At 40.6% G+C, this 127,064-nt stretch overlaps 1 protein-coding gene across 2 annotated transcripts; it reads left to right on the plus strand.

Moving 5' to 3' along the window:
• The first annotated feature begins 1,773 nt into the window (after positions 1-1,773).
• On the plus strand, positions 1,774-99,107 carry LOC126473671 (regulator of MON1-CCZ1 complex). Of its 2 annotated transcripts, none has more exons than XM_050100904.1 (15): positions 1,774-1,986; positions 17,905-18,066; positions 19,480-19,623; positions 19,725-19,899; positions 24,249-24,408; positions 24,833-24,938; positions 26,974-27,138; positions 46,058-46,122; positions 47,946-48,051; positions 48,210-48,332; positions 49,680-49,833; positions 71,612-71,790; positions 81,623-81,762; positions 94,036-94,190; positions 98,965-99,107. In XM_050100904.1, the coding sequence occupies exons 1-15, from the start codon at positions 1,873-1,875 to the stop codon at positions 99,048-99,050; spliced, it is 2,034 nt and encodes a 677-aa protein (XP_049956861.1). In that variant the 5' UTR covers positions 1,774-1,872; the 3' UTR covers positions 99,051-99,107. The 2 variants fall into 2 exon arrangements, with proteins under 2 accessions (XP_049956861.1, XP_049956863.1); XM_050100906.1 differs by lacking the exon at positions 1,774-1,986 and adding an exon at positions 14,201-14,324.
• The last annotated feature ends 27,957 nt before the right edge of the window (positions 99,108-127,064 follow it).

Here is a 127,064-nt window from a genome sequence, read left to right on the forward strand (position 1 = left end):
CTTTCTTTACTGCCAAAATTCAAACTTGGCCCCAGTTTGTAGGAAGAGTTGGTGGTCGGGTGACTTAGATTAGTGGAGTTAGGCCAAGTGACCTATCTTCCTGCGATTGTCTTAGGTTGTTAGCAAAACCACAAGTGATCTTTGTTTACCGCCAAAATTCAAACCTGGCGCCAGTTCATAGGAGGAAGTGGCGGTCGGATGACTTGGGGTAGTGGAGGTAACGCAAGTGAGCTATCTTCCCGCGATTTTCTTTGCTTAGTAGAGATAACCGTGGTGTGTTGCATTATCATGTTGGAATTTAAACTTCCTGCCATTTTTCTTAGGGAGGTGGGGTGTGGCACTTTCCCGCCAAAATTCGAACTTCCCCGCCAAAATTCAAACTTCCCGCCGAAATTCGCCATCTTGAATGATGTCATGGCCGCCATCTTGAATGACATCATCTGGCAACAATGCAGATTGTTCCAGAACACCCTTGCCCCAATACTCGCAAATGGTGTTTTCCATGTAGATTTCCTTGATTGTGGAACAACAATAACTACAGAGCAATTCATCACAATGCTGCAAACTCTGAAACGATGGCTAACAAGGGTTCAAAAAAAGGGAAATGTTTTCCTGCAGTATGACAATGCCAAACCACGCACTTCACATGCCACCACAGCCTTCTATCTGTTTCTGATAATGAAAGACGATCTGTGTGACATCATTAAGCTTCTGATGAAGAAGTTGAGAGAACTGTGAGACTGTGGTTGTGGAAACAGAGTGTCGACTTCTTTTGTGATGGCTTCAGGAAACGTGTTCTTTGTTGTCAGAAATGTATCCAATTGGCTGGTGATTATGTGAAAAAGTGAATTTTGGTAATTAAAGATCACAGTCTAAGGATTATTTTTGCGTTTGATTTATTAAAGTATTCCCATCCAGTCCCAATTAACGAAGGTGGAGGCACTACTTTTCATTCAACCATCGTACATACAAACAATCCATCCATCCATATGGGAACGACAGGCAGGTGCAGCGAAAGTTACTGTCTGTTACATATCAAATTATTATGAGTTGTCACCCTGCAGTAAAAACGTAGCTTGCTGTGGAGTTGGAAGGGGAGGAGATGTTGGTTCTCATGGTCGCACAGCTGGTGCTGGCTACTGGGCCGGACGAGAGGTGTACTTGACTAACGCAGATATCAATACGTTACAAATACTCTCTACGAATCCAAAGAAGTACTATTAAATAGCCGGCTGCTGTGGCCGCGCGGTGTTTGGCGCTTCAGTATGGAACCGCGCGACTGCTACTGTCGCAGATTCGAATCCTGACTCGGGCATGGATGTGTGCGATGTCCTTAGGTTAGTTAGGTTTAAGTAGTTCTAAGTTCTAGGAGACTGATGACCTCAGATGTTAAGTCTCATAGTGCTCAGAGCCATTTGAACCATTTACCTGTTTCGGCTTATGTCAAAGCCATCTTCAGAATTATTGGCCCCCTATGTGTATCATCGTGGTATCACAAGAAAACCGAGGAACCCCCAGCACCAGCCATATGGGGCCAATAATTCTGTAGATGGCTTTGACATAAGCCGAAACCGGTTAATAAACAAATGTTATTGCGATCTCGACTTTTCATTTTAACTTAAGCATAGTCCAGTTTGTCATTCAGCGTAAAAATAGGGGTCGGCACTGTTTGCTAGTGTACGGACCAATGCTGTAAAAATGTTGAACATGTCGATAGTAAATCGATCTTTGACCTATATTTCGATGCGACGTGGCTTAATCGATTGTCTCAAACGTAATCAGTGAATTGTTTATGTACTGCTGTCATTGAAGTGGTGGCGTGTTTTCGTTTTGTTTGTGTGTTTGGGGAGGAGTCGGAAGTGAGAAAGAAGAATGGCTGCAGATACCAGTCGGGAGAAATATTATTTGGAGCTTTCACCGAATCCGATCCGTTTCGAAGCTGTGAGCAAAGTTACAAATGTATTTTTTGATGATTCCAATAAACAGGTGAGTGGAGTGCTTTTATCGAGGATTTAATTTCGGAAACCACTCAGTAGTGCACCCATGTTAATTGAAACCTTTGACGCAACTTCGCAAACTCACAACCAAACTGTCGACTTCTAACCTATACTATACCGGTATCGGTAGATTCAGTTAACCCGCTTTAGCGAAGTATTTTTAAGAAATTGACTGTTGATCTTGCTACTCATTACTATAAATATAAATCTTATAGGCCTACCTGAGGAATCCTTTGGATTCAGTTAGATTCAAAACGTCGAATCCATGTAACAAACTGAATGGGGAACGCTTGTATCCTTAATTGATGGCATTGCCTCTTAATTTCAGTTTATATCCATTAAATGTTTTAATTTTCTAAGACAAATTATCCCTTAGGCAAGAAATACTTACTTTGCTCAAGCACTATTCACTCTTGTTCTTTATATTCCACTATGAACGAGAACTTTCAAAGATGTGTAACTAGTCAAATTATACATAAACAGCTACAGTCATATCACTGTATTATAACTATTTAGTTATATACTATTTGTGCATAGATAGGCTGCACTAAATATAATAAAATTTGCAAGAAAGCTCTGTTCCTTCAGTTACATAAAAAGTCTCCTGTCTGTTACCTACTACTTGCATAATAGTCACACATCATCCCTATATTTATCAAGAAATAACAGTTAACTGCACATGTCAAGCCAGAAAGCTATTTACAGTAAATGTTGCAACTTGCTTTCCATGTAAGAAGACAGTCTATTCCTTGAAACTAAGTAATTAGATAATTTGTTGAAATTGAAGCTACTGTAATACTAAACATTTTTATTTCCTTTCGAGTTTATATGGATTTACAATGTCTTAGTTCATATTCAATGTTAGACTTTTGAAGAACTGCACTTAGATAACAGCACGATACTGAGCCAGTTAATGGATGATGTCATTAACATGGTGGAGATCTGACCTTCAAGAAATGACCAGCGAATGACATCACCAACAACACTACAGGATAACACAAAGTAACGAATATGAGCTTAAGTGGGTGGGGGATGGAGGCGGGGGGGGGGGGGGGGGGGGATGGCTGTATGTTATTGCAACGTTAAAGTCCCAATATGTATGCTGCACACACCTTCAAGAGAGAGATGTTAATTGCTACATTTCATCCAAAGTTCTAAATGGTCCTAGACCATTTGCATTAAGATCTGATGATTTAGTGGCCAAGGTGTGATATGCTGCCTGAGTGTCAATTAAACCAGGAATGGAAGCATGCAGCAATGAGAACATGACTGTTGTAATCTTGGAAGACAGAGTGCCCACATTGTACTTATCATGAATATGTGGAAGAACACTTTGTCACTGAGAATGTTAGAATAAAGTTCTTGGTTCACATTCACAATATCGTTAATTAGTGGACCAAATCATGGATAAAAAATGTTCCCAAAATTATTTCCTCTGTCCTGAATTGCACCCTCCAGATGCTGAAAGTTAAATGCCTCTTTGAGCTATTGATGCACTTGGCGTATTGAATCATTTAAAAAGAGGTAAAATCATGACTCACAGGACTATACCAATGTGTCCATTTAGCTCCCGTTCAGTTCCTATGGTATTTGGACCATTGAATATGGAAGCCCCATATGCCACTTTTAGCAGTGACCTTTTTTGATGTAACCATTTCCAGATGTCAGTTATATGTAGGTCCCTTTGAAATGTTAATTCGGAGACTTGTTGAGATGGACCTTCAGTTGCTACAGTAACAGTTCTGTCAGCTTTTAAACTTTGTCATTGAAAGATATGGTACTTGGTTCTCTGTCAGTCTTTATGACCACTGTTCTTATGATGTGTTATTTGACTGTTGAGTGTTACACCACTCCTTTTAGACACCTTGGAGTGCCTGTGTTGATCCCTCCGGTGAGCTTACAATTATTTTCAGAATATGTGCTAGGCAAAAACAGGACCTGAGTGCTTGCAGGTGTATCCTTCTACTTTCTTTCTCCTCCCCCTCCCCACCCCTTCCTGACCTAGGAGGGTCACGTCTGGTAAGCAAGTGGCTGGCTGTGACATTGCTTCTCTTTCTCTATGTCAGGCCCTAATGTCTGTCTTCATGTTTCCCACTTGGCCCTTGTGCCCACTTCTGACACTGCCACCTACTACCACTGTATTATTCACAGACTTCTTATGTTCCTCCTTCACTTCAATGTTTCAGGTCTTCCTTCTTACCTCTTCTACTCCCTGTGCTTTCCTGAAGGCTGGCTCACATATTTGATTCATAAGGGGTAACTGCGTAAAGCATAATTTACAGCATCCAGGTTGACAGGTAAAGTTCATATGTATCCCCGCTAAAGACAAGGCCCAGGGAAGGGCCTGAGCTGATACCTTGTGAACCAGTAGTTGGTTCCTGTGCTTGGCATTTGGGAGTTGGAATCAGCAGAGGTGGGTTGGTACCAATGTGGGGGAACACCTATAGGGATGGAGCATGTCATCAGTGATGCTGGCAGTCATGGCAATCAAACCATAATGAGTACACAAAATTTATCTATTCAGTCTCTGTTAAACAAATGGAAGTGGAATGAAGCTAAGAAAATAGCAACTCTTCCAGCTGCAGCTCACTACCTAATAGTGTTATGCATAGAAATATTTCTCTGTTTTGTTAAATGTTAATGATTGTCTGTTGGTGAGTAATAGACACAATAACAGCCCCAATGTAGTCATGCTCCCATCTAGATTATGGAGCTCTATTATTCAATTTTGACAGTGTTGACTGGAATCTCTCTTTTAAAATACTGAAGGTGGCAGGGGTAAAATATAGGGAGCGAAGGCTGTTTACAATTTGTACAGAAACCAGATGGCAGTTATAAGGGTGGATGGGCATGAAAGGGAATCAGTGGTTGGGAAAGGAGTGAGACAGGGTTGTAGCCTATCTCCTAAGGTATACAATCTGTATATTGAGCAAGCAGTAAAGGAAACAAAACAATTTTTTTTGAGTAGGAATTAAAATACATGGAGAAGAAATAAAAACTTTGAGGTTTTTCAATAATACTGTAATTCTGTCAGAGACAGCAAAGCACCTGGAAGAGCAGTTAAATGGAACGGACAATGTCCTGAAAGGCGGATATAAGATGAATGTCAACAAAAGCAAACCGAGGATAATGGAATGTAGTCGAATTACATAAGGTGATGCTTAAGGAATTAGGTTAGGAAATGAGACACATAAAGTAGGAGATAAGTTTTTCTATTTGGGGAGCAAAATAACTGATGATGGTTGTAGTAGAGAGGATATAAAACATAGACTGGCAATGGCAAGGAAGCTTTTCTGAAGAAGAGAAATTTGTTAACATTGAGTATAGATTTAAGTGTCAGGAAGTCATTTCTGAAAGTATTTGTATGGAGTGTAGCTATGTATGGAAATGAAACCTGGATGATAAACAGTTTGGACAAAAAGAGAATAGAGACTTTCAAAATGTGGTGCTACAGAAGAATGCTGAAGATCAGATTGGAAGATCACGTAACTAATGAGGAGGTACTGAATAGAATTGGGGAGAAGAGGAGTTTGTGGCAAAACTTGACTAGAAGAAGGGATAGTTTGGTAGGACATGTGCTGAGGCATCAAGGGATCACCAATTTAGTACAGGAGGGCAGTGTGGAGTATAAAAATCGTATAGGGAGACCAAGAGATGAATACACTAAGTAGATTCAGAAGGATGTAGGTTGCAATAGGTACTGGGAGATGAAGCAGCTTGCACAGGATAGAGTAGCATGGAGAGCTGCACCAAACCAATCTCTGGACTGAAAAGCACAACAACAACATTATTCAGTTTCAACATTTTGTTGACAGAGAGCAACAACTTTATTTAAATTCCTCAACACATTTATTAATGGGTGAGTTTGTGATTTTGACTTGTTAATAGTCATGGCATGTGTTGCCACTCAATGTTTAATATTAAGATCAAGCACTGTCAGTGCAGCCTCAGGCCAGGCTTTAAAATGAACCTGTAAGGTTTGAAACTAGTTTCCTAATAAATACTGCAATAGTTGACAGAATCATTAATTCAAACAGACAATGCCGTCACCAGGCCCATATTTGTATAGATGCCCATCAACCACTGAATTACTCACATGGCGTTATTACTATCTGGGTGCATGACAATATAACCAAGTGGGAAATCCAAGGTTATATTCTGATTAGGGAGTAAAAGAAGTTCATCAAGTTACCAAGAAGATAGATAACAAACTGGTGTGTATCTGTAGCTAGACCTTGTATATGTAAGACCCTATATATTTAACTTGGTGTGTTGTTACCAGAGTCAATACTACAAACATACTCGTGTGTCCTACGAAAATGCAGCCAAATCTGTAACTTGTGGCAGAGATGCTCAGGAGTAAGATTGCATCCCCTTCCTTCTGCAATGTTACTGCACAGGAGACTTTCCACTTCATCCCACAGATGATCTGTGTATTGTGACAAGTGAGCTATACAGAAGATGCCAGTAAAGGAAAGTGTCTCCCTTTCTATTGCTTGGAGAATATTTGTCATTTGGAAGCCTTCCTTACCACCATCCAGCAACTGCAGTACTGTCCTCACTATGCCACAAACAAACAAATGTTTTACCACACAGACCTGCAACCTCCAGTTTAGTGTCAGAAATCCCAAGTACTAAAGGAGCATCCTCATCTGTAACTATTGTATTTGCACAGCATACTAGAAAACCTTCAGCAAAACATAGGAAGTCTCTCTCATAATTCGTAAAGGAAAATGGAAATTTGAGAAAAAATGCTCCTGAAAAGATTTCCCGCTTACATCTGGTCAGCAAAAGTCGAGATCCTTGTCCAACAAACACAAAGCAACTAAGAAGACATATAAAGAGAAACATTCTGCCCCTTCCCCAACTCTGAGATCTTCCTTAATGGCAACACCAAGCAGAAATATCACTTTGCCGTCCTCCATATCACCAGCACAAATTTCTAATTCACCCTCTACATTATAGACAGGTTGTTGACCTGGGGAGGAAAACCTTAATTAAGAAAAAGTGTGGAAGAGGATCATTCTGCTTCTGAACTATATTGGCCTTCGGATACAAAACGATGCACTTTAAGCTGACAAAGTAATTGCCGCTAATGCAATAGATGTATATCTTCCATAAATATGTCATTCAGTGGAATGTACATGGCTTCAGAGCACACAGAGCAGAAATGCTCGTGCAATTATGTTCATAATCCCTAGCTGTTACATGTCTGCAAAAAATGAAATTATACACCCAGGGGGCTAACAAATCTTTTGTGAGTGCAAGCATGACAATTGTTGGATACCAAGCCAGAGCCATTTGTCCTACTTTCTGTGCTGCCATTTTACTTCCTGACTACGCCTTTTCTCTGACTTATACTTTGGAGATTCTGTGCTGTCAACCTAACTCACACATGTGACAATTTGGGCTTCTCCTACTTTGTTCTCTTATTTTGCACCATGTGGTTTGGTTAATTTAAGTTCAGTCCATGTGTGGATTTGGACCTCCATGGTTTTAAAATATTTTAGAGATTGTGAACAATGGTCACCCACTACCTAATATGGTAGCCAGTCTATATGGCAGGTTTTAGGCACCCAGGACCATTCAGGAATCACACTGTTGATGTCTGAGGTGTCACCGCCCACACACACACAAATCCACCCCTTGCACATATTGAGGAGTAGGTACCTGTCCCTTTGGGGTCACTGAAAATCCAGGCGCTAGCCGTCACACACCAGGTGGCTTTTTCTCTGCCTGGGTGGCACCTGTGGGGAGAGCCCTCATTTGGAGTGGGTTCCACTGAGGCAGATATCTGGCATCGTCAAATGCCCAAAGTTATCCACTGGTGGCTGTGATGTTCTGGCAGTCTCTTTAGAAAGACCACAATTTAGTGCCGATTGTTGTGACCTAGGAACTTCCATGCTTGGCGACTCCATACAAGGAAAACAAAACTAAGTGACTTGTGGACAATTATTCCCTTTAGGTAATGTTTTGCACCCAAACAGATGGAGGGTCCTTTCTCACTACTAAACCAATGTTACTTTTTTTAGTGGATAATACTGAAAGTGAATTTGGTGAACTCTCTTCCCTTAGAAAATTGCGAATTGGTTCCATGTTAGTTAATGCGATGAATCCTACCCAGTTATGGGTGTCACTCTCTTGTAAACAACTTGGTAGTGTACTAGTTACAGTCACAGCATGGTAAAAGGATTAATTTTCCACTGCAGCCTCTAATGCTACAGACAGATGAACTACATAAACACTTGATGAGGTGAGGGATCTACTTTGTACGTCATGTACACTGAGGCCTGCCAGATGACAAAGTAGACATTTGCACATTTATCCACTTTTTTGACGGAATTCACTTCCAGAAAAGATCAGAATTCATTGCTACACCCACTGAATCTCACAAGAACCAACATTTGAAGCTGACTGCAGAATGACCCTACTGATCTCATTCAGCATAAATTATGAAAGAGAATAAGAAGAAATCTTGGGAAAGATCTACTCTGGTGACTGCCCCACCCAGCCCTTCCCTCAGTGACAGATAGTGATTGTGAAGTATTACTTGTCTTCCTGGTCCCTTCACAGCTAATCAGGACACCCTGAATGTGCTGATCCAATAAAACTGCAATGGATAGTACTATCATTTGCCAGAACTACAACAACAAGTTCTTGTTGCTGTTCAAGAAATGTGCATCACTGATGACAATTCCTCCACTCATTGTGGTTACTGTTCATTCTGTTGGAAGCATACTGTGTAGGTCTGTACATTAGTTCACACAGTTGTCATCAGTGAGTGGATTCCACTCTGTACTGCAGAGGAACCAGTGTGATTGCAAATGACTCCAGCAGTCATCATTGTTTATTTACCTCCAGGCAGAACACTTATTTACCTGGAGATGACCACCTTAATCCGACCACTCTCTCCCCTCATTCTTCAAGTTGGGGATTTCTGTATGCATCACCACATATGGAGAAGTACTGCATTGTCTAGTAGGACAAGCTTCTTCCTGATCTTGATCTCTGTCCCTCAGTGACAGTACTCATGCCGACATCAGTGCTGACCATTTCACCTTTTCAAGTTTACCCTAATTATGTGGCTTTGTTACAATTTTCCTTACACAATGATCTTTGTCATAGTAACAGCTTTCCAGTGATCCTGTCACTTCCTTCCAGTTGCATCAACGGGGTAGTGGAAGACATCTCCATTGTGATCAAATGTGGCACTGTAACTGCTATTCCCCTTTCTATAGCCTCCCTTGATCACTGGCCAGTACCATGGCAGACAAAAGACATTGCAATAACCATTCAGGATCATCAAAGGGCCATGCAGTTTCTCAGGTGGCATCCTTCACAGACCACCCACCTCACCTGTAACTGGGTTCAAGCTAAGACTTGGTATCTAATGAAACACAGTAAAAAGTAATATTGTGAATGCTGCATCTCCTTCATGGGAATTTATTCCTCCTCATCCCAGGCGGAAGCCAAGTTCCCCCGGGCACCAAAGATTAACAGCTCTTTCAGACCTCTACCTTCAGAGTGGTATTTGCACCTGTGGATCGGGTTTTGCTGAACCCCTTGCAACCTACGTTGCATGGTCTTCTTACCCGGCTGTCTTTGTAAGGCAAAAATGACAAGTTGAAGACATCTCTTTATCCTTCACACCCAGCTACACCAAATGATGTAATTAACCTTTCACTGATTAGGTACTGCTTCAGGCTCTTGTCTCAACATATGATACAGCCCCAGTGCCTATTTTACTCATAATCAGAAGGTCCAACATCTGAATGTTCATCAAAGATGCCGTCTACCCAGGGTTTGCAACCATATTTGGCTAGAAGATGTTCTGCATTTGGAATGGTGAGATAGTGTCATCATCCTGATCCTTAAGTGATGCAAAACCTTAATATCCATTGACAGCTGCCAATGAATTAACCTCTCCATGTTCTATAAATTGCATGAGAGGATGGTAACCCAACGATTATGCTGAGTTCTTGAATCACGTGGCCTTCTGTCACAGGAGGGATGAACCACAACCAACCATTTGGTTAGGTTGAAAACAGCAATCTGAAAGAATTTTTCTAAATGTCAACCCCTTATTGCATTCTTTTTATACCTATATAATGCATATGACACTGCTTGTCGCCCTCACATTTTACGTACCCTCAATGACTGTAACATGTGAGTCTCTGTATGTACTTTTATTCATCGGCTTTCTATCCTACTGGTGTTCTGGCGTACAGTTTTTACATCACTCAGCAGTGCTCCGCTGGTCAAAGAGAATGGTGTCCCACAGGGCTACATGCTGAGTGTTAAACTCTTCCTCTTCACTATCAATGTGCTAATGATCTCTGTCAGACTGCAGGTCATCCCCGCATTGTATGTCAATGGCTTCTGCATTTGGTATGTCTCCTAGTCGCTGGAAGGGCCTTTGCTTGAACCTTTCTCATGGCTTCCAATTCTCTCCCGCAAAAAGGTGAGCCATGCATTTGTTGTGATACCATGGTCCACACTGACCTACAAATATAGCTACTTCAGTTTGCAACACATGGACATTTTACTCAGTCCCTATTTTTGGGACTCCTCTTTGATAGGTAGCTGACATGGCTGACCCACATTCATCAACTAAGGACTAGGTGCATGCAAAACATACACACTCTGCTTCGTTACCTGCACTTTTTGGGGTCAGATCGTGCTACTCTCCTCCACATTTACCAGGCTCCGATCTCATTATGATTAGACTGAGGTTGTCATTTAGCTTTGAAATTGCTGAACCCAGTCCATCACCATGGAGTAAGATTGGCCAATAGTGCGTTTTTGGCTAGTTCTCTGGACAGTCCCCTTCCCAATGAAGGAATCTTCCTGCTTCAGTTCCAATGATACCAATCTTTTTCTTATGCAGTCAATCATGAGACAATTTCCTAATCATACAACTCATCAAATTATTTCTGTATACACAGGGCATCAATCCACTGACTGCTTTTGGGTGGGATTATCAGTTGGAATGTGCCTCAAGGCCCTCTGTCAGGATCTCCACTTAACTTCCTTAGAATCTGCTCCCTGTGTTTTCCTGGAACAACCCCCCCCCCCCTCCCTCCCCCCCCCCCCCCACCATCCCCCCCCCCCCGCCACTGTCCCCCACCCCCCCACCCCACCACCACCACCACCACCACCACCACCACATTCCGCTCCTTTTCATGGTTAGTACCCAGACCACAAATTAGGACAAGTTTATTTCAAGATCCTAGAAATGTAGTTGACCCCATGACCTTTTGGTGCCTGTTCCTTTCAGATGTTCAGGAGTGTTAAGGTGCTGCTGTTATTTAAGCTGATGGCTGTGAAGCCATTGATGGAATGGGGTATGATCATACGTCTCCCACCACTCAGGATTAACATTTGTTTCCAGATATGTGCTGTGTTTCATCAGCATAGCTGATTGCCACAACAGAGCCCTATGTTCTGTTAAGCTGGACCCTCTTGACTGCATTGTAGTGACTTAATTAGCAGTCTCCATGCTACTGACTGATGTTATTCTTGTCACCTTCTGATATCTGCTATTCGTGACTTTCTTTCTGACCTTAGTCATACTGCCTGCTGAGTTATCTTTCTCTGGGTCCCAGATCATGAAAGTATACCGGGGAATGAACTGTCCAATCATTTAGCAGGGGAATCGTTTACTCACCAAACATTTGCTTTGATGATTCCAGGTGCAGCCTTGCAAGTGCAAATAAGATCTGTCCTCACTCAGACATGGAACAACATCTGGTGGGCTACTGCCCCCTCTGTAATAAACTTAACACAATGAAGGAAACATTTTGCTGTGTGGCATTGCTCCTTCCATTCCTCCTGGAAGGAATCCACCATCCTGTGTCACCTCCACTGGAGTGACACCATATTAATGCATAATTTTATTTTATGTAACAAACCACCCCTCATTGTGATTGTGGAGCCTTACAGTCAGTACTTCACATCGTGATAGAATGACCCCTTATTTTGGCTCTGCATTTTAAGCATAGTCTTCTGGATTATTTGCTTTTAATATTGATTGTTGACTAAGTATGACTGGACTGGTTGCCCATTTTTTCAGAGAAATTGGTTTCTATTCTCAGCTATAATGTTTCACACTGTATTTGGTTGTGGACGGGAAGGTTGGGCTATTGCATCTCCTGCTGCTTGCTGGGCTTAGGGAACCTTGACACTGCATCCTTTGCCAGCTGCGTTGATATTCCTCTTTTATTCTTTGTAATTGCTTTTAGATGTAGTTAGCCCCTTTTTCTGTGACACCCTATTATCTGTTTTAGAAGCAGCCCTCTGAGGAATAGTGTGTGCTGTTCCCTCCTTTTAAGGGTTTGGCTATAGTGGATCAGGAGTGGGATGGCTGTGGGAAGGGTGGTCCCCATTGCATGCAGAGCCCTGAGTGACATTTTCCTGGCCCCACCCACCTACTGAAATGTTTATTTCTCTCACATTGTTTCATTCTTGTTGATCTAACAACTACACATCCATGCCATTACTCTGCATTTCAATCCAGGTACTTGCCAGAGGGTTCACAGAACCACTTTCAGTTTATTTCTAAATTGTTTCACTCTCGAGTAGCAAGTAGGAAGAATGAGCACCTAAATCTTTTAATACAGCTCTGATTTCTCTTATTTTGTAACAATGGTAATTTCTCCCTGCATTGGTGTGTGTCAACAAAATAGTTTTGCATTCAGAGGAGAAAGATGATGGTTGAAATTTTGTGAAAAGATCATGCCACAAAAAATGTCTTTGTTTTAATGATTGCTGTCCCAGCTCGTGTGTCATATCCATGACACTCTCTCCCCTGTTTTGTGGTGATACAAAACAAGCTGCTCTTCTTTGAACTTCTGTGAAGTGCTCCATCAATCATGTCATCTAGTAAGCACCCCACACCATGCAGCAGTGCTCTAGCAGAAGACAGACAAATGTATTTTGGACAGTCTCTTTAGTAGATTTGTTGCATCTTCTGAGTGATCTGTCTTTGGTTCACTTTTCCCACAAAATTTTCTATGCGATAGTTCCTGCTGAAGTTGTTTGTAATTGTAGTCCCTTGACATTTAGTTGAATCAGCAACCTTTTAATTTGTTGGATTCCTACATTTTCCTTGCACGGGGTGTGGGTGTTGTGTTGTCTCTATGCCTGTATTGTTATAATGGACACTACTATTGAGATAGTTGGATGGGCACAACCTGCAAGCCAATAAACTGAAAAAAAGCTGTACATTTGTATTCTTATTTATAATATAACCAAAAGTAACAGGTTTTTTTTTTAACATTCTTGTGGAAGACCTCACACTTCCTATTATACAGGATCAGTTGCCACTTATCATGCCATATAGAGATCTTGTATAAATCATTTTGTAATTTGTATTGATCTTCTGATGATATTACTCGATGGTAAACAACAACATCATCTGCAAATAATGTAAGATGGTTGTTCGTTTTGTCTCCCAAATTATTTGTATAGATTAGATATAGTAGTGGGCCTCTACATGTCCAGATATCATTTTTGTTTCACTCATTGTTTTCCAATCAGTTATTACAAACTGTGTTCTTTTTGACAGGAAATTGTGAATCCAGTCACACAACTGATATAATACTCCATAGGCATGCAATTTGGTAAAAAGCTGTCTGCAAAGAATGGTGTCAAAGGCCTTTGGAAATCTAGTAATATGGAACCAACTTGAGATCCCTTGTCCAAAGACCTCATTATTTCGGGCGAATGAAGAGTAATGTTTTTAGAAACTGTGCCTTGTGTCTTTAGGTTATTTTCTTTAGGAATTTCAAAATATTCAAACACACAATGTGTTGCAAAATCTTACTGCAAGTTGAATCAGTGATATGGGTGCATAATTCAGCAGATTACTTCTATTTCCTTTCTTGTGTGTTTGTGTGAACTGTGCAACCTTCCATTTCTTAGGTATGGATCTTTCATCAAGCAAGCTGTTATATATGACTGTAAAATATGAAGCTGTTGCATCAGCATCTTTGAAAGGAACCTAATTAGTATACAATGTGGACTGGAAGACTTGTTTTTATCTGGTGACCTAAGTTAACTCACTACTCCGGGGCTATCTGCTTCTAAGATACTTTTGTTATCAGGAGTTCTTGACTTGAATTTTGTAATATTTACTGCTTCCTCTTTGGTGAAGGAATTTTGAAAAATATTGTTTAGTAACGCCACTTTAGTGACACAGTCATCAGTGACGTTATCATTGCTATCTCACAGTGAATGTCTTTTATGTGTGCTGCCACTGGTACATGTTACATAAGACCAGAATCTATCTGGATTTTTTGCCAGATTTCAAGATAGAGATTCAGTATGGTAATCCACACTAAATTTCGAGCTTGTGGGAAATGTTGCCAGTCTTGGAGATTCTGTATTACATGAAATGTGGCATACTTTTTTTGTTGCTTCTGCAACGTATCCTGACTTGGTTTGTGTATTATGGTGGATCGATTTTTTTTTTTTTTTTTTTTTTTTTTTTTTTTTTTTTTTTTTTTTTTTTTTTTTTTTTTTTTGGTATGAATTTTTCAATTGCCGGCTGTGGTGGCCGAGCGGTTCTAGGCACTTCAGTCCGGAATCGCGTGACTGCTACGGTCGCAGGTTCGAATCCTGCCTCAGGCATGGATGTGTGTGATGTCCTTAGGTTAGTTAGGTGTAAGTAGTTCTAAGTTCTAGGGGACTGATGACCTCACATGTTGAGTCCCATAGTGCTCAGAGCCATTTGAACCATTTTTTCAATTGCTGTCTGTACTATTTCTTTGAGTCTAAGCCGCATCTATTCTACAATTACATAATGAGTTTGGAAGGAATGAGGACAGCCTCTTGGGAAGCTATCAAGCAGAATTTTTATGTCCTTTTTTAAATAGATATATTTTGTGTTTATTTTTGGTCTGTTCATGTGTTATGGCATTCAGTCTTGCTACATTGACCTCAAGGCCGCGGTTCTAGGCACTTCAGTCCGGAATCGCGTGACTGCTACGGTCGCAGGTTCGAATCCTGCCTCAGGCATGGATGTGTGTGATGTCCTTAGGTTAGTTAGGTGTAAGTAGTTCTAAGTTCTAGGGGACTGATGACCTCACATGTTGAGTCCCATAGTGCTCAGAGCCATTTGAACCATTTTTTCAATTGCTGTCTGTACTATTTCTTTGAGTCTAAGCCGCATCTATTCTACAATTACATAATGAGTTTGGAAGGAATGAGGACAGCCTCTTGGGAAGCTATCAAGCAGAATTTTTATGTCCTTTTTTAAATAGATATATTTTGTGTTTATTTTTGGTCTGTTCATGTGTTATGGCATTCAGTCTTGCTACATTGACCTCAAGGCCGCGGTTCTAGGCACTTCAGTCCGGAATCGCGTGACTGCTACGGTCGCAGGTTCGAATCCTGCCTCAGGCATGGATGTGTGTGATGTCCTTAGGTTAGTTAGGTGTAAGTAGTTCTAAGTTCTAGGGGACTGATGACCTCACATGTTGAGTCCCATAGTGCTCAGAGCCATTTGAACCATTTTTTCAATTGCTGTCTGTACTATTTCTTTGAGTCTAAGCCGCATCTATTCTACAATTACATAATGAGTTTGGAAGGAATGAGGACAGCCTCTTGGGAAGCTATCAAGCAGAATTTTTATGTCCTTTTTTAAATAGATATATTTTGTGTTTATTTTTGGTCTGTTCATGTGTTATGGCATTCAGTCTTGCTACATTGACCTCAAGGCCGCGGTTCTAGGCACTTCAGTCCGGAATCGCGTGACTGCTACGGTCGCAGGTTCGAATCCTGCCTCAGGCATGGATGTGTGTGATGTCCTTAGGTTAGTTAGGTGTAAGTAGTTCTAAGTTCTAGGGGACTGATGACCTCACATGTTGAGTCCCATAGTGCTCAGAGCCATTTGAACCATTTTTTCAATTGCTGTCTGTACTATTTCTTTGAGTCTAAGCCGCATCTATTCTACAATTACATAATGAGTTTGGAAGGAATGAGGACAGCCTCTTGGGAAGCTATCAAGCAGAATTTTTATGTCCTTTTTTAAATAGATATATTTTGTGTTTATTTTTGGTCTGTTCATGTGTTATGGCATTCAGTCTTGCTACATTGACCTCAAGGCCGCTAATCTCTGTATCCATCATAAGGCTCTATTTGCTCACGATTATTTGTTGCCAAGAGATTTAATATGTTATCTCAACCATTTATACTTTGTGTAGGTTCCTGAAGTGATTGCTCTAAATAATTTTAGGGAAATGCAGTTAGTATTAGTTCGGATGGTGTTTTATGCCTACCACCAATTTTAAATGTGTATTTTTATCAGCTGATGTCCAAAATGTTTTTAGCCTCCTCACTTATCTATAACCAATCTCCTGGCTAGAAGGCAGTTTTTGAACTGTCTTTGCCCTTAATTGGATTGGCAGAGGGTCAGGTGTAGGTAGGGTTTCTCTCCCAAAGGTAGGAAACCCCTTGTCTGCTCTGCCCTATGTACCTGCTTGACCCATATACTTTCTCTTCTTCTTAAATTCTTTCTCAGCTCTGGCATAAATATTGCTTCCAGTATCTCAATTTTACTAATGCTACACTCTGTCATAATGTGATCAAATTTGTGGCAGACGTTGCTAACTCCAGGTGAACAACATCTAGACCTAGGAACTGGTGACCTCACTGTACCTTAACCCCAAACCAACAAACCTACTGGCCCCATGCAGAGGTCAGTATTCCTCTTGGGGCTACTTCACTTTCAAATAACTGCTCCGGCTTCAGTTATTCAATCAACATTTCTGGAGCTTCACGTGCAGCTTGTGGACAGCATCTTTATTTATACCAATGGCTCTGAGGATGACCATGGTGTGGCGAAGCTTTTTTGCTGTCTGCAAAGAGCGTTTTAGGCATCTCCTTTCAGAACAGTGCTAACTTTTTTACTGTAGAGCTTTTGCGTCTGTCATTTGAATGACCATGTATTAAATTATCAAAAAGGGAGGGGGGGATTTCATCTACCATGATTTTTTTGTGGTCTTTCAATGAAATTTGATTGTACAAATTACAACATTAATTTGGAGAAACTTACAAGGTTTATGGCTCTCAAGATATAATACAAAGAGGAAGTTTTCGCTTAGTACTTACTGGATAGGAAACAAATGGACATATTATTAAGTTCTAACTGTTTTTATGACAAGTCAAAAGGGTTCAATTTACATTTGCTAGTATAAATGACCTTGTATCATATACTGACAAAGAAAAATTTGCTTTCCTTACTGATAATCCAAACATCGTACTTGAGCCCTGTATGAATTTGTCAACAAAAAGAACAATAAATGAAAAATTTGGGAAACATATTTGTGGCTTCTCAGAAAATATGTGAACTGAATGTTATAAATGCAGAGAGGGCGAATTAATTAGAAGTCGAATTGGGGATTGCATATTACAGATCTTCTCGAATGCTTAAATTCCCCACTATTTGCCCTACGTGTAATTACTGATTTTGGTGATGAAAGCATTTTCTAGGCTAATACACTAGGAGTAAAAATAGCTTCCACTAGCTGCAGTTTAACTTCACTCTTCTACAGAAAGGAAAAAAGTGTGTAACATAAAAATATTTGATCATCTCCCATATGAATTAAAGTTGCTGGCAGATAATAAGTGCATTTGGAAAAAGTTGGAAATATTTATGCTTGACATGTACCTCAACTCCATAGGTTAATTTCTATATATGTTGTTGAGTTATGTTTATTAGATTAAGATTAAAGTGAAAATAAAGCTATTATAATTGTAAACAGCCCAGATGTAGCCAGGTTTCTACAGAGAAAATAGCACACTCCACATCATAGCAAGTTGCCTCAAATAACGAATCATGGAACATGTAAATAAGTGACTGACTCTACCAAGTATCTGCAGTACATGTATATTGGGACTTTTGTAGGTATTTGCTGTAAGATCTGGAGGAGTAACTGGGGTGGTTGTGAAAGGTCCAACAGAGGAGACAACAACAAGTTTTCGAATGGAAGATAAAGGACCTGTTATTTCCATCAAATTCTCACCAAATCAGCAAGTTTTGGCTATACAACGCACAAAAACTTCAGTGGTAAGTGATCTTAAAGTACTAATCATATAACCACAAAAGGCTTATGTGATTTCTTGAGGCTGTAGCAATAAAGGAGAATGCTGCATAATAATGGCTCGTGGGTAGTCCTTACAACACATCTCTGAAGCTCTGACCTTGCATGTGAATATGTTAAATGTGATTTATGAATTTCTTAACAGTTCGGAACAGTCGTGAGAGCTATTAATATAAATTGCTCAAAAGGCTAAATGAGATATTTTAGACTCCCAGTATTGTGTGTCGTGTCATATTTTGTAAATGTTGTCACCTGTTCTATAGGAAATGACTCGGAACTTTTATGTACCATTTTGTGCTTCTGTATGTATTGTATTGTATTGTATTTTTTATTGGTCCTGTTGTCTACATAGCAGCTTATGCATAAGACATTGGACAAGTCAAGTTATAAATATGCAGGCTGAAAGTCATTAAAAGGCATACATATTTAAGGTTACAATAACACACTTTACACGTAAGTATTTATATAACACATTTCATAAATTTAAATATTGTTCAATGGAGTAAAAGCAGTGATGCTGTAAATATGACTTAAGAGATTTTCCAAATGTATTGACCTCAGTGATAGCTTTTATGTTTTCAGGAAGTTTGTTATAAAGCTTAACTCCCATGTGAAAAGTACCTTTTTGGCACAGTGCTGTGCTGATTTGAGTCATATGTAAGTTTCTGTTTTGTCTGGTAAAGTGCTCATGTATATCACAATTTTTTTGCAGTCTCCGGTCCCTGCCTATTACATTTAATTTAAAGAACAAAAGGGTTTCCATAATGTATACACATGGTAATGGAGGAATACCAGATTTCTTAAACAGGGGTTTACAAGAGTCTCTAGGCTTGCACCCAAACAAGATTCTAATGGCCCTTTTTTGTAGTTTAAAAGTGCTATTAGCTGTTTTAGAGTTTCCCCAGAAGGTGACCCCATATCTAAGACGAGAATGTGTTTCCATGAAGTGAGAATATCAATAAAAAGCATTCCTCAAGTGACATGAACACCAAGAATATTTTGTAAATGACTCAAGATATTAAAACAAGATTTTTCTAGAAATGACAGTTTAGGAAGGATTATTTTGTCACAAAATCAATACTCATAATGTGTTTATTACAGAGATGGTAAACCAGCTTTGATGTTTGATAATTTGAACATCATGATTTTGTAATTGTATTCTAGAGGTCTTGTAAGTTGGTTCATTGATATAATGCATATTGATATTTCATAATGAAACAAAATATTTAAAAATGTAGAGAATGTACTGAGAGGGAAGTCTGGGACCTATGACTCACACAACTACATATCCACTTTTGCGTGAATATGGCATCATAGTGTGTGTTTTGTGTGAATGATAATGTTGATGTGTACTGATATCAGTATTTCTTTATTTGAAGGAATTCATCAACTTCCTGGGTGAAATGGACTCAGTGGAATATTCCCAAAGTTGTAAAGGAAAGAATACAACAATCTTAGGTTTTGTCTGGACCTATGTGAATGAAATAGTATTTGTTACTGATCATGGTGTGGAGCTGTTTCAGGTGATAATACAAAACTACAAAAAATCAAAAGAACAAAAAGATATATATATTTCATCAATTCTTTTACATTGTTGTTTTAAATTAATTTTAATTTTTTGTAGGTTGTCCCAGAAAAGCATACATTGAAGGCCCTCAAATCATACAGTCTCAGTGTTAACTGGTTTGTGTACTGCCCACAAAGTTGTCTTGTTCTACTCTCTTCTGGAACACTAGGGAATCAAGTACAACCTCTACATTTTAAGCAAGGCAGTATAAACAAACTCAACAAACTTGAGAGTGAGTAAACATGGAATGTAAATTTTTTTGTAAGTTTAAAGCTGAGCAATATTTGTAACTGGGTTTGGGTAGATAAACTTTGCTGCAATTAAAAAAAAATATAGGGGAGTGCAGTGTTTTTCTTCCCAAAGGTGCATTTTTTGGGACATGTGCTTAGCAAAGATAGTCTCATCCTTATTGATGCCTATGTCAAAGCTATTGTCAATCTGCCAGCACCCAAGAAACTGAAGGAACTCAAGTCTGTTGTGGGTAAGATCTCATATTATGCTCAGTTCATTCCCCGGCCCACACACATCTGCCATCCTCTTAAAAGGCTTTTATAGAATGGAGTAAAGTTTTTCTGGCCTGCTTTTCAATTTCTCATGCAGTGTTTGTGCTGTGCTTTCTGCCTGGCTTCTTTTATATCAGATAAACCTTAAACTCTGGCCTGTGATGTGTTCCGGTCTGGCTTTGTTGAAGTCGTGCCCCATGGGAACCCAGATGGCATTGAACAGCCCATCGCATGCACTTTGGAGATGCTTTTTGCTGCACAGTGTAATTATTCAGAGATGGAAAAGGAGAAGCCAGCTGTTATTTTTGGAGTTAAAAGTTTCACGTTTTCTTGTACGGGGTCAGGGTTCTTCCTCATCACTGACCAAAAGCCACTGGTTTCCTTATTTGGTCATCATTCCAAGCTGCCTGAGAGGGCTGCCCATCGAGAGCAGAAATGGATCCCCTTTCTCAGTAGCTGTTGCTATGACATTCGTTACCACTTCACCATTCAGCATGCCAATGACAATGCACTACTGCACCTACCTGTGGGGTCCGATATGAAGTTTGATCAGGAGGATGCTCTTGTGTGTGTGTGTGTTTGATGATGTCTTGCAGCAAGCCCTGTCAGAGTTTCTGTTGACAGTACAAGAGGTCACATCCAACATGGCCACTAATCCCATTCTTTGGAAAATCCTTTCAGTTGTCCAGTTTGATTAGCCCGAGCACATGTCTTTGGATACTGATCTGGAAAGGTGTATATTTTTTCTCTTGCATGATCAACTCACTGTTGTCCAGATCATCCTCATTCTTGCCATGGGCAAGCAATGCTGTTGAGTTGTTGTAGCTGTAGCATTGCGGCCTCACAAAGTCCAGTTGCTGCATGCATTGCACTGAGGAATGACTCTTATGATGACATTGGTGCCATATTACGTCTACTGGCCGGTGATCAAGTATGACATTGGACATCTGGTGCAGGCTTACAGGGCCTGTGGATGTAACCAGGATGCACCACTGTGCCAGTTTTCTCCGTGGATGGCCCTGGAGCACCCTTGGGACAGGATGCATGTCAGTCTCGCGGGTCTGTGTTTGAGTGGCCTGTGGTTGTTGGTGGTCAGTGGATTACCCCATTTGCTGTCTGCAGCCAAGCTATCCTCCACATCATTGACTGCCACTGTTTGTGTGTTGTCTGTTATTTTTTCCATTTGTAATGGTAGGTAATTTGTGTCACAGGGCTTTGAAAGATTTTGTCTTTGCTGTGATATCTGGCCTCTTGACTGCTGCCTTGTTTCATTTGGCTTATGACTCAGAGGTGGAGCTCTTCGCACGTACATTTAAGACCCAAATGAAGAAGTCTGTCTCTGCCTCTTTCCGCAGTGATGCATTCTCAAGTTTTTTGGTCGCATACCAGATGATGCTGGCTGATGGATGCAGTCCAGCAGAATGTTTTTGATGCAGTCCAGCAGAATGTTTTTATGGGCACCAGCGGTGGGGTCTCCTGCAGTGTAGTACACTGTGCTTTCCTCCCAGAGCTACCGTTTGCAGCTGATCCTTTGTGCTGGCAGCGGGATGGCTGCTGGATCTTGTGTTGAGCCATAAAGATCAGCAGTTTATTATGGTGGATGTAGGTAGGGAGCAGATGACCCATCATACAAATCAGTTGCACCCGTGTCCTGTTGTGGCATTGCTGCCGTGGTCTTCTGGTTAGCCGGGTGGCAGGGTTGGTCATGACATTCTTCCAGGGGCAGGCTCCCACTTGCAGTGGTGCATCCTCCCATTGCCACCCACTGTGTACCCTCCATTGTTCTGTTGCCTGCAGCCTCAGGCACCAGTGAGGGATTCTCATGCCTGTGGCTGCCAATGTGAAGCTTATGGATTTTGATCCACTCTTCTCCCCCTTTGCCTCCCCTCTCCCCTTGCTGATGGAGGTGGCCTCATCTCCACTGCTGCCAGTTGCCCCCCCCCCCCCCCCCCTCCATTTCCTCAGCCTACATGCCCTTTTGCCCTAGCCAGGAGTGGTTGGTCTTCTCTGTTCTCTGCCTCTGCAGCAAAGGTCACCGCCTAATTCTGGCCATTTTAGGCCTTATAATGCCTTTTCAGGGAGAGAGGAAGTTAGTATCCCCATAACGGACATTGTGATGAAGGGAGATGAGCTGGCATCTGTAGCACAGTGCAATAATGCAGAAACCTGCCATAGAGGGTACACATGATACATAGTATGGACAGACAGACCCTCTGACAGAAGTGTTTATGTGCATTTGATAGCAAGTTGGTGGTTCTGTGCTCCAGGGCTTATGCTGAGTTCAACTACTGTGGATCTCTCTTTGTGCTTCATCCTGAGTGTTGTTACCAAGTGCTCAGTTGTCAGCTGTCCATGCTAGGTACATGCTGAGCTTATCCCCATGTATGTCTCTGTTTGGTTTCAGATTTTCTGCTTCCCATAGACTGACTTGCATGGCGAGTTTTCATTTCTTCTCAGGGGCTTCTGTTCCTTGGTCATCATCAAGCCACTGTTGGCTTGTGCAGTAACTGTGCCAACAGTTTAGTGCAGTGTAGTGGCACTGTCACATCTGTGCAGATACTAAAAAGGGGAGTATGAGATAGGGGGTGTATACTGTAGCAAGAGACCAAGATTTGACTGCAGTAAATAGTTTCAAATCAATGTACACCAATGAGCCAAAACATTATGAACACCTGCTTAATATTGCATTGGTCCAGCTGTGCAATAGAATACAGCATTGATTCTGTGTGGAATGGATTAACCAGTTCTTGATAGGTTTTCGAAGGTACGTGGCAGCAGGTTTGTATGTACAGGTCATGAAATTCCAGTAAATTATGGACCAGTGATGTATGGGCGTGGAGCTGCCAGTTGATAGCATTCTGGATGTGTTCTATTGGGCTCAGATAATTCAAATTTGATGCCCAAAACATCAACGTCAGTTTGCTATCATGTCCATAAACTGTCTCTTGCATGGTTCTTGCCTTGTGACATGCACAATTATCCTGCTGAAAGACGCCAACACCATCAGGGAAAACACCAGGAATGAAGGGGGTCCACAATAATGTTCGCATAGTCTGCATGAGTCATGGTACCTTCAATTAGTAGCACAGATCCCTTGGAAGGAATGCTCCCCATAGCCTTACACTACCTCCATTGAGCTAACTGCCCATGTTTTGAGCAGCCGTTTGCACTAATGATGGCATGTCTGAATATGACCATTGAGCTGGTGCAACAAGAAACATCAGACCATTCAAAACATTTCCATTGATCCACAGTCCACTCTTGATGATCCTGTACCCACTGCAACCATGATTGATGGTTCTGTTGGATCAACATGGGAACAAATAGGGGCAATCTGCTGTGATGACCCATGTTCAGCAGTGTGCAGTGAACGGTATGCTGTGAAACACTTTTGCCTGCTCCAGCATTGTGCTCTGTCATCAGATTGCCACCTGTCCTGCTTTACACAGCAGGCAAGCTTCTAATTTTCATGTTTTGTGATGAAATGTGGACATATAAAACCTTGTCAGCTACTCAGGGTTGCAACATCCTTCAACCACTTTCCATAGGTGCTCATGACAGTAGCATGCAAACAGCCAACCAGCTGTGTCAGTTGTGAGATGTTTGCTGCTGGGTGCCAGGCCATAAGTCAAAGTCAGTTATGCCAGTGGATTTTCCCATTTGCAGCCTGTATTGTCATTAAAGTGATTCCCCTATTCATCTCTGTTTTGATATGATTTCTCAGTTTTTCATGGCTGATCATCTAGAAGCACACCATTTACCATCTGTTTCACTTACATACTTTCCTTTTTGTGTGCTGTGTCCACTACGCCACCGGGTAGCATTCAGCCTCTTGGTTGCTAATTGTCATAATGTTGTGGCTCATCAGTGTAGGCTGCAGTAGTTATTCAGAGATTAGAAAGGCTTGTAGGGAATAGACTAGGGTGTAAAATTGCATCAAACTAGTGTTCGGACTGAAAGCCACAACACGCACTGCATATTAGATGATACTTAAGTTACTATTATGTTGTTGTTACACTCACTGTTGACAAGAATTGGAGCTAATTTGGTTGTAATGTTCTTTTTATGTGCACTACAGTTGAGCTTCCTGTAATTCCAAAACCACCAAAGTTATGCCTTTTGGCAAGGGATGTAATATTGGCTGTGCTGTATGGACAACCAAGTATTGTTGTTCTTCGTCATCAACCTAGGGGTGTTGGCTCACCTGGCGCTGAAGTGGTTGTGTACACCATTCAAAAGTAAGAAAACACTCATAACTATCAAATTTCAGAGACTTCTAAAGCAAATAGACAAAATAAAATTTAATGGAATCTGAATTATCCATTTTATTGGCACCATAATTTTTTTCTAAACCAATGTCTGAGTTTGAGTTACAAATATCTGTCAGTGCTAGTATTGTGTAATATTTTCTTTTTTGTTTGAATAAAAAATTGTGATTGCTGGAGTTTCATGAGTTCTTTGCCAGACTCTTTAAAATTTTCAAAATTGCAACATTACCAGAGATTCCATAAGCTATGAGTTAAATTAATTTCTAAGATAACATAAGTTGCATATAAAATGCGATAAACTTGTAGGAAGGAAGTTGCATTTGTAATAATTTAGAAAGTTCTGCTCTGGGTGGAAAACAGCAAATAATTTTGTAATTTTTCTATGTTCTTGCAGGATGCTGATGGCAAAAAAGACTCACATTCTGCGATTGGATATGAGTGGGCGTTTTGCAATTAACGTTGTTGATAATTTGATTGTTGTTCATCATCAGGCATCAAAGGTAACTAGTAGATAACAATTTTTCACATCAACACCTTTGTAAAGGGAGAAAAAGTCAGTTTAAATTTAAATTAGAGTTTTAAAAGGTTTCTGTAGGATATTAGCAATTGTACACTGAAGGAGAAAAATATGTAGGAAACTAAGAGTGAGTTTTATTCAACTGCTGGAGATTACACAAAGTAGTACAGACATTGTCAAATTTCTTTCACTTATTGCAGTAATTATATTTCCTTCTTGTGTCTACTTTCGACCTATGCCATAATTGGAGAGCAGTTGTCCTGTCTGTATAGACATGCTGTTTTTTTTCTTTGACGCAATGACTCTGTATTACTGTCACTTTGGTAAGTAAACTAACATAATTTCTTGACGTAGAGGAATCATCTTGTAAATGCTGTGACATACAATCATTCTAAATTTCACTGTTTATAGTAAATGTTTTCATAAATAATAAAGTCAGTTTTCAATAACCCTTGCTTTTTACTCCTTCAATTTGAAACTCCTGGCACACATTGCTATTCTCTCATGGATCCATCGCATTTTTAACATTGCTACCTGTGCTATACTTGGACCCCAAGAGTCTCGTTCGTATGATCAGCCAATCTGTAAGATGTGCTGGTCTGTTATCTTATGGTTACTTCAGTTGCAACTACAAAACTAGTGATTTAGATGTATAATGAAATCAATTTATGGATGAACAAGGAAATTATGTGTTATTTCTGTAAAATTGTGAAAAAGAACCTTTTTCACCATAATTCTGATCAGTACAAGTTGGCAGAAGTTAGAAACCTTCATCTGGATTGCATTTTTGCTCTTTAACGATAGCATAATGTTTTATAGTAGGTTGAATTTTATATCGTATCTGTTGCTACAAATAGAAACCACATTTGTACATGAATGGTTCTATAATGGGCTTTCATGAAACCTTTTTGCTTTTGTGTGCAATTTTTACCATACCAGATCAATGGTATAAATTGAAATGTGTTAGTACTGCATATGACACTTTTTCCCCTCAGTGGTTGTTTTTAGTTTTAAATATATTATGTGCTGTCTGAAAGTACTCATCTTCTTCTAATGTCACCCAGGTAAGCTAAAAGATTGTACACCCCTGATGTAGAAGGAGGCAAGTAATGAGGCGTCACTGTTCTATAATAACAAAGTTATAAAGTTACTGTGACAGTGCAAGCAGCTGTGTAGTAGATTAAGAATAAGTTAACCTTTGAGAAATGAAAGTAAAAAGAAGAGTTCAGTTAATTAAAAAGAAAGTGTCCTATAAAGAAGTTTTTTGCTTTGCATCACATTATGCAATGAAATTAAATTTCCTGATAGATTAAAACTATGTACCAGACTTGGACTCTTAATGCAAAGTGGTAGAGTTACTGGTAGAACTGAAGCTGTGAAGACAGGTTAAGAGTTGTATGGATAACTCAGCTGGTAACAACACTTCCTTTGAGAGTCAGTGGAACACTTAAGAGTCCAGAACTTTCATACAGTTTTAATTTGCCAGGAAGTTTCATAAATGTGCAGACTCCACTGCAGTGTGAGAGATTAATTGGGAATTTTGCTTCCAATTCAATCTTGTGTCCACAGATGCAATGGAACACGAAAAAGATTTGACAAGAGCCATTAGGTAGTGAGTATTAAGTGTAGGTTGTGAACAATGGTATTCTCTTTCTGTGGCTGTAGAAAGCAAACAGAAATGGTGGGGTTGTCATAGAATGGGAGACAAGAAACATAAAGGTTCAGAGAATCCCACTGCATTTAACTGGCTAATTTTCTTTGGTGATAATGTCTGGAGAACTGGTGGATATTAAACCCTAATTTTCCTTCTGGAGAACTGGTCTGGTGTTTTCTTTTTTCACTTTCTTTTTCAGTTTTACATATATTTTTGTAACTTTTCTAAAAATGTAATATTTATCACAGTTACGTTTTCTGGTTATCTTTGCTCCCATTCTATCTATGTTTGCTGTTGTATTTGTATTGTGTAATGCTGCTTGAATTACTTGTGTAATGGACATAACTCTATTATGTGATTACAGACATCTATGCTCTTTGACATCAACATGAATGGAGAATCAGATGGCTTTGTGTCATATCATCAGCCAGTAGCAAATCCAAGGCCAATTAAACCATTCAGCCTCCGACTTCCACCTGCCACAACGACACAGGTTCTGAATGAACCTGCACAAATGAGCTGTGATCTCTGTATCCTTCAGACTTCTGTGTTGTATGTGTATCAGTTGTTATTATGTTTGTATCAAAGAAATGGACAACTTATATGTGACTAATATATAAAGAAATTATCATAATTGTTTAGTCATATAAAGGTTTATTTATTAATTTAGTTTATAACAGTGTCAACAGTGCAAGATAGCGTTACTCTGTTGGAGGGCGGGGAGGTCAGGAGTTGCCTTGCCGGGGCTCCCGATATAACCCCCTCACCCCAGGCATATGGGTTCTCTAGTGGGAGCAGGAGCAAATCTGGTCACACTCAGGATGGAAGCAATTGCTTTATTTCTTAGGTTCAGCCTACAACAGTTGCCAGCACAGCAGACTGCCAAGGCTTGCTGGTGCTGTGCCCCAGCAGTGGCTGGTGACAGAAGTGATGGCATCTGGGGAGTGAACCCAAGTCCCAACATCTGGCTTGTGGCACCTGGTGATGGCAGATGCTACGTGGGTCAGTGGCTATAAGGGTCCTAATTTGACCTTTGTTCGTTTGGAGCCAATGCTGATCTGTATGGCAGGCGGTCCTGTAAGATGACAGTCGATGATGGCTGCACCAGTGGATGGTGTGGTAGTCTGCTCCACAGTGGTCACCAATTTGGTGCGCAGCCAGTGTTTAAATGAAGCTGGGTCAGGCATGTTGACATGCAGATTTCCCGTGCGTTGCATAGCTCCCCTGTCACAGTGCTGCAGCTGCATCTTGGATTTCGGTAACACTGCTGGTTGTTGATTGAGTGGTCGTACCAACATATTGAGAGCACGCTAGATGATGTAATGCTGTAATGAGTGATTATTGCAAGCAATACAATTGCAGCAAGGGTTGCTTGTGTTGGTGAAGATGCCTTCATTTCTTCCCTCTTTGAAGAATTTTACCCCCTGTATTCCATGCTGTGGTTGTAACTGTATAGCTTCCTTTTTGCACTAAGAACGATCACACATTATAGTCGCAATATTATGATAAGGAATGTTGCTACTCACCAGATAGCGGAGATGCTGAGTCATAGATAGGCACAACAAGAAGACTGTCACAAATAAATAAAGCTCAGTGTGGTTTCTGTTGGCTGAGACTGTAGGCATGTACGTGGATGTGTGTTGTGTTTTTCTATGTCTATTGTTGACAAAGACCTTAATGGCCGAATGCTTTATTTATTTGTGACAGTCCTTTTGTTGTGCCTGTCTGTGACTCAGCATCTCCGCTGTATGGTGAGTAGCAGCTTTCCTTTTCATAATATTGTTACATTCCATCCTGGATTTTCCACATTATAATCAGTGAAGGCAGGCAAGCCTCCTATACTTGCAAGTATTGATGAATTACTTATTTTATATGTACTGGTCAAAATATTATATATTAGCAGAGACAGTTCTGATTTTTCCAGTTGTACCATTTTTCCATAAGGACCAACATTGTAGGTAGGTAAAAGGATGGTAAGGGTGGGATTTGGATTGCTCTATGCATATGGTAACAAAAGGCAGCACCTGTCATGATAAAGACTAAGAGACTGATTTAAATAGAAGTTACTAATGCAAGGAGTTGTTGATGATATTCTTGAAATATTGCCTTACCTGACCCAATAGCTGTTCCATTGAAATTCAATTATCCTGAGCTGCTACGATTTCATCCAGGGAAGCAAAACGTGTTGAGTGCTAGGTGGGGTTTAAGTATGTTAGGTTTTCACTGTACAGAAACTCAAAAGGAAGACTGGTGGGTAGGTAAAGCAATGAATAGGTAGTTTTCAGTATTGTGATTCATGCCATAGCTGAAATGTACAGTCAATGTCTTCCCCCAGCTAAGACGATCAACCTCATGACCTCTGTGCATATGGAGATGCATGTGCTACTGCAGATGTACTTTTTTCATTTTGCCTTTACCTCCTACCACTTCTTTCCTCTCCTTCAAGGAAACTGCTTGCAACTGTGGCAGAGCTTCTGGGGTTTTTTGCTCCACATGCACCACAGTAGTGTGTGCTGGGAGATGGAGTGTCATTTAACCACCTGATATGGCCACCTGCTATTGCTTAATGAATTTCTTTGTTTTATACTTAGGAACATAGGGTTCTTCAACATCACCCATTTTCTGATGTGGAATTTAGGCAGTTTTATTTTGCTATTTGCGCATTTTCTTGCCATTCTAGTACTTTGGTATTTGCTTTCTTTAAGTGACATCACATCTCTGTTACCATTTTTGTAAAACTTTGGATACTTGACCACATCCTTGCCAGTGGGTGGTTTACATAATCTGAAAGGGGAAGGCATTTTCTGTCCTTAGAAAACTTCATAGGGTAACAGTTCTACACTCTTATGCACGTGTAAGTTGTTTGCTGCTACTACATATGGTAGAAAAGCATCCCAATAACTATGGTGACAATTCCTGTAGTAAGTCAACATTTTACTTATATTCTTGTGCATTCGCTGTTCTTCTATTAATCCGCAGATGCAGTGTTCTTGTCTGTAACTTCCAACTGTGCAGAAGCCAGTATCATTGCTTGATCACTTCAAATGTAAAATTAGCTCCATGATTGGTTATCACGATTTTTGGTGTCCCAGACTTCAAGATCCAATGGTTAACCATTGTCTGAGCTGCCATCTCTGCTTGGTTATTTGGTATAGCAATCATAGATACAGAGGGCGTTCCTGAAATGTTGCAATAAACTTTGGGGGGGGGGGGGGGGGGAGTTTGTAGAGGGTGTCTTGAGGAACAAATCTAGGAGAGGAATCTGTTTTTGGAAACGTCATCCAATGAAGCTACATAGCTTGGAAGTTACAGGTGCCAGTGCCTGCCACTACGCTACACATCCAGCATCAAATGTGACTTTGTACACTAACAGACCATGAGCGTAATGTCTCGTGATGTTGGTTATTCAGTGATCGTGATTGATTGCCACAATCACCAGTGGAAGATGGAGCTAGCTGCTGCTTAGAAAGACTTTGTCTCTTATGAATGGGATGCTTTGTTGCCTCAGAGCAGTTTATTTTACTGTTGGAACCCTCTTAAACCTCCAATGTTTCTTGGTTCACAGGATAAAAATAAACTGGAGATGGAATCCTGTGTTCAAAACCATAATCCTCCAAAGCAGCAGAGCATCACATCTGTAGGAGACAAGGCCTGTCTGCGTAACAGCCCGCTCCATCTTCTCCACTGGCTATAGTAGCAATCAGTTGTGATCACTGAAAAACAAAGTGTTGTGAGAGTTCTGCGTATAGTCTGTCAGCATACAAAGTCACATTTGCTGCTGAAGGGGTGGTGTAGTTACAGGTGCTGTTACTTACAACTTTGGTGCTCTGTAGCGTCACTGACATGGACTCCTATCCTCGATTTGTTCCTCAAGACACCTTCTACAACCCCCTCGAGGTTTGTGCAACATTTCTGGTCTACCCTGTATGTGTGAGAAGTGATCAATGATGGTTAAAACACAGCAATTCCCACTTGTGTTGTGTGAAGGGCTCAAGAATATCTATACCAATCATTTGAAATGATGGCTGGCCTCTGGTAATCTCTGGAGTGTTACCTGCTGATGGCTAAGCTCCACCCTTTTTGCACAGTGTACGGAGTCCGTAGTGCACAGTCATTCATGCCCTGCCAAGGTAGGATTGTGAGCCACTTTGGTACCTTGCCGCATAAACTTGCTGATATGAATATACGTCAACTGTGCTTAGTCAGTTTATAAAGAACCCCATTGTCAGCACAGAACTGCGTTTGTGCTGCGAACTGCTAACAATCTGGGTCAGTGTCTTTCGCCATCCATCTGCAGAAATGCCAATATGCTCTATTGCGCGCACTTTCCAACTGAGGTTGTCAGTGTTAGTGCAAGTTTTCCAGAGGCAGTGTGTAACTTCAAAGGTAAATTCATTAAGACATAATGCTCATTGGGTCAGGTGGCTAGCCAGATCCTTCTAGCCCATAAGCCATTTTAATTATGTATGACCTATAACTCATTTGAAATTCATGCCAAGCAAATAACAACAGAAATATGTGATATGATTAGTCAGGTTGAGCATCTCTTGTTCCGAGGTTGAGCATCTCTTTTTTTGTGGTATAATAATTATTCTTTGCCTTGTTTAGTTGCATGGCAGCACTGACTGTCATGTGCTCTCCTCCGTCTATTTGTTGAGTTAATATGCATCCTAAGGCATGATTGATAGATTGCATAACAATATGAATTGCTTCTAGCAATCTGGGAAACAAGGTCCAGACAGTGGTGAGTAAGTCCTTCAACTGCACAAAGGCTTCTTTGCAGTTCAGTGACCAGTGGAAAATTACCCCCTTCTTCAGCGGGTATGTGAGGGGCCTCACTACTTCCTCAAATTTTGGCATGAAATGTTAGTGGTAGTTAACCAAACCTAAAAAAGGCTGCAGATCCTATTCTCAATCAGAAGCACAAAATTCCCACATGACTCTGTTTGCACACCAGACTATCCAATAACATGGCCTAAGTAGCAAACTTCCTTTGGGACAAGGTGGTAGTTCATCAAACTCAGTGTTAGATGTTTGCACATCATCTTAGCCCATAGTATGGCCTAAATAGCAAACCTCCTTTGGGACAAAATGGTATTTCTCCAAACTCATTGTCAGCTGTAATGCTTGTAGTTGAGTAGACACATCCAGTAACCATACTACGCACTCTGTGATGTTCTTGGGAAACACTGCAACATCATGCAAGTATATCGTGCACTGCCTTGGTTTCAGGCCTTTTAGCACTCCATCTAACCGGTGTTGGAGTGTTGCTGGCACATTCTTCAATCCAAACAGCATTTGTCGGAACTGGTAATGCTGGATTGAACTGTAATTCTAGTGCTACTTCCAATTGATGGAACCTGCTTCAAAATCCATGATTGTAAAATATCACCATTAGTTACACATTTAAATGTAGACAGTCACAAGAAAACTGAAATGGCTTACTCCCATCTGTGCTTTTCTTTGGTAGAATTACCACTGGTGGCTGCTAAGGGCTGGTACTTTCTTCTATAATCCCATCACAGAGCTGCTGATTTATAAACTCTTCCAACACTGATTGAAAGTGATGTGAAATTCGATATGCTGCATTGTTGGCAATGATCTGTGAGAGCAAAACACCTCCGCGTAGTATTCTAACAATTTTTCATTTTCTCCTTATCTCCTCTTTGTAAATGCAACACTTTCTCCTGCACTGTGACTAAAATGGCAGATTGTCCTGGCTTAGAGTACTCTATAGTTAACTTTTTATTCAAATCTTCCTCCTCCAGTACCTGTATATTGGCTGTCAGGACATCTTGTGATAGTGCCACTACCTGAATCAAAATTATCCATAGTGATGGGCACTATCTGTCTTCCACAGCCTTTTGCACTTTGTCCATTACATCAGTATCCACTAAACATTGAGTGCCAAATCCATTTGCCTAGAATAGCTTTTGCACCTTTCAGTATTTTATCTTGAGAGTCAATTCTAAGGGACTGTGCACACAGTTTAGGTGGCTTCTCCTGGCCTATTGGGTTGCCTTGTAGCAGCAGTAGTACCTAAATGGAATGATGTGCCATCCAGCTCTGTTATCCACCATTCTAGATCAACTTTCTGCTTGATGGTTACTCAGAAAATCCAGTCGAAATATGACATAAAAGCTGCTGCCAATGTTGGAAGTACTTCCAAGGAAGCCCAGTAGTCTTTCTTACTTGCTCATAGATTACTGAATGAGTGCACATCACATCCCCTCACTCCTTACGCCACTCAGTTTGCAATGAGGCAAGTCCAAATTTCTTACACCAGGCACATATTGACTTACCATGGAAACCTGTGACCAATACTCAGGAAACACATATTCTTTCTCTTACACAGCTGGTCATACAATATCCGCCACTAATTTTGTACACAACTTTCCTCTGCTTACATTTATTGGGAACACTACACAGTGGCTGCAACATTACCATTTCTGTTTAATTTTGGCTCCATCTAGCCTTTGTATGTGAAAACCTCCACTGACATTGTTGGACCAAATGTGCAACTTGTTAATAATCCCACTCTGAGGTTTCCTGCAGTTGTGCTGAATATGCCCAGGCTAACCATACTTATAATGTGTGACTTATGTATTAAATACCCACCTCCTCTCTTTGGGACTGGTCACTACATCTATTTCTGACAGAGCTGCTACAGTTGCCACAACCTCAGTCAGTGATTTCAGAAACTCTGCTGGTACCTTAGGGAAAACTTCAGAACTCGAGCACATAGGAATGCATTCACTGCTCTTTAATGTGCTTCATGTAGGATGGCTTTATTGATGCTGTCATGTTCTGTAAGCTTATAGGTATTAGTATTTAGTTACCTTATACTGTCCACAAAACTTTATAAGGATTCCCCTTATCTCTGAGATAGACTATTTAGCTGTTTATGATAGTACCTAGAGATGTTTTTCCTCTGCCAGCACTCTAATAACCCTTCCCACAAATCCTGGAAGGAACAAACATCCTGGAACTTGTCACAGCACATAACATATTCCCTTGCTAAGCTTGATCGATCCATACTCGACAATTGCTTATTGTTCCACTGTAACTTTGTGGCTGTGTGTAGCTTGTCCATAAACATCAAAACTGCAGTAGCCACCAGAAAGATCACGGGAGGCACACATCGGCACGGCACGTCAAGGACAGTAGTTGCCGCAAGTAAAGTCCCGTCCACCAGAGGACACTCGAGAATTCGGCCGCGCCCCCTGCTGGCGGAACAACAACTCAAGCAGCATGGACCATGTCCAGTCAGTTTACATCGGGCCCAAGCAGACAGTTCCCGGTCTACAACATGTGAAGTGCAACAGACATTGTGAATCGTGTTACTACACAATTGGCGACGAGTAGGGTCGTTCTTTCGCGTGTTGCGTCGTTGTTCCAGTTTCACAGCTTATCCGCGGCATGGAGGATTTAGTGCGGGTTTTAGTTGAGCAGCAGAAGGAACTCATGGCAACCATGACACAAGCGCTTCCGGCATTGCTCTCCACGCTGTCTGCTCCAGTGTCGTTCCCTCCTCCTTTTCCCCTGTATGACGAGACGGCGGAGGATTGGGACGCATATGAACATCGCCTTCGGCAGCATTTCCAGGCGTTTCATGTTGCCGATGCGGAGGTATGTCGTGCTCTTTTCTTGTCTTGGATATCTCCCTCACTGTACCAAGTTTTGCGGCAGCTAGTGCCGTTGCAGGAACACTCGTCCTTGTCTTTTGACGCATTGTGTTCATTGCTATCTTCCTATTATCACCACCGCACGCATATTGTGGCAGCTAGGGTCGAGTTCTATCAATGCAAGAAACAGCCCCATCAGTCTTACCTGGCGTGGGCCGCTACCATGAATGGTCTTAGTCGCAGGTGTCATTTTGTCACGGAGCAGTCGCGAGAATCGTATGCCCACGTTATGGTGCGAGACGTCATTGTTTGTTCGGCCCCTGATAGGGAGGTCCAGCAACGGGCCCTGCAGTTGGAAGACCCTTCCCTCGAGGAAGTCCTGTCCATTGCTCAATCGTATGAAGTCTCTCATGCCGCAGGTCAACAGTTGGAAGCGTGGTGCGACGTCGCGGCGGTTCAGGGCGGCGCGGCCGCATCCACTGCGTCCGGGGTGGACAAAGTGTGAGCGGTTCGATCCGGCCATTGCGGCCACTCCCGCACGGCATGTAAACAGAGTTCTGGCCACCGGCCCCTGTTACCATCCTGTGTGTCATGCTATGTACATCATGATCGGTCAGAGTGCCCCCAGCATTGGGCCGTTTGTCACAAATGTAATAAAAAAGGTCACATTGCTAAACTTTGCCGCTCAGCCTCAAAGGAATGGAAGTAAGCGGGTACGGAGGACATGGACGTGGACATTCAGGAAGTTTCATCGGGCCAGGCTCCTGCCGCATCGGCACACAAGCTCTTTATCGAGGTGTTGGTTCGATCACGCCGACTACAACTGCAGGTAGATACGGGTGCGGCAGTTTCCTTGTTGATTGCACAAACTTACTCCGACCTTGGGTCGTTCCCGTTGGTGCCAGTTTACCGGCATCTCCGCCGTTATGGTAAACAGTTCATTACCCTACTGGGTCAATTCACTACCGATGTTACTTACAAATCAGTCACTCGGCCTCTTACTTTTATTGTTGCCAGTGATGCGAGCTCAGCTAACCTTTTTGGATTGGATGCCTTTCAAGCTTTCAGTTTTTCTATCACAGACACCATACAGTTGGTCTCTGAAGATGTTCCCTATCAATCGTTGGAATCTTTGGCCTCTGTCTTTAAGGATGTCTTTGAGGAAGGCCTGGGGCGTGTTTCCGACTTTGAAGCTCACTTAACGTTGAAGGCGTCGGTTCGCCCGCGTTTCCTACACGCGAGGCAGATTTCCTTGGCTCTCCGCCCTCAGGTAAAAGCAGAGCTAGACCGGCTGACAGCCCTGGGGGTCGTTCTTCCCATTTCTTCTAGTGACCGAGCGAGGTGGCGCAGTGGTTAGCGCACTGGACTCGCATTCGGGAGGACGACGGTTCAATCCCGCGTCCGGCCATCCTGATTTAGGTTTTCCGTGATTTCCCTAAATCACTCCAGGCAAATGCTGGGATGGTTCCTCTGAAAGGGCACGGCCGTCTTCCTTCCCTGTCCTTCCCTAATCCGATGAGACCGATGACCTCGCTGTTTGGTCTCTTCCCCCAAAAAACCAACCAACCATCTTCTAGTGAGTGGGCTTCGCCCCTCATTATTGTCAGGAAACCCTTGGGAAAATTACGTCTTTGTGCCAATTTCAGGGCCACCATTAATTCCCAGTTGGTGGTAGACACCTTGATGAATTGTTCTCCGCCGTGGCAGGAGGCCAATATTTTTCGAAAATCGATCTTTTGGAGGCTTATCGTCAGATACCACTTGATGAGGACTCCAAAAGGCTGTCTGTCGTAAACACCCCGTTTGGCCTTTACCAATACCGGCAGTTGGCCTTCAGAATATTCAGTGCCCCGGCGATATTTCAGCATTATCTTGAGTATGTCACATCGACAATCCCTCATTGTATTAATTACCTGGACGACATAATTGTCACAGGCTGCAGCATGGAGGAACACTTGCACAACCTTCGCACCCTTTTTCTCAAATTCAGGTCTGTGGCCTGCGTTGCAACCTGCGTAAGTCGAACTTCTTCCAACCGTCCATTGAGTATGTGGGCTACACCATCTCTTGGCACGGTGTCCAGCCGCTAGGAAGTTTGGTCCAAGGTATCGTCGACCTTCCACGGCCCGCTTCGCTGAAGGAGTTACAAGCTTTTTTTAGGCAAGATTGCCTATTACCACCAGTTCATTCCCAGGGCTTCCACCATAGCCCGCCCCCTGCACTGCCTTCTGTGCAAGGGTGTTCCTTTTGATTGGTTGCCTGCATGCGAGTGAGCGTTCATCTCGTTGAAGGGCCTCCTCACGTCAGCGCCTTGTTTGGTTACTTTTGACCCCAATAAGCCATTGGTCCTGGCTACAGATGCTTCACAGTATGGGGTGGGGGCGGTCCTGGCCCATTGCAACGCGGATGGCTCCAAGCAGCCACTGGCGTTTGCATCTAAAACTCTTAGTCCCGCGCAGGCCCATTATTTCCAGGTGGAAAAAGAGGCTTTGGCCATTGTCTACGCTGTTACCAAGCTTCACCCTTTCTTGTATGGCACGAAGTTTCCGTTAATCACTGACCATAAGCCATTAATATCGTTATTTGGCCCCGCCTCTCAGATTCCAGATAGGGTGGCCCACAGACTGCAGCGCTGGGCCTTGTTCCATTGTGACATTCATTTTTGCCCTACTGGACAACATGCTAATGCCGACACTCTTTCCCGTCTTCCGGTGATCCTAAGTTCGATCGGGAGGAGATTATGTGTTTTCAGTTGGATGTGGCATCCCGCCAAGCAGTTGATGGCTTCCTGATCACTAGTTCTCAAGTCGCCAGGGAAATGGCAGCTGACCCGGTTCTCCAGCAAGTAGTTCACCTCGTTCAGCAGGGGTGGTTGTCCCGACCTCCAGGTCAGGCCTCGGACCCTCTTCGTAATTATTTTGTTCTACGAGACCGCCTCTCAGTCTTGGAAGGAGTTCTCCTTCTGGCTACTGATGATACAGCTCCTCGCGTGTTTGTTCCTGCAAGTTTGCGAAGGGAGGTCCTCACGTTATTACATGAGGGATACTGGGGTGTTTCCCGTACTAAAACCTTGGCTCGCAGACATGTGTACTGTCCCGGTATTGACAGAGAAATTGAGCACTTGGTGGCCGCCTGTTCCCAGTGTGTGAGCCAACAGGCGTCTCCCAGGTCAGCATTCTCTTCATGGCCGCCTGCAACCCAGGCATAGGAACGTGTTCACATAGATTTTGCGGGCCCGTTTCTCAATGGCTTTTGGCTCATTATCATTGATGCTTATTCCCGATTTCCATATGTGGTTCACTGCTTCTCAACCACTTCAGAAGTTGCAATCCAGGCACTAGCAAACATCTTTTCTGTGGAAGGTCTGCCAGTCACCCTGGTATCGGACAATGGACCTCAGTTTATTTCGCAGACCTTCCAGGATTTTTGTAGGCGCTTCGGTATTTGGCATGTTTGCTCTCCCCCCTTTCATCCACAATCGAATGGGGAAGCCAAGCACATGGTGCAAACACTTAAGACGCAGATGCAAAAGTATGTGCATGAATTTCCTGCAGAGGAGGTGTTGACGTTTTTCTCCGGTGGTGGGACGACGGGGGCCTCTTCATGTGGGTCACTTCCAACCGTATTCGAAGGTTCCGGCTCGAGGGTTGGCAGATCCCCCCCGACTCGAGCCTTCCAATGGACTCGGTGGTTATCGCTACTGCACGATGCTCCACCTTCCGACGCAGTGAATCACAGTGGCTTCACCCCCCGAAGGAGGAGGAGTGCAGTAGCCACCAGAAAGATCGCGGGAGGCGCACATCAGCACGGCGCGTCAAGGACAGTAGTTGTTGCAGGTAAAGTCCCGTCCACCAGACGACACGCGAGAATTCGGCCGCGCCCTCTGCCGGCGGAACAACAACTCAAGCAGCATGGGCCGTGCCCAGTCAGTTTACATTGGGCATGCCAAGCGGACAGTTCCCAGTCTACAACATGTGAAGTGTGACGGACATTGTGAATTGTGTTACTACAAAAGCATCTTCCCTACTTGCCTAAACAATCACTGATGTGGCAGTGCTAACATCTAAGAAGGGTATGAGTACACTAGGAGAGGCTGTCTCCTTCTCTTCTTCTCTAACTGCTCTGGTTCCTTGTGCAACTCAAAGCTGTCATCTCACATCTGGGTGACTGCTCCTGGATGGTCACGTTCTTACTCTCAGTACCTGATGTCATCTTGCTCAAAATGTGTTACCACCAGACGCTGAAAGGAAAACAACTACACAAGGAATACCACTAAGTGGGAGGGGCGGGGGGGGGGGGGGGGGGAGGAGGAAAGACCCAACAAGCCCATACAATATTTGTAATTGGCACTTACTTGCACACTTCTGCTGAACACTGTCAATGAATTGCATTTGCATCTGGATGCGCCATTGTTGCTCTGCATTTTCAATGTAAATGATGTCCAACACCACACGTAGCCCCCACTATCTCTTCAGACACCAAATGTAACACTGTAGGATGACAACATCTTAGGTTCAGCTTACAGTGGAGATCCAATGCCATGTCCAACGGACAGGGGCAAGCATCAAACCCACAGTCCCATTGGGAAAGTGATGTTGTATACCTTCCTGTGGCTGCTATTCCTCGTTGTGGCATGGAAGCAGAGTGATGGAGCTGCATCAGTTGCTGGTGCTGCAGACTGGAAGGGCAATACTGCAAGCTCAGTGTGTTGGTGGCATGCCCCAACAACAACTGGTGATGCATCCAGAGAGAGAACATTGGTCTCCAATATCTGACTGGTGGTGCTTGGTGACAGTAGACACTATGCGTATCGGTGACTAGAAGGGTCTTAGTTCAACCCTCAGTCCATCAGAGCTGATGCCAAAGTACAGACATTTGATGTATTTTCATTTGGGGAATGTTTATGTAGCTCATTTGCATTTTTAATCCTCTTAAACAATGGAAAATCTGGGATGTAGTAATGACATGAAGCGGCTAGATTAGATTGCTGCTTACAGCATATAAGAGGTATTGAGCAGAAAAAAGGCACATTGAAAGAAGACTGCTAGACATTATAAGCTATAGGACAGTGTCCTCCTCCAGATATAGAAAAATGCACGCAAGCCTTAGCATTTGGCAATGTGTATTGTGTTGTGGGTGTATAAGTGTGTGTGTGTGTGTGTGTGTGTTAATGTGTGTGTGTGTTTTTTTTAAACATTATCTGATGGCATACAGTATCTAACAGTCGTCTGTCAGTATGCTTGTCTGCTGCTCACTGATGAGTAGCAATCTGTCCATCTCATTTTGTTGTTATTTAGTCATCTTAATTTAGAAACAACAGTTTTCAATAATGTCAAAAATTGCAGTTAAAGTTTGTTATGCATTGGAACTGCTTTTACAATGATTTTCTAAGTATAGTTTATGATTATGACTTTAGATCTGGGGAAACATTTTTGCACTTACAACAGTAGTTTCAGCATGAGAATAAATTTTTGTATGAACAACAATATTAGAGAAGGAAAGTGGCTACTCACCATATAGTGGAGATGCTGAGTCACGATGGGCACATCAAAAAGACTCACACAATTATAGCTTTCGGCCATTAAGGCCTTTGTCAGCAATAGTCACACATACACACACTCAGGCAAACACAACTTGCACACACGTCTGCAGTCTCAGACAACTGAAACCACACTGTGGGCAGCAACACCAGTGCATGATGGGTGTGGCGGCTGGATGGGTGTAAGGAGGAGGCTGGGGTGGGGAGGGGGAGGGATATTATGATGGGGGGTGGTGGACAGTGAAGTGCTGCAGTTTAGATGGAGGGCAGGAGAGAAGGTGGGGAGGGGGAGGGGGGTAAGTAACAGAAAGGAGAGAAATAAAACGAAATTAGAAGATTGGGTGTGGCGGTGAAATAATGGCTGTGTAGTGTTGGAATGGGAACAGGGAGGGGGCTGGATGGGTGAGGACAGTGACTAATGAAGGGTGAGGCCAGGAGGGTTACGGGAACGTAGTGTGTATTGCAGGGAAGTTCCCACCTGCGCAATTCAGAAAAGCTGGTGTTGGTGGGAAGGATCCATAAGGCATAGGCTGTGAAGCAGTCATTGAGATGAGGAATATCGTGTTTGGCTGCATGTTCAGCAACAGGATGGTCCATTTGTTTTTTGGCCACAGTTTGTCGGTGGCCATTCATCTGGACAGGCAGCTTGTTGGTTGTCATGCCTACATAGAATGCAGCACAGTGGTTGCAGATTAGCTTGTAAATCACATGACTGGTTTCACAGGTAGCCCTGCCTTTGATGGGATAGGTGATGTTAGTGACCGGACAGGAGTAGGTGGTGGTAGGAGGATGTATGGGACAGGTCTTGCATCTAGGTCTATTACAGGGGTATGAGCCATGAGTAAGGGATTGGGAGCAAGGGTTGTGTAAGGAGGTGGTGGGAGACTGGAAAGATAAGGTATGGGAGATTTGTGTTTGTACAAGGTTGGGAGGATAATTATGGTCAGTGAAAGCTTCAGTGAGACCCTCAGTATATTTTGAGAGGGAGTGCTTGTCACTGCAGATGTGACAACCATGGATGGCTAGGCTTCATGGAAGGGACTTCTTGGTATGAAATGGGTGGCAGCTGTTGAAGTGGTTTAGTAGGTTTGATATGGACGGAGGTACTGATATAGCAATCTCTGAGGTGGAGGTCAACATCTAGGAAGGTGGCTTGTAGGGTTGAGTAGTACCAGGTGAAGCAAATGGGGGAGAAGTTGTTGAGGTTTTGGAAGAATGAGGATAGGGTGTCCTCACCTTCGATCCAGATTGCAAAGATTTCCTTCTCCAATATTGTTACATTCCATCCTGGATTTTCTGTTGTTTGATTTTTGTGTGAATAATATTTCGTGAATACAATGAAATTAAGTTCTTAGTGATGTCTCTGAAATTCTTCCGCTGTTTGTAATCCTCAGCAACAAGAGTTGCCAAGTGGATAAGAGAATCATAGAGAAGTCCCTTACCACATCTTACTTATCCTGAAGGAGCTACTCCATTTAACCTTACCAGAAGATCAAAACTTTTTACCTTGTTAGTACCTATCTGTTTTTGTACAACATGTAGAAATCATATTCTTCAGGTGCAGACAGCAAACAAAATTGTTTCATCTTGCTAATCCTTAAAATATTACCCAAGAAATGTTATATTAAAAGTGAACAATAAGTATGCAAAAAGTAGCTCATTTCTTGTGTTGATGGCCTTCCATCTTACTATAATTTTATGTAGTAGTCAGATCATAAAAAGATCTGCACGTGGTTGAGGATCTCTTCTATTCAGTGTCTTTTGAATTTACATCATCTCTTGTCAGTGCAGATACCACTGTGTTGGTCAGTCAGGCCATACAGGTTCCAAATGTTGTAGACAACACCAGCGGCACATTTGTCATTTTAGCAAGGTGAGTGGTAGAGGCTACCTGCCAGGCAACCATAGTTCATTTTTGAGTGTCACATGCTCACTTTGTTGCCTGTTTTGTAGTTAGTTGCTGTGTCTTGTGAAGCATGGCTGTCTGGTAGCCTGGCAGCATTGCTCTCCCCCTCCCCCCACCAATGAAATCTGCAAATCATGAAGTTATTTTAATTGGAATAAAAGTTATGTTATATTGCTTTCAGCTGTTACTGTTTTATATTATTATTGCAGTTTTGGCATTTGTGCCATTTCCAAGCATGAGATTTTTGACATACAATTTGTCATCAACCTGTATGTCAAAAATCTTTTGCTTCAAAATGGCACAAATGCTGAAACTGCAGTTGTGAAATAAAACAATAAACTCATTTAAAACTTCCAGGCTATTAGACCGTGGTCGATGTATAACACTTTCTTCTAACATTTCCTCTCCGACTGCGTGAGACATCTTCAGAGGTAAAATGGAGAACTGCTACCTTATCTCAAATGAGTGCCGAATACATAGGTAATGTAGAGGGCACCACAGTCTATCATGTGACATTGGTTATGAGATTGTCTCTGGAAATGCTAACATGCTCAATTCAAAGTGATCAATCGTTATTCTTACGTTGCAAAGTTGACATCCAAATTTTATCTGATTTAACACCTTCATCTTTTCTATTAAAATTATTATGATGTTTATAAATTTAAGTAGCCTCTCTGTACATATGTGTATAATAATGAGGTATTTTCAATATAACACTCATCTCAGTGAATTTTATTTCATGATCCCCCCTCGCTGTAGTAAAGATGTTCCACTATGGATGATTCATCTGTATGTCCCAGGTGCAATTCCTCTTGTGTTCAGCGAGACGAGTTAGCATTCCTTTTTGTGGTATCAATATAAACTAGTCCACAACTACAAAGAATTTTATGTACACCTGGTGTAGCCACAGGATATTGTATGTCTTTTGACGCTCTTAAACATTCCTTTGTCTTCTGGAGGGTCTGAATGCAGTTTCCACACTGTACTTACTCAACCCTATCCCAATGTGATTTGTAATTATACTGATGAATGGAAGGAAAACTTTCCCTTTGAACAGCCATCTTTCCTCATCGGTCTTGATTCTCTCTCTAGAGTGAAATGCTCTATCTGTCTCCTTGTTAGAATAACCATTCTTCTTAAATGTTGACTGTAGATGTTCAGGCTCATCTTTTAAGTAGATTGGTTCACAAATTTTATGCACCAAACTACCAAGTTTTTAATCATACCTCTTTTTAGACTGATGTGGTCCTTATGCAGGTAACAGTCACTAAGTGTGGCTTTTCTGTATACTATATGGGTCAATGTCCAGCCCCTCACTTGTTAACAAACATATCCATGAAATTCAGCTGGCCTCTTTTCTGTCTCCATAGTAAATTGTATCTTGGGATTGCTACTGTTGAGATGTATCAGGAAGACATCCAGTTCCTCTGCACCATGTGACCATACTACGAAAGTATCATCGACATGGCTGTCTGCAATGCCTGTTGTTCAAAGTTCTCCATAAACATATTGGCAACAGCCAGATTAAGAGGACAAGCCCATAGGCAACCCATCAATCTATTCATAAAAATCATTATTGTTTCAAAAATAGGCCGTGGTGTGGCAGTATCTGAATAAGTCCACAATATCTGCTGGAAAAGTATTATCTGTACATGAGATAGCTTTGTTTACTGGATTCATGGCAAATACCAACACGGCATAAAAACTAACAACGCTATCACCTTTTTCCCACATGCATTTCTTTTAATTTGTCTATGAAATGAATTTTTAATATTACTATCAGTTCCACAACGTAAAGTTGCAGTAGTGAGGCAAGGTGTCTAGCTAATTGATGAATGGGAGACCCTACAGCCCTCACAATAGGTTTCTTAGGAATCTGTGGCTTGTGCACTTTGGGTAATCCATAGAGCCTAGGCAGAAACACCTTTGTTTTGCAGAGTAGCATGTTATCGTCAGAGGAGAGTGAAGAAGCTTCCACCATTCAATTAATGATTTTTAAAATCTTTGCAGTTGGATCCTTCTGAATTTTTTTTTATAATTAGTGGAATCCAAAATATTATTAATCTTTCCATGATAGTCCTCACTCCTCGTCAGGACCGTGGAATTACCATTGTCTGCGGTAAGAAAGATAATGTTTTTATCTGCATTGATATCCCTCAGTGCTGTCCTTTGTGCTTGTGACACATTTCTGTTAGGTGGCTTACATGTACGTAAATTTCTAGCTGTTTCCATCCTAATTACATCAGCCAATTGCTGTGGAAGCTGATGGATCCCTGTCTCAATATTTGCTATAATATCTTCCGTGGATACTTTTAAAGGCGTCATAGCAAAATTATTTCTTTTGGTTGAACAGAAATTTCAGCTTCAGTCAAATTTTTACCAGACAGATTAATAACAGTTCAAGAATTATCCTCAATTGAAGCTACTGACTTTTCTTCTGTAGACTAGCGAACTTCTTCTTCTGTGTATTAATTGATGTCGCTGCTGTAATTTTCATAGTCCTGAATGTTAGACCATCAACTGTATTCCAGTCACAACATGCATAGCATTACTAATAATGTCAACCTTGCAATGTAAGAATGACAGTCCATTACTTTTAATTGAGAATGTTGGCCTTATCAGTGGTAATGTCATAGCTGACATCACATGATAGATTGTGCTGCCATCTACACTGCCTATATATTTGGCACTCCATCAAGTTTTGGTTGCAGTTCACCATTCTATCTCTGAAGATGTCTCCTGCAGTCAGAGACGAAACTTTAGGAGAAAGTTTTATACATCGAGCACAGCCTAATAGCCTGAAATTTTAAATGATGTCAGTACCAGCCGTGAAAGCTTACATTTTATGATAAAACAATAATAGCTAAAAGCAATGTGACATGTTTTTTCTTTCTTTTTTTTTTTAATTATGGAAGCTATGGACCCCTATTTAAAAAAGTAATTAATGATCATAATTTAGAAAAATCAGCAATTGATGAGTGTTCTTTCATGAATAAACATAGAGTTATGTTTGATAACATAAAAATCTTGCCTGATGTGTTGGCATATGGGAATCTCTCATGAAAAAGGCAGTATAGGTCAGGAGGTACAGCTATAGCTTGTGCTGGGACAGGAGCTATAATTTTAAGGGTGCATGGAGTTGGGCTCTTGACATTGGAGATTACAGAGAAATTCATCGAGTTGAGCTGTTTATGTTCCAATAAGTGCTATTAGTACAAGAGATACTGCAGTCTCTGGCAACATGTTGTCACAATGACGTAGGTTGACCAGTTGTCGACCTATCACAAAGCCACAACACAGCAATTATGACAATCAGTTGTTCCTGACAAACAAAACTCAGTATTGTGATTTCACTTAGTATGAATACTGAAATTATTTTGCACATTTAATGTTTTTGTTTCTTACTCACACTTGACTTGCCAGGTTAGTTTGTTTTTCTCTAATAATATTCCCAGCATGTAACACTGTAAACTTGGGGATTCAGTGGATTGTGATTCTTTTGCAAATTGTTATGTCCACTTTGCAAGTTGCAGATGGTCGTCAAGGGATTTAAGGGATTTATTTGTTTCAACTGCACTTTTTTTTTTGGAGAGAAGTATCCCAAAGTGTAAACACTACATAATTGACCTTTGCTTCACGTCATTCTCACAGCAGATGGACCTGAGTAACTTGCCTAACTCTGTTTTTCAACCTTCCCCAACCAGTCCCTTTTTCCTCCAAAAAGGTGGAAGCTAGGGTTACTATTTTCTACATTTAAATGTTCCTGTTAGCAGCACTAGGAATTGTACCTCATGAAGTTCTGCCCAGGCATTCTGTATCTTCATAATTTTATCATTGTTTAAATTTTACAATAGCAGCAACAGAAAAATCTCTTAGAGTGTGTGGAGTGGTAAAGACTTGAATAAACAACAGTGGCTTATATTTATATGCTTTTAATGTTCACCTTATTTTTCTATTTGTGCAGTATTGAGAAACATCTACTTGAAAATAATAGTGAATGCTATTCATCAATTAGAGGTAATGATAAACAGTAATGTATAGAAGATAGGAAAACATTAATAGTGGCTATGTGTGGTAACGCAAATGTATTTGTGGTAACACAAATGAAGGATTAGTGTGAAAGCTAAGCTGTCTTTTTTACATGCAACTTTTTTTTAATACCATATCTACTTTGTGAATAGTGACATATTATCATCTATGCATATTACATTCCACCCTGGAAAATCCAGGATAGATTGTAAATGTATAATGAAATATTGTTATATTCCACCCCATAATTTAGATTAATGTTTCCACCTAAAGGTAGTTATTAAACATTTTGGTATGTGCTCAATTTTAATGTTCCAATCTTGTTATAAATTTTTCTTAACTTTGTCCATACTCTCCTAACTGGATTTTGTTTCAGCCAAATATTGTAATTGATGCCAAAATAGGGTGTCTATGGTAAGTGAAATTAAACACATTTTTTAACTGTTTCATTTTTATGTTGAGGACTGATGAAATAGCTCACATTTTCTGATAAAATCCAGTCTAAATACCATGTTTTCATGAATTGCTTGTGTCACCATCGTGAAATGTTTTCAATGTAACCTAATCACTACATCAGAACATCCACCAATTCCTCCGTCACTTAAGTGTGTGCTCAATTTGTCCTTTCCTGTGGAAATCCTCACAGTGTGAAGTGAACATAAAATCTTGATAAAATTTTCTTAGGTGATAAGCGAGTGGTGGCATCATCTTGTTGCAACATTTCAGTGAGTTTCATACCCGTCTTTGCCTGAAGATGGTGGGTACAAAACTCATTGAAACATTGTGAGAAGATGACGCACCCCTCAGCTGATCACCTGAGAAGATCTTATCATTAGAATATGTTGAGAAAGCTGCAATCACAGGTAAAATTTAAAATTGCTCACTGGCTCATATTTGTAAACCTCTCTTAGTTGATTGTAAAATTATGCTGCTACCATGACTCATCTATCCAGAAAAAAATCACTTGTCAGCTCTCATCAAATGTGGTGGCTATTTGGATTAAGCTTGCCATCACATACACTCATCACCAGCAGTACAAAATAATATGCACATAGCATTCATTCCTAGTATTTTATACTGAGGACTGTGGTCAGAATAGTGCCTGCACTGCAAAGTTGTTAGTACAATCATAACTTGATTTGTGGATGGCATGTCAAAGAAATAATTATTTCCAAAAATCAAGCATCGTTGGGAAAAGCGGAAAGGGAAGAGACACAGTTGGCTCACTGTAAAAGAGTTCTGGGTACAAAAGTTCATTAACTGTAATTGTTGGGTAGAGTGGAAGAATCATGCCAGAAGCACTCTGTGGACTGCAGCTATATCACTTGCCACTGTGTCATTGCTAAATGGGGTGTGAACACACAAGGTATGCAGGATGATAAGAGAGAGGTAGAGAGAGGGGGGGGGGGAGAGAGAGAGAGAGAGAGAGAGAGAGAGAGAGAGAGAGAGAGAGAGAGAGAGAGAGAGAGAGAGAGGGGGGGGGGGAGGGAGGGAGAGAGAGAGGGGGGGGGGAGAGAGAGGGAGGGAGGGAGGGAGGGAGAGAGAGAGAGAGAGAGGGAGGGAGGGAGGGAGGGAGGGAGGGAGGGAGAGAGGTGCTGCGCCTTGGCCACCATAATGTGTGGTGAGATGCCTCACCTGGTATGAGCACTCTGTACAAAAGTCAAACATTTTATAATGAGTCCTGGTCCAGCATACAGTTTTAACATTTCAGGAAATTTTGTTTGAATACAATTTGTAGAAAAAATGACATTCCATTTCCAGAGACAGTTATTGACCTATTGTAAGGTATTATTACTTTTTTTTTTACTCAGTCACTTTTTTTGTTACAACCACAACCAGTTTCAGCCTTCAAAAGCCATTTACAGATTCTAAGGGTGCCATTAGATGAATAAGGATTCATGCATTGTCAAATAAAGGTTGAAACCAGTTATGGTTGTATTTTAAATTAAGTGGTTAAGTAAAAAATAAAAAAATAATACCTTATAGTTTGTAGTTTGGCAGTTTTCAGGCTGAGTTACACATTATTACCATTACAGGGCTATCAGACATTTACATGTTCTCTTGTTTCCTACCTTTAACAAATATTGTAGATGCTTAGAGATGAACTGGAAAAATTACGATATCACCCCATTCCCCTCCACTAAATGTTTCTAAACACCTTTATCAGCCTTTGTTAATAGTCTATTAGAATTTTAAGACTTTGTGAAATTACATTGACAGCTCAGGGTTTGTTTTAGGTATGTTGAACTTAATCTGGAGCCACTGGTAGAGCTAATACCTGACAGGTGTTTGCTTGTGGATTTCCTCATGCAGCGCAAAGATTCCAAGTCAGTCATCATCCAAGTAGGTGTGTTTTATGTACCTATTTTTTTCTTTCTCTGAGTTATATGCATATTTTAATTAAATGTAAAAGTACCAGTGATACTTTTTAATTTTATTTATTATTCTTGTGCACTGATAGTATCAGGCTGTAACATACTTTATGTATTTTCTCCTCTCAGGTTTTACAAGATATTTTAAAACCCACAGAACAAAACCGTGCTTATCTTGTAGTCATATCAGAGCTATTTGATCACTTGAATGATGTTTACTGGAGTTTTTTGGAAGTCGAAATGCAGAGCCAGGTAAATATATAATCATTAAAAGAAATCTCCCATTAAACTCCACAATCCTTGGTATACTATGTGGTGGAGAGTACTTTTCATTTATTTGTCACTTCTTTCTCTGTTCTACCTACAAATGGAACACAAGAAAAATGACAATGCCTCTGTACATAATCCAGTATTTTAAGCCCTTATACAATAAATTAATTTTACTGTCTGCCTTGAATGTTGGTATGGACTTTTCTGACAAGAGCAGCATATCTCAACATCTGAAGCTTATCTGCCACAGAGGTTGCATATGAAACTCTTGTATGGCCTATACTGTTAAAGTGTGAGAGATGCGTATCATGTTGGACCAACACCTCATTGAGTGTATACAGTGAAGTACAGAATGAGCAGTCACAGTTGTCCAACATGTATCTTTCTGTCTGCAGCAGTGTGTGCATTGTTTTGAAACTCCTTGCAAATTAAAACTGTGTGCCAGACTCGGACTAGAATCTCAAATGTTGCCTTGTGCAAGGAATCTCTTACCAACTGAACTACACAGGCATAATTCACAACCCATCCTCAAGGTGTCAGGTTTGAGCCCCTGTCACTACACAGTTTTCATCTACCATGAAGTTTCATAGTGCAGAGTCCACTGCATACTAAAAAGATTCATTCTGGAGACAATCCCATAGACCACAGTTTAGCTGTTTCTTTGCATATCCTTTCTTCCAAGGTTTGCATGATGGCTTCTGTCAAGTTTGGAATGCTGGAGCGGGTACTGGCAAAAATATAGATTAGAGACCAAGTTGTGTGCAATGCCTGCATAGTTCAGTCTGTAAAAACATTGCACATGAGGACACTGGGTCCTAGTCTTTCACACAGTTTTAACCTGCCAAGAAGTTTCAAAGGTTTGGTTGCCTCACAGGAAAATATAATAGAGATACGAAAAATAACAAATGGCTGGCTGTTGCATAAGGATTCCTAATACATTCCAAAAATTTACTCATAAAATCCAAGAAATAGTTCCAGAACAGAAACAAAATTCTTCACCTTAATTTTTTTGGTCCCAGTGACACTATGAAGGTAAAATTAAAATAACTAATGCTCCACCTGAGGCACATAAGCAGTTATTCTTCTTGTAGTCCACGTGCATATGAAATAGAAAGAAACCGTAATACCTGATATAATATAGAGTATCCTCTACCATTCACTTTATAGTGATTTACAGAGTACAGTAGAGAAGATTTAGGCTTTATTATCATTTTTCTTTGCAGCTTTTTTGTGATAATATTCTTGAACATGACGTAATTTTCTAACCTATATTAATGTAATTTGGAATTGTTTGTCACTAAGTCTTGTAACAAAAACTATGTTAACCAGATGGGAACCCCGGCATCAACTGGTCTGAGTGTAAGTTCAGCCAAACCTACTGTCCCTGCAGTACCAAAGGCATCTGTTGTCATAGACCAGGCTGATCTGTACACAAATGTCTTTTCAAAATATGCTGACCACAGTAAGGAAGAAGAGACCAGAGGTATACATTCTGATGTTAATACTTCATTTTTTCCAGAGTTATATATATGTATATGAGGACAAAATATTTTGGAATGCTAGATTCAAATATAATACACCATGATAGTTTGAATAGTTCATTTTTATCTGGCACTTGTATTAACGTTATCGGCAGTAGAAGAGAATTACTCATTAACTATTTGACCTTTTGGAAGCTTAAGTCATGTGTTTTGTATTCATTCTTTAATTTTCATTTTTTTCATCTTTGTTTTTCTGATTTCCATTTTTTATGAACTTAGAAGAAACTCTCCATTACAAAAAAATGTGTATATCTATGTTGTGGATACTTCTTTTCTGGAAGTGTAGAAATACTTTGAAGGACTGGGAAGGAGCAGATACTATTATAAATTAACGAGTGCTAAGTCTGAAATCAAGACAGAAATATGAACTTTTCATTTAGTTCTGTTACCAGCACCTTCAAATGAATGTGAGAATGATGAAGAGATGGGAACAGTTATGATAATTTTGATTTTGATTACATGATTTTCACCTTCAGATGTTCGATGGAAGGCATGCAACATATCAAATAAGGTGCAGAGTAAGTGAGAATAAAAACAAAAGGCCAAGTATTGTATTGTTGCTGACAACTAGTGGGAGATGAAGTGTGCAGAAAACTCAGGAAACTAAAGAGTTAAGACACCCATTTGATGTTACAAAATATAATCAACTCTCCAGATTCAAAGGAAGTTAAGAGAATGATGTGGAAAATCGCATAACTATACTTGCAGCATATTTTTGAAATGAAAACCGTTTACGACATCAAATGGCAGTCATGGCACTAGCTACATTAAATTACCTATAGAACACTACTCATTCACATGTTTGTTCAAACTTGCCAACTGTATTTATAAGATATAAACATCTTGTAGCAGAGATAGCTCTTCTGAACTGAAATTATCGTATTCTGAGAAATGCACACACAAAAAATAATGTTTTGTCTGTAGTGTGTGTATATGAAGTAGAAGGACAGGACTGTGTATGGAGTAGTTATTACACATTGTGCATTAGGTGAAACATTTCCTGGAATAAAAATTACGACATATTCTAGGATCATTTAGCAAAGATGATGATCATAGTATCGAATTGTTTTATTGGTGGATTCACAGCAGCAGCTTATATTTCTCAATATGTGGGTATTCCTATAGTTTCTATAAATCAAGGAAAATTTAAAACAATAATGACAGCTTAAAAAATTTTATGTTGAATGTAACAGAACTTAACCAATATGAGAACAAAGTTGTCAATATTACTGTAGCATTAAAACATAATGAATACTCGAAATTTTGGTGACAATCTTCCTCATCTTCATCAGGAACAACTGACTGGCATCATGGCTGTAAGGGGGATCATGTTTTGTCTACCATGCAGTTGGTGCCTGCTGGAACATGAAATTCTTTGCAGTCTCTCAGTATTGAGAGCCCTCGTCCATGCACTACTAAGATATTGTGCACCATTAAGATTGCTGTCCTGGTTAAATTTGTTGTTGCACATTCTGATTTCTACGGCTGCTTTGGTGACAACTGTCCCAGTATACATCAAATGAATTTGCAATTGTGAAAGAGGCCAATCGTTGGCTGTAGAATGAAATGACTACAATGAAAATTTGTGCCAGACCTGGATTTCCCACTTATCGCCTGCAGTTGCCTTACCATTCGGCTATCCATGCACGACTTACGGCCAGACCCAAACTTCCATATGTTATCAAACATGCGTCTGTGATGTGTACTCATACATCATTATGTGTGTTCCCAAACAGGTCAGACATTGTACTTGAAAGTCACTTGCCCGGTAGCGACAGATAAATATGATATTGCCATGCCTGCATTATTCTGATTACAAAGTTCCTTTGGACATTTATGCATGTCCAAAGGAACTTTGCATCATAGTAACATTTCCAATAGGTTGATTTATAGAACAAGATTTTATTTCACCAAACATAATTTTATTATTGTTTGTGAGGCTGTGCTTAGCAACTGTTGATTTTCCCAAAGTTCAGAAACTGTACAATAGACTAACTGGCACAACTACTTCCACATGGATATGGAATATTGAAAAATCCAAGGATCCATAGATCAAAATGTCCTGAATCAAGCCTAGCATGTCTTTTGACTTCTTAAGCACACAGAAAATAGATATTAGGCATTGTGTGCTCATGACCCTACCTATTTTGCAGTTGGTAGTCCCGAAGGAAGGAAGGAGCACTATAGATGTATCATCTTTAAATTGCTGAGCATCCTTACAACTCCCTTTCTTGGAGAGGATTAACCTTGTACCTCAACCTCAGTAGCCATTCTTTTAGGACCGTGCTTCAGTTTTTATGTCAAAATTAGGAAAAGATGTACTTCTGCGTACTATTCAGCCCAGAATAGTATTTTCATATGCTGCTTGATTAAATCATCAGAGAGACCATAAATATTACAATGTACAGCAATAGCTTTTACTGAGGCAGTGACTAAAATCTCTTTGGTTACATGAACATGGGTTGTCAAAATTGAGAGTCTATTGAGAAATTCCTGGAGCAGTTAATGTTTGAGAGGGTGCCACAGCATACCAGAGACCAGAGACTCTGGCAGCATGATGACAGTCAGATGTTCCCAAGTAAGTTGGTTATCCCAATCTGTGAAGATGCATTGCCCAAAAACTTGAAATAGGGGAGATAATTCATGTACTCACAAACTTTCGTACAGTCTCAGGAGGGAGTACTATAGAAACATAGTAAAAATCAAGACCTTTGTTGGTCAGGAAGTGGGGGGCTAATTTGGAGGTAACTTTTTTAATGTTTTTCTTGAATAACTTGTAAACCATGGACCATAGCAAAAACATATAACAGCACAAAATTAAACTACATTAAACTTAGTACAAAAAGGTCCTAATCATTTTTAATGACTGATAATTTGTGGAATGTAGGGGATTGTGTGTTTTGTATAAGTCCAACAAAGGCCTTTTGGCCGAAAGCTTACTTGCTGACAGTCTTTTGTTATTCCTATCTGCAGCTCAGCATCTCCACCATATGGTGAGTAGCAACTGTCGTTTTCATAATATTGAAATTATTAAAAACAGTGTTTTAATATATAAAATAAATTTTTGCTATTGAATGAAGTGGGTTAAGAACAGATATTAAATTTGTGTACCACATCTAAGTGCAATAGAACTTTATTAAGGGATAAATTGTGTTCATGTGGTGTAATGGGTTGAAGGGAGGAGGGGGGGGGGGGGATAGTGAAGGTCAGTGGAATGTGGTCATGCACTTTCCTACTTTGTGGGACTGTAAACTCATGACAGAGCAGGCTGCTTCCCACTCTCTCTACCCCATATGTCACAAGAAATATTTTATACCAACAGCTCCATTACACGTCTTACAAGTCAGTGGCTATGCAGTGTGTAGGCACATCTGAAGTTGTGTGTTTCAACAAAATGTGTCAATGGAATGTGGATATGAGTTACTAATAATACTAATTCAAGAAATAAGTATGGGACAAAATGTATGCAAATCTGTGCAGTCTGTTCTATACTTGTAATGGGGAAACTGATTCTTAGTCATTCTGTATGTTTATTGAGTGAGTACTTATGTGCTGTTATTGAATGAGTTCATATAAACAGTGGCTGAGAAGTGTTTAATTTGTAAGTGTGATGTCAACAGTGACCTATTTAATGTTAATGGAACAGAGACTGGATTGATAAATCCAAGTAACTTGAGAAAAGATGGGAATGCTGAAGTTTTCAGGGACTATGAGCATTTTTTTCATGCATATTGCAGGAAAGAGTTCACCAGAGCTGACTTAATGAAAAAATTTCTGAGAGAAGCTCTTTCAGAGACACAGTCTGAAATGTCACATGGAGCCCCACTTTTACATTCAGCTGAAGTGAAATGTGGTTTTAAAACTGTCTGTTTTGTGTTAAAGCTGTTGAGGATGAATTTGTTGGTAAACAGATGGCAAATCTCAACAGTTGCAACAAAAAGCTTGCACTGCTCAGTCCTTCACTTAGGACAATATAAATACAGTTCTTGCACAGGAGAGGAAAGTTTAACTGGGAGACACTATCCAAAGAAATACATGCTTTGTGGGGATCGACGCACTGTAGGTGCAAAGTATGAACTGATACCCAAAATATCCGAGAATTTTATAGTAAAACTGTACTTACCTCCTAATGTCCTCTATCACCTTCAAAGTAGTCACCTTTGGTGTGTATGCAACAATTCCAGTGGTGTTCTCATTTTTGGAAGCACTTCTGGAAGTCTGCAGGACCCATTGCAATTGCTCTTGGATATCTTCAACTGAGCCAAAATGTCGCCCTTTCAGTGCGATTTTCATCATCAGAAACAAGTAGAAATCATACGGGGCTGGCAAGAAGGAAGGGTGGGGCACCATTGCCATGTTGCATTTGGTCAGGAATTCCTTCACAGTGAGCAAGGTGTGTGCAGGTGCATTGTCATGGTGCACCAACCAATCTTTATTTTTCCACAACTCTCATCAATGCACCAAACATTTTCTCTCAGTCACCTCAAAACCTCACTGTAAAACTGCCCATTGACAGTCTGACCAGGTGGAACAAACTCCTTAAGCACTATTGGCCAAATGTCAAAAATAAGGTCAGCATTGACTTCATGTTGCTGTGAACTTGTTGAGGTTTTTACAGCCTTGGAGATGATGTCATTTTCCTTTATGATGGCTGCTGTTTTGTTTCAGAGTCACAACTGTAGATCCAAGATTCATCACCTGTTATGACTCTGGATAAGAATTTTGGACACTCTCAAACTCTTTGTTGCAGCTCAGTGCACATCTGAATACTGAGGTTTTGTTGGTTGATGCCGAGAAGGCGAGGGACAAACTTTTCTGCAATTCATCTTGTCTTTATTTTGTTGGTTAGAATTTGTTGACGTGTACTGTATAACAGCCCAAATCTGCTACAAACATAGTGAATTGTCTGCCTATGGCCTTTGTGAATCACATCACGCACTTTGATGGTAATTTCTGGTGTTGTGCGTATTGACTGTCAACCACAATTTTTGTCATCTTGCACAGATTCTCGGCCTTCCTTGAAGTACTTGAACTACTCAAATATTCTTGCTTGACCCAGTGCACACTCAACAGATGCCTCTGTCACCATGGTTGGATTTCAGCTACAGTTTTCTTCAACTTGAAACAGAATGAATTCCAAAACCATTGCTCCTTGTTGTTATCTGTTTCACAATTCACAGAAGCACTGAAACATGCACCACAACAACTTACAATTGCATGCACCACAGACGACGCAACTTTGTTCCACAGTAGCTAAGACATGTACCTCGGGACATCTAGCAGTGGATCATCATACTGCTACTGGTTTGATCATTACAGTGAAATTCTTGGATAGTTTGGGTAGCAACTCATATCATGAGGGTAGCTACAAAATGTTCTTTACAGGCTCAGTGTCTAGAATGAGAAAAAGAGGACGCACTGAGGATGAAGAAATTTCTGCATCAATAGGGGAGAGATACTGAGTTCCATAGAGGGGAAATTATGACTGCCAGTTCACCTTAGATGAGCTTTTGAAGCAAGTTTCAGAAACAGTCCTTCATGTAAAGCTAGTCAAGAACAGAAAGGGGGAAAATACGGGGATTCCATAGTTTTCAGTACAATTTGCACTAGAAAACTGTTGTGTGTTTTTATAGATTAGGTCAAAAATTGTTGAACTGCTAGGTGTTATGCAACTTAAGACATTTAACATAAGAGAAGCAAGGCACTGCAACATTCTCTTGTTCTAGACTTGACCAGGATCATTCCCATTCCATCATACATATTCATACCCACCTTGCAAGATATGCTGTGGATGTGTGCTAAGTGGCTTCACTCAGTGCTGCCCACTGTACAAGTGCTAACAGTTCCTGAATGGAAACGGTTTATGCACTCCATTAATAACAAAATTAATGGTGAGAGAAGTGCAGTAATTTTCCTACTATTTATTAATTCACTTCCAAATGACTACAAACTGGTGTACTCAACTTTACAGTATGCTGTCAATGACAGCCACCACGAAGGTGCCACATTTATCAATTCAGTCCCTTTCCCACAAATATTACATATGTCACTGACAACATCACGCTTACAAATTAAATACTTTGCAGCTGTTGTTTATACAAATGTATTTACCTAAGAACTTGCAAATAACTGCAAATACACTCCTGGAAATGGAAAAAAGAACACATTGACACCGGTGTGTCAGACCCACCATACTTGCTCCGGACACTGCGAGAGGGCTGTACAAGCAATGATCACACGCACGGCACAGCGGACACACCAGGAACCGCGGTGTTGGCCGTCGAATGGCGCTAGCTGCGCAGCATTTGTGCACCGCCGCCGTCAGTGTCAGCCAGTTTGCCGTGGCATACGGAGCTCCATCGCAGTCTTTAACACTGGTAGCATGCCGCGACAGCGTGGACGTGAACCGTATGTGCAGTTGACGGACTTTGAGCGAGGGCGTATAGTGGGCATGCGGGAGGCCGGGTGGACGTACCGCCGAATTGCTCAACACGTGGGGCGTGAGGTCTCCACAGTACATCGATGTTGTCGCCAGTGGTCGGCGGAAGGTGCACGTGCCCGTCGACCTGGGACCGGACCGCAGCGACGCATGGATGCACGCCAAGACCGTAGGATCCTACGCAGTGCCGTAGGGGACCGCACCGCCACTTCCCAGCAAATTAGGGACACTGTTGCTCCTGGGGTATCGGCGAGGACCATTCGCAACCGTCTCCATGAAGCTGGGCTACGGTCCCACACACCGTTAGGCCGTCTTCCGCTCACGCCCCAACATTTATTTACTTAATAAACTGAAAACAACTCCATTATACACTCCTGGAAATTGAAATAAGAACACCGTGAATTCATTGTCCCAGGAAGGGGAAACTTTATTGACACATTCCTGGGGTCAGATACATCACATGATCACACTGACAGAACCACAGGCACATAGACACAGGCAACAGAGAGTGCACAATGTCGGTACTAGTACAGTGTATATCCACCTTTCGCAGCAATGCAGGCTGCTATTCTCCCATGGAGACGATCGTAGAGATGCTGGATGTAGTCCTGTGGAACGGCTTGCCATGCCATTTCCACCTGGCGCCTCAGTTGGACCAGCGTTCGTGCTGGACGTGCAGACCGCGTGAGACGACGCTTCATCCAGTCCCAAACATGCTCAATGGGGGACAGATCCGGAGATCTTGCTGGCCAGGGTAGTTGACTTACACCTTCTAGAGCACGTTGGGTGGCACGGGATACATGCGGACGTGCATTGTCCTGTTGGAACAGCAAGTTCCCTTGCCGGTCTAGGAATGGTAGAACGATGGGTTCGATGACTGTTTGGATGTACCGTGCACTATTCAGTGTCCCCTCGACGATCACCAGTGGTGTACGGCCAGTGTAGGAGATCGCTCCCCACACCATGATGCCGGGTGTTGGCCCTGTGTGCCTCGGTCGTATGCAGTCCTGATTGTGGTGCTCACCTGCACGGCGCCAAACATGCATACGACCATCATTGGCACCAAGGCAGAAGCGACTCTCATCGCTGAAGACGACACGTCTCCATTCGTCCCTCCATTCACGCCTGTCGCGACACCACTGGAGGCGGGCTGCACGATGTTGGGGCGTGAGCGGAAGACGGCCTAACGGTGTGCGGGACCGTAGCCCAGCTTCATGGAGACGGTTGCGAATGGTCCTCGCCGATACCCCAGGAGCAACAGTGTCCCTAATTTGCTGGGAAGTGGCGGTGCGGTCCCCTACGGCACTGCGTAGGATCCTACGGTCTTGGCGTGCATCCGTGCGTCGCTGCGGTCCGGTCCCAGGTCGACGGGCACGTGCACCTTCCGCCGACCACTGGCGACAACATCGATGTACTGTGGAGACCTCACGCCCCACGTGTTGAGCAATTCGGCGGTACGTCCACCCGGCCTCCCGCATGCCCACTATACGCCCTCGCTCAAAGTCCGTCAACTGCACATACGGTTCACGTCCACGCTGTCGCAGCATGCTACCAGTGTTAAAGACTGCGATGGAGCTCCGTATGCCACGGCAAACTGGCTGACACTGACGGCGGCGGTGCACAAATGCTGCGCAGCTAGCGCCATTCGACGGCCAACACCGCGGTTCCTGGTGTGTCCGCTGTGCCGTGCGTGTGATCATTGATTGTACAGCCCTCTCGCAGTGTCCGGAGCAAGTATGGTGGGTCTGACACACCGGTGTCAATGTGTTCTTTTTTCCATTTCCAGGAGTGTATAAACTTGAGAACAGTGATGATGTTTTGTCTATTCATATGAGGGAACGGGAGAGAGACTGTTGGGGAGGTACAGTCCATAAACTGGGAATAAAAAGTGCTCATGATCGCCTTTCCGAGGAGAATGCTACAACTCCCATACAGGATGACTAAGAACCAATTTCCTTCCTAGCAAACAGCCCTGGGGGCAACTATGTTCTGCATTGCTACTGATTTATAAGATGCTCTGTAGAAGGGTTGGTATAACACTGAAACTCCCAGTAGATGCTTCTTGTGGTGTAGTGGGATACAGAGAGTGGGAATTAGCTTGCTTGCTCTTTAGTTTTAGACCCACAAAGGTGAGAAGGGCATAATCACATTCCATTGATCTACTTTCCCTCACACTTTTATCCTCCATGCCTCCACATGCTATCCTCTTGTATATGTCACATCAGCAGAACATAATTTAACTCTTAATATGGCTCTACTGCACTTATATGCTGTTCATATATTTAATATTCATTCTAAATCCACTTCATTTAACAGTAAGCATTAATTTTATAGAATTAAAACACTATTTGAAATAATTTGTAATCTTTTAATCCCCTGTCTCTCACAGATTGTTAGTCCTAGGGAAAAATGAACAGGACCTTTTTAGTAGGAAATTTAATGAACTTAAATTTTGTACTGAGATACGTATTCACAACAGTCTACAGTCTGCAGTCTTCAAGTTATTTGCGCCTACATGAATTATGTCTCTTATTTTCCATCATTGATAGGAATAGATAGAGTTTATAATTATAAGCTCAAGTAAATCCAATTTGCTTCTTATACAAAACTTAACCATAGTGCAGAATACATAGCAAGGCATAAACAAAACACAAGTACACAGTTATGGAAAACTTCAGTACGGGCTGTGGTTACCCCAAACAGAAATATGTTATGTTAATAGTGGCATTTCTGAGCTAATATGAAGTGAATGCCATTATGCATGCAACTCTCTACATGAGTATTGGTCTGGGGACGAAGACTGCAAGCAACAGTGCAACTCTTGAGAAGTCTAGGCATGGTGGGAGGCCGAGCTGGTCATTATATGCATTTGCTTTGGTGCTGATGATAATTATTCTTCCATAACATGAGAATTCCGATACCCGTGGTCTAGGGGTAGCGTCTTTGATTCATAATCAAAACGTCTTCGGTCCTGGGTTCGATCCCCGCCACTGCCTAAATTTTGATAAATAATCAGCATTGGCGGCCGAAGACTTCTGGCATAAGATGTCAGCCTCATTCTGCCAACGGCCTTGTCAAAGAGGGCGGAGGAGCGGATAGAGGTTCAGGGCACTCTCTTGTCCTAGGGGTGGGAAATTGCCCCTAAAGGTGGAAGAATCAGCAATGATCAATGACATGAGGATGCAGAAGGCAATGGAAACCACTGCATTAAAGACACGTAACGTGTATCCACAGGACATGTGGCCTGTATTTGAAGAAGTGTCTTGATGATCTCTCCATTGGCAAAAGATTCCGGAATAGTCCCCCATTCGGATCTCCGGGAGGGGCTGCCAAGGGGGAGGTTACCATGAGAAAAAGATTGAATAATCAACGAAAGAATAACGTTCTACGAGTCGGGGCGTGGAATGTCAGAAGCTTGAATGTGGTAGGGAAACTAGAAAATCTGAAAAGGGAAATGCAAAGGCTCAATCTAGATATAGTAGGGGTCAGTGAAGTGAAGTGGAAGGAAGACGAGGATTTCTGGTCAGATGAGAGTATCGGGTAATATCAACAGCAGCAGAAAATGGTATAACAGGTGTAGGATTCGTTATGAATAGGAAGGTAGGGCAGAGGGTGTGTTACTGCGAACAGTTCAGTGACCGGGTTGTTCTAATCAGAATCGACAGCAGACCAACAGCGACAATGATAGTTCAGGTATATATACCAACGTCGCAAGCTGAAAATGAACAGATAGAGAAAGTGTATGAGGATATTGAAAGGGTAATGCAGTATGTAAAGGGGGATGAAAATCTAATAGTCATGGGCGACTGGAATGCAGTTGTAGGGGAAGGAGAAGAAGAAAAGGTTACAGGAGAATATGGGCTTGGGACAAGGAATGAAAGAGGAGAAAGACTAATTGAGTTCTGTAACAAGTTTCAGCTAGTAATAGCGAATACCCTGTTCAAGAATCACAAGAGGAGGAGGTATATTTGGAAAAGGCCGGGAGATACGGGAAGATTTCAATTAGATTACATCATGGTCAGACAGAGATTCCGAAATCAGATACTGGATTGTAAGGCGTACCCAGGAGCAGATATAGACTCAGATCACAATATAGTAGTGATGAAGAGTAGGCTGAAATTCAAGACATTAGTCAGGAAGAATCAATACGCAAAGAAGTGGGATACGGAAGTACTAAGGAATGATGAGATACGTTTGAAGTTCTCTAACGCCATAGATACAGCAATAAGGAATAGCGCAGTAGGCAGTACAGTTGAAGAGGAATGGACATCTCTAAAAAGGGCCATCACAGAAGTTGGGAAGGAAAACATAGGTACAAAGAAGGTAGCTGCGAAGAAACCATGGGTAACAGAAGAAACACTTCAGTTGATTGATGAAGGGAGGAAGTACAAACATGTTCCGAGAAAATCAGGAATACAGAAATACAAGTCGCTGAGGAATGAAATAAATAGGAAGTGCAGGGAAGCTAAGACGAAATGGCTGCAGGAAAAATGTGAAGACATCGAAAAAGATATGATTGTCGGAAGGACAGACTCAGCATACAGGAAAGTCAAAACAACCTTTGGTGACATTAAAAGCAATGGTGGTAACATTAAGAGTGCAACGGGAATTCCACTGTTAAATGCAGAGGAGAGAGCAGATAGGTGGAAAGAATACATTGAAAGCCTCTATGAGGGTGAAGATTTATCTGATGTGATAGAAGAAGAAACAGGAGTCGATTGAGAAGAGATAGGGGATCCAGTATTAGAATCAGAATTTAAAAGAGCTTTGGAGGACTTACGGTCAAATAAGGCAGAAGGGATAGATAACATTCCATCAGAATTTCTAAAATCATTGGGGGAAGTGGCAACAAAATGACTATTCACTTTGGTGTGTAGAATATATGAGTCTGGCGATATACCATCTGACTTTCGGAAAAGCATCATCCACGCAATTCTGAAGACGGCAAGAGCTGACAAGTGCGAAAATTATCGCACAATCAGCTTAACAGCTCATGCATCGAAGATGCTTACAAGAATAATATACAGAAGAATGGAAAAGAAAATTGAGAATGCGCTAGGTGGCGATCAGTTTGGCTTTAGGAAAAGTAAAGGGACGAGAGAGGCAATTCTGATGTTACGGCTAATAATGGAAGCAAGGCTAAAGAAAAATCAAGACACTTTCATAGGATTTGTCGACCTGGAAAAAGCGTTCGACAATATAAAATGGTGCAAGCTGTTTGAGATTCTGAAAAAAGTAGGGGTAAGCTATAGGGAGAGACGGGTCATATACAATATTTACAACAACCAAGAGGGAATAATAATAGTGGATGATCAAGAATGAAGTGCTCGTATTAAGAAGGGTGTAAGACAAGGCTGTAGCCTTTTGCCCCTATTCTTCAATCTGTGCATCGAGGAAGCAATGATGCAAATAAAAGAAAGGTTCAGAAGTGGAATTAAAATACAAGGTGAAAGGATATCAATGATACGATTCGCTGATGACATTGCTATCCTGAGTGAAAGTGAAGAAGAATTAAACGATCTGCTGAACGGAATGAACAGTCTAATGAGTACACAGTATGGTTTGAGAGTAAATCGGAGAAAGACGAAGGTAATGAGAAGTAGTAGAAATGAGAACAGCGAGAAACTTAACATCAGGATTGATGGTCACGAAGTCAATGAAGTTAAGGAATTCTACTACCTAGGCAGTAAAATAACCAATGACGGACGGAGCAAGGAGGACATTAAAAGCAGACTCGCTATGGCAAAAAAGGCATTTCTGGCCAAGAGAAGTCTACTAATATCAAATACCGGCCTTAATTTGAGGAAGAAATTTCTGAGGATGTACGTCTGGAGTACAGCATTGTATGGTAGTGAAACATGGACTGTGGGAAAACCGGAACAGAAGAGAATCGAAGCATTTGAGATGTGGTGCTATAGACGAATGTTGAAAATTAGGTGGACTGATAAGGTAAGGAATGAGGAGGTTCTACGCAGAATCGGAGAGGAAAGGAATATGTGGGAAACACTGATAAGGAGAAGGGACAGGATGATAGGACATCTGCTAAGACATGAGGGAATGACTTCCATGGTACTAGAGGAAGCTGTAGAGGGCAAAAACTGTAGAGGAAAACAGAGATTGGAATACGTCAAGCAAATAATTGAGGACGTAGGTTGCAAGTGCTACTCTGAGATGAAGAGGTTAGCACAGGAAAGGAATTCGTGGCGGGCCGCATCAAACCAGTCAGTAGACTGATGACCAAAAAAAAAAAAAACATGAGCATTGTGTGGTTGACTGGTGTCATCTTGTAAACTGAAATCAGTACCTATCACATCAATATAAGGATTTTCAGTAGTGTGAAAGATGTAATCTTTATGATATGCTCTGTCACGGTTTCAAAGGGAAAGATTTGGAGTTATGTATGTCCACATAATAATACACGGTGCTATACACTGTTGCTGTTTCATCTGACAGATATTTTTCGATGTTTATTTGATGGATAATAATTTCAGACTTCTCACCAAATTTGAACACTTTTACTGTCATCTAGGAAGTGAATCAGGTGCATGTTCATCAAGAGGAGAACAACAGTTATTTGCAGTCCACTGTGTGTAGGCGTGTCCACTACACATGCTCTCTGCCATGGTTAGTGGTGTGCAGTACACATGTGACTGGATGCCTAATTTCAAACCCACCTTCAGGGAGCTTTCCTCACCAATTATTCAGTGAGATCACCTTTCTGGTGGCTACAGGAAGGGCAGACAGTATATAGTATATGCTGTGGTCTTAGTTCTGTATAGCTTGGCATATGGCTGACATAATGTTATGGTGCTTGCAGGAAATGGGAATGTGTGGCAGATGTAATATTACATCACAGCTGTTATGGTGATTTTCAGCAGTGTCAAAACGTGTATTTACAGCTCCCGCAAACATCTGTCACGTTTGTAGGCTTTGTAGTTTTTGCTAGATGGTAACAGCAGTATCACTGGAAAAATTCATCATTTTTAAAACCTTTATCATCTCTTGTTTCTTAGGCATCAGACAACATTCAAGCCCTCTCTGTTTTTCACAATAAAGGATGACAGCCAAAAACAGTTGCAGGATAGAATTTTTTAATTAAAATTCTTGACCAAGGTTTCGGTACATATAAATATACCTTCATCAGAAGTAAAACTTCTAAAATTACATCATGCACTGGAGAATAATAAAACAATTATGCCAAAAGGCGTCGTCAATAATTAAAATATCATCTCCATTTGTACAACATGTGTAATGGGCACAGGATCAAAGCGAACAGTTTAACACCGTTACTTCGCCTATGAACTGCTGCAACTGTTTTTGGCTGTCATCCTTTATTGTGAAGAATTTTAACAGTTGCTGCTGCAGCCATGTTTAAAATCTTGATATAAATATGTAGCTGGAATTTCCAAACATTATTAGGTTTATTCGAATTTCTACTATAAATATACATATTTTGGCATTGTTAGTGTTAAATCTGAATTCAGAGATCAAACTTCGATTTAATAACGATTATCACAGAGAAAGATTGAACAGGAGTTCTGGTATTCACATACATACCCTGGTAAGCAAACAAGTGATCTTTCCATTTAAATTTCTTTTACACCCCATTTAATTCTAAAGAAACACACAAAATAATAGTACAAACCAAACTTTAGCATTTATGGTAGAGTACCGTGTGATGCAAACTGAAACATGAAAAGATACATAGTCCAACACTACACTCACTGGAATCAGATCCTCAGTTTGCTTTCCTGATTTACCTGCAGGAATATCTTTCATAACAACACAATCAGGAAAAATAATATGTTAATGCATAATCTGAATCTTTATCATATATTTTATTCTCATTATCTGCAGACTCATAAAGGATTTTGTAAACATTTGCTCCAGAAGTTTCTCCTCTTCACAAAACGCACAAAACAGAGAGGGTTTTTTAAACATGGCTGCAGCAGCAACTGTTAAAATTCTTCACAATAAAGGATGACAGCCAAAAACAGTTGCAGGATAGAATTTTTTTTATTAAAATTCTTGACCAAGGTTTCGGTACATATAAATATACCTTCATCAGAAGTAAAACTTCTAAAATTACATCATGCACTGGAGAAGTTTTACTTCTGATGAAGGTATATTTATATGTACCGAAACCTTGGTCAAGAATTTTAATAAAAAAATTCTATCCTGCAACTGTTTTTGGCTGTCATCCTTTATTGTGAAGAATTTTAACAGTTGCTGCTGCAGCCATGTTTAAAATCTTGAAATATGTACCTGCCCAGGTTTCAAAGGCTGTTTCGAAATACATGGACATCTCATTTAAAATCCTGAAAACAGGTATGGCTATTGACTTCACTAAACAGTGTGAGAGACGCCATTTGACACCAAATTACGTGAAGGCTTTTATCAATGTGAAACAGTGTAAGAAGTTTCCATCTACTAAAGCTAAACTGGTGAAACAAATTATGAGTGACAGAATCAGTGACCTTTATAAGAAGAAAGATAAACTAAATGAAGAAGCTTACTCTTTGTATCTCTGTATTACTAGGACTTTTAAAGATTATTTTAACTTTCACATAGACAGTATTTGGCATAGTGTTAATGAGTGGTTACACAATCGTAAGGTTGAAATTCAGTGTAGGCATGATTTTAAACTTCATAAACTGGAAAATGTTACCCCAAAATCTAATGTTGTTCATGCAAACAGAACTGTCAACTGCGAACACCAATTTTTCGACAGAGTGCTAAACAAAACTTCTATAAGCTTTACCCCTCAAGAAAGCGCCATGCTAGCGAGAGGTTTTAAATACAATTTCAAGCCTAATATTAACGATCCTAAAGTGGTAGATAATTTTATTGTTGACCTTAAAGTTGGTCTTGATTCCGTAAAAACTGAAAAATCCCAACAAAATAGGATAGCTCATGAATGTAGCGCAATTATAGAAAGAGAGGTCAAGTCGGTAAAAAACAGTGATTTAAAACAGAGAGGTGGTAACATTATTACTAGTATTAACCGTAAATTAAAAAATAATGAGGCTCTCATCACTAAATCAGACAAAGGAAATTCGCTTGTTGTAGCCTATAAAAGTGAATATATTACTAAAACTTTGGCTTTTTTCGAAGAAAATGGTATATTTGAAATTGAGCAGGATCATACCACTACGTTACAAAAGCAAATTAGAGATACGTTAAGAAGAAGTAAACATCTTGTGAAAGAGTTTCAAAAGAAAACCTTAATTAATATGAACCCTAGAGCACCTATGCTTAGAAGTCAGTTTAAGGTACACAAAAGTCAACACCCAGTTCGTCCCATTGTTAACGGAATAAAGAGCCCACATCACAAATTAGCGAGATTTTTACACACTAAAATTAAAGAAGCCTTTGTTTTTGGAAACAATTACTCTGTTAAAAATAGTGCTGAGGTAATAAATAAGCTAAAATCAATAGAGATCACTTCTTCCTCTCGTTTGGTTTCTTTTGACGTCGTAAGTTTATACACTAATGTTCCAGTGGATATCACTCTTAAGATTATTGAAGGTAACATTCGACAACATAAAACTTTAAGTGAGCTACAGTTGTCGGAACTTATGTCACTACTGCAGGTTGTACTAGATTACAATTACTTTTAGTTTAATGGTAAAATGTATGAGCAACCATTCGGCTTAGCCATGGGTTGCCCGTTAGCTGGCATCTTTGCTGACATCTTTGTGAATGCACTAGAAGAAAATTTCTTCAAAAACAACCCTACGTTAGGCAATAAGATTTCTTTTTATGCTCGTTATGTTGATGATATACTCATACTATTTCAAGGGTGTGACCAAGATCTACAACAACTGTTTCACGTTTTCAACAGTTTCCACGAGAAAATGAAATTTACAAAAGAGATACAAAATAACGAGAGAGAACTCCATTTTCTTGATTTGAAACTTAAGTTATCGGGTAACACTATTAGCTTCGACATTTTCCGTAAAGAAACTTTTTCTGATAATATTATTCCAGCAGATTCCTGTCATCCTCAAACTCACAAGATCGCCTTTTTTCATTCTGCAGTTCATCGCGCTGTGAGCACACCTTTAGCACAGAATTGTTTTGAAAATGAAATATCTTTATTAAAATCAATAGCTACTAACAATGGATACGACCCTAAATTAATTGACCAAATTGCTAAGAAAAAAACAGCTGTAAAATTTTCTACTTTAGGAGATAACAGGGCAAAAAACTATGAGAGTAATAACTTTATTTCTATTCCATTTTTAGGGAACGTTTCATATAAGATAAAAAGACTTTTACAGAAACAATACGGTTATAGAGTTGCTTTTTCCGTAAATAATAGCCTCAAATGTAGAGTAATTCATAATATTGGAACACGAGAAGAACTCAGCACTAAGTCCGGTGTATACAAAATTACCTGTAACGACTGCCCAAACTATTACATAGGGCAGACAGGTAGACCCATTAAAGTTAGGTATAAAGAACACAGGTTAGGTAAAAATGGGGAAAACGTATATAATTCCACCTTTGCTGAACATCTATGGCTCTTACAGCACACGCCAAGTCAACTGGACGACGTAGAGCTGCTTCATGAAGCTAATAAAGGTTACAAACTAGACTTGCTCGAAGAATTAGAGATTTTCAAGCATCTGTCTCTAAAAGATGGTTTTGTTCTTAATGAACAGGTGCAGCTTCGAAACAAAAATTTTTTAGACGGTCTCAAACCCCTCATTGCCTTAATGTAATATAGTCTGGCTGACTAGGAGTTATTTTCTTGCTTGTTGATGCCGGTGAAATGCGCTTTTCCTGTCTTGTTGGGATTCTACATATTGTGATGTTTGTTAGTTATGAATTTCAATGTGTATGTGTGGTTAAATGACTACTGTGTTTTATTCATAATGACAGATGGTTTCGTTTTATTATAACATTTTGGTTGTTTCGCTAGTATGTATTTCACTGCCTACGTTATGCGAGACTCTCGCGCATTACACTAGTGCCCTCTCTTGTTAGATGTTCCAAGCGCAAGCTTTATCCGTTTGACACTAGGACACAAGTAAATTTGGTTCTATATTTCTATTTTACATAAATGTCTTTAATTGGCGTGATACGTTTTATTTATTAAGACAAAGTTTGAATTAACACAACCTTTAATAATTTTGATGCGCTTATATATGTATTTATGGAATGTTATGAATATAATAGAGGGAAACATTCCACGTGGGAAAAATATATCTAAAAAGAAAGATGATGAAACTTACCAAACAAAAGCGCTGGCAGGTCGATAGACACACAAACAAACACAAACATACACACAAAATTCTAGCTTTCGCAACCAATGGTTGCCTCGTCAGGAAAGAGGGAAGGAGAAGGAAAGACAAAAGGATATGGGTTTTAAGGGAGAGGGTAAGGAGTCATTCCAATCCCAGGAGCGGAAAGACTTACCTTAGGGGGAAAAAAGGACAGGTATACACTCGCACACACACACATATCCATCCACACATACACAGACACAAGCAGACACGGTCTGCTTGTGTCTGTGTATGTGTGGATGGATATGTGTGTGTGTGCGAGTGTATACCTGTCCTTTTTTCCCCCTAAGGTAAGTCTTTCCGCTCCTGGGATTGGAATGACTCCTTACCCTCTCCCTTAAAACCCATATCCTTTTGTCTTTCCTTCTCCTTCCCTCTTTCCTGACGAGGCAACCATTGGTTGCGAAAGCTAGAATTTTGTGTGTATGTTTGTGTTTGTTTGTGTGTCTATCGACCTGCCAGCGCTTTTGTTTGGTAAGTTTCATCATCTTTCTTTTTAGATATATTTATGGAATGTAATATGCGCGAGTCTGGCACATGCAAGTGCCCTCTCTCGGTGAAACAATCTGCCTTAGTGCCTTCACACTCGTGTCTCAATAGTTCATAGGCGAAGTAACGGTGTTAAACTGTTCGCTTTGATCCTGTGCCCATTACACATGTTGTACAAATGGAGATGATATTTTAATTATTGACGACGCCTTTTGGCATAATTGTTTTATTATTCTCCAGTGCATGATGTAATTTTAGTAAGTACTAAAGATTTTGTGCCTGTATTACTTTAGCAATTTCACCATTATTTAAGCTTCTGTTTCTCACTTTCGTTGATATGGCTTTTCTAACGAATGTGTCTTTCTGTTCAGGAAGTTTTACTTCTGATGAAGGTATATTTATATGTACCGAAACCTTGGTCAAGAATTTTAATAAAAAAATTCTATCCTGCAACTGTTTTTGGCTGTCATCCTTTATTGTGAAGTACATATTTATATATACAAGTTACAACTTAAAGAAAATCCTATTTCAGCCAGTCCAGAGGTAATGGGAGCTACATACAAAACCAGCTCCATAAGTGTTAAGAGTATAACTGCAAATAATCAGTCGTGGCATTGTATGTAGCCCTTGTCTACCCGTGACTGAATCTTTTAGAGGTGTATACTGTGGTTAGAAACTATTAGCAGAATCTATGAGTAATAGAAGGATTGATTGCCCAGTAAACACACCTCAGTGCTGTTCAGTCAAGTTGTGTATCCCAGCTGTCTGATATCACTGCCACAGCAACAACTTTCCTTGTACTCTCAAACATGCAACTGTCTGCTGTGCATTTAAGACACCAGTGAAGTCCAGTGGTTCTGGTGTGCACGATGTAGTTTTGGGTAGCTCTTTGGCAATAATGTTTTCAGCTCATGTTTTCGACCAGCTAAAACTAAAGCTATCCTCAATCTGAAGACTGGTTTGAATATCCCTGTGCTGTACAGGAATGTTCCTGTTGGAGGTGACACAACCATATCTTAACTGACAAACCTCATCAGATATGGGGGGAGGGGGCGGGGGGCACTTACAGTTTAACACAGACTTAAAACTATGGTGCATCTTAAAATTTTTCACGTATACTGTTCATTTCCAAATGAGAAAGAAACGATAAGTGACAGGAAAATTTCTATGCCTGCAGAGGAGTGAATCTCAAGTCTTTGGGTTTGCAGTCTGATGCCTGATGTTTTTTAGGTGGCAGTTATTTTTTTGTCTTTCACTGATTTATGTCACATCATTCAGTCAAAATTCAAAAGAAAAAGTTACTTAATGGGAGGGCTGTTTCCATTCTACATAAATGTATGAGGGGTGTTCAGTAAGCAATGAAATTTTTTTTGTTTTTTCCTGAAAGAAGGTTACTTTCATTAAGAAAAAGTTACTTGATGGGAGGACTGTTTCCATTCTACATAAATGTATGAGGGGTGTTCAGTAAGCAATGAAACTTTTTTTTTTCCTGAAAGAAGGTTACTTTCATTCAGTATTCCAGTGCACCATATTATTCCCCACTCGTTTGGCTACAAATTCCTATTTTTCAACATAATCTCTGTTCAGGGGGATGACCATATGCCACTTTACTGGGAAGGCCAGTGTGCCCAAATGGTATCATTCCACTAGTTGACATCTGAACCAATGTCGTGCTGCATCATTAACCTCCCTGTCATCCATATAGTGCTTTCTACAGAGCCCACCTTTCATTGGACCAAACAGATGGAAGTCAGAAGATGCAAGGTCCAGGCTGTAGGGCGCATGGGTGAGAACTGTTGCTGGCCACGGTAGCCAAGCGGTTCCAGGTGCTTCAGTCCGGAACTGCGCGACTGCTACGGTCGCAGGTTTGAATCCTGCCTCAGGCATGGATGTGTGTGATGTCCCTTAGGTTAGTTAGGTTTAAGTAGTTCTAGGGGCTGATGACCTCAGATGTTGAGTCCCATAGTGCTCAGAGCCATTTGAACCATTTAAGAACTGTTCACTGAAATTTGTTAGCTCCTCCCAGATGTGCAGACTTGCATACGGCTCTGCATTGTCATGGAGAAGGAGAAGTTTGTTGGCATTTTTGTGGTGATGAACACGAAGTCATTTCCAACATTGCAGGAATTACAGCTGTGTGGCCAGCTTGCATGCAGAATATTGGACAGGTTTTCGTGACCTTGTTGTGATGGTGACACATCCTACTTTTTTTCACTGCTAGGTCTCCATAGACATTCTGCAAGGACATAGGAATACTTATGATGCCTTGGTTTCCCTACCAAAAGAAATTCACTGCCAGCTGTGTGCTTGGAATGCATCTCCATTACAGCTGCCATTTTGAAAGCTACTTATAGCAAACACCACTTGTGAGAACTTCACAAAACTACAGGGTCTCAAGTGGGAATAATTCCACAATGTCCCAAACAAATTCCACATTTTTTTCAGCTGACATTTGCAGAGAAAAAAACATTCTTGCATTACTTATTGGATACCCCTCACATTACTGAATACAGCTCCACAAAGATGACTAAATTCATGTAGAAGTGGTGTGGCAAATGCATATTATATGTATCAGTGAGAAGTAAGTAGATCTCTGCTTTCTGATTAGGTACTTTTTATACCCAAACATGTTTCAGTACTGTTTTTTATCTTCAAAGTGAGTTTTCTTGTATTCCAGTTGTAGTTTTGTGAATTCTAATAATTTTGTGACATCAGTGCTACAGAAATAAATGTCATATTTTTCGATACAAAAAAAGTAAAGAACGTAGAAATGCACTTCTGTCGCAATACCTGCTGATTTCGATTGAAAATTTAGTCTTCATTGATGTTAATTAAATGAAACAACAATTTCACTGTTACCAGACACCGTTTTATTTATTTCCACGACGCGTTTCGAAGGTTTAGACCTCCATCATCGGGTGGATTTACATTAGTTAGTATTACATTTGTGTGTGTGTTGTGTAACGATTTTTGGAGGAACTTGTGGCACTGCCTCCAGTGGTCACAAGTTCCTTTTGCTGTCATAACACATCCCATGTATACTGCCACATTTGTAAACAAACATGGCGTTTACAAATGTGGCAGTATACATGGGATGTGTTACGACAGCAAAAGGAACCTGTGACCACTGGAAGCAGTGCCAGAAGTTCCTCCAAAAAAATCGTAACACAACACACACACAAATATCATACTAACTAATGTAAATCCACCCGATGATGGAGGTTTAAACCTTCGAAACGTGTCGTGGAAATAAATAAAACGGTGACTGGTAACAGTGAAATTGTTATTTCATTTAATGTCAGTAACAGTCACGGTAAAGCCTAACCTAAAAATGTTCGCATTTAAACTTCATTGATGTTTTTAAATACTTTTTGTTTGTGTTTACCTGGAGAGTGTTTCCAGTTTTTTTATTACATTCTGAGGCTTGTCTTTCATGAATATGAGTTTTAAGATGGCATATATTGTAGGGTTAAGTGATTCAGTTTATGCATCCTGTTACAGGAGGTGGCAAATTTGTGGTGTGGGTGTTGTTGGAGTACATCCGTTCTCTGACAGATTATCACATACCAGTGCAACACTATCTTCATGAACTAGTGATTAATTCATTAGTTCACTATAAGGCATATTACCAGTTGCATCAGTTGCTGCAGTACCATGTGGTATCAGATTCCAAACCACTGGTAAGTTATTTCACCGTGACTTCTCAAAAATACTCCTTCCTTCGTTACATAATTATTTAATTAGAAAAAAAATTAAAACTGTGTGCCAGACTGGGACTCAAACCCAAACCTTGCCTTTCACAAAACAGTGCATACTCTACTGGACAGTGAAAGATTCTGTCTGGAATGATAATATAGTTTAAAATGATATCCAACACTTAGTATCAATTTTTACTGTGCATGTATCATTAAATTATAGAACTGTCCTGCTTGAAAACTACTGGGTTCTATTGTGGGACTTTGGCTATTGTGTGAGCCATGCCAGTCTTAAGTTAATTTGTGCTGAGGAAATTGTAATGGGATTTTAACTTGTCCATTCCTCAATGTTAGCTGGCCCACCACAAATGAAGTTGGGTACTCCACTAGAAAAATAAATCTGAGATTATTTAAATTTCATTCTATTGTTAGTTGACTTTAACATAAATCAGACACCCACATATTTTATTTACATTTATTAAAATTAATTAATTAATTAATTTAATTAAATCTAGGGCATAATGGGTAGTCTCCCCAAGACCCATAAAATGTAAGCTTGTATACCCATAAATGTTATGTTATAATTGTTAAAAATATCCAGGCTATTCTGCCATGGTTGAATGGCGTTTCTTGATGCTTTCTGCATTTTGTTTTCTTCTGTGGAGGACATTTTCAAGGAGGTTCATTACATTAGTGGCTCACTCTTCACTGAAGTGGAAATTTCATAGAAAGATACATCCACAGAAGGTCAAAAAATCACACATTTCATCTTTCAAATTGAAAGCTGTAGCAGAACATGCTTTGCAGTCAAAAAACCACAGGATTCAATTTGATAAGATGCAGGACCTGCCAGTCTAGTGCAGGCCTATGGTAGACTGTACAGTGAAAAAATGGGAATTGTCAAACAAGTAATTGGAAACAAGAAGACTCACCATCTGTCAATGCAGTAAAGTGAAAAAAAGCAAGCAGCAGTGATGTGAACATTTATTTTTGTTCTGTAACATAGTTTAGGCATTTAAAGGTTTTCCCGTGACAGCATCACACTGTCTACATTTTCTGAACATCTCTCATAAGATCGTCTTAATGTGGATTTTTTTTGTTTCAAATGACCTCTTAACTTTGTCACACATATGTGGAATAATATCGAAATACACTGAAAAGTGATAATAATAATAATTATTATTATTATTGTTATTATTATTATAACTACTCAGACAATGAACGCATATGATATGTTAAAATCATTGGAACAGAAACTTAGTGCTACGAGCAAAAGGCTAAAGTGATGTAAAGAATTTTACTGACATCTAAGGAAATCAACCAGCAATATGAGCTTCCTGATCAACAAGAAATGTTACATACCTGGTCTTCCAAATGGACACAAGAAGTGAACTATGAGCCAAATAACACCTGAATTAAAAATGAGAAAGAAAGAATAAAACATCTGCAAGAAATTGAAAGTCACACCGTCAGTAGAAAGATGTCACTGTGGCAATAACATCAATGTTAAACTGGAAAGCAACAAGCCCAGATAACATACCAAATTTGTAGCTTAAATCCAACTTGCACCTACTTCACTAAGGATTTCGGTATTATTGAACAGCCCACTATTATACCAAAATAATACAACAGACTCCTCCAAATATGCAAAACACTGGACCAACATGCTTACACACAATGTGTGAAGTGTTCACATCAAATGTAAAGAAAATGCCGTATAGACACAAAGTACTGCCAAAAGAGCAGAAAAACTATATGAAGAAATCTTTAGGTTGCAAAGAACTGCTTATTATAGTCTGCCATACTAGAGGAGGAAGCAGATTAAAACCATAATGTATTTATCACCCACATTGATTACAAAAAAGCCTTTGATTACATTCCACATACATGGATTATTTAAGTTCTGTTGATTTATGAGAAAAATGGTTCAGTCATCAGTACTGTCTCATCCATGATGATGAAGCATTGGAAGACACATTTACATATGAAAGGCAACAACAAAATTATAACAGCAACAAATTAAGTATTTTATGGGGACAGCTTCAGACTCTTATGGTTCTGTTTAGCCCTCAATCATCGTCTACATATGAATGAATATTCTGCAAGCTACATCATACCAATGTTACATATTTTCTCCTATTCCATTCGCATGTCGAGAGAAGGGAAGAATATCTATCTAAATGCCTCTCATGATCCAGGTGCAAGACATATGTTGGCATCAGCATAATGATTGCATAGTCCTCTTCAAATAGAGGTTCTCTAAATCATGAGAAATATGTTTCCTTTCTTACACAGAGTCCCACGTAAGTTGCTTGACCGTCTCTGTTATATTTCCATATGGGCTGTAATGACCTTTAATGATCTTAGCAGCATTTGTCTGTATTGATTCGATGTCTGTTCTCATACCCATCTGATAAGGTCTGAAAACACTGGAACAACATTCTAGGATTGGTTGCACTAGTCTCTTGTATGTGATTTCCTTTACAGCTGCACTGCACTTTCCCATAACCGTACTAAAAAATCTAAGTACTCCATTTGTCACCCTTAATACTAATTTTATGTGATCGTCCCATTTCATATCGATTTTTGTTGTTGTTGTTGTTGTTGTTGTGGTCTTCAGTCCTAAGACTGGTTTGATGCAGCTCTCCATGCTACTCTATCCTGTGCAAGCTTCTTCATCTCCCAGTACCTACCGCAACCTACATCCTTCTGAATCTGCTTAGTGTATTCATCTCTTGGTCTCCCTCTTCGATTTTTACCTTCCACGCTGCCCTCCAATACTAAATTGATGATCCCTTGATGCCTCAGAACATGTCCTACCAACCGATCCCTTCTTCTAGTCAAGTTGTGCCACAAACTTCTCTTCTCCCCAATCCTATTCAATACTTCCTCATTAGTTATGTGATCTACCCATTTTGTTATTACCCACAAATTCTTATATGATATATTATGCTACAGGTGTTCACTAATCTTGTAATCAGATACTGTTGTGTGTGTAATTTGATACTGTTTCTCTTTATTATAGGTACTATTTTACTTTTATCCACAGTTAATTGGAGCTGCCATTCAGTAAACAAATTATAAATTTTGTCCAAGTCTTTCTGCAATCCCTTGTGATCACCGAACAACAATACTTTCCTGTACATAACTGCATCATCAGCAGTCAATCTTATAGTGCTGCTGAACCTATTTGATAAATCATTTGATGTGTTGAAAACATTAGAGATCCTCTTGCACTTCTTTGGGGCACACACAATGTTACATTCATTTCTGTGGAACATCTGCATTCCAATATAATGTACTGAGTTCTGTTAGTTTAACATTCATAAAGCCAATCACATATTCATTAAGATACTCTGTATGTTCTTATAGTGATTAGTAGTTGATGATGTGGTACAGTGTTGAATGTTTTGTGGACATCTAAGAAGACACAATCTATCTCTTCACTGCATATGTTATTTACAGGATGTCATGAGTGAATAAAGCAAGCTGTGTTTCACATAAGTGTTGTTTTCTGAATCAATGCTGATTCTTTGAGTGAATCTTATTTTCCTCCAAGAATGTCATGTGAGAGCTTACAATATGCTCTAGGATACTAGGACAGAGGGACATAGTGATATTGACGTATAAACCTGTGCATCCAGTCTATTATGTTTTCTGTAAACGGGAGTGAAGTGTGCACTTTTCCAGTGATACAGGACTACTCACTACATATAAGCGATTCTCAGTAATAAATACGAACCATGAAACGAGCTAATTCTGTTGTATCTGCAAAGTAAAACCTAATTGGAATTCTGTCAGCGACTGGTGCGTTGTTGGCTTTGAGTAGTTTTCATTTTTTGTTTTCATATTGTTAGAATTCATTTATGTGTGTGTGTGGTGGCCAGACATAGGTACAACAGTAGTCTCTTGCATGAATACATTTCGAAATGCAAAATTTAAAATTTCTGCTTTCTACCTGTTGTCTCCAGTTTCGAAACCAGATGAATCCATGAGAGATTTAATGGAAGGTTTGGACCAATTCATTGACTTTACATATGACCAAAATTTTCTAGGACTTTCTGACAAAGCTTTTTCCAGGATCTGACTGTGAAAATCATTGTGAGCTTCACGTACGGCTCCCTTTGCAGATGCAGAAGTTGCTATTAACCTTTCTTTGTCAATGTCCCTTCAGTGCACTAGATGCTGTTTTCACAACATTCTGTGAATTATAATGTTAAATCAGGGTGGATCTTTTTTATCTTTTATTACTTAGCTTGGATCATACTTGCTCATACCGTGGTTTATAACATCTCTCAAATTGAATCACAGTTTTTCTGTATTTGGCAGATATGAACTAAATGTTAACAGTTCATCTTTTACATATGAGGCCTGTTCAAAAAATTCAAGAACACTCATAGTTTTGTGCCAGTTGTACGTTTGAGAGAAATGTGGTTAGCGTCCCTGCATGTGCCTGTGTTTAATGTGTAATTGCTGGAAGTTTCACTGTTTTACGTGTGTTAGTTATACTTCAGTGTTGTATAAAGTAGAATATTTTGTCATATGTTTGTGAATTTTGAGATGCAGAGTTAGAGGAGCAATGTGCCTGCATTAAATTTTGTGTGAAACTCTTACAGAAACACACCAAATGATGTAGGAAACCTACTGTGATGAGTGCTTAAGCCGTACTCGGTGTTATGAATTGTTCACATGGTTTAAAAAAGGCCAGATGGAAGTTAAAGATGACCTGCTTTTGGGATACCCTTTGACATCTACCAATGATGCTCATGTCAGAAACATCAATGAAATTGTGTGTGCCAATTGAAGACTGACTGACTGAGAGATTGCAGGAGAATGTAGCATTTCATTTGGATCATGTCATGAAATCCTGACACAGCATCTTGGAATGCATTGTGTTGCTGCCAAATTCGTCCCATGACTTATGAGTCAAGACCAGTAGGACCTCTGCCTTGCAATCTGTGAAGAGCTTTTGGATTATGCAAATGAGAACGAAGCGTTCCTTAAGAGGATCGTGATGAGATGTGGGTCTGTGGTTGTGATGTCGAGACCAGGGTTCAATCTTCACAGTGGGTCAGGAAAGGTTCTCAAAGACCAAAACAAGCTCATCAGGTCAAGTCAAATGTCAAAGGCATGCTGATAGCTTTCCTTGAAAGTCAAGGATTAGTTCATCAAGAATTCATGCCACTAGGACAAACTGTTACTCAATAGTACTATCAGCGTGTGTTGCGACATCTGCAAGAAAATGTAAGAAGGAAATGGTCTGAAATGTGGTGAGACAATTGATGGCTCTTGCATCACAATAATGCACCTGCACATTCATCACTGTCAGTGCATGACTATTGCACAAAAAATGAAATCACTGTTCTGCCTTATCGTCCATACTCTCCAGACAGGCCCCCTGCAGACGTTTTTCCATTTCCAAACCCCGTTGAAAGGGCAAAGATTTGTAATGATAGATGGGATAAAAGAAAATTTGCAGACGGCACTTTGCGCGATCCAGCAAGAGGCTGCTTCTGGAAGTGGACACGGCATTGGAAGCGGTGTATCAATTGTGGAGGAGAGTATTTCAAAGGAGAACATGCACAGTAAGTAAAAGGTAAGCATAGAAAAATTTTGTGGACAGCGTTCCAGAATTTTTTAAACAGATCTCGTAGGTTGATAATGAGACTTGACCAGTTTGACCAAACACACATACTCTGCTGGACTTCTTGATGATCTTTTTGCCTATAATAACCATTGTTCCTGTAATAGCATCATGGTTACTAATCCCTTCTCATTAGTGACCCTGTTGAAAATGTCAGGCCTGTTTGTAAGTAGGAAATCTTGAATATTTCTTCTGCATGTGGGGTTTTCAGACTTGTTTGAGGCAGTTGTTAGACAAAATTTTCAGTATTACTTTAAAAATGTTTATCCTGCCAGGTGATAATGTATGCATAGTTTTGCCAATTAATACTGGACAGATTAAAGTCACCAAGCTATGGGGTCTGAGGTAATGAAACTATGAATGAACATAACATCTGTAAGTGTTTAGTTCTCCTTCAAAGAAGACGAATGTTGCATAAAACTGTAAAGCAAACCATCATCAGTACATACATTAGCAGAGTTTCCTCAGTTTTGGAATCCAGACTCAGTGCCTCTGGAAAATCCAGGGTGGAATAATGACAGTATTATGAAAATGATAGACTGCTACAGATTGCTACTCACTAAATAGTGAAAAATGTTGAGTCACAGACAGACACAACAAAAAGACGGTTAAACAAGTGAGCTTTTGGCCAAAAGGCCTTCTTCTGAATTAGACCTCCCTCTCCTCTCTCTCTCTCTCTCTCTCTCTCTCTCTCTCTCTCTCTCTCTCTGACTGGCCAGGGCAGGCAGATGCAGTGGTCATGGGCATGTTAGATGTTAGTTGTGTTTGCATGAATGTGTTTGTGTAAGTTGTTGTCTAATTCAGAAGAAGACATTTTGGCTGAAAGCTTACTTGTTTAGCAGTCTTTTTGTTTCATCTGTCTGCGACTCAACACCTCCATTGTATGTTGGGTATCAATTTATTCTTTTCATAATATTGTAATCTCAGCACCATTAGTAGATATGCAGTTCTAGTGCCAACTTACACTTTAAGTTCCATTAACTGGACAAAACCAGCCTGGAAGAAATACGGAGGAAAACACAGGATATTTCATGTCATTTGGTATTTTTCACTCTGTTAAAAGGCTGACTTTCCTACATGAGAAAGGAAGGCAGGGAGCTTATAGATATTGAGCAGCTGCACAAAAGGCACAATGAAGAAGTGTTTTCACAACAGCAGCTTGTCAGTCTGTGAAGCAGTAGTATCCACAGACATTAATTACGCAAAAATAAATCTAGCAGAAACATGTGGCTGAGAAAAGAACTGCATGAGAAACATGTGAATGACCTCAGCCAAACAAATAGTTCATGGATGCAGGTTTGCATGCAAAAGCTGAGGGATTTCTGACAGCAATACTAGGTAAGGTCATTGTGAAGGACAACTTCTAGAAGTCACTGAAGTAATCCACTAGAAGTTGGGACAGAATTACCTGTTAATGAAAGACTTCCTTCCCTACCACAGATGTGATCCTCTCACTGTTGTAGAAAATGAAAAATTCAAAATTTACTGGATCTGGAACATAATCACAGATAAAACAATTCATTATAATCAACCTGGCTTCATGCTTATCAGTGAAGCAGAGTAAGTCTCTTCCTCATAGACATCTCTGTTCCCATAATTTGCAATGAGAAGATGGTCAGATGCGTAAAGCTAGCAGACATAAAAGCTGTATGGAAACAGAAGTCTGTACACATCACCCCTGCAGTAGTACCAGCTACTGGCAGAGCCTACAGGATCTAAAATTTCATCCTCCACTCTGTTTTTATTTATTTATGTATTTATTTGTCCACAGATAATATGATAATGATAAAGGATTTGTCATAGTGCTAAGAAAATAAATAGCTCAAATATGCAGACACATTTAATATATGACAATAGGACAGGTGGTTGACTGTGGCCTTGCAGAAGAAACCATCCTGGCATTCACCTGACATAATTTAGGAAAACTGCAGAAAACCTAAATCAGCAACACCAGACAGACAAAGCTCCATCCTTCCAAATATGAAGTCAGTGTAATAACAACTGCATTCAGTTGGTCTCAATACTATAGTTTGTGCTAGATAACTTATACTACAATAAAAATAGTTTTGCACTGTTGGCAACTGCAGAGAGCAGTTTTACAGAATACCTGCAGAATAGTATGTTGGTTTGTGGAGAATACAGCTCACTAGGAGAAAACTTGTTATTTGGGCCAATATTATATCAATATCATGTACAAGTGAACAACTTTAGGAAAAGGGTAGATTGCTGCTCAACGTAAAGATGGCACTTGAGTTGCAGACAGGTACAACGAAAAGACTGTTACACATTTAGCTTCTGGCCAAAGTGTCCTTCAGAAAAGAAAACACACGCACACACACACACACACACACACACACACACACACACACGTACGTGTTTGTTTCATCTATAAATAAGGTAGCTAATAAATAACAATCTAAATTGGTGTTAAACATTTAAGCTGACATTTGCATGTAGTAGGTATGTGACCCAACACATGAATGATCCACTATGCATCAAATAAAAGTCTGAGATGGCAAATGGAAAGAGAGGAATTATGCCTAGGCTAAGAAGGTTGCAATAAAATTCTCACAGAATGCAGAAGATATTGATACTGCAAAGTAACAACAAAATGGGAACTCAAAAATAAGCTGAAACAAACCTCGGCACAGAAATATGTGTATGATCAGCATTAGTCTGCGTTTGTGGCTGGTCTCTGGCTTAAAAGGCCAAAAATAAAAGTGGAGTCAGAAGCTATATTAGTTGCTGGACAATATCACATCTTGCGCTTGAAGAACTGCAGAAAAGTTGTAATGAAAAGAACTTAGGACATACCCGGACAACAGCCCAAGTAATATCAGTTTGCCCCATCTTGGAGAAATATCAATACTTATTAGAAACTCGAGTACCAGATATCTCCCACAGATATCTCCTAAAACAGTCTTGACAATTGGTTGAAACATTATCACATATGATCAGCAAATACATACTGACCTAATGTAGCAATCTAGGCATCATTGTGTGTGTATGTCAGCCAAATAAAACACCACATCTCTTAATTAACATCTCAATCCTGTGTGGTAAGAATATTAATGAATCCTGTGTGGTAAGAATATTAATGATAATTTGACTTGCATGAAATTTATCTGAACATTGAGGTCAGTCAAATGTGAAGTGTTAGAACTTGTCATCCCCTTTACCGCTGGCACCGTGGGACCACGTAACTTCCAGAGTGCTCAGTCCAGAATCTCTGACCGAGTGGGGTGGTGCAGTGGTTAGCACACTGGACTCGCATTCGGGAGGACGACGGTTCAATCCCAGGTCAGGCCATCCTGATTTAGGTTTTCCGTGATTTCCCTCAATCGCTCCAGGCAAATGACGGGATGGTTCCTATGAAAGGGTATGGCCAACTTCCTTCCCTGTCCTTCCCTAATCCGATGAGACTGATGACCTCACTGTCTGGTCTCTTCCCCAACAACCACCCAACCCCAGAATCTCTGGGTGAAATACGAGATACAGTACTGTTTGGAGCTACCTATACCTCCCGTGATGTATTATAAAATCACTTAAGTCACCAGGCCTACAGCTGAGGAACCTGGACGTAACATGCAGCAAACTTGAAAATATCTGACATGCAATCTCTGTTGTGAAAAGGATGATGATGATGGAATAATAATAATGAATAATTTTCTTCTTCTTGTTCTTCTTCTGCCTTTTCCAATGGCTTAAGGGGTTGGCATATTACTTTGGTTTTGGCAAGGTTGGTTCTAGTTGTGGCTGGCTGCCCTTCCTGACAATGCCACTTTTACCTCAGGATATAATTTTGTGTACCCCATACTTGTGTGTCTAGAGTATATCTCATGTTCTCTAAGTGTGAGAATATTTTCTTAATTTTTTGTTGTGGGTACCTGATGCAGAATTTTGGTACCAACCCAGTATTTACCTTGTTGGATGTGAGAAACTGCCTAAAAACCACTTCCAGGCTGGCTGGCACACCAACACCCATTGTTAACCCGTTGAGTGTATTCTCTCTAGGGCTGGCGCACCTCCGGGTCCCGGAAGTGGGTGCTTAATAACAATAAATAACTTGTCTGTAAATGTAGCATGTTGGGTTTTCACTTTGCATATTCCAGAAATTTGTTTACTTTATCATGTCCTTTGCTTTTTTGTTATAATTACTCCACTTTCCTATAGGCATGCCTGTTGCTGTCACTGGAAAACCTATACCCAGCTGCTCATCAACTTGCACTGGATATGCTGAAGCGTCTTTCAACAGCCAATGAAGAAATAATTGAGGTTCTTCTCTCAAAGCAGCAGATATTGTCAGCACTGAGGTATGCATTAACATGAATAACTAAAATTAAAGTTGCACAGGTACAACTTAATAAGCGATTGAAGATACAGTGTCTTAAAGAAAAAGTAGAAATTGTATGAGTATTGTTTAATAGAGAGAATATCTTATATGCATGTGCTGCAATTACAACTGAAAGCAAATATATAAATTGTTGATCATTCCAAAACATATTGCTGCAGAAGGTTGAAATGATGGGGGCTGTGGTAAACGTTTCTGTGAGGTCTGTTAAAGGTTTTAAATAGTTTTGATCACAGTACTTACTATTAGTTTGAGTATACTGTTAGTAGTAAGCACATTTTTACTGTTGTAAGTGGAATAGTGAATCACTAAAAAAAGATGGATATCATAAAAAATAGAAAAATGTGGACATATATTTCAAAATAGGGTGCTGCAAACTTTCCCTCTTCAAACTTCAGTGGCCTTGAACACATCTTACTTAATAGCCACACAAAAGTGGTGTTCCTTGTTCGAAGAGGGTATGCTAAATGATGACCTTGACAGAAAGTCTTCACTTGAGATGCCAAGGATAGGTCAACAGCCAGTTCTCCTTGTAATACCCTTCATGCTGTGACCCTGTTACCAGTGAACCTAGATATTTAAAATACCACTTCCCAAGCAAAATACATTGAAAGTTCCCAGTCAGCCATTCGTCAACCCATCTGATGTGAAAGTAGAAGACAGCAAAAAAGAAAGCTGAAGTTTTCAATGTCACATTTATCACACAGGAAGATCATGTTTACCACACAAACTCTCAAAGGATGACATAGGAATAAACATCGCTGATGTTGAAAGGCAGTTGAAACAGTTGAATAAATGCTTCATGGAGTACTTGCCATTCCAGATTCGTTAATCTTGAGTTTTCAGTGACTCATCGTTGTCAGGAGATATCTCCTGTATCGAAAGCTGGACACTGACAAGTCTGACATGTCAGACCTCCATTAAAGATTTATTCAAGAATGTCGCCATCAACAGCTATGTCTGAAAATTGAAACAGTTGATTGAGAACCAACAAGGAGCCAGGTCTTGGAACCCAGTTCAGTTTTTCAATTTACCTTGTGGCATTGGCTCTTTCTTAGTTTAAATTTATTATGTATCTCTAACATAATGAACAGTTATCAGTAAAGTGGAGAAAAAGGCAAATTACTCCCATGTAGCAGAGGGGCAAATGAATGGATGAACAAAATGGTAGACTAGTGTCTTCAATGTTGGTGTGTTGGAGGATACTGCAGCGTATACTATAAATTTTCGTAGAGAGGGAAATGTTTCTGTCTGCAAATGAATGTGGATTTAAAAAGCCTCATTCATGCAAAACATGACTCACTTTTTTCACATCTAATACTATGTATACTGTGGGTGCTGGCAAACAGGAAGATTCCATATCCGAAGATTTCCAAGAGTTTTTGACACTGTACCAGACTATTAACAAAAGCCGGGGCGTACAGAATAGAACATTTTGTTTTGGCAAAAATCAACAGCATATATGAATTTTAAAAAAATGTGCGACACTATGCAACCATGTTCAGTTTCAAACCATTATTATGGTAGCTATGAAAAATACAAAAATAGATCAGATGGGGCAATGAAAATAGAAGATGAAATCCACAGACGAAGTAGTAACAACAAATACATGTGAAAAATGTTACAGATGTACCATGGGCCATACAGGTCTTGAGGTAAAGTTAATGAGAAATACATGAATTGCCATTTAGATGTATAGACATTAGAGAAATTGGTTGTGACAAATGTAACTACACATAAATTAACGTGAGGACTGAGTGGAACAGCGACAGCAAGCGACGTGTAAGCAGAAAGCAGAACAAGTAAAGGACCTTCAGAGTTAAAGAAGAATAACATGCAAAATCAAAGGATGTTGTTAAACAATTAAGTGATTTTCAAATCACACTATCTGCCTAAGTACAGTTCTAATTGTAATTAATGTTCCACAATGATAAGAACAAAATAAAATGTAAAATTACAAATAAGTAAGATTTAAAGAAACCTAACCACATGAGGAAAAATGAAATAATGTTGTTACATAGATTCAGAATGGTCATAAAAAAACAGTAGGAAGATTACATACTTTTGGCATCACTTGGGAACATACAGAATAAATACAGAGCATGTAGATGAAGTGCATCTAAATTGTATGAATACAGCAGAATGCTAAATAATCTGAGAACACCATCTAACAGAAATCTGACAATGAATGAGCTAATAAAATCAAGCTAGAAATTTTCTGAAGAACATACTTGGAACGTAGACCTAAAATCATTGGACTCTGAAGGTCCTTGACTTGAAATTAGAGTGAGGAAGTATAGAAGACAGAACTTTGTCACTTTTAAGAGACACACATCGTTGGAAGTGCAGGTGTGATAGTGCCACTGCTCTTCACAATACAGGGTGTATCAAAAAGAATCATCTGATTTGGCACTTCTATATTTCTGAAACTAGGAAACCTATACAATGAATTTTGTTTTCTGATGAAAGGGAAACTCAAATAGTTTTTTTTTCCATACTTTTCATAGGTGTTTAATAGGCCCCACTTGAGATGTATGGCATATGTTGATGCGGTATTCAGATTGTTCCCACACTGCAGTGAGCATGTCTTGAGTTGCAGCTTCCACAGCTGCTGTTACGTGATGTCTCAGTTCATTCATTGGCATTGGTAACTGAGGCACATACAGTCAGGTCCAGTGACGTCAGAAGCCAGTAATGTAAGGCTGAATCATTTGGTCCTGTACATCTGCATTTGGTCCAGTATATCTGATCCATCATTCAGTAATCCTTTAATTTAAAAATTCCCACCCTTCCAGATGCCGTGTGGCGCTGCCCCAGCCTGTTGGTAAATGAAGTTGTTGGAATCAGTCTCCAGTTGTGGCGAAAGAAGGTTCTCAAGCATGTAAAGTTCTTGGTGATGAAAAATGTACCATACACCCTTTCCCACGAAACTGCACAAACACATTAAATTTTGGAGAGTCCCTCTCATGTTGTACAACTTCATGTGGTTGTTCCGTGTCCCATATTCACACATTACAACTGTTCACCTTTCCATTTAAATGGGATGTTGCCTTGGCACTGAATAGTAAGTGTGGAAGAAAAATGCCATCCCCCATCTTGCAAAGAACAGAATTATAGACCTCCACAAGTTGTTATTTTTCGCCTTCACAAAGAGCTTACAGAAGCTGAATCTTATATGGTCTCATGTGTAAACATCGACAGAACACATGCCAGATGGACATCGGGGGCAAGTTGAGCTGTCAAGCTGCACGGCGAATGGATTTCTGCAGACTGCTTGTGCAACTATGGCAGATGTGTTCATGCCAGACGCACGTGGATGGCCTGGTGATTTGCCTTTACACAAACAACCTGTTTCTCAGAATTGTTTATGCCATCATCCAATGCTCTGTGCTGTAGGGGGGATCCACACCATACCTAGTATGAAAGTCATGCTGAACAGTTATTACTGACCTGCACTGTGCAAAACATAGAGCACAAAATTCTTACTGTTGTCCTGTCACCATTTTTACTAGCTCTGGAGCGGGCACACACTGCTGCTACCTAGTGGAACCATGTAAAACTCGAGTGTTTGCTCTTTCCAACAGTACATTGTTCATGCACATATCTCAAATAACATAATCATTATGATTTTTTAAAATCTGATGCTTCTTTTTGATGCTCCCTGTATATGTATGTGGTCTGGCTGCTAAAGTCTGTAGCCCCTTGAGGCTTTGATTGAAACAACAGTCAAGATAGCAATAACATTTGTTTATAATGATTGGTTTTGGCTTATGTTAAAGCCATCCTCAGATATTTTGGGCCCCTATGGCTGGTGCTGGCAGCTGATTGGTTCTTCGCGTGATACAACGATCATACAGTCAACAATCATGGTATCGTGTGAAGAACCAAGGAGCCACCAGCACCAGCCATAGGGAGTCAAAACATTTGAGGATGGCCTTAATATAAGCTGAAACTGGTCATAATAAACAAATGTTATTGCTATCTTGACTGTTGTTTCCATCGAAGTTAGCACCAGATCATTGCACTCCACAGACAATGTCTAAATCCTTGAGGCTTTTTCTAGATGACACACTTGTTTACAGAAACGCAACAGTCTTAGAAACTTGTTATGAAATTTAGGCTTAAACATAAATAAATTCAGTGTTATTCATATAAATAGACACAAAGAGATACTATACTACCTAAAATAGATAGTTTGGAATCCCACTCATGATGGAAATATATTAGATCTAATGGCAACAAATAGACCTGACCTCTTTGAGGATGTCTGTTGTGAAACTCGTATCAGTGACAATGTTGTGGTTGTGGTAACAATGATTAACAAAGTAAAAAGGCCAATTACAAAAAGTAGAAAGGTATATATTTTCAGTATACTAGATAAAAAAAGAAGTGGAGTCACAGCTCGACTAGAAACTTGAAAATTTCAGCACAGAACAGGAGCATGTAGAAGAACTATGGATAAACTTTAAAATAACAGTTGACCATGCACTGGACAGATGTGTACCCAGTAGGACAGTTCATAATGGGAGAGATCATCCATGGTATGCAGTCACTGTGAAGAAACTCCTAAAGAAACAGACTCTACAGTATAATAGGTGTAAAACAAACCATAGGGCTATAGATAGAAAAATGCAGAATGAAATGTGTTTGGCCATCAAGAGAGCAATATGTGAAGCCTTCAGTGACTGTCACACCAGCATATTGTCAAATGATGTTGCACAAAATCCAAAGAAATTCTGGTTGTATGTAAAGGCTGTTAGTGGCAGCAAAATTAGTGTCCAGTCACTGACGAGTAAAACAGAAACTGAAACTGAAGGTAGCAAAGCAAAAGCTGAAATGCTTAAATCCATTTTCAAATGTTCCTTTACAAAGGAAAACCCAGGAGAAATACCCCAGTTTAATTCTTGTACTGCTGAAAAGACAAGTGAAGTAAATATTAGTGTCAGTGGTGTTGAGAAACAGCTGAAATCATTAAAATGGAACAACGCTTCAGTGCTCAATGGAATTTATATCATATTGTATACTGACTTTGGAGCAGAGTTAGCCCCTCTTCTAACTATGATCTATCGTAGATCCCTCGAATAAAAAACTTTGCCAAGCAGTTGTAAGAAAGCACAGGTCACACTCATTTACAAGAAGGGTAATAGAAGTGATACACAAAACTACTGTACAATATCCTTGACATTGATTCTTTGTAGAATCTTAAAACATATTCTGAGCTCAAATATATGAGGTATCTCAAACAGAATGACCTGCTCCATGCCAACCAGCAGGGATTCTGAAAATACCCATCATGCGAAACCCAACTTACACTTTTCTCACATGATGTATTGAAAGCTTTGGATCAAGGCAGTCAGGTAGATGCAGTATATCTTGATTTCTATATCTTGATTTCCAAAAAGCATTTTACTCAGTACCACACCTATGCTTATTGTCAGAAATATGAACATATGGGGTAGCAAGTGAAATTTGTGACTGGATTGTGGATTTTTTTGTCAGGGAGGACACAGCATGTTATCTTGGATGGCGAGTCATCATCGGATGTAGAGATAACTTTGGGTGTGCCCCAGGGAAGTGTATTGGACCTTTGCTATTCATGTAGTTTATTAAGGCCCTTGTAGACCATATTAATAGTAAACTCAAGACATTTTGCAGATGATGCTGTTATCTATAATGAATACAATAATAGTGGTACAATTTGTCTTGTTCATACAGGGATTGTGAGAACAAGATTAGATTAATTACTATACACAAAGAGACATTTAAACAGTCATTTCTCCTGTGCTCTATACCTGAATGGAATGGGTAGAAACCCTAATAACTGTTACAGTAGGGTGTACCTCCTGCCATGTGCTTCACAGTGGCTTGCAGAGTATAGATGTAGATATAATTTGACTGAAAGAAACTGCATAAACATTCAGTCAGGTCTTCATAAGATATCAAAGTGGTGCAAAGATTGGCAGCTTGCTTTAAATGTTCAGAAATGTAAAATTGTGCACTTTACAAAGTGAAAATGACTGTAGTATCAGTGAGACACTACTGGACCTGTGTGTAACACTTTATAAGGATATGAAATGCATAAAGCAGACAGCAGACTTAGGTTTATTGGCAGAATATGGGGAAGTGCAATCAATCTGCAAAGGAGATTGCTTACAAATGTCTCTTGCAATTGGTTCTAGAATATTGTTCGAGTGTGTATAGAACCAGTACCAAAAAAGGACTAACAGGGAAAAGTGAACATACACACAGAAAGACAGCACAAATGGTCACAGGTTTATTTGATCTATGGGAAAGTGTCACAGAGATGCTGAAGAAACTTAACTGACAGACTCTTGAAGACAGACATGAATTATCCTGAGAAAACATACTGACAGAGTTTCAAGAACCGGCTTTCAACATTGACCCTAGGAATATACTACTACCCCCTACATCTCGCTCACGTAGGAATTGCAAAGACCAGATTAAATTACAGTGGATCCTCACGTAATGAGTGCCACCCATAACATGCAGTTTGCATAACAAGCAAAACAAATTGTAAAAAAGTGACTCTTCTAATAAGTGATGTTTTGCATAACGAGTGATGACAATTTATTGTCACATCACTAGCCATTCGTGCCCGGTGGAGGAAACATTCAATAATATGAACACCTTTCACCCAGCAGCGTATGAGCAATAGCTTTAGTATGTACTGCAGTCTGGATGTAGTGCTCTTTATGTTACTATCCTAGTGCAGCTTGTTATCACACATTTTTCTAAACTTGTATTAACAACTGTTTTTTCATACGCAAATTTTAATAATCTTTGTAGGAATGCCCTCAAAGATAAAGCCGCAAGAAGACGACCATAAGAGAAAGAAAATGACATTAGAAATGAAACGTAAAATCATTGAAAAACTTGAACGTGGTGTGAGCATTGCTGATTTAACTTGCACATGCAGTTGATCTACATCAACCCTTTGCACTATCCTCAAGAACAAGGACAAGATTAAGGAGATAGGTGCTTCAAAGAGAGTGACAAGAATATCCAAACAACAGTTTCGTACTCTGAACAACATCAGAAGGTTACTCCTTATGTGGATATATGAAAAGCAGCTCGAAGGTGATACTATTAACAAGAATATCATTTGTGAGAAGGTGAGAGTGATTTTTGCTGACCTCATTGAGAAGATGCCAGGATCATCAATGGCCAAAGAAGTGTTTAAGGGAAGCTGTGGGTGGTTTGAGACGTTTATGAGAAGAACCAGTATCCATGGCGAACGAGCCAGTTGCAACACAAAAGCAGCAGAGAACTTCATCAGCAGTTTCAAGATGCTTGTAGATTCTAAGGGTTGTCTGCCATAACAGGTTTTTAATTGTGATGAGATGGGTCTGTTCTGGAAAAACATGCCGAAGCGTACCTTCATAACAGCAGAGGAGAATACATTGCCTGGTCACAAGCCAATGACAGACCGTCTCACACTGCTATTCTGTGCCAATGCAAGCTGTGATTTGAAAATTAAATCTCACTGCTTTTTACCATTCAGAAACCCCATGAGTCTTCAAGAAGTGTAAAGTCCAGAAGATCAGGTTAAATGGGCTTGAGTGACACATGATCTTTTTTGTGATTGGATCAATGAAGTGTTTGGTCCTTCAATGAAAAAATATTTGCTTGAGATGAATCTGCCGCTCCATGTCTTGTGTGTTATGTACAGTGCTCCTGCCCATTCTCCAGGCTTACAGCACCATGTCATTGAAGAATTTCATTTCATCAAGATCCAATTTCTGCCTCCCAACACCACTCCATTATTCCAGCATATAGCCATCAGATTATTTCTAACTTAAGGAAGCTCTACACTGAAGCACTCTTCGAGCATTGCTTTGAGCTGACTAAACCTATCAATCTCATTCTCAGATAGTTTTGGGAATATCACTTCAACATCACTGTCTGCATCAAGATGATCGAAAAGGCATGGGAAGGGGTTACCAAGAGAACTCTTACTTCTGCTTGGAAGAAGCTTTGGCCACAGTGCATTGTTGAATGTGACTGAGGTATTTGAGTCAGTACCTGTGGAGCCTGTAGTCAATGAGATTGTGACTTTGGCCAAGAGCATGGGACTAGATGCGGATAACAATGATATCAATGAGCTTGTGGAGGATCACAGCCAAGGAATGACCATCAAAGAGCTTGTGGAGTTGCAGTATATTTTGCAACTGGAAGTTGTGGAGAGGAGTTAGTGATTAACAGCAAAGCAGCAATCTTTTGGAGCAATAAGAGAAATGCTGAAGGTGTAGGAATCTGTTGCATCATACATTGAAAATCATCACCCCAATAAAGCAGTGGCTATGTGCTCTACAAATTTATTTGACTATAATGCTGTTGTGTCACATTTTGGCCAAGTGTTGAAGCATTGCAGAAACAAATGACTATAGACAGTTTCCTAGTAAAAAAGAATTAGTTATGTATCCTGAATAATAAAGTATCATAAATACAGTTTTATAACTGAATATATAATTTTCTTTAAGTTAATGGCATGAATAAGATAAAGCTTTTAGTACTTTTTCTGCATGGAACACTTTACATTAATTTATATGGGATAAATTGTTTCACATAATGAGTGTTTGCATGAGGAGTAAGGTTCTGGAACGAATTATGCTTGCTGTGTGAGGTTCCACTGTAATTACTGTATGCCCAGAATCATTTAACAATCATTCTTCCTGTGCTCCATACATGAATGCAATGGGAAAAAACCTTAATAACTATTAGAGTAGGCCTTACCTTCTGCCATGTATTTCACAGTGGTTTTCATAGTATAGATTTAGATATGATTTGACACAACTAGTGACTAGTTATTGGTATCAGACACAACTTCCCCAAATATCTGGGGTTTCAGTCACAAGTGATTTGAGGTGAGACAACCACAAAAAACTAGCCTGGCAGAAGGTGGTTGCCAAACTAAGAGTTATTGGAAAAATCTAAGGAAGAGTAAGTCCTGCATGAAAGATGTTGCCTACACAATCCTTGTCAGTCAATTCGTGAGTCTTGTTCATGTGGCTGTATGATAACCCTGTGATTCAGCAGTTTGCACAACTCTTATTGTTAGTCTTACCCCATTCAATCAGTTTCTTCCATTCTGTGAAATAATCTTTATCATAATAAAGCTGAGATACATCATAGCATGAGTCATGTTATTTACTGTACAACCATTCCAATGAATATATTAATGATGACTGTTTTGATTACTGTGTATAATGTCCATATTTCATCTTTTTTCAATTTGTACAATGCAAAATACACACAATAATGTGTAAACAGCCAAGCAGTATTTTTGTTTATTTTTTAAATTGTGATGCACAGCCTGCTTCTGGCCAGTGGCCAGTTGCAGCATTTTCGGTGATGAATAAAATTGATACTGAAGCTGCACATTCCACAATGAAGACTGTGCAGAGTTTTTTTCTATTAAATAAATAAACAGGCCATTAGTAATCAACCAAACAAGGCATACCATCTGTAACATAGTTGATGGCTGCGTTATTTCTGCAGGCAGTCAGTGGGCTTTCCAAAGTAGTATCCTAACACAATGCAACCCCATTACCCCAGGAGATAGTATAATTGTCTTCCTGTCATTTTTTTCCTCGTTGGAGCATTCTGCTTGTGTATGATGTAAATGTCAGATGAAATGTTTTTACAGTTGGAAGAAATGATTCTTAACACTTGAAAAACCATAATACTTCCATGTTAGCTGCTTGGAAAAAAATAAATGATCAGGTGAGACATTCTGCACCCTTTCCATTACTCGCTACTGATAAACATTTGTTCATGTCATATAGGTATAGTATACTAATGTGTTATTAATTGTGATCTGTGATTGTTCAGTTTTTACAGGTTAGATCAACTTGTTACTGAGTTCTAAAATCACTCATCACATTAGTATTGCAGCTTTTTATGGTAATAATTTATGATTATAGAGAATTTTGGTAATAGAGGGTTGGATTTGTCTTCTCTCAGATGCCTTATGTTGTGTATCTTCCCCACTTTTTTGCTGTACATACACTTCGCACTCTGGCAGCTTTTAATACACTTGTTCCCACAATCTGCTTTCATTTAATGTCAGGTCTTACCTATGCAGTGTGACTGAATATATAATGCTTCTAAACAACAAATAGTGAGTGTCACAGTGCATAGCCAATGCCCCAGTGGATGAATGCTGTCTAGTGGATCTTACGCCCCCTCTAATTCAATTCCCTAATTGTTTGTACATTGTTTTGTGAAAAGTTATGTAATAGTGAGATATGGACAGGACTGAAAGAAACTGGAGAGGCATTGAATGTAGACTTTGATACATGGCACTTACTGGAATTAAGGAAAACGTGGAAGGGAGGACCCACCAATATAACTTTCTTTTCACTCAACCTGTTTATTTAACAATATATATGCTGTGTTTTACAGATGATCGAAGCATTTAACCATAACATTTTCTTTAACAAAATGAACAATGTGACAATGATTACAAGATGTCTGGACTTGCAGCCTGCCTGTTATCGGGTGAAACAGTGGTGTTTACTACCACACCAAACACAGTCTGTCTTATTAAATGCCCTCCTGCAAGCCATGAATACTATATAAGCACCATTAATGATAAGAGTGTTTCAATCACTCAAAACAAATGACTTAACTTTTAATTTGAAAGCTGTATGTCGAAAGGTTCGGGGTCCAGATGTTCTACTGTGCTTAAAGGTTAAAGATTAGCAGACAATATGACAATGATAAGGCTTACTTCTAGGCAATCAACCTCTTAATTTCAATCGGGAAACAAGGTGCGACTGGACCACAATCCGTCCCTTCTGACAGTTGACTAAAACCCTGGTGAAGTTGGCTGTTAATATTTTCAAGGTTAAACTGATTGTCAATTATTAAGACTGGCCTGAAGGAACGTCTTAAAACATAACTTGTGATCATGTATTGAGAACTCACTCAGTGGAACCACAAGATCCACCTAAAATACACCAATAATGACCTGGTCTTTCAAACACAGAAATGAACAGCTTAGTACAACAGGTTGCTCAGATTATAACTAATGACTGGGAAATGCAATTACAATCAAAGAATTGAACCGGTTAACAGCTAAATCTAACCACAAGGTCCTTCATTTGTTTAATGGCAACCTGTGTCTTAGTACAATTGTTCCAGCTGTATTTATGACCAAGAGCTGATTAATTTACAAACCAGAAAGGAAAGGCAATATAATAGTGGGACAAATTTTCAAATGACAGCTAGTGTCTTTGTACAGTACTACTGCCTGTGCTTATGACCAAAGAGCCGTTCGAGTAAAACTCAGGGTCGGGTACAAACCAGAAAATAATAAGGAGGGCAGGTAGACAATGAAACAAATCACCAAAAGGATTACAGAATGTTACTCCCCTTTATCAGCAAGCAGTTCCATGAGTCCATGGTGCGTTGCAGGAGTTACTGAGTGGTGCCGATGAAAGCGAGGTAGGAGAGGGCAGCCAGGCCACAAGCGGTTGTCCGACACGAACATTGCCAACCAAGCGACAGGATATTGGTCTGCTACTTGTGAAGTACTCCGGTATCTTCGCTCTGCGCAGGCCCTCCTTGTGCAGCTCATGGCTTCGGCCGCTCGGACCTCGTGGCCACCTCTTGTTGCAACGCTACCGCCAATCCCCAAACTTGGTGTTTCCCCTCTCGGGCCGATGAACCCCATATATATATCAGTAAGCAAAGACCTTCCACCCACAGATACCAACTCTTCCTCATAGATATTGGCAATGGGGCCACAGGAAGGATAGTTGATACTACACCTGAGCCAGTGGTGCCAGACAGAACAGTCTACTAACTCAATGGCGCCACGGTTCAGACTTGATATTATCCATTCCGAAAAAGATACACAAGTGGAAGCAAGTTGGGGACAGTAAAGTAAGTACTGGATTTTATTGTGGCATATTTGAAGTTTTAGTTTATCATCATTCACTATTAGCTATCAGGACTATTTCAGATATAGGAAGTTTGAAAAGTTCATCTTGTGTATTTATAAAGGTGAAAAGAATGTCTTTTGAAATCATTAGTAACTGGATAGGTTTTGGGCTACAAACCTATTTTTAGTTGGTTTGGGAATTAACTTGTTATTGGTGGCCCTTATAAGTGAGAAAATAATTTGGTCATTTCATGTAGACAGTTTTGTATTGTTATGTGATATACACTGATCTCGGTATTAATGTTTTAAATATGATGTTCATTATAGGTTTGTACGAAGTGCGGGTGTTGCTGATCAAGTCTCATCTCGCAAATTTCTTGAAGCTGCAAAATCCTGTGGTGATCCAGCAATATTTTATGCTGTTTTCAAATTTTTTGAAAGCAGAAATCAAAGACTGAAAGGAAGTGCTTCATTTGCTAAAGGTCAGTGTTACCTATAAATTTTATGTATCTCTTGCCATCACCATTAATTTTTGTTATGGTTTACTTCCTCCCCCCATGAACCATGGAACTTGCCGTTGGTGGGGAGGCTTGCGTGCCTCAACGATACAGATAGCCGTACCGTAGGTGCAACCACAACGGAGGGGTATCTGTTGAGAGGCCAGACAAATGTGTGGTTCCTGAAGAGGGGCAGCAGCCTTTTCAGTAGTTTCAGGGGCAACAGTCTGGATGATTGACTGATCTGGCCTTGTAACACTAACCAAAATGGCCTTGCTGTTGTGGTACTGCGAACAGCTGAAAGCAAGGGGAAACTACAGCCGTAATTTTTCCCGAGGGCATCCAGCTTTACTGTATGGTTAAATGATGATGGTGTCCTCTTGGGTAAAATATTCCGGAGGTAAAATAGTCCCCCATTCGGATCTTCAGGCGGGGACTACTCAAGAGGACGTCGTTATCAGGAGAAAGAAAACTGGCGTTCTACGGATCAGAGTGTGGAATGTCAGATCCCTTAATCGGGCAGGTAGGTTAGAAAATTTAAAAAGGGAAATGGATAGGTTAAAGTTAGATATAGTGGGAATTAGGTAAGTTCGATGGCAGGAGGAACAAGACTTCTGGTCAGGTGAATACAGGGTTATAAATACAAAATCAAATAGGGGTAATGCAGGAGTAGGTTTAATAATGAATAAAAAAATAGGAGTGCGGGTAAGCTACTACAAACAGCATAGTGAACGTATTATAGTGGCCAAGATAGACACGAAGCCCATGCCTACTACAGTAGTACAAGTTTATATGCCAACTAGCTCTGCAAATGATGAAGAAATTGAAGAAATGTATGATGAAATAAAAGAAATTATTCAGGTAGTGAAGGGAGACGAAAATTTAATAGTCATGGGTGACTGGAATTCGACAGTAGGAAAAGGGAGAGAAGGAACCATAGTAGGTGAATATGGATTGGGGCTAAGAAATGAAAGAGGAAGCCGTCTGGTAGAATTTTGCACAGAGCATAACTTAATCATAGCTAACACTTGGTTCAAGAATCGTAAAAGAAGGTTGTATACATGGAAGAATCCTGGAGATACTAAAAGGTGTCAGATAGATTATATAATGGTAAGACAGAGATTTAGGAACCAGGTTTTAAATTGTAGGACATTTCCAGGGGCAGATGTGGACTCTGACCACAATCTATTGGTTATGAACTGTAGATTAAAACTGAAGAAATTGCAAAAAGGTGGGAATTTAAGGAGATGGGACTTGGATAAACTGACTAAACCAGAGGTTGTACACAGTTTCAGGGACAGCATAAGGGAACAATGGACAGGAATGGGGGAAAGAAATACAGTAGAAGGTGAATGGGTAGCTCTGAGGGATGAAGTAGTGAAGGCAGCAGAGGATCAAGTAGGTAAAAAGAGGTGGTCTAGTAGAAATCCTTGGATAACAGAAGAAATATTGAATTTAATTAATGAAAGGAGAAAATATAAAAATGCAGTAAATGAAGCAGGCAAAAAGGAATACAAACGTCTCAAAAATGAGATCGACAGGAAGTGCAAAATGGCTAAGCAGGCATGGCTAGAGGACAAATGTAAGGATGTAGAGGCTTATATCACTAGGGGTAAGATAGATACTGCCTACAGGAAAATTAAAGAGACCTTTGGAGAAAAGAGAGCCACTTGTATGAATATCAAGAGTTCAGATGGAAACCCAGTTCTAAGCAAAGAGGGGAAAGCAGAAAGGTGGAAGGAGTATATAGAGGGTCTATACAAGGGCTTTGTACTTGAGGATAATATTATGGAAATGGAAGAGGATGTAGATGAAGATGAAATGGGAGATACGATACTGCGTGAAGAGTTTGACAGAGCACTGAAAGACCTGAGTCGAAACAAGGCCCCGGGAGTAGACAACGTTCCATTAGAACTACTGACGGCCTTGGGAGAGCCAGTCCTGACAAAACTGTACCATCTGGTGAGCAAGATGTACGAGACAGGCGAAATACCCTCAGACTTCAAGAGGAATATAATAATTCCAATCCCAAAGAAAGCAGGTGTTGACAGATGTGAAAATTACCGAACTATCAGTTTAATAAGCCACAGCTGCAAAATTCTAATGCGAATTATTTACAGACGAATGGAAAAACTGGTGGAAGCTGACCTCGGGGAAGATCAGTTTGGATTCCGTAGAAATGTTGGAGCACGTGAGGCAATACTGACCTTATGACTTATCTTAGAAGAAAGATTAAGGAAAGGCAAACCTACGTTTCTAGCATTTGTAGACATAGAGAAAGCTTTTGACAATGTTGATTGGAATACTCTCTTTCCAATTCTAAAGGTGGCAGGGGTAAAACACAGGGAGCGAAAGCCTGTTTACAATTTGTACAGAAACCAGATGGCAGTTATAAGAGTCGATGGGCATGAAAGGGAAGCAGTGGTTGGGAAGGGAGTGAGACTGTTGTAGCCTCTCCCTGATATTATTCTACCTGTATATTGAGCAAGCAGTAAAGGAAACAAAAGAAAAATTTGGAGTAGGTATTAAAATCCATGGAGAAGAAATAAAAACTTTGAAGTTGGCCGATGACATTGTAATTCTGTCAGAGACAGCAAAGGACTTGGAAGAGCAGTTAAATGGAATGGACAGTGTCTTGAAAGGAGGATATAAGATGAACATCAACAAAAGTAAAACGAGGATAATGGAATGTAGTCGAATTAAGTTGGGTGATGCTGAGGGAATTAGATTAGGAAATGAGTCACTTAAAGTAGTAAAGGAGTTTTGCTATTTGGCGAGCAAAATAACTGATGATGGTCGAAGTAGAGAGGATATAAAATGTAGACTGGCAATGGCAAGGAAAGTGTTTCTGAAGAAGAGAAATTTGTTAACATCGAGTATAGATTTAAATGTCAGGAAGTCGTTTCTGAAAGTATTTGTATGGAGTGTAGCCATGTAGGGAAGTGAAACATGGACAATAAATAGTTTAGACAAGAAGAGAATAGAAGCTTTCGAAATGTGATGCTACAGAAGAATGTTGAAGATTAGGTGGGTAGATCATGTAACTAATGAGGAGGTATAGAATAGGATTGGGGAGAAGAGAAGTTTGTGCCACAACTTGACTAGAAGAAGGGATCGCTTGATAGGGCATGTTCTGAGGCATCAAGGGATCACAAATTCAGCATTGGAGGGCAGCGTGGAGGGTAAAAATTGTAGAGAGAGACCAAGAGATGAATACATCAAGCAGATTCAGAAGGATGTAGGTTGCAGTAGGTACTGGGAGATGAAGGAGCTTGCACAGGATAGATTAGCATGGAGAGCTGCATCAAACCAGTCTCAGGACTGAAGACCACAACAACAATGGTTTACTTAATGGTTCTATGTGAGCAGCACGATAAGAAAATTCATGAAAGTAATTTATAAAAATTTAAAGTTAAGACTTTTTTTTGTTTACCAAGTCACAAGCCACTTTATGTTCTAAACACAGACTAATGCATTTCTAGGGATGTATAATAAGGGTAGGTAAGCCAGTGGGAAAACAAAAGTAGTACTCAGCAAAGCTTTACAGTGGCAGCAGTGGAAAAAATGGATGATTAATGACTGAAGTATATAAATCCTGAGGTAGAAGGCGAAAAAAAAATTAAGAAGAAACTTTTAACAAATGTACATATATATGATGATACAGCAAAGACAGGCCACTACAGATATATCAGCCGGCCGGGGTAGCCGAGCGGTTCTAGGCGCTACAGTCGAACTGCGCGACCGCTACGGTCGCAGGTTCGAATCCTGCCTCGGGCATGGGTGTGTGTGATGTCCTTAGGTTAGTTAGGTTTAAGTAGTTCTAAGTTCTAGGGGACTGATGACCTCAGAAGTTAAGCCCCATAGTGCTCAGAGCCATTTGAACCATTTTTGCAGATATATCCGGATGAGAAAGTATATAAAGGTACAATATTTGCAGATTACGTGTGGGCAAATGTTCTGATGTCCACAAATAATTTTTAATGTTTAAAGTTGCTGAATTATGACTCTAGGCTCAGATTTTTTCTTCCAAATGGAGCCATGTAATTTTCCTGTGGCACTGGAAAAGTCTTCATATAGGATTTCAGTGATGTATCATGTGTAGAACTTTATCAAATACTAACAGTAAAAAAGAAGCACAAAGTATTGGGTGTGATGTTTGCCATAAACAAACACTATACATTGTGAAAGTCTGAATAGTGTCATAAGCAAGTTGTCTGGTCACTACAATAGCTGAGAACAAACTGATGGGCATCAAGTGCACATATCTTACCTAAGTTGTGTGTTTACTTAAATTTGGTGCAGTGGTTTGTGGTACTGTTATCTTGTTACTATTTGATCGAATCACTATTTGAAGTCCTCTTCAAAAGCTCTTTGCAGTGCTTCAGAAAAGAAACAGTTCCATTAAAAAAAAAAAAAAAAAAATCAGAGTTATAATTTGGCACGTATCATCTGCATTACATTAGAAAATTTGCTCTACATTGTCTGATAAAACTTAGCAAAAAACATCTGTATGTATTTGGAGTGGCTAGTCCTAAGCGCATCACCCTGTATGAGGGTTGAGACGACTTGCCACACACTAGTTCTTCAAATGAAACACATCACTTATGAAACAGATGTCACCACAAAACGACTTTCTACTACATCAATTAGACATAACAAGGAAAAAAAATTAAAACATGCCAACGTGCTGCATATTCCAGTATTATTATCACATGGACCTTCTCTTGTTTTTCATATTTTGATTTTTTTTCTTTTGCAGGTGAACATTGTGAAGTATATGTCAAGCATTTCCAAGCATTATTTGGAGAATCAGCGCTTGCTGCTGGTGACTTGTCAGCCTATTAGTTAATACAAAAATGTATATTTTGTTATTTGTTTACATAATAAATGTTTAAAATTTGAGTTTTGATTGTCATTTTGTTTACCATTTGAATTCTTTTATGCAGTTATAAGTTACTTCAAGATCAGGCAGGTGTCATTCTGTGCTTAAAAAAAAAATAAATAAATAAATAAATAAAAATCCTGGTCTGAAGATGAATCATTGTGACAAACAAATTCCTAATGGCTGAGTCAAGTGTTAGCTCTTTGTGGAATTTGATTTATGTGTTTTTGGAGTCTAGAACGTCTTAATTGTCCTTTTGAGAATGGCCTTTCTGATCATGGTGCTCAGCTAGTTACAGTATATGACATAGCTCCATTCAGTAATTCAAAACTACCATCCAAAGTTGTGCGTTCAATTAATGACTCAACAATTAGAAATTTCAGTGAAAATCTTCAGCAGTTAGACTGGGATGAGGTGTACAAGGAACCCGATGCTAATTTAAAATATAACTTATTTCATGATACACTTGTAAGAGAATTTGAAAACTGTTTCCCCAAGAAAGTAGTTAAATCTAATTATAAGAAACCATGCAAAAAAAACTTTGACTTACTAAAGGAATAAAAATATCTTGTAACCACAAAAGGTAGCTGTATCTAACAACAAGAAAGAGTAATGACCCAGAAACAGCCAAATATTATAAAAACTACTGTGCTACATAAAGAAAGGTTATTAAAAAGATGAGAAGCATATGCCTCATATCTGAGATTAATACCTCTGATAACAAAATCAAAACAATTTAGAATATTATTACAAGGGAGACAGGGGAACAAAGAGTGCAGGATGACAACATTACAATCAAAGTGAATGGAAACTTGACAAACAACAAGCCGTAAGTCAAAAGCATCTTGAATAATCATTTTTTAAATGTTGTAGGGAAAATAGGATCTAAAGGTTCATTAGAAGAAGCAAGGCAGTTAATGGAATAAAAGCTCACATGGAATTGATGGCATTTCCAGCATGATAATAAAAGCTTGTTTCCAAGAAATAAGTGGGATTCTTAGCCACATATGTAATAGCTCTCTGAAGTAGGGTATTTTTCCAGATAGACTGAAGTATACCATTGTTAAACCACTGCATAAAAAAGGGGATACGTCTGATGTCAACAACTACTGCCCAATCTCTCTTCTGACTGCCTTATCCAAAATTCTTGAAACAGTAATGTATTGTAGAGTAGCTTCACACCTTTGTAAAAATAAAGTTTTAACAAAATGTCAGTTTGGTTTCCAGAAGGGGTTTCCAACGGAAAACACTATATATACTTTCACTAATGAAATATTAAATGCTCTGAGTAACCAGAAGTCACCCGTTGGGATTTTTTGTGATCTCTCAAAGGCTTTTGACTGTGTAAATCACGGAATGCTTCTAGATAAGATCAAGTACTGTGGTATGAATGGGACAGTGCTCAAATGGTTTAAATCATACCTAACCAGAAGAGTGCAGAAAGTTGAAATAAGCAGTTCACATAATATGCAAAAAACTGGTGATTTCTCAATCTGGTGGAACAATCAAGAATGGGGTACCACAAGGTTCAGTCTTGGGTCCTCTGCTGTTCTTAATATATATTAATTACTTGCCATTCTATATGCACAAAGATGCAAAGCTGGTACTTTTTGCTGATGATACAAGTGTAGCTATCACACCCAACAGACAAGAATTAACTGGTGAAATTGTAAACAATGTTTTTCAGAAAATCATTAAGTGGTTCTCTGCAAATGGGCTTTCATTAAACTTTGACAAAACATGTATATACAGTTCCACACAGTAAATGGAATGACACCATTAATAAATATAGACTTTGAACAGAAATCAGTTGCTAAGGTAGAATATTCAAAATTTCTAGGTGTATGCATTGATGAGGGGTTGAACTGGCAAAAATACATTGAGGATCTGCTGAAACGTTTGAGTTCAGCTACTTATGCTATTAGGGTCATTGTAAATTTTGGCGATATACATCTCAGTAAATTATCTTCCCATGCTTATTTTCATTCTCTGCTTTCGTATGGCATCATATTCTGGGGTAACTCATCATTGAGTAAAAGAGTGTTCATTGCACAAAAGCGTGTCAACAGAATAACTGCTGGAACTCATCAAAGATAATCCTTCAGACACTTATTTAAAGAGCTAGAGATCTTCACTGTAGCCTCGGGGAAACATTCCACGTGGGAAAAATATATCTAAAAACAAAGATGATGTGACTTACCCAACGAAAGCGCTGGCAGGTCGATAGACACACAAACATACACACAAAATTCAAGCTTTCGCAACCAACGGTTGCTTCATCAGGAAAGAGGGAAGGAGAGGGAAAGACGAAAGGATGTGGGTTTTAAGGGAGAGGGTAAGGAGTCATTCCAATCCCGGGAACGGAAAGACTTACCTTAGGGGGAAAAAAGGACAGGTATATACTCGCACACACACACATATCCATCCGCACATACACAGTCTAAGACTGTGGTAAGTCTTTCCACTCCCGGGATTGGAATGACTCCTTACCCTCTCCCTTAAAACCCACATCCTTTCGTCTTTCCCTCTCCTTCCCTCTTTCCCGTTGAGGCAACAGTTTGTTGCGAAAGCTTGAATTTTGTGTGTATGTTTGTGTTTGTTTGTGTGTCTATCAACGTGCCAGCGCTTTCGTTTGGTAAGTCACATATGGTTATAATAGAGGGAAACATTCCACATAGGAAAAATATATCTAAAAACAAAGATGATGTGACTTACCAAATGAAAGTGCTGGCAGGTCGACAGACACACAAACAAACACAAACATACACACAAAATTCAAGCTTTCGCTACAAACTGTTGCCTCATCAGGAAAGAGGGAAGGAGAGGGAAAGATGAAAGGATGTGGGTTTTAAGGGAGAGGGTAAGAAGTCATTCCAATCCCGGGAGCGGAAAGACTTACCTTAGGGGGAAAAAGGACGGGTATACACTCGCACACACACACACATATCCAACCACACATATACAGACACAAGCAGACATATTTAAAGACAAAGAGTTTGGGCAGAGATGTCAGTCGAGGCAGAAGTGCAGGGGCAAAGATGTTGTTGAATGACAGGTGAGGTATGAGTGGCAGCAACTTGAAATTAGCAGAGATTGAGGCCTGGTGGATAACGGGAAGAGAGGATATATTGAAGAGCAAGTTCCCATCTCCGGAGTTCGGATAGGTTGGTGTTAGTGGGAAGTATCCAGATAACCCGGACGGTGTAACACTGTGCCAAGATGTGCTGGCTGTGCACCAAGGCATGTTTAGCCACAGGGTGATCCTCATTACCAACAAACACTGTCTGCCTGTGTCCATTCATGTGAATGGACAGTTTGTTGCTGGTCATTCCCACATAGAATGCGTCGCAGTGTAGGCAGGTCAGTTGGTAGATCACGTGGGTGCTTTCACACGTGGCTCTGCCTTTGATCGTGTACACCTTCCGGGTTACAGGACTGGAGTAGGTGGTGGTGGGAGGGTGCATGGGACAGGTTTTACACCAGGGGCGGTTACAAGGGTAGGAGCCAGAGGGTAGGGAAGGTGGTTTGGGGATTTCATAGGGATGAACTAAGAGGTTACGAAGGTTAGGTGGACGGCGGAAAGACACTCTTGGTGGAGTGGGGAGGATTTAATGAAGGATGGATCTCATTTCAGGGCAGGATTTGAGGAAGTCGTATCCCTGCTGGAGAGCCACGTTCAGAATCTGATCCAGTCCTGGAAAGTATCCTGTCACAAGTGGGGCACTTTTGTGGTTCTTCTGTGGGAGGTTCTGGGTTTGAGAAGATGAAGAAGTGGCTCTGGTTATTTGCTTCTGTACCAGGTCGGGAGGGTAGTTGCGGGATGCAAAAGCTGTTGTCAGGTTGTTGGTGTAATGCTTCAGGGATTGCGGACTGGAGCAGATTCGTTTGCCACGAAGACCTAGGCTGTAGGGAAGGGACTGTTTGATATGGAATGGGTGGCAGCTGTCGTAATGGAGGTACTGTTGCTTGTTGGTGGGTTTGATGTGGACAGACGTGTGAAGCTGGCCATTGGACAGGTGGAGGTCAACATCAAGGAAAGTGGCATGGGATTTGGAGTAGGACCAGGTGAATCTGATGGAACCAAAGGTGTTGAGGTTGGAGAGGAAATTCTGGAGTTCTTCTTCACTGTGAGTCCAGATCATGAAGATGTCATCAATAAATCTGTACCAAACTTTGGGTTGGCAGGCCTGGGTAACCAAGAAGGCTTCCTCTAAGCGACCCATGAATAGGTTGGCATACGAAGGGGCCATCCTGGTACCCATGGCTGTTCCCTTTAATTGTTGGTATGTCTGGCCTTCAAAAGTGAAGAAGTTGTGGGTCAGGATGAAGCTGGCTAAGGTAATGAGGAAAGAGGTTTTAGGTAGGGTGGCAGGTGATTGGCGTGAAAGGAAGTGCTCCATCGCAGCAAGGCCCTGGACGTGCGAGATATTTGTGTATAAGGAAGTGGCGTCAATGGTTACAAGGATGGTTTCTGGGGGTAACGGATTGGGTAAGGATCCAGGGGTTCGAGAAAGTGGTTGGTGTCTTTGATGAAGGATGGGAGACTGCACGTAATGGGTTGAAGGTGTTGATCTAAGTAGGCAGAGATGCGTTCTGTGGGGGCTTGGTAACCAGCTACAATGGGGCGGCCGGGATGATTGGGTTTGTGAATTTTAGGAAGAAGGTAGAAGGTAGGAGTGCGGGGTGTCGGTGGGGTCAGGAGGTTGATGGAGTCAGGTGAAAGGTTTTGTAGGGGGCCTAAGGTTCTGAGGATTCCTTGAAGCTCCGCCTGGACATCAGGAATGGGATTACCTTGGCAAACTTTGTATGTGGTGTTGTCTGAAAGCTGACGCAGTCCCTCAGCCACATACTCCTGACAATCAAGTACCACGGTCGTGGAACCCTTGTCCGCCAGAAGAATGACGATGGACCGGTCAGCCTTCAGATCACGGATAGCCTGGGCTTCAGCAGTGGTGATGTTGGGAGTGGGATTAAGGTTTTTTAAGAAGGATTGAGAGGCAAGGCTGGAAGTCAGAAATTCCTGGAAGGTTTGGAGAGGGTGATTTTGAGGAAGAGGAGGTGGGTCCCGCTGTGATGGAGGATGGAACTGTTCCAGGCAGGGTTCAATTTGGATAGTGTCTTGGGGAGTTGGATCATTAGGGGTAGGATTAGGATCATTTTTCTTCGTGGCAAAGTGATACTTCCAGCAGAGAGTACGAGTGTAGGACAGTAAATCTTTGACGAGGGCTGTTTGGTTGAATCTGGGAGTGGGGCTGAAGGTGAGGCCTTTGGATAGGACAGAGGTTTCGGATTAGGAGAGAGGTTTGGAGGAAAGGTTAATTACTGAATTGGGGTGTTGTGGTGCCAGATTGTGTTGATTGGAATTTTGAGGTTTTGGAGGGAGTGGAGCTGGAAGTGGGAGACTGAGTAGATGGGAGAGACTGGGTTTGTGTGCAATGAGAGGTGGTTGAGGTTTGCTGGAAAGGTTGTGAAATATCCCGCACGTCCAGGGCCTCACTGCGATGGAGCACTTCCTTTCACGCCGATCACCTGCCACCCTACCTAAAACCTCTTTCCTCATTACCTTAGCCAGCTTCATCCTGACCCACAACTTCTTCACTTTTGAAGGCCAGACATACCAACAATTAAAGGGAACAGCCATGGGTACCAGGATGGCCCCTTCGTACGCCAACCTATTCATGGGTCGCTTAGAGGAAGCCTTCTTGGTTACCCAGGCCTGCCAACCCAAAGTTTGGTACAGATTTATTGATGACATCTTCATGATCTGGACTCACAGTGAAGAAGAACTCCAGAATTTCCTCTCCAACCTCAACTCCTTTGGTTCCATCAGATTCACCTGGTCCTACTCCAAATCCCATGCCACTTTCCTTGATGTTGACCTCCACCTGTCCAATGGCCAGCTTCACACGTCCGTCCACATCAAACCCACCAACAAGCAACAGTACCTCCATTACGACAGCTGCCACCCATTCCACATCAAACGGTCCCTTCCCTACAGCCTAGGTCTTCGTGGCAAACGAATCTGCTCCAGTCCGGAATTCCTGAAGCATTACACCAACAACCTGACAACAGCTTTCACATCCCACAACTACCCTCCCGACCTGGTACAGAAGCAAATAACCAGAGCCACTTCCTCATCCTCTCAAACCCAGAACCTCCCACAGAAGAACCACAAAAGTGCCCCACTTGTGACAGGATACTTTCCGGGACTGGATCAGATTCTGAACGTGGCTCTCCAGCAGGGATACGACTTCCTCAAATCCTGCCCTGAAATGAGATCCATCCTTCATTAAATCCTCCCCACTCCACCAAGAGTGTCTTTCCGCCGTCCACCTAACCTTCGTAACCTCTTAGTTCATCCCTATGAAATCCCCAAACCACCTTCCCTACCCTCTGGCTCCTACCCTTGTAACCGCCCCCGGTGTAAAACCTGTCCCATGCACCCTCCCACCACCACCTACTCCTGTAACCCGGAAGGTGTACACGATCAAAGGCAGAGCCACGTGTGAAAGTACCCACGTGATCTACCAACTGACCTGCCTACACTGCGACGCATTCTATGTGGGAATGACCAGCAACAAACTGTCCATTCGCATGAATGGACACAGGCAGACAGTGTTTGTTGGTAATGAGGATCACCCTGTGGCTAAACATGCCTTGGTGCACAGCCAGCACATCTTGGCACAGTGTTACACCGTCCGGGTTATCTGGATACTTCCCACCAACACCAACCTATCCGAACTCCGGAGATGATGGGAACTTGCCCTTCAGTATATCCTCTCTTCTCGTCATCCGCCAGGCCTCAATCTCCGCTAATTTCAAGTTGCCGCCACTCATACCTCACCTGTCATTCAACAACATCTTTGCCCCTGCACTTCTGCCTCGACTGACATCTCTGCCCAAACTCTTTGTCTTTAAATATGTCTGCTTGTGTCTGTATATGTGTGGATGGATATGTGTGTGTGTGTGCGAGTGTATACCCGTCCTTTTTTCCCCCTAAGGTAAGTCTTTCCGCTCCCGGGATTGGAATGACTCCTTACCCTCTCCCTTAAAACCCACATCCTTTCGTCTTTCCCTCTCCTTCCCTCTTTCCTGATGAGGCAACAGTTTGTTGCGAAAGCTTGAATTTTGTGTGTATGTTTGTGTTTGTTTGTGTGTCTGTCGACCTGCCAGCACTTTCATTTGGTAAGTCACATCATCTTTGTTTATATATATATATAAAAAAGGTATAAGAGGTATAAGATGAACATCAACAGAAGCAAAACGAGGATAATGGAATGTAGTCAAATTAAGTCTGGTGATGCTGAGAGAACTAGATTAGGAAATGAGACACTTAAAGTAGTAAATGAGTTTTGCCATTTGGGGAGCAAAATAACTGATGACGGTCGAAGTAGAGAGGATATAAAATGTAGACTGGCAATGGCAAGGAAATCGTTTCTGAAGAAGAGAAATTTGTTAACATCGAGTATAGATTTAAGTGTCAGGAAGTCGTTTCTGAAAGTATTTGTATGGAGTGTAGCCATGTATGGAAGTGAAACATGGACGATAACTAGTTTGGACAAGAAGAGAATAGAAGCTTTCAAAATGTGGTGCTACAGAAGAATGCTGAAGATAAGGTGGGTAGATCACGTAACTAATGGGGAGGTATTGCATAGGATTGGGGAGAAGAGAAGTTTGTGGCACAACTTGACTAGAAGAAGGGATCGGTTGGTAGGACATGTTTTGAGGCATCAAGGAATCACAAATTTAGCACTGGAGTGCAGCGTGGAGGGTAAAAATCGTAGAGGGAGACCAAGAGATGAATACACTAAGCAGATTCAGAAGGATGTAGGCTGCAGTAGGTACTGGGAGATGAAGAAACTTGCACAGGATAGAGTAGCGTGGAGAGCTGCATCAAACCAGTCTCAGGACTGAAGACCATAACAACAACAACAACATGAAATTTGTTATTAACAGTCCGAACAAATTCAAAAGTAATAGCAGTGTACATGGCAACAACACTAGGAAAAAGGATGATCTTCACTACTCAAGGTTAAATCTAACTTTGGCTCAGAAGGGGGTAAATTATGCTGCCACACCAGTCTTTGGTCACTTACCTAATAGCATCGAAAGTCTGACAGATAGCCATATAGCATTTAAATGGAAATTAAAAGAATTTCTTAATGGCAACTCCTGCTACTCATTAGATGAATTTTTGGATATAGTGGGTAATTTCCCCAACCCCCATAGACACCTTTTATTAACCTGACATGTTCCACATCATTACGAAGTGTCATATTCATGATCTATGGAACAAGTACTAATCTAATCTAATCTAATCTCTAATCTAATTAAGTTCTAAAAATATGATTTGCTTTCCCTCTGACTGCCAGCGTTCTACAGATAGTTACTGAATGTGCCACACTCCATGTGTACAATTACACTGAAATAATTTGCAAATTATCCATATGATATCCAGTAAGTTTCCAAAAGCTTAACATACTATTGAGATATAAGTGACCAGAGCCTGAAAGTAGCTGACATTGGACTAGAAAGGGGGCAGAAAATCTGCCATTGCTTTTTTGTAGAAACCATCACAGCATTTCCCTAAAGTGTTGTAGGAAAACCCAGAAAATCTAGATTAGCAGGGCTACGGATCCAATGCATAACCACTGTAGTATCTGAGTTGGTTTTTGTGACTCAGAGCTTTTTTCCCAAAAAAGGTCAAGATGGGTCATTTAAACAAGGTGAGATTTGGAAATCAGTTTATTAATACCCTGCTAACAATCTGATCCATAAAAGTGGTGCATTCCAGCAATACCACACAGTGTGATTAGAATCCAGCAAACGCACTACTCACAACTAGACACTGCAAAAGAAAAAAATGAATTATTAAGGTGCAAGGAAGAAAGTTTTAGTTTTAACAATGTAGGAGAAGACAAATTGCTACTTACCACAAATATAAGTAAGTTGCAGAGAGGCACAATTAAAAGGCACTTACTTACACATAAGCTTTCAGCCACAGCCTTCATTGCAGTGAGAAAAACACAGACCATTCATTCACACAACCACATGACCACCAACTATAGCAGCTCAGGCCATAATATAAATATCATCTGGGATGGTAACAGCAATTTGGAAGGGGCAGGGAAGTGGAAGGGGATAGCAGTATATGGGTGGGGCAGCATCGGGATGTTGTGGGGAAAAAGGAGGACAAATTAAGGGAGCACGGAAAGGAGGGTGGGTGCACTGGCAGAGGGTGGCAGACAAAGACGGTGGGAGACAAGAATGGGGAGGAGATGGTAAGACAGAGGGGGTGGAAACTGTTGGATGGAGGGTGTGGGGACAGTATTTTACCATAGGTTCAGGCTGGGATGATTACAGGAGCAGAGAATGTATTGTAAGGATAACTCCTATCTGTGCAGTTCAGAAAAGCTGTTGGTGGAGGGGAGGCTCCAGATGGCTCGGGGAGTGAAGCAGACATTGAAATTAAGGATGTTACATTCAGCTGCATGTTGTGCCACAGGATGGTCTACTTTGCTCTTGGCCACAGTTTCACGCTGGTCGTTTGTCCTGGTGGACAGCTGGTTGGTAGTCATACCAATATAAAAAGCTGTGCAATGACAGCAGCAGAGCTGGTAAATGACATGGCTGCTTTCACAGGTGGCCCGGCCCCTGATGGAGTAGGGTAAACCTGTGACAGGACTGGAATAGGTATTGTTGGAAGGGTAGATTGTGCAGTTCTTGCTACTGGGTCTTCCACAGGGATATGATCCTTGTGGCCAGGAGTTGGGATTGGGATGGACTATGAGGTTGTGGGTGATAGAAAACCACTTTAGGAGGGTGGGAAGGATCTCATTTAGGATGTCACTCTTATTAGGGCATGAGGACAGGTAATAAAACCCCTGGCAAAGGATGTGGTTTAGTTGTTCCAGTCTCGGGTGGTACTGGGTGACAAAGAGGGCACTTCTTTGTAACTGGTTCTTGGGGATGTGACAGGAAATGGCATGGGAGATATGTTTATGGACTAGGTCTGGCAGATACTCCTTATCTCTGAAGGCCTTGGTGAGATCCTCAGCACATTGGACAAGGGAGTTCTTGTCACTCCAGTTACACTGTCCCTGGGTAGCCAAGCTGTATGAGAGGGACTTCTTGGTGTGAAAGGGATGACAGCTGTCAAAATGCAGGTACTATTGGTAGTTGGTGAGTTTAATGTGGGCAGAGTTACAGACGGAGCCATCAGTTAGGAGGAGATCAATGTCTAGGAAGGTGGCACACTGGGGTGAGGAGGACCAGGTAAAGCAGATGGGAGAGATGTTGAGATTGTCAAGGAATTAGGATAGGGTGTTTTGGCACTGAGTCCCAATCATGAAGATATCATCAGTGGACCTGAACCTGTTGTATCTTTCGTAGTTGTCAAAGATGGGGTGCCTAGAAAATGTGCTTCTCGGATCACTAGACAACAGTTCAAGCAAATCATATTAATGAGGTTTTATTGCAATAAGATAAATGACAAAATGTAACTTTGAGAAATACATAGAGACATTGCAAGCAAAGGGTGACATGCCATATAATCAGTATTCTTCAGCATAACAATTATACTACAAGTGAAGTAATACAGTGGATGCTTCTATCCAGATCGCTCGTCTTGACACTTCTGTAAAACGGGGTACGACCAGTCGGGACCAGGGCCTATGTTTTCTTCATGGGTGCTGCCATCATGTTGCCATCCTGGAGAGGGGTCAGTCAGTGTGCAACTGGGCAACATCGTCTTCAGAGCCCTCTCTGCTCTGACGTTCCCAACTGGCATGCCGGCACTTTATTTTACACCAGAACATTCTCCCCCCCCCCCCCCCCCTCCTCCCAAAGCAACAAAGCAATGGACTGTCATCATCATATATGGAGCATGACAACGGGAGGGGCGGCAGGATCGTGGACGCTGTCCTGGACTGGAAGCTGTGGCTGCAGGGGACATCAGGCTTCCAGTCAAGCCCCGCCATCCGGCTTTCACTCTGGCAGAAACCGTCTCCCAGAAAACAACGAGAAGGGTACGTGTCCACCTCCCGAGGCCAATAGCAAGATGTAGAAGGCATCGGCTGCTGCGGTGTGGGCTGGTCCAGCTCCATCAGTAGGACCAGAGGAGGTAGAGAAGGGGAAGGCTCCATCCCAATGAGGTCGTCCCGCGGTGTCGTGATGACACACTCTAGCAGCTCCTGTGGCCACGCTGGCCTCAGGCTCCATGAATTGGAGAAGAGACACAGAAGGAACACTGTGCACATGACAGTGGCGAATTTGATTGTGATGTTGGCACTGCAGTCCATGTGGGCCTGAAATGAGGTACATGCATGCGCCAAGTCCACGAAGGATCTCACCTCTCGTACACTGTCTGCTGCCGCTAAAACCCTGGAAAACACAGTATCATGTGGTGTGAAGTGATACTTGTGGCATGCCTTTGGCGCCAGATGCTGAGGAGGGTGGAGTAAGTGGAGCAGTGTCCAATGGCAGCGGCTGTGAAGCAATTCCGCCAGCGATGGTCCATCGCGTGTATGCGAATGATAGGAGACGAGAAATAGTTGCAATGCTTGAGTCCTGGTGTGTGCAGTGCAAAGTTTGGCCATTTGGTGCTAGAGGATTCTGACAAAATGTTCCACTTCGTCGTTTGACTGTGGATGGAACGGTGCACTAGTTAGGTGCTGTATGCCATTGTGTTCACAGAATGTTTCAAATTCATCCGAGGGGCTGTTGTCCGAACTTATGACTTCAGGCAAACCTTCGAGGCAAAAAATAGAAGACAATTGTGCTATGTGATGTTGTCGAGTTCATTGGCACAGCAGAAGGAAACCTGCTCTATGAGTCAACCACAACCAACCAACAAACATTATAAAAAGGTCCTGCAAGGTCTATGTGCACATGTTGCCATGTTGATTGCAATTTAGGCCAAGCAGAAAATTTTCGTGATGGAGTGGACTGATTTTCTGCATATGCATGTCACTGTGATGTCATCTGTTCTATTTGGGTGTCCATACACTGCCAAGTACAGTGTCGACATTCAAACGGTTTCATATGATCAATCCCGCAGTGTCCTTGGTGATGTAACCGCAACTCTTCTTTTTGCAAAGCTTTGGGGATCAACACACATGACTGTCCACTGTTATTTTGAATAAGAATCACATCTTGCTGTATAGTGAGGCTATGCCAATGTGCAAAGTATCGGCACACTGCAGAGTTCCTTGTGCTTTGCAATGAGTGAGGCCAAGATGTGCAAATGTATTTTAACAAAATGTTCAAATCGGAATCAGATTCCATGGCCTGTGCACTTTTCCTATAGTTAAGAGGAAAGGATTGAAGCAATTCAGAATCCCAAGCATCAATGTGACAACAAGATGCAGCAGAAGTGTCAAAGTCGGTATCAAGGCCCATCGGAAGACGCGAAAGTGCGTCCGCATTACCATGTTGAGCTGTCGGACGATACACAATCTCGTACTGGTACTGAGACAACAACAAAGCCCATCATTGCAATTTTTGGCCAGTTCATACAGGAACTGGCTTCGTCGCATGAAACAAGGGCTGCAGTGGCTAGTGATCTGTGACTAAGTAGAATTTTCTGCCATATGGATAGTGGTGGAATGCCTCTTTCTCTATTTGTGAATAGCTACGCTGAGCTTTGGACAACACTTTTGATGCAAAAGCAATAGGTCTGTCATTATCACCAAATAGGTGTGAAAGCACTGTACTGATTCCATAAGAGAAAGCATCAACTTGCAACACAACCGGTTTGTCAGTATCAAAGTGAACCACAGATCATGGAGCAATGCATCTTTAAGTTTTTGAAAAGCTTCTTGGCACTCATCTGTCGAAACACAGGGGACTTTCTTGCGATGCAAGGGAGCTGCGATTTGTGCACCATTCGGTATGAACAGCATATAATAGTTCATTTTCCCTGTGTCTGAATGCAATTCTGTGACTTTGCAAGGACCTGGCAGGTCCCATAACAAATGTGGCTGAAGAGGATGTACACCTTGACTATGAAATGACTATGAAATGACCAAGATACTGCAACTCAGGTTTTTAAAAAAATCACACTTGTCCAATCGACACTTTAGTTTTGCAACAGATAACACATGAAGTGAAGCACGCAAATTTGCAATGTGTTCTTCAGTTTGGTATTTGAGTGGTCAACTGTTCCAAACACCATTGGAAAATGACAGGTGTTTGCCAAAAGGCAAACACAAATATTTAAACAAACCCAAAAGAGTGTTCACAACACACACCTTCTGAGATTCTTCATCTAGTGGTATCTGAAGATACGCATTGCGCAAATCAGTTTTTGAAAAGTAACGACCAGCGCCTAATTTGTCCATAAAATCCTCTGGGCATGGCAATGGATAAGTATGATACACAGCTCGCGGATTGACTGTAGACTTAAAGCCAACACAGAGGCGAATACGACCTCAAGGTTTGGGGAGCAAAACCAGTGGACTTGCCCATTGACTAGCTCGTTTGGGCACAATAGCTCTGCTATCTTGCAATTCTTAAAGTTCGGTCGCGACTTTGTCCCATAAGGCAATGGGAATGGTTCTGGCCTGGAAAAATTTCGACTGAGCATTGTTTTTCACCGTAATATGTGCAACAAAATTGTTAGCCTTCTCTAAACCTTCAAAAAAAGAGTTCAGGGAATTCTTTCAGAACACTGTTTTTTGCATTGAATACAGACACTGACAACACATTGTCCTGAATTTTAAAGCCTAACAAATCAAATGAATCAAAGCCAAGTATGTTCTACAATCGCATGATTGTAGCACAGTGACAGTTACAGTTCATGTATTTGAGTACATTTTCTGAGAATGGGAATGTCTTGTCCATTATAAGCTGCCAGGTGCGTGCTAGTTTCAGACAGGCATGGGGAGCCTAATAGTTGATATGTATTACGATTCAGCAATGTAACAGAGGCACCTATCTCCAACTGAAATTTCACACATTTTCCACTAATATAACTGTTCGCTTGCTAGCAGCAAGGCTTTGAACACATGGCATTGATTACATAGGCTTTGTTACTAGATGTATGTGAGTGGGCAGAATTCTTATGTTTGTTCTGTTGCAAACATATGGATTGTATGTGACCTTTCTTCCCACAGGTGTAACATTGTGTTAGTCTGGCTGGGCAGTCTTGGTGTTTGTGCTGTCAATAGGGGATGACTTAATTCTGTTCGCCTGTTTAGAGAGCAGTTTATGCGGTATGGGGAACTGTCTACGCGCCTGCTGTTGCTGTCTAATGGGCTGGTCATGAGCAAGCGGTGACTCGACCCGACAAATTTGTGGCTGCTCAAATTTATCGGCTGACACTGCACCTGAATTGTACTGCTCCAGTATTTGCACTATGTGTTGAAATGATGAATCGGACTGCTTCAAAATCTTTTCTCTAAGTTTGACATCAGTTGCATTGTACACGATCGCATCACGCAACATAACATCTGAATATAAAGCACGAAAAGCACATTTGAATTTGTATTTCCTCATCATACCCTGCAAATCTATTACCCCCTTGTGATAAGTTTGTTCTGTCCCTTTCTTGCAGTGAAAGAACTGGTACCTAGCTGCTACCACATTGTTTGTCATAATAGTTAGTTAGCGAATATACGACCTGATCACAGGAAAGTTCATCAGAGCAGCATTAGGGAATAATTTCTGAATGAAGCAAAACACTGCACTTCCTACCAATGGCAAAAAGTAAGGGAGTTCCGCAGTACCTGCTATGTTGTGGGAAATTATGTGCACTTCAAACTGTTGCAAGCACTCGAGCCATTCCTCTTGTTCATTAAACTGGTGAAAAGATGGTATGGCACTTGGAGGTACTGTAGGTGCCTGCTGTACTGTATTGGTTGCTTGAGTGGTGAGTAGCTGCTGGACCATATTTAGTAGAGCTGCGATTTTTTGACTCTGTAACTGAAACATCTGTGTTAGTGGCATTGCATCTATTGCTTGCAGCTAAGGCGTCTGAGCAGGGGTTGGGAAAGGTCATTTGTTCATTTTGGAAGAGATAAGTGCAATAAACAAACAGACAAGGTAAGCAAGAAAAATAAGTACAAAAGCAAAGAAAATTTCTGCAACACCCACCTAAAAACACTGTGTAGCAAAAACACCATTGAGAGACTCTATTAAAGCAAGTAAACACACTCCTGCCAAGAAAAGCCAATGTAGAATTAAGGCACCAGCAAAACACAATAGCACATGAAAAATCAATAATTTGAGGCAGCCAGGCGCAGGGTTCTCCTGAATACTAGTTGCCAATGTTGTATCCTGCGTAGTTGTCATAGATGGGGTGTCTAGGAAACCTGCTTCTTAGATCGCTAGACGGTAATTCAAGCAAATCACATTAATGAGTTTTTATTACAGGAAGATACATGACAATACTTAGCTCTGAGAAATACACAGACGTTAAACTGAGGACGGGTCGTGAGTTGTGCTTGGATAGCTCAGTTGGTAAAGCACTTGCCCGCAAAAGGCAAAGGTCCCGAGTTCGAGTCTCGGTCCGGCACACAGTTTTAATCTGCCAGGAAGTTTCATATCAGTGCACACTCCGCTGCAGAGTGAAAATCTCATTCTCAATACACAAGAGGTGTCGCAAGCAAAGGGCAAGAGGCAATATAATCAATGTCCTTCACTACAACGATTCCAGTACAAGTGAAGTAATACAGTGGATGCTTCTATCCAAGTCACTTGTCTTGACGCTTCTGTAGAACTGGTCATGACCAGTTGGGAGCAGCGCTTATTTTCTCTTTGCATAGAGGGTGCTGCCATTGCATTGTTGTCCTGGGGAGGGGTCGGTCAGCGTGCAATTGACTGACATCATCTTCACATCCCTCTCTGCCTTAAAGTTCCCGACCAGTGTGCCGGTGCTTGACTTTATGCTGGAACAGGACCAGGCTAGGGGTTTGGTGTTTTGGGAGGCTGGGAAGGCCTCCTCTAGACAGCCAATAAACAGGTTGGCATAGGAGGGAGCCATGCAGGATTTGCCTGTATACCTTCCCTTCACAGGAGAAGTAGTTGTGGGTTAGGATAAAGTTAGTAAGGCATATGAGGAATGAGGTGGTTGGTTTGGATTTGAAGGACATTGGGAAACGTAGTGTATGGTAATGGTAAGACCATGTGCATGAGGGATGTTGGTGTACAAGTAGGTGGCATCAACAGTGATGAGTAGGAATTATGGGCAGTTGGTTGAAGGTGTTGGCAAAAAGGTCCAAAATTCTTTCGGTGGAGGCACAATAACCAGCCACAATGGGGCATCCACGATTGTTAGGTTTGTGGATTTTGGGGAGCGTGTACAAGATGGGTATGCTGGGTGTCATAGGGGTGAAGAGAGAAATGGATTCAAGGGCAAGATCCTAGGAAGGGCTAAGGCTTTTAAGCAGGGACTCGAGGTTGCGTTGGACTTCTGGGATGGGATCACTCTGGTAGAATTCGTAGGTGGAGGTCTTTCGCCAGGAAGTCACTGTGATTCTTATCAACAGTGGTGGAACCTTCGACTACAGGTAGGAGGATTAATTTTGAGATTGTGTTGCTATCCTTTTTTCTGATGAAAGATTGGTGTTCTGAGGAAGGGACCTGGGGAAGTCTTGTGAGCCTAAGTTGGAGGTAAGGAATTACTGGAAGGTGGCCAGTGGGTGGTTATGTGGGGGAGAGGGCGAGGCCCAACATGCAACTGAACATAACATCCTTAAATTAAATGGCTGCTTCACTACCTGAGTCATTTGGATCCTCCCCTCTACCACCAGCCTTTCTGAACTGCACAGATTGGAATTATCGTCACAATACATTATCCATTCTTGCAATTATCTCAGCCTCAACCTACGGTAACATAATGTCCCCACATTCTCCACCCAGCAGTTTCCTCTCCCCTCTGTCCTATCAGATCTTCCCCATTCTCATCTCATATACTCTGTCTGCCATCCACTGCTAACGTATCCTCCCATCTCTCCACACTCCTCTCCTTTTTCGCCCCATTTTTCCTACCTCCCTGCCCCACAACCTTTTAACACTGCGCCTGTCAGCATTCTAGTCCCTGCACACTGTGCCAGACAGTGCTCCTCTCTTCCTCAACCATACACTGTTATCCTTTCCCCATCCCCACCCCCTCCAGATTGCTGCTACCATCCCATGTGAAAGCTGCATTCTGGCCCGAGCTGCTGTAGTTGGCGATCATGTTGTGCTTGAAGTGTGCTTGCTTGTGTGAATGAATAGTATGTGTTTCTCTTTCTCCAACAAAGACTGTGGCTGAAAGCTTATGTGTGAGTGTCTTTTAATTCTGCCTGTCTGTAACGGAGAGTGTTATCTTATGGTAAGTAGCAATCTATCTTTTCCTGCATTGTTGATATTCGAGCCTAGAGTTTCCATTGTTTGAAAGAATAAATTTTTATGTCAGACATAATGCCAGGATGGGAAAAAATGGCCATGGCTTTTCAAAGGAAACATCATGGCACTTGTGTAGTGAATGTGTGGAACCATCAAAAATAAGTATTAATGGGTGGCCTGAGATTTGACCCCTTCTTTCCTGAATACACTTCTAGTATATGATTGTGCCTCACTAATCGGTATTTTTTGTCAAACTTATAACAGCACTAAGATATTGTTAGAATTACAATGAACATATTTGTGTTGTATCAAAACAAAAAACCCCCACACTGTCTGTACAATTACAAAAATCCTGAGAAACAAATTGTTCATCATCATCATCATTTAAGACTGATTATGCCTTTCAGCGTTCAGTCTGGAGCATAGCCCCCCGTATACAGTTCCTCCATGATCCCCTATTCAGTGCTAACATTGGTGCCTCTTCTGATGTTAAACCTATTACTTCAAAATCATTCTTAACCGAATCCAGGTGCCTTCTCCTCGGTCTGCCCCGACTCCTCCTACCCTCTACTGCTGAATCCATGAGTCTCTTGGGTAACCTTGCTTCTCCCATGCGTGTAACATGACCCCACCATCTAAGCCTGTTCGCCCTGACTGCTACATCTATAGAGTTCATTCCCAGCTTTTCTTTGATTTCCTCATTGTGGACACCCTCCTGCCATTGTTCCCATCTACTAGTACCTGCAATCATCCTAGCTACTTTCATATCCGTAAACTCAACCTTGTTGATAAGGTAACCTGAATCCACCCAGCTTTCGCTCCCATACAACAAAGTTGGTCGAAAGATTGAACGGTGCACAGATAACTTGGTCTTGGTACTGACTTCCTTCTTGCAGAAGAGAGTAGATCGTAGCTGAGCACTCACTGCATTAGCTTTGCTACACCTCACTTCCAGTTCTTTCACTATGTTGCCATCCTGTGAGAATATGCATCCTAAGTACTTGAAACCGTCCACCTGTTCTAACTTTGTTCCTCCTATTTGGCACTCAATCCGTTTATATTTCTTTCCCACTGACATTACTTTCGTTTTGGAGATGGTAATCTTCATACCATAGTCCTTACATTTCTGATCTAGCTCTGAAATGTTACTTTGCAAACTTTCAATTGAATCTGCCATCACAACTAAGTCATCTGCATATGCAAGACTGCTTATTTTGTGTTCACATATCTTTATCTCACCCAGCCAGTCTATTGTTTTCAACATATGATCCACAAATAATATGAACAACAGTGGAGACAGGTTGCAGCCTTGTCTTACCCCTGAAACTACTCTGAACCATGAACTCAATTTATCGTCAACTCTAACTGCTGCCTGACTATCCATGTAAAGACCTTTAATTGCTTGCAAAAGTTTGCCTCCTATTCCATAATCTTGTAGAACAGACAATAATTTCCTCCTAGGAACCCGGTCATATGCCTTTTCTAGATCTATAAAGCATAGATACAATTCCCTGTTCCACTCATAACACTTCTCCATTATTTGCCGTAAGCTAAAGATCTGGTCCTGACAACCTCTAAGAGGCCTAAAACCACACTGATTTTCATCCAATTGGTCCTCAACTAATACTCGCACTTTCCTTCCAACAATACCTGAGAAGATTTTACCCACAACGCTGATTAAAGAGATACCTCTGTAGTTGTTACAATCTTTTCTGTTTCCATGTTTAAAGATTGGTGTGATTACTGCTTTTGTCCAGTCTGATGGAACCTGTCCCCACTCCCAGGCCATTTCAATTATCCTGTGTAGCCATTTAAGACCCGACATTCCACTGTATTTGATGAGTTCTGACTTAATTTCATCCACCCCAGCCGCTTTATTGCACTGCAATCTATTGACCATTTTTTCCACTTCCTCAAATGTGATCCTATTTCCATCATCATTCCTATCCCATTCTACCTCGAAATCTGAAACATTACTGATCGCATTTTCACCTACATTGAGCAACTCTTCAAAATATTCCCTCCATGTGCCCAAGGCATCCACAGGATTCACCAGCAGTTTTCCTGACCTGTCCAAAATACTTGTCATTTCCTTCTTACCCCCCTTTCGAAGACTGCTAATTACACTCCAGAATGGTTTTCCAGCAGCTTGACCCATAGTCTCCAACCTGTTTCCAAAGTCTTCCCACGATTTCTTCTTGGATGCTGCAATTATCTGTTTGGCTTTGTTTCTTTCTTCAACATAACTTTCTCTGTCTACCTGGGTTCTGGTATGTAGCCATTTTTGATACGCCTTCTTTTTCCTTTTACAGGCTGCCTTGACTGAATCATTCCACCAAGCTGTTTGCTTCATCCTACTTTTACACACTACTATTCCAAGACATTCTTTAGCCACTTCTAGTACTGTGTCCCTGTACCTTGTCCATTCCTTTTCCAATGACTGTAATGGACTACATTCAACTAACTGGTACCTTTCTGAGATCGCTGTTATGTACTTGTGCCTGATTTCCTTATCCTGAAGTTTCTCCACTCTTATCCTCCTACATATAGACCTGACCTCCTGCACTTTTGGCCTCACAATCCCAATTTCACTGCAGATTAAATAATGATCAGTGTCATCAAAGAATCCCCTGAATACACGTGTGTCCCTCACAGCCTTCCTGAATTCCTGATCTGTTATTATATAGTCAATGACAGATCTGGTTCCCCTGCCTTCCCAAGTATACCGGTGAATGTTCTTATGTTTAAAAAAGGAGTTTGTGATTACTAAGCCCATACTGGCACAGAAATCCAAGAGTTGTTTCCCGTTCCTGTTGGCCTCCATATCCTCTCCGAATTTACCCATAACCTTTTCATACCCTTCTGTTCGATTTCCAGTCCTGGCGTTAAAATCACCCATGAGCAGAACACTGTCCTTGTCCTTTGCTCTAACAACTACATCACTGAGTGCCTCATAAAAACTATCCATCTTATCTTGATCTGTCCCTTCACAATGCGATTATACTGGCACAATCCTAATTTTCTTGCTAGACACTGTCAAATCTATCCACATCAGTCGTTCGTTTACATACCTTATTGCAACTACGCTGGGTTCCATTTCTTTTCTGATGTAAAGCCCTACACCCCATTGTGCTATTCCTGCTTTGACTCCGGACAGGTAGACCTTGTATTCTCCCACTTCCTCTTCTTTCTCACCCCTTACCCGAATGTCACTAACAGCTAAAACGTCCAGCCCCATCTTACTTGCAGCCTCTGCCAGTTCTACCTTCTTCCCAGAGTAGCCCCCATTGATATTAATAGCTCCCCATCTCATTACCATTTGTTTGCCAAGTCGTATCTTAGGAGTCCCTGGTTTGTCAGTTAGAGGTGGGACTCCGTCACCTCCAAAGGTCCGAGGCATTTTGCTCCAATTGTTGCCAGCATCATATTTAAAGTACCAGGGAAGCAAGTTGCTAGCCTTACTTGCCCCGAGTCCCATTGGGTTTTACCCCTAACGGCTGAGGGACTAACCGGTGGATTTGGTAGTCTTTGCCGTATGAGCACAAAGGTGACCACGACTCAGAATAAGTCCGAGATGCCCAGCCTTATTCCAAAGTAACTGGTATCCCGACCGTCGGGACCACTTACTTGGCCACTCATACATTGCCCGTGGTTCATGAACTAGGACATGACTACAGGAACCCACACCATGAACCACTGCACAAATTGTTGCTGAAGATAATTCTAATTTAATCTGACAGTTACTTAAACACCATTAATAAATCAGTAGTGTCACTTAACAATATCAAGGGAAGCCTGCATCAAATTTTATAACTAAAAAGCAGGGACTTCTTGAGACAGAGTAACATACATAGAACTACTTTCCTAAAATGGCATTATGGAATTTATTGGTTCTTGTAGATTATCTTTTGATGTTCAAAACTGACCATAAATAGTGGAGACAGAAACTGCAGGAAGAGTGTCAGAAGTTACAATGAATTAATAGCTTTTATTTAAAATAGAGGAATTTCTTATCGCCCACTACTTCAAATAAGGATCCAACATTTTTACTCTCTCTCTCTCTCTCTCTTTCTCTCTCCCCCTCTCCCTCTCCCTCTCCCTCTCCCTCTCCTCTTTGTGGGAGTGTGGTTCCTGGTCAGCAGCTCTTTCAAATGTTTTTAGTAACTATTTATAACTAATCTTGTAATTCTAACACTACACTAGTTACTCCGTAATTCTAACACTACACTAGTTACTCCTACACACTGTCAAAGTACTGTCTTCTCAGCTACATGCACTGTTGCATGCCACTGTGACATTGCACCACATGCCCATACCATTTTAATAATTTTTCTCAGTCTTCTCTTGTAGTGGTTCCTCGCTTGTTATCTCTTAAACTTTCATTTCCCATCTTTTCAATTTTTGTTACTCCTGAAGTCCAATCTGTCATCCAAATTGTAAGAGACAGGCAATGACATGAAGTTGGGGATTGCTTGTAGGAATCAGATACAGTGAGTACTTGTACCCCATGATTGCAGTGAAAGCTGCTGGAGTCCCTGCAGGACCCTTAAAAGTACTAGGAAATTGGGCCTCTGGAGAAGCTGTGATACACACGATAAGCTAACAGAGGATAAGAATGAGCTTTTAAAAATGGAACATGCCCAATAATGAGAAACGTATAAGAATTTTGAAGACTGTAACAAAAATTAAGAGAGCAGAAAACAATGGATAGTCTACTAGCACTTGAAGCCAAGATGAAAATTAACAACATTCACGAAAACTACCCAGAATGTATGGTCTTTAAGGGCATTTTTAACGTAAGACAGACAGTGGAAATAAACAAAGAGGTGCCTGTGATCTAAATAATAAGGATTTGAATATGCAACAAAGTACAGCATTGAGCAGTTGTAATAAATAATACCAGTGTACAGTGCAGATTTATCCTGAGTAATTAGGAAACTTATGTTTTTAGCACATTAACAATTTCAAATGGGTTTATTGAGTGGTGTTGAACTTTGCAGATGATGGTAAATTTGACTACTTTCTTAAACCACTATCACATTGTGTAATAAAAAGTAGATATCGGATTTAGAATTTTAGATTTTTGCTATACTCAGGATAGAGAGTTTTGACATCAAAAATACATCGTGGTGATTTTCTGCACCATCATCAATCATTTGAAATCAACAGCTGGATAAAGGTATCATCTAAACTTTTCCATGTATTATGGTTTTCAGCCATATGCATAAATTTTGATTACACATGTTTTCTAATGTCACCTATCAATCTTTCATTAGGTTGTTGTATCAGTATTTTCTTGCCTCTTCGAACCCTGTGATCATCTTCCTTGGTCATCTAACATCCACTCGCCTAGTAGATGTACCTGTGAAATAATTTGCTGCACAATTAATTATAATAGAATAAGAAACTTGATTCCAATACTGGCAGTCCTCAGCCTATAGTAAGACATCAGAGATGAATATCACATTGGTCAGTGGTACCAGTGACAAGACAGGAAGATCTGTGGAGGTTTAAAGTTGTTACTGTGAATTATTTAAATCAAAAGCAAATAACTGCAGCTCTTTAAATGAACTATTCTTCACATTAGTGACTTTCTATAATTGTAACCATCACTCTATAGGATTAAAAATGGTACATTTCAAACTCTTAGCAAGAGCTAAGTTTCTGTTGATATCTTGAGAATGTAATGGATAGTTTAGCAGATTTACAAACAATGAAAGTAATTTGTTAAATGTGCTAAATTGCAGCATTAAAAAATAATTCTGTTAGTGCTAGACAAATTTAGCAATCATAACAATTTGATAGAGAGCATGCAATAAACAGAAGTCTGTAATTCCATGTGTTTTTATAAACATTAAGAACAGTGACACACATTCAGGTAACATTAATTTCATTCAGGTTGTGTTGTTATGTTCTGTTATCATTGTGTGTGATGTAACATAACTCAATATGATTCAAAAGCATGTGCCAGTTGCTTGAAGCTTGAAGTCAAAAGTGACTATTTTTGGTGGCACTGTTTGCCAGTGAATTTCTACAAATATCAGTGTGTCCTTTAACAAGTTTTGAACCAATAGCCACTTCTGTAATTGTAATGATGTTTTATATATTTAATATACTAAGCTTGTCCAATCCTCCTATAATCAGAAGACAAATTCCGAGGCTTGGTTTGTGTTTGTTGGTACAGTTGTGGACTGTATCTAGCATTAGTTTGCTCATGTCCACGCCCACTTGTTAAATGAGATCTATTGATGTTGGATGCAGCCTCTGTTATTATTATTATTATTATTATTATTATTATTATTATTTCTTTTCTTTCTCAGACGTCATGTCTGGTTAAAAATGGAAAGTGATGCGGTATATGTTACATTGCATTTAGGAACTTTCGGGTAATTGAACAAGTATCAATAATTACAGATTTCTGTAGTTGTATATATAAGTTTGGATGTAGCTGTATTGCATTGATGTACTGGTGGATATTGTGTGGTATGACTCCTGTAGTTGATAGTATAATTGGTATAATGTCAACTTTATACTGATGCCACATGTCCTTGACTTCCTCAGCCAGTTGGATGTATTTTTCAATTTTTTCTCCTGTTTTCTTCTGTATATTTGTTGTATTGGGTATGGATATTTTGATTAGTTGTGCTAATTTCTTCTTTTTATTGGTGAGTATGATGTCAGGTTTGTTATGTGGTGTTGTTTTATCTGTTGTGTTTGCTGTGTCTGCTTGATCTTTAGGTTTCAGATAAGTTACTCCATGTGTAAGTGTATCAGGGAATGAGTATGGGTCTGCAATGTAACTGTTAAATAATTTAGTTAGATGTGAATGTGTTGAGGTGAACTTCTTTAGCCAGAAATTTGCTATTTTATCTTTTCCAGGGGCTTTCCAATTGTGAGTAGAATTAATTGCTTGGGTGACTTCATGTTGCAAAATTATCACTTCAGGCATTTGTGGTATCATCTTGTATGTGTCTGTATCTGCTTGTATCCACCGTGCATGCCTGTTATGCTGTACCGGGTTTGACCATATGTTGCTCCAGAAGTGTTCCATGTCTGTTATGTTTGGTGGATTGTCTATTTTAATGTGTGTGTTATCTATTGTCTGGTAACATTTATTTTGGTTTGTGTTGAATGTTTGGTTTTGTTTCCTTCTATTTTCACTTTTTTTGTATCTTCTAAGTCGTTTGGCCAATGCTTGTAATTTCTGCTTCTTTTCATCTAACTGCTCTATTGCTTCTTGTTGTGAGATTTTACCTAACCTTTTTCGTTTTTAGTCTGATATTTCATTTCTTTTAAATTGTGTTAGCTGTCTGATGTCTTTTCTCAGTTTTTCTATTCTGATCTGTAGCCTGTGTTGCCATGCTGGTTTTGTGGGTTTCTTCTGTGTCTTGGTTGGTTCTGATCTCTGCCTAGTGTGTATATTTAGTGTAGTGAGTGCTCCTACATAAACCAGTAGTTGTAACTCTTCCATAGTTGTATTTTCATTCATTTTGTTGTGTATGGTTGTGTTGATAGTTGTTATTGTTGTTTCGACTTGTGGGTTATTTGGTGGTCTATGCAAGAATGGTCTAATATTTGTATTTGTGTCTTTGTATTCTATATATGTCAGCTGAAATTTTTCTTCTATATCTAACATGTGTGTCACTTCACGTTCTATTTGTGCTTGTTCTGGTGGCTGTCTTAAGATTTCGTTTTCCTCTGATTGTTTAACTGATGCGTGTTGTTCTTTGTTTGTTTGCTCTGAGATGTTTGAGTCAATTACTGCATTTTCTTCTTCTTCGTCTTCTGATTGCACATTATTTTGTTCCAGTATTTGTTTTTTGATGTTTTCTAATTCTGACTGGGGTATCCTGTTATTTTTATTATTACACTTATCTGATTAGCCAGTCGTTGTTCTGTTAAAAATTTTAATTCTGGGTATCTGGTAATAAATGTTGTGTATACTTGTGATCTGTATCCAGTTGTGTTGGTTCCTAAGTTTGTTGCTTGGTAATAACAGAACATGAGGTGTCGGTTAACTTCATCTGACCATCTCATCCTCTGTCTTTGTTTTCCTTCTAGGGTGGTTGCAGGAAGCATATCCTGCAAAACACCTCTATTTGGATTTAAACCATTTTCCATGTGGCTAGCAGTGTCGTTACCATTGTGGACGGGCATAGGGTTCAAGCGTCGTCCCCGACCATGACAGCACTTGTCCGAGGCTTCATTAGTTCTGTCCTGAACCAACTAATCACACTAAAAGGGGGGTTAGCCCTATTAGTGGTTTGTTCTTTTCGTCGCCTTTTACGACTGGCAGAACATACCGGAGGCTATTCTTTTCCCGATCCTCCATGGGGTTTATTATTATTATTATTATTATTATTATTATTGAGAAGCATGTTAGTATGAATAAACATACTTGTCTGAAGCACTTTATATTATCGTAATAAATATTCACATGAGCTGAAACTTTGTAAACTCCATCGTTTGGCTGCTGGTTTCATTATGTGATTGAGAACACTTGCATCCAGCATTGCTATGTTCAGGAGGTAAAAGTACAAGGTCTGTTAGAAAGGTATCCAAACTTTTTCTTTTTGTGAACACTTGATGGATTTGAATCTAGTGTGCTTGGATGAACCTACCTGGAACCTCCGTGCGCATGCGTTGATTTTTTTCTGCATGTCAATAGCGTCAGTTGTTGGCAAGCAGCAGTTGAGTGAGGTAGAGTGTAGTGCTTGCATTGGTTTTTCATTGCAAGGGAAATGACAGAACAACTGGAACAGTGCTACTGCATCAAATTTTGCCACAAATTGGGTATTGGCCTGGTAGAAACCATTGAGAAGTTCAGACAGCTTTCAGCGATGACGTTATGGGCATCACACAGGTTAAGGAAAGGTACAACTGGTTTAAAGATGGCTGCACTTCAGTGGAGAGTAAGCCACACTCCAGTTGGCCATCAACATGCCGAAATGACCTGGTCATTTCTGAAGTGAACACTGTAGAGATACGAGACCATAGTGTGACTATCAGAGAAACTGCGGAAGAGGTGGGCATCAGCACTTTTTTGGCACATTGCGTTGTGGCTGAAGATTTGGCCATGAAGAGAGTGTTGGCGAAATTTGTGCTGAAGCTGCTGGCGGTGGGGCAAAAGCAACTTTGTGTTGAAGTGTCAGAGGACATGTTGGACTCCTCAAACAGGGACCCGAGTTCATGTACACAACAATCACTGGTGACAAGACCTGGGTGTACAGGCCTAACTAACCTAACCTACATACCTGGAAACAACATCCTAATCATCAACAAGACCAAAGAAGGCCTGCCAAGTGCGCAGCAACATCAACGAGATTCTGACTGCTTTCTTTGACTCCGGCATTTTGATACACCAGGAGTACGCACCACAGGGTCAATCAATCACCAAAGAGTACTGGAGGGTGTCCTCCATTGCCTATGTAATGCTGTGCAGTGCAAGAGGCTGCATTTGCGGTCAACAGGAAATTGGCGCCTCCATCACAACAATGCTCTGGCACATAACTTGCCTTTGATTCAGAGTATTTTGACAAAAAACGGATTCCTGTGCTTCAACAAGCTCCTTGCTCTCCCAATTTGGCCCCTGTGACTTCTGGCTGTTCCCCAGACTTAAGAGGATACTGAAATGAATGTGATTTCAGATAATTATGACAGCAATTACAGCCAAGCTAAACTCCATTCTGAAAGAGGCTTTTTCAGCATGCTTTCAAAAATGGCAGCACTGTTGGGAGAAGTACGTGCATGCCCATGGGAACCATTTTGAGGGTGATTAGGTGTCCAAACACTCCAGGGAAGCCAATTATTATTATTATTATTATTATTATTATTATTATTATTATTACTACTACTACTATTTTTGGCCAAAGGTCAGATACTTTTTCTATCAGATCTCATACACCTTCTTACACCCCCTTGATTGTACTGTAAGAAGGAATGAGGATACACTGTTTTATCAATTACAATCAAAGAATTTTTGGGGCTGACATGCATGATCAATTAGGTCTTCCAATTTTGTGGGGCTCCACAGATTCTGATCTACATTTTTTTCAGTCAGCTCACTGTACAGAAAGAATGTAACTGCGTGATGTGAAAAGTTAATTTAAATGATTAATGGAAAATCTCATATAAAGATGTGAAACAAATACTAACAAAGAGATAGAGGGGCTGGTTAGTACTTACCTCAGCTCAGTACAGCCGATAGATACACAAAAAACAGAACCGAAAATTTACGTTCCTAGCTTTCGGAACAAATGTTCCTTCATCAGGGAGGATGAAGGAACATTTGTTCCGAAAGCTAGGAACGTAAATTTTCGGTTCTGTTTTTTGTGTATCTATCGGCTGTACTGAGCCGAGGTAAGTACTGGCCAGCCACTCTATCTCTTTGTTAGTATTTGAAAAGTTAATTTCCCCTTCCTCAGGATTTTGCTGAACTGTGGTGTAATATTTTGCCCCATTGGTCTTTCAGGACCTGTGTAACAAATCACACAAGTTAGGAAAGCTGTACTAGTTGTCCTTGTAAATAGTTCTCCACTTCTTCCCAAACAGAGTCTCTCATATTTCTAGCACGATCTTCTTACTGGGTAGAAATTTGACAGCCACATCACTACTTTCTTTCTCCTTTGCAGTATATATCCTTATAGCAG

The sequence above is a fragment of the Schistocerca serialis genome, chromosome 4 (genome assembly GCF_023864345.2).
Source record: "Schistocerca serialis cubense isolate TAMUIC-IGC-003099 chromosome 4, iqSchSeri2.2, whole genome shotgun sequence".
Taxonomy (NCBI): Eukaryota; Metazoa; Arthropoda; class Insecta; order Orthoptera; family Acrididae; genus Schistocerca; species Schistocerca serialis.

Coding starts and splice junctions, on each gene's coding strand:
- LOC126473671 (XM_050100904.1), top strand. CDS start 1,873: ATGGCTGCAGATACCAGTCGGGAGAAATATTATTTGGAGCTTTCACCG. Junction 1,987..17,904: donor TTGATGATTCCAATAAACAG/GTGAGTGGAGTG, acceptor GGACTTTTGTAG/GTATTTGCTGTAAGATCTGG. Junction 94,191..98,964: donor AAGTGCTTCATTTGCTAAAG/GTCAGTGTTACC, acceptor TTTCTTTTGCAG/GTGAACATTGTGAAGTATAT.